General features: G+C 43.2%; 1 protein-coding gene across 1 annotated transcript; it reads right to left on the bottom strand.

The window, feature by feature from the left end:
• Positions 1 to 53365: 53365 nt before the first annotated feature.
• On the bottom strand, positions 53366 to 95083 carry IPO5 (importin 5). The gene is made up of 26 exons (XM_068984743.1): positions 94990 to 95083; positions 88679 to 88759; positions 85947 to 86139; positions 84063 to 84165; positions 82856 to 82952; positions 82529 to 82633; positions 80282 to 80404; positions 80076 to 80196; positions 77718 to 77805; positions 75672 to 75778; positions 70037 to 70161; positions 69854 to 69943; positions 69599 to 69772; positions 67659 to 67877; positions 66115 to 66198; positions 64582 to 64714; positions 64363 to 64484; positions 62250 to 62346; positions 60896 to 61068; positions 59869 to 59980; positions 59725 to 59780; positions 58567 to 58689; positions 57493 to 57712; positions 56684 to 56912; positions 55317 to 55458; positions 53366 to 54720 (listed from the first exon to the last, which is right to left on the bottom strand). The coding sequence occupies exons 1-26, from the start codon at positions 95077 to 95079 to the stop codon at positions 54634 to 54636; spliced, it is 3294 nt and encodes a 1097-aa protein (XP_068840844.1). The 5' UTR covers positions 95080 to 95083; the 3' UTR covers positions 53366 to 54633.
• Positions 95084 to 144179: the final 49096 nt, after the last annotated feature.

The raw sequence follows: 144179 nt of genomic DNA, 5'->3' as shown, positions 1-144179 counted from the left end.
ACTGAAATATTTACAGATTTTTCTATCATGTAATCTTGTATCTTCATTTACAGAAGCTGAAAAGCTTCTGGAAAGAGAAATATCCATCAGAAACAGTTCATATTAGAAGAGCAGATCAAAAGACTCACTCTTTCCCCCTTATTGACCAATTTTCAAAACAATACATTGATTCTATAGGACTCCTAGGATGGTGAGTTGGTTTTTTCAAACAACTGCAATGTGGACTCATGGATTTTAATATCTTTAATATGTGACATGGTCTCTTTTATCCAAAAATGTTTGGGCACTGCACCTAGGCCTACATAGCTGTAAAAGCAACTTTCTTATGATAATTATTTTTCAAAAAAGCCACAGTAAAAAATAACGAGGTGACAGGAGAGGGGACAAGAAGGGTTTTAAAATGTGGCCTAAAGGACAAACGCATTAGGGACATTAAGCAAGGAAGTTCCAAAAAAGGAAATCTACTGCTCAGTTCCCCAAGGATGGTGAGTGGTGGGACTGAAGTCTGACCAGAAGGAGAAGGTGTGAACTTTGACCTTGGCTAATCCGAGCTCCCACTGTTTGGGTCCATAGTGAGTCTTCTGATATGAATAGCCATTCTTTCTTCCCCTTTATAGAAGGGGTTATGTGGGATAAGAGAACTAATCCCGCAGCCCCTGCAGTTCTCTATGTAAGTCAGGTAGGAAATGAGCTGTGTCCTTAGCGTAACCCCACATCTAATAACCAGGAATGATAAGACAACGGTCAGTGTTCTTTGTTAATTCTGCCATCACCTGGTGACTCTACGGCTGATGGAGCTCATCTGAAGGAATTCATTAGCATCCTCTTATTAGCTGGGTAGCAGACATGCTCAGCTCCGCCCACCCAGACAACAGTGGGAGGGGAGACTGACTCCAGGATGGAAATCACTGCTGATGCCACCACGCGGCAGCTCTCAAAACCCAGGGATTCTGAGACCTTAAGAAACCACACCCAAGGGTGCTGCAGAAAGATGAGCAGACCCTTATTAAAGGGATAATTAGTTACCCTTGAATCTGTGGCAAATGGAGCCCATTAATAATTCATAGGCAGCCATGCCTCCCCCGCCCCTTCCTGGAAGACAGGCTTCCTGTGTCTTTAAGTTCTTAGGGGAGCCCAACCGAGCTGTTATTAGTTATTAGGGAGATGAGGGCAGCAGGCCTGAGCTGGCGTGGGAAAGCTGCAGAAATCCTACGTGGCCCGTTGGGACCGGCTGTTTGATCCCAAGAGGAATTGGTGGCAAAGAGAGAAGTATATGGAAATCAGGCAAGAAACTAAAGAGATACAAAATACCAAATGAATAAAGTCTGAGAGATAAAGAAAGGAACTGTGGATGTTTTAGGGGTGTTAGTCCCTTCCCTAAAGTAGGTAGGGACAGTGGAAGCAGATGAACTGAAGGAAATAAGGGCCAGAAAAAGCCATACCAATAAATCATAGCAGTATCTATATTTTTATATAGACCTTCACCATTTTCAAAGGGCATTATCTCAATTGAGCCTAAAAGCATATTCTTAGGGTAAGTGTGACGTAGTCTTTTTTATAGCTATATTTGTTCAGGAAAATATTTGTCATACACAGGGGCCAGGTTTCAGATGACCCAGTTATCAGATGGCCATGCCCCGGGGTTTATACACTCCCTTCTAGTTCCCGGTCGTCCAGATCTGAGCTGGGCAAATAATTCAATAATGATAGCGGAGGTTATTGCTAATTATGAAGTAAATCGACTTAAAATAATGTGCACACACCCACATTCATAATAGCATTATTCACAGTAGCAAACAGGTGGAAACAACCCAAGTGTCCACTGACAGATGAATGGTGCACAAAATGCAGCATGTAGACACAATGGAGTATGGCTCCACCTTGAAAAGGAAGCTCATTCTGACACGGGCTACACCATGGGTGAGCCAGAAGACAATATGCTCAGTGAAATAAGACGGCCACAAAAGGACAGACACTGTATGATTCCACTTATATGAGATATCCAAAGCACGGTCGATGGTCGAAAGGATGGCTGAGTCATTTAACACGCATTCACACTTGAAAAATAAGGTGGGTTGAATTCATGGGCGTCCCCATGAAAAGATGTGTTCAAGCATTAACTTCAAATATCTGTGAATGTGATCTCATTTGGAAATAGCATCTTACAGATATCATCAAGGTAAGATGAGGTGATGCTGGAATAGCCTGGGCCCTAATTCAACAAGACTAGTGTTCTTATAAGAAGAGGCGAGAGGCATAAAATTGTTATAGACTGAACTGTGTCCCACCACGAATTCATATGTTGAAAGTCCTGACCCCCAAAGGGATTGCTTATAGAGATAGGGTCCTATAGGAGGCAATACAGTTAAATGGGAGCTTACCAGGAGGCTGAGTGGTAAAGAAGCCACCTGCCAATGCAGGAGATGCCAGAGACATGGGTTCGATCCCTTGGACCAGGAAGATCCCCTGGAGGAGGAAATGGCAACCCTCTCCAGCATTCTTGCCAGGAAAATTCCATGGATAGAGGAGCCTTATGGGCTATAGTGCATGGGGTTGCAAAGAGTCAGATATGACTAAGTGACCGAGCACAAGGTTAAATGAGGTTGTAAGGGTGGGGCCCTAATCCAAGAGGGCTGGTGTCCTTAGAGGAGAAGGAAGAAACACCAGAGAGTTCCCTTTCTCTCCAGATGCCTACAGAGAAAAGGCTACATGACGACAGAGCAAGAGGTGGCCACCTATCAGCCAGCAAGAGAGGACTCAGACGAAACCAACCCTGATGGCACCTAGATCTGGGACTTCCAGCTTCCAGAACTGTGAGAAAAAATTGCTGGGGACTTTCCTGGCGGTCCAGTGGTTAGGACTGTGAGCTTCTACTGCAGAGGGGACAGGTTCAATCCTTGGTCAGGGAACTAAGATCCCACGTGCACATGGCACAGTAAAAAATAAATTTCTGTTGGGTAAGTCCCTCAATCTGTGGCGTTTCGTTATGCCATCCTAGCAGGCTGATAAACACAGACACAGAGAAAACACCCGAAGACGAGAAGGGGATGGGGTGATGCATTTGCAAGTCGAGGGACACCAAAGATTGCCCACGAAGCAGCAGAAGCCAGGGGAGGAGCCCAGGACGAAGTCCCCTAGGCCTCCAGAGGGAGTCCACCCTGTCAACACCTAGATTTTGTACTTCTGGCCTCCAGAACTATGAGAAAAGCTTTCTACTGTTTTAAGCCACCCGATTTGCGGTACTTCGCTATGGCAGTGTCAGGAAACTAACACAGCGTAGACCTTGTTTCCGAAGAGAAACAGCTCAGAAAGAAGGCAGACTTATGAGCAAAAGAGACCTGGGGACAAATCCAGCTCTGGCACTCACCGGTGCTGGTAGCACCTGTGGCAAAAACTAGCCCTTCTCATTTGTGGGGGGCAGGGCCAGAGGGCAAAGAGAGCTCCACAGTCTGTGGGCCTAAGTCCACCAGAGTCACAGCCAAGCCAACAAAGTGCCGAAGTCAACATGTTCTACTGCTTACCTTGCAAATATTCCTTCATAAACCTCAGAAGGCCAGATTGTAATCCAGAATCTTGGGCTTTCCAGAATATTCTGGCAGCTTGGAGAAATTACCCCTCTTACTCACAATATCTCAGCTTGTTAAGAGTTAATTACAGGACTTCCCTGGTGGGCCAGTGGTAAAGAATCCACCTGCTAGTGCAGGGAACATGGGTTCAGTCCCTGATCCAGGAAAATCCCACATGCTACAGAGCAGCTAAGCCCTTGAGCCACAACTGCCGAAGCCCGCATGCTGCAACAAGAGAAGCCACACACCGCAACTAGAGGGTAGCCCCTGCTATCTGCAACTAGAGGAAGCCTGTATGCAGCAATAAAGACCCAGCATGGCCAAAATATCAATCAATTTGGAAAAAAAAAGGACTCCACCCTTCCAGGGCATGGATTAGATCCCTGGTGGGGGTATTTCTGCATGCTGTGGGGTGTGGCCAAGAAGAAATTAACAAAATTTTTAAAAGATTAATGTTTTTATAAAAAGAGTTAATTACAGCTGACCCCCGAACATCCGGGGGTTAAGGGCACTGATCTGTATGCAGTTGAAAATCTGTGGATCATTTAAAGTCAGTCCTCTGTATCCATGATTCTACATTTGTGCTTTCAACCTATCTCGGATCACGTAGTACTATTTATTATTGGGGGAAAGAATCCATGTATAAGTGGCTTTGTGCAGTTCAAACCTGTGTTGCTCCAGGGTCTAGGGTACTTCTCGCTGAAGAACCTGAACATGACTGTGGGTAACAGGCAGCAATATGACCCATGGAGTCCAGCCACAGTCTACTGTGCTCCTATCCCCTCCATACAAATAACCCTGCACAATTTTCCCCAAAGTGAGGCACAGAAAAAAAAAAATCTCTTTCATTTTCAATTAACAAGGGATATGAAACCCTTTTTAATGGTTTAACTAGACCTCTGGGTCAGATTCTCTCTTTCAAAATAATTAGACTACGGTGATACACTGAAACTAGCTTTCTTCAATAACATTTTCGTTTTGTAACAGTTTTAACAGAATTCAAATATTCATTACCACTGATGTCTATAACCTGAGCTCATTTACCCAATTTAAATGAAAATCTAAGTAGGCTAGTCAGGAGTTAGGGGACCTTTTTGAGGCATCTGGTGTTTGGAGAAGAAGCTAGAAAATATTCATATTAGAATCATATTTCTGTTCAGCCTGGTATATATAAGTAAGCAGAGGGCAGGGAAGCCAGCCTGAATTTCCTTTACCTTGAATGAACACGAGGGCTTCGTCCTCTAGAACAGAGGTCCTCAATCTCTGGGCTGCAGACAGGTAGCTCCCGTCAGGTCAGTGATGGCATTAGATTAGAAATAAAGTGCATGGGGCGAGGGGGCACTGAAGGGGATGGGGCTTCCCTGGTGGTCCAGTGGTGATGAATCTACCGGCCAACGCAGACAACACGGCTTCGATCCTGGCCTGGGAACTAAGAGCCTGCATGATGCAGGGCAACTAAGCCCATGGGCCACACCTACCGGAGCCTGCACACCTAGCGTCCGTGCTCCACACAAAGAGAAGGCACTGCAACGGGAAGCCTGCACACCACAGCTAGAGAGTAGGCCCCACTCTCTGCAGCTAAAGAAGAACTGCGTGCAGCAACAAAGACCCAGCACAGCCACAAATTACGTAATTAAAAAAAAAGAAAGTGCACGATAAATGTAATACTCTTGAGTCATCTTGAAACCATCCCCCACCCCAGTCTGTGAAAAAATTGTCTTCCACGAAATGGGTCCCTGGTGCCAAAAAGGCTGGAGGCCCCTGCCCTAGAACAAGGATCTCCATGGACTGGTACCCGCTGGGGGCCTGTTAGGAACCGGGCTTCACAGCAGGAGGTGAGTGGCAGGTGAGTGAGTGAAGCTTCATCTGTGTTTACAGCTGCTCCCCATTGCTTGCATCTCTCTGGTCCGTGGGAAAACCATCTTCCACAAAACCACTCCCTGGAGCCAAAAAGGTTGGGGACCACTACTTAGATATTGCATAAAATCTGAGAGTGAAAGTGAAGCCACTCAGTCATGTCCAACTCTTTGTGACCCCATGGACTGTACCTGCCAGGCTCCTCCATCCATGCGATTTTCCAGGCAAGATTACTGGAGTGGGTTGCCATTTCCTTCTTCAGGGGATCTTCCCAACCCAGGGATCGAACCCTATATAAAATCTAATGATTTTGAAATACAAATAATGAGAGAAAAAACTCCCCAAAGGAAAAATATTAGAAATGTGAAGATGTCACATATGTTTGATATTACTTTTAGTATGATAAGCTTGATAATTATTATGACCATTACCTAAATGAACTTAACATTTAGCTTGTAGGTTTGCATGAGTCATGTCCTAACCTGATGCTGCCATTGCTTCAGTTCTATCCATGAAACTTCATAGTAACTTCATGGTGGACAGCTGTCCTTTCCCAAAGAAATTAATTCCATTCACACACACACACATATATAAATCAAGCACTTTACTGTACACCAGAAATCACAGCACTGTAAATCAACTATATGGGTGCCAAGTCGCTTCAGTCGTGTCCAACTCTTTGCAACCCCATAGACTGTAGCCCATCAGGCTCCTCTGTCCATGGGATTCTCCAGGCAAGAAAGTTGGGAGTGGGTTGCCGTGCCCTCCTCCAGGGAAATCAACTATACTCCAATATAAAATAAAAAATTTAAAAAATTAAATATTTGAAAAAGAAAGAAAATAGAAAACAGAATTTCTATCGTTTGAGCCAAGCAAACTAATACAGGAGACTACAACTTCTAGGGACAATCCCTTCCTTTCCGACTCCTCTGGTGGCGAAAAAGTTCTTTTCTATGTGGAGTGAAATCCTCCTCTCCATAACCACTTTAATTTCTGCTTGTTAGAACAACCCAGAAGAAATTGGCTTTCACTTTTATGTGACAATGCTCAATTATTCCCAGAACCAAAGAACTTTAAATCTACAAAGTATCTGAAGAGATCACATTGGGAGCCTCGCCAGAGACGTACACCCCATTGCTGGTACACAAAGGCGGTTGGGTGAGACCCCGGGTTTTTATATCAACTATCAAAGTGTAAAAAGGAGGCTGCCAACAGTGAAATGGCCTTCTTGGAAAAAGACAGAATTTTAGTTTCTGCCCTGCTGTAACCTGGTTCTTTGATAGCATGATTAGAGAGAGAGCGCATTAAGAACATAGTCCTTCCTTTTAGCTTTTTCAGGAAGCAGAAGCTGAGATGGAGTTAAGAGTGCCAGCAATTTCTTGGAGAAAGGGGTGGGAGGAAAGCCTGGAGGAGATAAAGAGGGAAAAATGAGAACCAGGCAGGGAAAGCTTTCAGAGCAGGATGCTAGCCTGACCCTTGGCGAAGGAGAGGGGGAAGCAAGTGGGACTGAGTGGAAAGAGCCCGGACTGCGTGGCAGGCCTCAGAGTCTTTTTTCCTTTTTTTTTAAATATTGATTTTTAATTGACTGATGATTGTTTTACAATATTGGTTTGATTTCTGCCATACATCAAGGTGAACTAACCATAGGTGTACAGATGTCCCCCCTAGATTCTCCCTCCACCTCCTGTCCATTCTCACCCCTCTAGGTTATTACAGAGGGTTATTAACTCAAACTCAGAGGCCCCGTTTGAGTCCCCTGAGTCATACAGCAAATTCCCAGTGGCTGGCTATTTATATATGTTGGTATATACGCATCCTTGCTACTCTCAGAGTCTTGCTTGACCCAGCTAAGAGCGCCACGATTTCCCAGGAGAGGCGTCCTGCACTGGGCAGAAACGGCCAGGCCCTCGCACTATCTGGGAGCCCAGGCATGGCAGAGGGCTGCCTGGGCACTTTGTGTGTGTGTGTGTGTGTGTGTGTGTGTGTGTGTGAGTCGCTCAGTTATGTCCCACACTTTGTGACTCCATGGACTGTAGCCCACCAGGCTCCTCTGTCCACGGGATTCTCCAGGCAAGAATACTGGAGTGGGTCGCCATGCCCTCCTCCAGGGGATCTTCCTGACCCAGGGGTTGAACCTGGGTCTCTTGCATTGCAGGCAGATTCTTTACCATCTGAGCCACCAGGGAAGACCCAGGGCACAGTGTGGCTTCATCCAAAGGCTGAGTAGAGCCTAAAGGTCATGTGACTGAAGGCTCCCAGTTACCTACATTCCCTGAGACTGAAGGGCAAGTTCTTCTTGCAGGGCAATCCCAGCTCTATAACCCCACGGCTGCCACTTCTGTCTACACCCTCTGACTCTCCAGGCTCCTCTAAGATTAGGGCTCTTGAGTCTCAACATAGGACTGGCTGTGATGAAAGGACCGCATCTGTCTCCGCCACTAGTGAGTTGGCTGGAGGCTGCACTGGGTTTTCCAGCAGCCTCGTCAGCCTGTTGGTTTGTAATTAGCTCACAATCAATCAGCCCTGTTCTACCGATCCAAGTTTTGCTCCTCTCTTTCTGGGTTGTTGATTTCAGTACCCAAACATAGGCATTTCATATTTTGACCAAGACCTCCAAGTTATCTATGAACAGCCACTGATGCACATGTCAAGATTTTTGCTCTTTATATTTTATATTTATATATTATAGAGACCCTTTATATTTTATTTGTAAAGGAAAAAAAAACACAGAATTTTACAGCTACGAAGTAGATTCTTTAGCTTTGTTCGTAAACCTAGGAGAGTTTACACAGAAAGTGAAAAGTGGAAGAGATTAGTCAGGACCTAGTAAATGACTGGGCTTCCCAGGTGGTGCTAATGCTAAACAACCCACCTGCCAACATTGGCAGATAAAAGATAACACAGGTTTGATCAAACCACAGTCTTGAGAATCGGAAGGTTGGTTGGTCACATTCTGGGTTTTCTACTGGGTCCATCCTAAAGGAAATCAGTCCTGAATATTCATTGGAAGGACTGATGCTGAAGCTGAAACTCCAATACATTGGCCACATGATGCAAAGAACTGACTCCTTAGAAAAGACCCTGATGCTGGGAAAGATTGAAAGCAGAAGGGGATGACAGAGGATGCGATGGTTGGATGGCATCACCGACCCAATGGACATGAGTTTGAGCAAGCTCTGGGAGATGGTGAAAGATAGCAAAGCCTGGCTCGCTGCAGTCCATGGGGTTGCAAAGAGTCGGAATGACTGAGCGACTGAACTGAACTGAACCAGGTCCCACTGCAGACAGAGAAGCAACTTGTGCACTTACTACACGTGAGGCTTCTTGTGGTAAGCCACGCACAAATAAATATTAAAAATCTTTCTTTCCAGTGATAAACTGGGTTTAATAACTGGTTTATAGAACCAAGTGCAATTGCTGGTAGAGGGGGATTATTTTATCTACTATCCAAATGTTAACAAAAGCTATTCCAATGCTATAGTTTCAAAAAGTTGCCATGAAATGCAGCTAATGTGAAAAGCCTTTTCACAAGGATTTAAGGTCAATGGCAGGCTGAGTAGGAAGTTGAGGTAAAGAATGAGTACAAAAGAAATATTCCCCACAGTAGTCACAGATGTGATATTTTAATCAACCTGTTTCGTCATTCTTCAAACCCATATGACTTGTCAAAATGGACTAATATTTTGTTATTTGAAAATAAGAATATATGCTAACACAAAAGGTGCTCTGTAATAAATATTTTGCTTTCACTAAGACACCTACCCCTTAAAAATCTTCCCTCCACAGAGGCAGCTACTGATACTTCTCTCATTCCAGAAGTGTTCCCTCTGTGTGTGTGTGTGTGTGTGTGTGTGTGTGTGTGTGTGTGTGTGTGTGTGTACACACACTCCTCCACGGTAAAGTGCAGGACTCTGGCACCAGGCGCCTGGGTTTGGACCTTGGCTCAATTAGGAACAGTGAACCACTGACCAAGTTCAGGTTTCTCACTTGTAAAAAGGGGATAACAACAGAATCTCCTAGTAAGGTTTTTGGTGGATTAAATGAATTAATGCATATAAGTGCTTGGAACTGAGCCTGGACTATTTCAAGATCTTGTAAATGCTAGATATTTTTACCATTATGTATGAGTCCCTGTGCTTACATAAATAGGAGTACACGTCAACTCACCTAATGTATCAGCGCTGAGGGAATCAGCCCCTCTTCACAGCAGCGATGCCCATGGTGTGGGTGGGCCCCATGCTATTTACCATCCCCACCAGGACAGATATCTGTTCTGTAACCAAGATTTTGCATTTATAGACAACTTCGCACCAAAAATTCCTGCCTGTGGGTCGCTCGTTCCACGTGCTAGCGGATCTAGAGGGTAAGTTCTCCAAGAAGAATCACTAGTATGGCGTGGTGATAATGGTTTAGTCACTAAGCTGTGTTTGACTCTTTGAACCTCGTGGACAGAGGAGCCTGGTGGGCTACAGTTCCCAGGCAAGAATACTGGGTTGGGTTGTGATTTCCTCCTCTAGGGGATCTTCCCCACCCAGGGATCGAACCTGTAGCTCCTAAATTTCCTGCGTTGCAGGTGGATTCTATACCGCCCAGCCACTGGAGAAGCCCCACTAGGTATGGCACGAGGCATTAAGGTCTGTAACACCCGTAGAGAAAACACACAATGAATGATGTTTGTTTCTGCTTATATTGGACGTTTGTTGCTATGCTTAGGCACCCTCTATGAATGATACCATCCCTGACAGCTTGGCGTCCCCCCACAGTGCCCAGACACTGCACACTGCTCTTGCCTGGGGATGCTGCAGTATTTCTGGCTTATTTGTCTCCAGGGTGAAACATCTTTGCTCCCAACTTCAATACAACAAGAACAAAATATGACGTGAAGGAAGAATGGAAGAATGGGGAAGGGTTGTGAAATGGTTGTGTTTTTTAAAATTGTTTTTATTTCACAGTTCTGGGCAAAGAATGGAATGATTTCCAACATCCAAACAAGACGGCAGGTTGAATATGCTCATTAATCTCCCCAACTTCCTAAATCCTCTTAAAGGAATCTGTTTTTAACCAAGGAGTAAAACAATCAGGACAAAGAGAATGAAAATGGAAACACCAACGCACACAATTTTGGAGGCTGGAAAGGACACATGAAATAAACTGGGCTAGAACCAAGAATTCTGTCTCATGAGCCAGCAGTGGAGAAAGCTGAGAAACAATGCCAAACCTTCAGAGGGTCCTCTACCAAACTGTCATTTTCATCTCTAGGAGGTGAATGAGGGGCTAAATGAAGGATGACTGGAGGTTGCTCAAGAATCAGAAAGTCCCCAGTTCCCTTCCCGTTCGCCTCTGGGTTGTGAATTACCAGGCAGAGGTGAGGGCAGGGTTACCAGATAACCAACAGAGGGATGAAGTGGAAGGTCACATGCAGAATACTGTAACTTAGCCACTTTCTCCTGAGCCCTGAATCTGGCTCCCCAACCCTGGCAGGAATCATTCTACCCTCCAATCACGAGATTATAAAGTCCTCAGAGGAATCTGATCTGATGACAAGAGAAGCTCACATACAGACCTGATGCGAACCAAGCCACACCCTCTACCTACCCTGATGCCAAGTGTAGACAAGCTTAGCCATGTACACAGAACATTCAGTTAGTCCTATGGGCCCCCTGTGATCAGAGAGCCAACTCCCCAGCTATTGGAGGAAAGCCCCCATCACCGAAGAGAGTGGCCAGGAAATAAACAAACAGAAAGCAAAGCATCCTGGGGAAAACAGACACAGTGGAGAGATGGAGAGAAAGAGACTTTAATTATAATACCTAGAAATTTATAAGAAGATACTGAACCATCAATCGACAAAGATAGGATGCTATTCTGTAAATTACAGAACACAAAAGAGGTCTTGAAAATTAAAAGTGGAAAACCACAAACAAAAGACCTAAAAGAAAATTTGAGAGATACATTTGAATGAATTTTGATAGATAAATTTCTGGGAGCAGAAAGCAAAGAAAAAAGAAAAATTTAGAAAGTAAAGATAAGAAAATAAAGGCCCAGTTCAAGATTCTCAACAGCCGGGTTATGGAAATTCTAGAAAGAGAAAACAGGAAAAAAAAAAATAGAAATGAGAAAAGTCACTGGAAAAATAAAATAAGAAAATTTCCCAGAACTGAAGAATCTAAGTCTTCAGATTGACATTTAAGGGTTATCAGTCTTTATGCAAAGTCCCATTTAATCATACTGCCTTTCTAATCCCTAAATATGAGCAACTGAACAGAGGAACAGAAGCTTTGACTTGTAGGGGAAGAATGCAGCTTTAGAAAATGGAACACTTTGGAAGTTCTGTAGCTTCATCAGGGGGTTAATTATTTTTAAATTTTATTCATTTATTTTGGCCACACTATCCGGCACATAGGATCTTAGTTTCCCCAACCAGGAATTGAACCTGTGTCCCCTGCATTGTAAGCAGGGAGTCTTAGCCACTGGACTTCCAGAAAGTTCCCTTCAGGGGTTTAAAGTAAGGTTAGTATGAAGGCTGTCAGCACACAGGCATCTACAGAGATGGAGTGTAAAGGAAGGGTACACTAAGGGGGCTTTGTCAAACATCTTTGAAATGGGCAAAGTGTTTCTAGTTTTGCCAACAGAAAAACGGGGAGGAAATTCTTCTCAACAACTCTGTTTATACCACAGGCCTTTTATTTATTTTTTTAACCAGCCCAATGGTGATAGTATTGGGCACAGAGGATATCGAAAAGACACTTGTGGGTCAGCTCTTAAACTTTACCATTAATCACAGTAAAAAAAAATGGTACTGTCATGTTAGAAAACCATTTAGAGTTTCTCCAGATAATTAAAACACGTCCACAGAAAGACTTGTGTGTCAATGTTCATAGCAGCATCATTCATAATAGCCCCAAACTGGAGATAACCTAGTATCATCCCCCAGTGAAACAAATTGTGATATATCCATACAACAGAATCCTGCTTAGCAGAAAAAAGGCCTGAATTACAGGTACCTATACACAACATGTCTGAGTCTCAGAAACAGCATGCTCAGTCAAAGCGGTGAGACACAGAGGAATACATACTACGTGAATCCATTGGTACAAAGTCATGGAACAGGCAAAACCAGTCTGTATTATAGAAAGCATATCAGTGGTTGTCTGGGGCTTTGTTAAGGGGGGGATTAACAAAATAATTTTTTTTCAGTGGTGGGAAATGTGTAATGTATCTTGATGCGAAATGATTACATGGTGTGTGTAATTGTCAAAACACATGTATGCATGCATTCTAAATGAGTGTATTTTGAGTAAAGTATATCTCAGGATAAAAAAAAAAAGGTATTCAAATTGAAAAGTTCCCCCCCAGTACCCAGGACCCGCACTAAGAGACATTATTCTGAAATTTCAGAACGATGGGGACAAGGAGAAGATCCTAAGAGCTCCCTGGAGGGAGAGTAAGTTTACATACAAAGGACCAAGGATCAGAAGAGCAGACTTTTCAGTAGCCACATTAGAAGTTTGAGATCATGAAGAAATGCCATCAAAATTCTAGGAAAAGAAGATATCTAACTTTGAACCTGGTACCAGCCCAACTACCCCTCAAGAAGGAGAACAGAATCAAGACATTTTTAGGTCTCAGAAGAATTTACCTTCCAGGGAGCTAATGGATAATATGTCCTACAAAAACAACAGTTAACCAAAATGTAGTAAAACATGGGATGCCAACAATAGAGGAAGATGAGGGAATTCTCAGCATGATGATCAAAAGAAATCTCAAGATGGCAACTTGCGCAACTAGTTCAGAGATCAACCCGTCTCTTTGGGAGCATGTTAGAATACTCTAGGTGAAATTTCTTTCAATAGGGAGAGAGGGAAGGAAGAAAGGGAGGCGGGAAAGAGAAGGGAGAGAGCGAAACAGAAAGAAACCTAAGGCACATAAACACGGTAAGAGGAGATTTATTACATAAACGGGGGAAAGTTTGGGGATAAGAATATAGAAAACTTGGATCATACGAAGTATCTTTTCCAAGCACAATGGTTAAATATGTGGAAATTAAACACCCACGTTCCTGGAAACCAATGGGTCAAAGATGAAATCAAGGGAAAATTAAAAAATATCTTGAAACAAGGGAACATGAAAACACAACGTATCAAAACTTACAAGGTGGGCTTCCCTGGGGGCTCAGTAGTAAAGAGTCGACGTGCTAATACAGGAGATGCGGGTTCAGTCCTCGATCTGGGAAGATGCCACATGCTGCAGGGCAACTGAAGGCCCTGCACCCCAACTACTGAGGCTGCTGAAGCCCCCAGGCCTAGACCCCACGCTCCACAGCGGGAGAGGCCATCGCAATCAGAAGCCAACACGCCGTGACCAGACAGCAGCCCCTACTCGCTCGCGCAGCAACCAAGACCCAACACAGTCAAACACAAATAAATGAATGAAATTATATTTAAAACAACTTATGAAATACAGCAAAAGCAATGCAAACAGGGAGGTTTACAGTGATAAATGCCTACATTAAGAAAAAATGGTCTCACTTATGTGGAATCTAACAAACTCATAGATATAGAGAACAAATTGGTGGTTGCCAGATGCAAGAGATGGGTGCAAGGGGTGAAGGTGGTCAAAAAGGAGCAGCTGACAGTTATAAAATAAGTCCTAGTGATATAATGCACAGTATGCTGATCACGGTTAATAACGCTGTATTATATATTTGAAAGATGCTAAAGAAAAGATCTTAAAAGTTCTCATTGAAGAAAAAAATTTTCTAACTATGCATAGTGATGAATGTTAACTAGATTTATGGTGGTGATCATTTCACAATACATACAAATATTGGATCATTACACTGTACACCTGAAACTAATACAGTATTATATATCAATTATACTCCAATTTTTAAATTAAATTGAAATGTTTTAAAATGAAAAAAAAGAATATAGAAAACTTGGGATACTAAAAAACTATCATTATTCCCTCCAGTTAGAAAAAATTGTATAGAAAAGGAAAATAACCAGAATTTATTGCATAACAGATGTATCAATTGCAATTATATGGTCTTAAGAATGTGACCATAAGAAGGCAATGGCACCCCACTCTGGTACTCTCGCCTGGAAAATCCCGTGGATGGAGGAGCCTGGTAGGTTGCAGTCCATGGGGTCGCTAAGAGTCTGATACAACTGAGCGACTTCACTTTGATGCATTGGAGAAGGAAATGACAACCCACTCTGGTACTCTTGCCTGGAAAATCCCATGGATGGAGGAGCCTGGTAGGCTGCAGTCCATGGGGTCGCTAAGAGTCTGATACAACTGAGCGACTTCACTTCGATGCATTGGAGAAGGAAATGACAACCCACTCTGGTACTCTTGCCTGGAAAATCCCATGGATGGAGGAGCCTGGTAGGCTGCAGTCCATGGGGTCGCTAAGAGTCTGATATGACTGAGCCACTTCACTTTCATGCATTGGAGAAGGCAATGGCAACCCACTCCAGTATTCTTGCCTGGAGAATCCCAGGGACGGGGGAGCCTGGTGGGCTGCAGTCTATGGGGTTGCACAGAGTCAGACACGACTGAAGTGACTTAGCAGCAGCAAGGATGTGACACTGAAAATTATTCTAAGCAAAATTATACTCTTTTTCTATTAGGACGATAAGAAGGTGTAAGAGGTGTAAGAAAGAGTTAAATCCTTATATGCCATGGCAGGAAGTCAAGTGTGGGTTAGTCGCTCAGTTGTGTCCAACTCTTTGTCACTCCATGGACTATAGCCTGCTAAGCTCCTCTGTCCATGGAATTTTCCAGGCAAGAATACTGGAGTGGGTTGCCATTTCCTCCTCCAGGGGGTCTTCCCAACCCAGGGATCAAACCTGGGTTTCCTGCATTGCAGGCAAATTCTTTATCAGAGAGAAGAAAGTCAACAGGTACTGCTTAAGGTTGAAGAAGAAATATCAAAATAAGCATGCTATGTAAAGAGATGAAGAAAAATAAAATAATCAGTTAAAGAACTAAAACAGTGACCCCTGGAGAGTGAGAAGTTGAGATGGTGAGGTTGTAGGGAGACTAATGTCAATAGTTTTATCCATCAGCACTAAATAAAAATAAAACTAGAAAAAAAAAAAACCCAGAGAATGTTACACAGTTCATGAGTAGACCAGCAGAATGCACATATCACTCTCACATTTCAGGTTTTCTGTCTCACGGGTTACTTGGACTTCAGTTTGAAAACACTTTTCTTAGCAGTACTTACACCACCTGTCGGTCAACAAAGTGCAGTGGGCTCTTGCTGTGAGTCACACATTGTGAGTTACAACACGTTAATAACATTGGGAAGGGTCTCAGAGGGTATTGTACCCAGAGATCCTCAAGTAAGGTGATTAGCAGGTGGGAGGTGACATTTTTCTAACATTACTAAATGGCAGTAGTCAGAAAATATCTAGGATGGAGAAACACTGATCAAGTTTTTCGAAAGAATTAACATTAGCCTAGGTGAAAGAAGGCAGTCTCAGAAACTTATATACTGTATAAGTTCATTTATGTGACGTTCTGGAAAAAGCCAACTCCAGGAAGAGAGACCAGATCTGTGGTTGCTAGGAGCTGGGGAGGGAGGAGGTGTTGAAAATGAAGGCGCACTGGGGGGCTTTTGGGGACGGTGGTAGTTCCAGAACCATATATATTGGGTTGGCCAAAAAGTTTGCTCTTTCTCTTGAACTTATTTACAGAACAGAAATAGATCCACAGATGTAGGAAAAAAACTTATGATTACCGAAGGAAAGGGATAAATTAGGAGGTTGGGATTTTATACACACTCAGTTCAGTTCAGTTCAGTTCAGTTGCTCAGTTGTGTCCAACTCTTTGCGACCCCGTGAACCGCAGCACACCAGGCCTCCCGGTCCATCACCAACTCCAGGAGTCCACCCAAACCCATGTCCATTGAGTCGGTGATGCCATCCAACCATCTCATCCTTTGTTATCCCCTTCTTCTCCTGCCCTCAATCTTTCCCAGCAGCAGGGTCTTTTCAAATGAGTCAGCTCTTTGCATGAGGTGGCCAAAGTATTAGAGTTTCAGCTTCAACATCAGTCCTTCCAATGAACACCCAGGACTGATCTCCTTTAGGATGGACTGGTTGGATCTCCTTGCAGTCCAAGGGACTCTCAAGAGTCTTCTCCAACACCACAGTGCAAAAGCATCAATTCTCCTGCGCTCAGCTTTCTTTATAGTCCAACTCTCACATCCATACATGACCACTGGAAAAACCATAGCTTTGACTAGATGGATCTTTGTTGACAAAGTAATGTCTCTGCTTTTCAATATGCTGTCTAGGTCGGTCATAACTTCCCTTCCAAGGAGTAAGCGTCTTTTAATTTCATGGCTGCAATCACCATCTGATTTTGGAGCCCAGAAAAATAAAGTCAGTCACTGTTTCCCCATCTATTTGCCATGAAGTGATGGAACTGGATGCTATGATCTTCGTTTTCTGAATGTTGAGCTTTAAGCCAACTTTTTTACTCTCCTCTTTCACTTTCATCAAGAGGCTCTTTAATTCTTCTTCACTTTCTGCCATAAGGGTGGTGTCCTCTGCATATCTGAGGTTACTGATATTTCTCCTGGCAGTCTTAATTGCAGCTTGTGCTTCCTCCAGCCCAGCGATTCTCATGATGAACTCTGCATATAAGTTAAGTAAGCAGGGTACACATAAAATAGATAACTAACAAGGACATACTGTATAGCACAGGGAACTATACTCAATATTTTATAATAACCTATAAGAGAAAAGAATCCGAAAAAGAACAGATAAACGTGAATAAATGAACCACTGTGCTGTCTACCTGAAACTAACTCAACATTGTAAATCAACTATACATTAATAAAATTTTAAAATTTATAAATTTAAAAAGAGAAAAAAAAGTAAAAGAAAAAACTGAAACCTATGGATAGTAAAAAAAAAATATATCTAGGAAAAATACGGTACCTGAAATTTTATACGCAGTGCAAATGGAAAACCACAATTTGTATAATTTGTAGCATTATGTGAAATTTGTTTGAGGTTGAATCTGGCACCTTAGACAACCTGGCCATCCTGACATCCTGTGTGAAATTTTTAAGAGTAAATTACAGTTGATTCTTGACTACCAGGGGTTTGAACTGCCTGGGTCCATTTATGCATGACTTTGTTTAGTAGTAAATATTACATACTGCACCATCCATGGAGGTTTGGATCTGCACATGCAGGACCTGGAATGCAGAGGTCTATAATTCATACATGGAGTTTGACTGTGCAGAGGGTCAGAGGGTGGACACATCTAATCCCTGTTCAAGGGTCAACTGTATTTTGGAAGACATCCATTATGATAATGAATCATTTATAATATTAAACATTTAGTGAAAATATTATTTGATTATGCAAAACAGACTAGGAAGTTTAAGGACATATTAAGTTTTCTGTGTGAGAATAAACTCAGGCCTTACATCAGCTAGAATATTATGCCTTTTTTTTAATACTGCTAAAATATCATAGAGAAAACATAATTCTTTTTAAACCCAAAGTATCAAAGCAGTATAAGTTGTTTGAAGATGAATCATACTTATTAGCATTACCTGCACTTGCCCTTATACAATTTTTCTGTATTTATATACCAAGATCTTCCAAATCTTTATATTTTCTTGCAAAGTTGTGGGGGGTTTTAGTATATTATTTTTTAGCTTGAAAACAACTTGTATTTTTCTTGCTTTTTAACCTTATAATTTAAACATGTAAAGGCAATAGTTTATGGAGATTAACATATGCTTGTATAAATCAACACAACATAACCCAAGAATACTTAGAGAAAAAATAAATTTTAACTCCACATGCTTACAAAGGCTAGTCCTTTGAAAAAGCTCAAATACTTGATATACTGCAACTCAGAGAATTTTTTAAATTGCGTTTATCCATATCCACAAATCAATCGGAATGGGAGCCCTTTTAATTTAAGAGGCTTTAAAGTCTAATTTATTAACCTCCTCCAGAGCTAGCCAAAGATAACAAAAATCGATTTGTTCAGAAATCTCCCCAAAACCCTGCAATGGGAAAATTGCCTTAGTCAAGATAAGGTAACTAGAGGCTTGTGCAGCCAATTCCTCATGTTTGTTCCAGGCTGTTTTATGTTGTACTTGTTTGCAAATAATGTTAGTCAAATCAAGGCCTCAAATTTATTATTTATTTCAACGCTGCTATCAAAACACTTTAGAACAAAGGAATAAAGACTTCTGAATACCCAATCTTCCAAAAAAGCAACGAGAACACCAGCAAAAAGGGTCAAAACAAAATTTTTCAGAGCTCTGAAAATTAACCAAAGGCTTGCAACAATCCAAAAAGTGCTTCTTCAAGAAAACAGGCTGAATCTTGGTAAGAACATGATCTTCCTGGCATTTTAATTTTCCTCACTCTGCACCCTCTCTCAAGCTCTGCAGTAGTCTGGGAACCCAACAGTCTTAGAACCACAGTCAGAAAAGCAGTCCCTCAGTCCGTGGAGGAAGAACAGCTCTAGAGCTCCCCCAAAGCCACATTCCCAGAGGATCGTCACTACGTGACCTGTCGCCCTGCTCAATGGCCACGGACATAGTAGAACCAGACTAGGCCAGGAAGTAGAAGCAGTGGATAAGATGTAGAGCTTAGGACTTCCCCTGGTGGCACAGTAGATAAGAGTCCACCTCTCATTGCAGGGGACACAGGTTCGATCCCTAGTCTGAGAAGATCCCAAATGCCTTACAGCAACTAAGCCCACACCCCACAACTACTATGCCCATGCTCTAGAGCCCACAAGCTGCAACTGCTGAAGCCCGTGCGCCCCAGAGTCAATGCTCTGCAACAAGAGAAGCCACTGCAACGAGAAGCCCAAACATCGCAACGGTCGCCCTCGGTCACTGCAACTGGAGAAAGCTGGCGCAAAGCAATGAAGACCCAGCACAGCCAAAAATAAATCAATCACATTAAAAACAACAACAACAACAAAAATACAGAGCTTAACTGGCTCAGAATGACACTCACCAGAGGGACCGAGAGAAAGCAAGCCAGGACTCCAGGGGTCCAGCTGAGGTGTACACGCAAAGTGCATGCTTCTCCAGGCTCCCTTGAACACACAAACAGAAAGATCTCAGCAGGCCCTCCAGGAAGAATTGTCAAAGGGCAATTCAGAGAAATGAGTTTAGTTAAAAGCCCAGCTGAAACTGAACTTTTATACACAAGGAAGATTAATTGTCTATAAATCAAATGTCACTGAGCCAAGTCAGGGCAAGGTTTATAAAGTAAAACTCACAGACTATCTGTGGACCAGAGATTGCCCTTAATTTTTTGGTCTTTGGGAAAGCTGATGAGCTGAAAACTGCCAAGGAAGACAGTCTGCCCTGGAGCAGAGGGACATACTTGAAGGGAAGGTGATTTTAGTAATTTATGGGCTTTCCAAGAGAGCTTGTGATTTCTGCTGTGGAATGGATGTGTAGTCGAGACTAGTTACCGGTACATTGGCACCTACGCCTTAGTTGTGTCAGATGGCATTGTAGCCTTAATGGTCCTTGATCATGGCATGACGTTAAGAGCATACACTTTGAGCCTGTTCCATCAGGCCTGTCATTCTTACCCATGCAATACTGACATGAACCTCCTCATCTGAAAATGCAGATAATGTCATTTACATTGCAGCACTATTTGTATGATTGAGTCAAATGATATTGGTTTTGTTTTTTTTTTAATGCTTAACAGTATCTCCCGTATAAGAAACACTCAACAAATGGTAGCCTTTATTATAAATTATGGGAATAGCTCATATGTGTCAGTCAGGGTCCAATCAGGAAAAACCACACAGTAATCCAAACAGTGAGAGTTTAATGTCAAGAATTGTTAACTAATTACCTGAAAAGAAGGTGTGGGGAACAGCCACTACCTCCAGGCTGAGGCAGAGCATCTAAAAAAGGAAGAAACCTGAAAGATGGACCCATCCCCAGCTCAGGCGGGATACAGACCTTGTTGAAGGGGGTATGGCCACGCCTAGTGGGGTGATGGGGAGGTTTGCTAAGGTTCCACCACTGGTAGAACTCAGCGAGTATCAGCCAACAGGGATGCTGGACAAAAAAGCTCTCAGACAGACGCTACATTGTGGAAATCACTGGGAATCCACCCTTGAGATGGTGATGCTGGCTTGTTATGCTGGTCTACAACCATAAGGACAAGTAAAGAAGCTTTTCCTATGGGGCCATCTTGTTATTTCCTTTTACCACTAAGCCTGTACTGGGCTGTGCTAAGTCACTTCAGTTGTGTCCAACTCTGTGTGACCCTATGAACCGTAGCCCGCCAGGCTCCTCTGTCCATGGGATTCTTCAGGCAAGAATACTGGAGTGGGTCGCCATGCTCTCCTCCAGGGGATCTTCCTGATCCAAGGATCGAACCCGCTTCTCTTGAGTCTCCTGCATTGGCAGGAAGCTTGCATTCTTTAATAAATGTAGAAAGGGAACATAACGAGAGCTATAATTCTCGTGTTCCAATCCCAGGTTAACCACGCAGTAGCTGTGTGACTTTGGGCAAGTGTTTTAACTTTCTGGGGTTTCAAATTTCATCTTAAAAAAAGGGGTAGTAATAATAACTGCCTTTTAGTCTAAAAAAAAATACAACAAAAGGGTGAATATAACAAAAAAAGAAGCAGACTCACAGATAGAACAAATTAGTAATTACCAGTGGGGCAGTGGGGGGCAATGCGGGGGCGAGGAGTTGGGAGGCACAAACTATTAGACAGGCTACAGGGATGTGTTGCAGAGGGAAGAGAGCCAATATTTTGTAATAACTACAAATGGTAAGTAACCTTTAAAAATCTAATTTCACTTCAGAGTAACCTTTAAAAATCACCACTACATATACTTTAAACACCTTCTAACTTTGTTTGTCAATTAAAGCTCAATAAAGCTGAAAAAAAATTTTTTTTGAACTAGCTAGAAAGAAAAGACCTCCATTTTTGTGAGGATTTAATATGTTAATACCTATACAGTGCTCAGAAAAGTATAGGCAATGAGTTAGCACTTAGTCTACTGGTCATTATAAAGTAGGTTCTGTTATTATCACAATCCTATTGTTATAGTAAATATAAATTATTAAATATAATGTATTAGCAAGTTAGTGTGTTTTTCCTTCCAAATAATTTCTTAATTTAACTAAAATAGCACAGTGCTCATGGTGTTTTGTAACAGTGCATCTTAAGATACATATTTTAGATCCTAAAATGTTCCTATATTTTACAACTCCAAATGCCAAGAAATAGATCTCAGGGTATTAATCTGATGACCACAGAAATGGTTGTTCCATTACAAATACCTAAAACACTGGCCAGCTCTTCAGTAATAAAACTCATGAATAAGTGTATTTTAGCAACGGTATTTTTTGCAATAATTTATTGCTAACAAAAACCAAAACCAAAATCACTGCAGATGGTAACTGCAGCCATGAAATTAAAAGACGCTTGCTCCTTGGAAGGAAAGTTATGACCAACCTAGATAGCATATTAAAAAGCAGAGACATTACTTTGCCAACAAACATCCATCTAGTCAAAGCTATAGTTTTTCCAGTAGTCATGCATGGATGTGAGAGTTGGACTATAAAGGAAGCTGAGCAGCAAATAATTGATGCTTTTGAACTGTGGTGTTGGAGAAGGCTCTTGAGAGTCCCTTGGACTGCGAGGAGATCCAACCAGTCCATCCTAAAGGAGATCAGTCCTGGGTATTCATTGGAAGGACTGATGTTGAAACTGAAATTCCAATACTTTGGCCACCTGATGCGAAGAGCTGACTCTTTGAAAAGACCCTGATGCTGGGAAGGATTGAAGGCAGGAGAAGGGGACGACAGAGGATGAGGTGGTTGGATGGCATCACAGATTCTATGGACATGAGTTTGAGCAAGCTCCAGGAGTTGGTGATGGACAAGGAGGCCTGGCATGCTGCAGTCTACGGGTCGCAAAGAGTTGGACACGACTGAGCAACTGAACTGAACAAAAACCAATGTTGGCAAAGAAAATCCATAAAGCTCCAGACTGTAGCTATTGTTAAAGTTTCTTTTGGCTTTCTTTGGAATATACTTGCTTCCTTCAGAAATTAAAAAAAAATAGGTTTCTTTTTTTACAGGCACAATATCTCCTAGCCTCTTAAGAACTTGTGTTTTCTGTCTTACAGAGAACATGCCAGAATGGTAGCCTTCTGCTGTCAAGGCTTCAACACCTCTCTCTGCGGCCCATCCTCTCCTTTCCACACTCTTTGGTGGATGTCCAAAGGAGCCCAACTCTGGGGCTCAAACCGCAGCCAGTTCTCACTCAAGGAGCTGAGGACCCCTCCCCAGAAGCCACAGGGAACCAGGGACCACGTCAGGGGAGATTTTAATTTGTGTCTGTCTCTTGCTGCTGTCTTTTCTCTCTTCTCTTTTTTCAGGAAGCAAGACCTGCCTTTCAGAGCTTCGGGGGTTCATTAGTGGTTTAGGGGATGCTGAGCCAAAAGCAGAAATAGCAGGCACCCAGTGGACAATCCCCACTGCTGGGTTTGGCTTTGAAAGCCCGAGGCTTTGAAAGGCTGGAATGAGAGGTTTAGGGAGAGGTGCTCCGAGGCTCCCCTGGACTGGCCAGGGTGGTGGTCTGGGGATTCCTGCATTTAGCAGACATGCCAGCTCCAAGGGGGTGGGAGTGGAATTCGAATATGGAGAACGGGGTTCAGACTGCACCCCACGTGGGAGCAGCAGCAAGGATCTCTGTGGGTGGCACTGGCGGCAGGGGCATGGGCCGTGGAAAGGCTACCAGCCTGAGTGCTCACTCACCTCCGAGGACCCGAGTGCAGCTCCTGTCCTGTAGGTCCTCCAGGCACACGGGTCTGACCCCTGGCCAAGCTGTTTCCATCCTTCGAGGCAGGAGTGTTGTGATTTGTAACTCCTGGCAGCTGTACGTAACATGGCACTTTAAAAAAATGCCAGAAAACCAAAGAGATTAGCTGGTAAGAGGCAAAGATAGAGTGGCTGAGCCATACACAGATTTAATAAATGGGTAATTTAAGCCTATAAACACAGCTAATCCCATGCATTTATATTACAACAAGGGTTGTCTTATTTGACTGCCAATTCCCTCCTCCTGTGGAATTAATAGCTTTCTAAAAGTTAAATTTTTTTTTGTTTTTGGTTTTTTAACTTTTAAAGTTGATCCAATCGTTTGTTACTTTGGTTAACGTTTTGAGGAAATGATCATTTGTTTAAATTCTCTTTTCTTTTTTTAAGTTTCTAGTTTGCTCAGTTCTGTTGAGCAATGCTTAATTACTTTCTTTTCTAAATCCCTTATGAGATCTATTTTCTATCTTTTTGCCTTCTTATTGATATATTTAGAGAAATGTACTTTCTTCTAAATAACATTTTGCACTCATGGATTTTGGTGGACGGACTCCAGTGCTCTTCTGGGGAGTTTTTAAATGCTGCAGGGTATTCGTGAAGGCACTTCTGCTTACTGGGTAACTTATGCAAAGGGAGAAAGTACTAGAAGTTTCCTGGGACAGCCCTGAATAGTAAAGAGCTCAACAGCAAAATCACTGCAGATGGTGACTGCAGCCATGAAATTAAAAGACGCTTACTCCTTGGAAGAAAAGTTATCACCAACCTAGATAGTATATTCAAAAGCAGAGACATTACTTTGCCGACTAAGGTCCGTCTAGTCAAGGCTATGGTTTTTCCTGTGGTCATGTATGGATGTGAGAGTTGGACTGTGAAGAAGGCTGAGTGCCGAAGAATTGATGCGTTTGAACTGTGGTGTTGGAGAAGACTCTTGAGGGTCCCTTGGACTGCAAGGAGATCCAACCAGTCCATTCTGAAGGAGATCAACCCTGGGATTTCTTTGGAAGGAATGATGCTGAAGCTGAAGCTCCAGTACTTTGGACACCTCATGCAAAGAGTTGACTCACTGGAAAAGACTCTGATGCTGGGAGAGATTGGGGGCAGGAGAAGGGGACGACAGAGGATGAGATGGCTGGATGGCATCACGGACTCGATGGACGTGAGTCTGAGTGAACTCCGGGAGATGGTGATGGACAGGGAGGCCTGGCGTGCTGCGATTCATGGGGTCGCAAAGAGTCGGACACGACTGAGCGACTGAACTGAACTGAACAACAGCCAGCTCTCAAATGCAAGTTAAGTGCCTGGGAGCACTGGCTGGGGCTGCCTCTAGGGCACTCCCTTGTGGGCTTAGCTGGGAAATCAAGTCAAGACTCCAGATAGCTTAGGGTCAGTTTTGAACAGCTGGAAGAGAAAGTCTGATTGGCTCACCTTGGGTCAGGTGTCTGCTTCTGGGTCAGTGGGAGGAACATCAGAGACAGGGCCCCTGACATGTGCGGTCACAGAATAAAGAACTGTTGTAAACTGAGTGGCTACCTCTGTGTATACAGTGGAGTCACTGTTATGTCCTAGTAAGGCCTTTGGGCAGTTACTTAACTTCTCTGCTTCAGTTGCTCCACTTGTAAAATGAGGATAATAATGAAATCCACTTCATAAGGTTTCATTTAATGAAAATTAAATCAGTTACTATTTGTAAACATGCACAGAGAGAACAATGCCTGTCACATAACAGACACCATGCAAGTGTTTGCTATTATATTTCTAATTTTATCAATGTATGTGCTGTCTGCACATTCTTTTTATTTACTTGAAACTTCTCCGTCTATGATTGTCTGGAGTGTGAGAGAAACTCATACACATTTTGAAAAGGTAGATTCTCCAATGCATCTAATTGCCTAAAACTCTGTTAATCCTACCTTATGAGTGATGCTGTTGCGCTCTGAATCTTTAGAACCAGTCTTTCCTGTATGTGATCTGCCATATTCTGAAGCGAAGTTCTAAGGAATCCTAATAGATCTTCGCTGAGTGCTTCTTGGATCACTGTCACCTTTTCATTTATACATTCTGCAGTCAGGAAGTCCATGGTACCTAACGAATCTGCTGTGTTTTCATTACTGTGCCTTTCATCATTCTGACATGCCAACGTGGCTATTGCCTCTCGCTTTTGCTTAAGTCTGTGTTGTCAGAGCTCATTTTTTAAACTGCTGCCTTTCTTACATTGGCACAGGCACTCCTTTTAGTTGGCCTTTGTTTTTTTTCCTTCTTCTTTAAATGGGTCTTTGGACATAATCGCAAATCCATCAAATCCTTGGACTTGGTGTTTAAATGCGCTCGGTGACTTTTTCTTTTTAGAGGAATTGGTCCCTGTTATAACTGTCACGTGTGTGTTTATCTTCGTTAAGATGGTCTTTTCCACAGCCGGATGTCAGCTGACCCCTGGTCCACTTCACCCTTGTTGCTCGCTCTGCGTTTGGCCGTGCACTGCCTGCCTAGATGCAGATCTCAGCTATATCTCAGACACACACCCTGCCCCAACCCACGCCCACCAACCCACGCACACTTAAGTGCGCACATGCGCACAGGTGCCACGCCCCCCCCCCCCCCGCGGCGACCAAGACCACGAGCCTGCTGATTGGAGGACGCGGGGACGGACCACGTGACCTTTCCCGCGGCACGCTCTCCTCTTACTCGGCCTCCCATCCTCTTCGAAGCCGCTGTCCAGTTGTCTTTTCCCTGGTGCTTCTGGTCTTACCTCCTACCTAGAGCACTTAACAAAGCGTTTCTCCCGAAGTCCTTCTCCTTTGAGTCTCTTCTTCTTAGTCTCATCATCTTTGTGTTACTAAGTGTCAGGTATCATAAAATAGGAATTCCCCCATTTCTTCCGCGTGAGAGAGATCAAGATGCAGTTATCTAATTGACCTCGCAGTGGAAATTCTTCCTCCTCGAAGTGTGGCCGGTGGTGCAGGAACGTGAGCATCACCCGGGGTCCCATCCTAGACTTACAGAAGCGGACTCTGCATCTGAACAAGCTTCTCATACACATAAAAGGCCGAGAAATTCCGGTCTGATGAACTTTTCAATGCTTCCATTTTTAATACATTTGGCATCTGATAAATAGAACTTACCACCTTCTTTATGCCCTAAAAGCCTAGCCATCCAAGTCAGAAGCCATGGGGACCCCACTTCAAGTCCACCCACTACCTGCCCCCCGACTTCCAAGTCCAGTCGATGACCTGCTGATTCTCTTTCCTTAATGTAACTCATATCTGTCTCATTTTCTCTCTTCTAGCACCACTTCCTCCAGGTCCTCAGAGTTTTCCTTCTGGATTGCTACCTCATCTTTCTACTTGCCCTCCTAGCCTATAGTTCTGTTCCTCTCCGTGAAGCCAGAGTCATTTTCCAAAACTGTGTATCTGATCCTGTCACTCCTGGCCTTAAGATCCTCCAACATTCCCCGCTGCCTTCAGAATTAGGTCCAAACTCTTCATGTGGAATACAAGAACCTTCTTATCCAAACGTTGCCCACCTATCCAGGTACAGCCTTCTTTGCCCTAAGCTGCAGCCACACCTGCTTCATGTTCTATGTCCCTGAATGTGGGTTTTCTTCCTTCTGCCTGGAATTTCCCTCTTTGCCTGAATAACTCCTCTCTACTTTAGAAATTTGGAAGTAGGCCTTCCCTCTGCTGAGGAGCGTTTTCTCTCTTAGTCTGAGAGCAGGTGCCCTTTCCTGGTCTCGTGTAGCTTGAAGAGCACCCCCTGGCACATGGTGCAACCTTGTTTGCTTGTCCATCTGCCTTTGTAAGCCTGTGGGCAATTTGAGGGCCAGGAGTGCCCTGAATTGACCTCTCTGAATGCCAGCTTCTAGAATGGAGCCTGATCCATAGTAGGCACTCAGTAAACAGTTGTTGAATAAAGAAATGAATCAAACATTACTCTTGCTATTTATGGGTTTTAAAAAATAGTATGAAGTTCCGTTAGAGGGACGCTTAGTTTCACTGTCATCTTTCTATCATTGTTAAATCATTAATATCATTGCTTTAAAACCTTTTTAGTTCCTTTTTTATACCTTGTTGTTACATATTGTATTTTCTATTAAGACAATTTAATTTGCACCAAGTTTTTCCTATTAGTTATAGGGAAAAATTTATCTTTGCTCTGAGTCTACTTTTGAGATGCAAATTCAATTGTCCATTTTTAATGATCCTTGAAGTGAATGGTTTTTAATGGCAGCCTTTTCTGTTTTTGAGGATTTACAAATGTTGCTTTTCTCCTCTCAAAGCACAACAACTTGATGGGATAACTGACCTTGGATGGTGATGCTTGGTCCTAAATTTCTCTGTAAATGTCTTCCCTGATTTTTCGGTTGTAAAATTGAGGTGTTCTTGTCTTTGGCCTCACATAAATAGAAAGAAATGGAATCTGGACGATTAACTGCACCTAGAACAACCAAGATGATGCTGGTCAGACCAACCATTGCTGACCAATCTCAAGATGACTGTCCGGGAGGACTGGGGTGTTTCTGCATGTAACCCTGTCTCTCTGTCTATAAAAGCTCTTGCCCAATGATTGTCAGGGGTGGGAGTCGGCCTTTGGACAGGCATCTGTCCTCCCTGCCAGAGGCCGGCATCCAAAATAAAGCACTTTCCATCCCACCAACCTGGACCCTATTGGCTTTTGAGTGGTGAGCAGCTGGACCCCACTTTCAGTTGCATATCCACTGTGCAAATATCAGAGGTCACTGTGACCTTGCCAGGCTCAGTCCAGGCACCCTGTCTCATTTTTATTTTATCCTTGAGGCTTACGACTTACCCAGCACGGGGTCTGTCTTCCTTAGGGAAGACCTTTCAAGGCAAGACCAGTCATTCTTGACAGAGTGGCCACGCTGGCTGGCCTCTTCCTGGGACCAAGAACTCTGGGTGTGCAACCTGCTCTGCTGGGTGTGCTCAGTAACCGTAAGGAGCGGGATCAAGCCTCTCCCTTGACTGTAGACAACAACTGAAAGGAGCTTCAGCTGTTGGCAAGCTGAATGAAGACAATCAAATTATCTCTTGATTCTTAACAGCTGTGTCAGAGAAGAACCTGGCAACCCACTCCAGTGCTTTTGCCTGGAGAATTCCATGGACAGAGGAGCCTGGTGGGCTGCTGTCCATGGGGTAGTACAGAGTCGGACACGACTGAAGTGACTTAGCATGCATGCATGGCTTGGAGAAGGAACTGGCAACCCACTCCAGTATTCTTGCCTGGAGAATCCCAGGGACAGAGGAGCCTGGTGGGCTGCCATCTATGGGGTCATACAGAGTCGGACACGACTGAAGTGACTTAGCAGCAGCAGCAACAGCTGTGTGATGAACCTTTGAAACTAACAACTCATTATTAAATTGGAGGAAGCAGAGGAAGACGACTCTGTTTCAAGGCAGAAAACCAATATGAGCTTGTTTTCTTTGCTTCAGAAGGTTGTTTTGGTCAGTAAGGATCCCTGGAAAGATAGAATCTTCCTGCAAAGCTACCTGTCTGGACATCTGCTGTCTCTGTGGCTTGGGGGCAGCCGGAAACAGGCCTTGGTCGTGAGTTCAGTCCCCATGTGGACCCTTAACATTGCTCCTAACACAGTTATTAATACTGACTGTACTTTGATTTCAGCCCTCTTAAAAATGCATGTCACTGACTCTGAATGGGTCTGGGTGAGATGGCGTGGGTACATCCGTCAGCACAATTGGGAAACCAATTTAAAAGAACATGGTTCAATAATCTTGGGTTTTCTATGCTTTCTTCGCAGGTGGAGGACAGAATTAGAGGACTTTTGGGGAACCAAGGTGGGAGAATTAAATAAGGACACATAGTGAATATTGTAGTTTAAATGGGAGTCTTTCTGTTTTTGTTTGTCCTTTCAGGAGGACAGTAAGTAGTCATGTAAAAAAAAAAAAAATGTTAGAGGTATACCTACCAGTAGTAGGGGCTTCCCTGGTAGCTCAGCTGGTAAAGAATCTGCCTGCAATGTGGGAGACCTAGGTTTGATCCCTGGTTTGGGACAATCCCCTGAAGTTGAGCATGGCAACCCACTCTAGTATTCTTGCCTGGAGAATCTCCAAGGACATAGGAACCTGGCAAGCTATAGTCAGTGGGGTTGGAAAGAGTCAGAATGCAACTGAAGTAACTTAGCATGTATGCATGCATGCACGTGTTGATTCTTTTCATCAATTTGGGGAAAAATGGACATCTTTACCATATTGAGTCTTCCAACCAAGAGTACAATATATCTCTACATTTATCCAGGTCTTCTTTGGATTATTTAATCAACATGTGATTTTGAGCATACAGACCCTGCCCTATTTTGTGCTACAAAAGACTCTGAAAAGATAAGCTACCAAATGGGAAAAAAATTAGCAAATTGCATACCTGACAAAGACCTTATATCTGTAACGTACAATGAATTCTCAGAACTTGACAGTAAAAAACAAAACTAAAAAACACAGACTAGCAATCTAATTGTGAAATGGGCAAAAGATATGAATAAATATTTCATCAAATAGAAATTAGGGATGGCAACTGAGCCCATGGAAAGATGGTTACAATCATTAACCAAATCATATTTCAATATTCACAAACTTGATTATACACAAAAATTAATATACTGAGTGTTCATGTTGCCTGTTAAGTGTGGGAGAATTAAATGTATTCATATTATGACCACTAACAATAAAAGACATACTTAAGAAATTCAATACTGTCAAAATTATGTTTTTATCATATACAAAGGCTATTGTTTTATCCATAGACATATGCCAAATGTATAACAATGTAAAAAGTATTCACCATATTGTGTATATATTCCTTTTCAGAAATGTGTTAAGAACACAGAGCTAGCTTCACCTGTATTTTAGGGTGATAGATTTTATTTTTCACATTTAAAAATATTTATCTTCAATGAGTCCCTTAATTCTGTTGTTATTCATTTGATCATAAAATGCTTGTGGTTTCTTCAAATTCTTCTAGCTCATTTGCTTCACCATATTGTACTAGGCTCTAATTCTGAAGGGAATGCCTAGAAGCTGGGTTCTAAATATTGCTGTAAAAAACAATCCTAGATATCAAATAACAATTAATTCTCCACCATATGTTTATTGAAGATCAAATAACTGGTTGGCATTTATCAGGCACTGAAAGTACAGAAAGTTTTAAGTCCTCCACCATGGAAAATTTTCAAAATAATAGCTCAAGACTTAAACCTTACCAAGTTTATGTTGTTAATTGAATTATTTGTCTGAACAATGAAGGAGGGTCAAAAACGATAATAGAAACACACTAGTAATTAAGCCAGGAGAGAATCTTTCCACTGGAGAATCATTTGCTATCTTTTCTGCCCCAAGGGCTCTAATTCACAATAATCTGCATTTCTTGCCCATTTATGCTTTGAAAACTGAACACAGAAGGATAAAAATGTAACCCTGACCTGTGACAGGAGATGGCAGCCACATTATCCACCTGACCGAAGAGAAGGCCTCAGTGTTGCAGTGTCTCTAATATAATCGGTATATTCCTCAGAATCAGCTTCCATACAGGCCAGCATTTTTTTTTTTCTCCAAAAGGATGAAACACAAAAAGTCATTGTTCGCTAACTCTTTAAAGCAGTGACGCTCCTCTGCTGCCCCCTCAAGTTTCTCACATTTTTTTCTCCAGGGAGACAAATCTTAAATAACCCCCAATCCTATCCCAAATAGAATATAAAAACCATACATACGTTGCTCACTGTGCAAACTATTGACAGCATCAGTTATTTAAAAACAGTCATCTTGGGGCTTTCCTGAAGGGTGAAGAGTCCGCCTGCCAGTGCAGGGGACACAGGTTTGATCCCTGCTCTGGGAAAATCCCACACGCCTCAGAGCAGCTAAGCCCATGCTCCACAACCAGTGAACCTGAGCTTGAGAGCCCACGAGTCACAACTCCTGATGCCCACACACCTAGAGCATGTGCTCCACGACGAGAGAAGCCCCCGCAACGAGAAGCCTGCACTGCAATGAAGACCCAGCATGGCCAAAACCAGACAAGAATGAACAGACAAACAGAAACCAGTAATCTTATCTTCCAGACATTTATTTCATGGGGTGGCTGTTTACTTTCCATTGAGCAAAATTCAAGGATGATGTATCTTTCAAATATATTTTGTGTACATTTTAAGGTAAAAGAGAAAAAAACAAAGAACCCAAAGGGTTTCTTTTTTCGGGGGTCAAACCATGCAGCTTGCAACATCAGAGTTCCCCAACCAGGGTCTGAATCTACGTCCTCTGCAGTGAAAACACAGAGTCTTAACCACTGGACCACCAAGGAGTACCCAGCAAAACCTTTTTTTCAAATGTTTTTAGACTCTTAAGATATCCACAGGGACTTCCCTGGAGGCTCAGTGGTAAAGAATCTGCCTGCCAGTGCAGTAGACACAGGTTTGATCCTGGTTCTGGAGGATCCCACACACCTTTAAGCCCTTGTGCCCTGCTCACTGAAACTAGAGAAAAGCTTGCCCCAGTAGTGAAGACCCAACACACCCGAAAGACAGATAAATAAACAAATAAAATTTAAAAGATACCCACAGTATTCATTTGTCAGAATAAATTCAATTTTGATTATTTTATTGTCCATCATCAACCTATCAACTCAATTTTTGCTCGCCAATAAAAGAATTTACTAGACATTGTGAAAGGTCACATTTTGAAAAGGTTTTAAGTTATTTGTAAACTGCTGTGAACAGGTCCCCTTCAGGTTCCACAGGCATAATGTGTCTGTGGGAGGGATGGGGGGCGCCCAACCTTCATCAGAACGTCTGCACGCCTGACCTCACTGAGTTCTCAGAGACCCAGCAGAGCAGGTATTTCCCTGTTTCACAATGAGCAAATTGAGGTAGAGAGGTTTTGATGCCAAATGCATTTTCCAAACCACACAACTAATAAAGAGGATACATGCAATTCAAATAGGGCTTCCCTGATAGCTCAGTTGGTAAAGAATCCACCTGCAATGCAGGAGACCCTGGTTTGATTCCTGGGTCGGGAAAATCTGCTGGAGAAGGGATAGGCTATCCACTCCAGTATTCTTGGGCTTCCCTTGTGGCTCAGCTGGTAAAGAATCTGCCTGCAATGAGGGAGACCTGGGTTTGATCCCTGGGTTGGGAAGATCCCCTGGAGAAGGAAAAGGCTACCTGTAAGAAACGCCGCGGGAAGAAGGAACCACCCCTATGGACCGTTGATCAGGGCCTTTTATTGGGCGGTCGCTCTCGGGCAGAACTCCCAGGGACGGGTAAGCAAGGGAGCGAGGGGGGTCTGCGAAGCAAAGGGAGTCAGAGGGGTAAAGGGAGTCTGTGGGGGAAAAGGAGTCTGCGGAGTCTGCGAGGTGTAAGGGGTGGGGAAGGGGTTTTAGAGCCCGGGCTGGGGCTCCCATATAAGGAAGAAAACGTGGGCTCAGCGGTGATTGGTGTCCAAGGGCTCTGTGTCAGCTCCTGATTGGTCGGCTTGGTTGCCGGCCCGTCTCCGGGGTGTGTCTGCAGCGCCCTCTGCCGGGGCATGTCCCAACATGCCCGGGCATGCCTCAGCACGCCTGACCTTTCCCTGACCTTTCATCCTGACCTCACCCTGACCTTTCATCCTGACCTCGCCCTGACCTTTCATCCCGGCTTTTTTGATATAGGACAAGGGGCGCCGACTCTCTCTGGCTACTTCCTGCTGAACGGGGGCGACGAGGGGTAGGGTACGGCCGGGATGACAGGGGGCATCTGCCGTTAATCTTGCCACGGAGTACTTGTTGGAAGCCCTTGGTACTGTTGTCACATCACCATCAGCTGGACTGTGTTGAGCCGTTGTTTGATGAGGGCCCGAAAGTCAGGAGCAGTAGGAGAATGATGATCGGTCCCACTAGGGAAGATAGCAAAGTTGTCAGCCAAGGGGAGTTCTGGAAGCTCTGGAACCAGGATTCGAACCAGCCCTGCTGGGCCTCTCTCTCTCGCCTTTTGCCTTCCTTCCTGGCAGTTTCTGTCTTCGTCTCTCTCTCTTTTCCTTTGATTCTGTCTCTCTCTTCTGCTTCTCTGCCTTGCTTTCTCCTTTCTCTTCTGTCACACTCTCTAATTCCTTTCTGTCTCTCTTTCCTCTCACTCTTTCAGTCTTTCTCTTCCTTCCTTTTCTCACTCTCTCCGCCACTCTATCTCTCTTTCCTACTTTCTTTTGCCTTCTCTCCTTTTCGCTCTTCAACTCTTCTCTTTCCTTTCTCTGACTTTCTTTTGCTTTCTCTGACTTTCTCCTCTTTCCTTCTCTGGTTCCATTTCCCTTGGTTCTTTCCTTCCCTCGTCTTCCTTCCTTTTTCTGCGTCTCCTCCTCTCTGTCCCACTCCTTCTGTCCTCTCCCGAATGTCTTCCTCCCTCTCCTCTTAAATAAAAGATTTGGATGGTGGTTTCTCAGTCACTCAGGAATCGGCGACAGAGGGGTTCGGGTGATGGTCAGTTTGGTCGGCCCCGTGAGGGTGGAGCGGTAGGAGTGATCGGGAGAAGGGGTCGGGGCCAGGGCCACCCCTGTCTCCGGGAGACCCGGGGGAGCTCATTTGAGTCGGGTCAGGTGGTACCAGGGCTCGTGTCCCAGGAGTTTGGCTGCTGTAGGAGTGGTGAGGATTACAGTATGGGGTCCCGTCCAGCAAGGCTGTAGTGGGCGGGGACTCAGGGTTTTCAGCAGTACCTGATCTCCTGGGGCCAGAGGCTGGGTGGGCCCCTCGTCGTCTGTCGGTTGTGGCAGGACCCGATCTGCGTGTTCCCTCAGCAAGGATCGTAGGAGGGAGAAGAGGGGGAGGTACCCCGCGAGTGGGGGAGCCTCTCCCTCGGGGAGGTGAGTCAGGAGATAGGGCCTGCCGTAGAGCAGTTCAAAAGGGGTCAAACCTGTTTTGGAGTGTGGTGTGGTGCGAATGCGAGTGAGTGCCAGGGGAAGGAGGTCGACCCAAGACAGGCTTGCCTCAGAACTGCGGCTGTCTTGGTCAGATGTGTCTTGATGATGCCGTTCATCCGCTCTACCTTGCCTGACGATTGGGGCCGATAGGGGATGTGAAGATGCCAGCCGATACCTAGGGCCGCAGCCACGTGCTGAGAGATCTGCGAGATGAATGCAGGCCCACTGTCAGACTGGAGAGAGTTTGGCAACCCAAATCTGGGAATGAGATGGGCTGTCAAGACCTCTGCCACTGCCGCTGCCGTCTCCCGGGCTGTGGGGAAGGCCTCGACCCATCCTGAAAAGGTGTCCACCAAGACCAGCAGATAGCGGTAGGCTCGATGTCTGGGCATGTGGGTGAAGTCTATCTGCCAATCCTGCCCGGGGATATGTCCCCTCAACTGGTGAGTCTCCTGTGGGGGTCGAAGTCCTCCTTGAGGAGAGGTGGAGGCGCGTGTTAGGCAGGATCGGTGGACAGCATATATGGTCTGTCTGAGAAGTGGGGGAGAAAAGACAGGGCTGAGAAAGGAAAAGAGAGCTCTTGGTCCAATGTGGAGGGTATTGTGGATTTGGGATATTATGGCCTTAGCCTGGCGCTCAGGAAGCACCGGTTTATTATGGAGCAGTATCCATCCCGACGGGTGCCTCTGAGCCCCTTCTTGCGCCAGCAAGGCTCTGGCTTCCTTGCTCGAATAATCTGGGTTGAGGGTGGATCTCAAAGTCAGCAAGGGCTCGGGGGCTTGTTGTAAGGTAATTCGTCGAGCCACTTGATCTGCCATGTTGTTACCCAGAGCGACAATGTCATGAGTATTTTGGTGTCCCTTGCAATGTATGATAGCGACCTCTTTGGGCAGGGATAAGGCATCCAACAGTCGAGTAATGTGGGGGGCATTACAGATGGGGGATCCTTTAGTGGTCAGGAAGCCCCATTCTTTCCAGATTGCTGCGTGAAAATGGGCAATCAAGAAGGCATATTTGGAGTCTGTGTAAATATTGGCCCTTTTACCTTCTGCTACGTGTAAGGCTCTAGTCAGGGCTGTTAGTTCAGCCTTCTGAGAAGTCATCCCCGGTGGCAAGGGCTGAGCCTCCAGGACTTCCCGGGTGGTTACCACAGCATAGGCCGCCCTTCGGTTTCCACTGGGGTCTCGCTTTGAGCTCCCATCGACGAACAAAGTTAGCTCTGGATTTGGTAGAGGTTTGGAGAACAGGTTGTGGGGTGGTTGCATAAGAGACTCAAGGACCTCCGAGCATGAGTGGGTTGGGGGTTCTGAGGAGAGAGGGAGTGAGGGTAGCGAGGAAAGCGGGTTTAATTGTGGGGAGCGGCCCACGGAAACCTGAGGATTGTCCAGGAATACCAGGTGAAATTGTTGGAGCCTGGACTCGCTGAGTTCAGAAAGAAATCTAGAGGCTAAAAGGTCTCCAAGACGGTGAGGCGAGAAGATGGTCAGGGGTTGGTCATGAATCAGCTTTTTTGCATCGGCGTACAACGTTGTCGCTGCCGCTAGTGCCCGCAGGCAGGGGAACCATCCCCTGGCTGTGGGGTCAAGTTGTTTGGATATGTAAGCAATAGGCAGCAATTCGGGGCCAATCGGTTGCACCAAGGCTCCAAAGGCTATCCCTCCCTTTTCATCAGAGTATAGATGGTGTGGATAGTTGGGATTTGGGAGAAAGAGAGGGGGTGCAGCCAATAGAGTTGAGCGTAAAGTGTGGAAGCCCCGAATCACTTCGGTGGGGGAAGACAGCGGCCCTGTGGGAGTCTCTTTGGCTGCCGCATATAGAGGTTTGGCCAGGGTAGCATAATTTGGGACTCAGTGTCGGAAGAATCCCGTCAGTCCTAAGAAGGACAATATCTGGTCTCCGTCTGCTGGAGGGCAAATGGAGCGGAGGAGGCTACACCGGTCGGCTGTCAGGGCTTTAGTGGTCAGAGTGATTTGGAGACCCAGATAGACGACAGAAGTCTGAGTCAGTTGGGCTTTGGATTGTGAGGCTCTGTAACCCTGGGAACCAAGGAAATTGAGGAGGGTTGCAGTATGTTGTCGGGAGGTCTCTTCTGAGGGGCTGCAAAGGAGCAAGTCGTCTACATACTGGAGGAGGGTGCTAGGGCGGAGCAAGCACCTAGCCAGGTCCCAGGACAGAGCTTGCCCAAAGTAGTGGGGACTGTCTCTGAACCCCTGAAGGAGTACGGTCCATGTGAGTTGTGTGGTCAGCTGGGTGTCGGGGTCAGTCCAGGTGAACGCAAAGAGAAATTGGCAGTCGGGGTGGAGTGGGATGGTAAAAAAGGCATCCTTGAGGTCAATAACGGTGAAATGAGAGGTCTGAGGAGGTATGGAAGAAAGGAGGGTGTAGGGGTTAGGGACAAGTGGATGGGCAGGGATCACCGCCGCGTTGATCAGGCGGAGATCCTGCACTAGCCGGTAGTCTCCTGAAGCCTTCCGAACAGGGAGGATAGGCGTGTTACAGGGGGAGGTCGTGGGGATCAGGAGACCCTGTCCCATGAGACAGTCGATGATGGGCTTTAGCCCCCTGAGGTTGCGAGTAGACAAAGGAAACTGGGACTGGGCTGGGAAACAGGTGGGGTCCCTTAGCCAGATGAGGACTGGAGGGTGGTGTCGAGCCACCACCGGGACTCGGGTGTCCCAGACCTCAGGATTAACAGAAGAGACGGGAGGGTCAACAAGTAGCATTAGGAAGGCCCCTGACGGGGGAGCCGACCCTGGAGCTAACTGAAGAGTGGCCTTCAGCTTAGCAAGTATGTCTCTTCCCAAGAGAGGAGTAGGGCAGGAGGGGATGACCAGAAAGGAGTGGGTAAATAGACAGGAATCTAACTGACAGGATAGTGGTTGGGTTTGGAGCGGACACGAGGGTTGGCCGTCAGTGCCCATAACCGAAACCTGGGAAGGACGTAAAGTGCCTCCGAAAGAGGGAAAGACCGAATAGGTAGCCCCCGTATCAACCAAAAAATTGATGGACTTACCCGCTACCTGGAGCGTTACCCTGGGCTCGGCTTGGATTATTGGGGTCCCCGAGTCTGGGTGGCGTCAGTCACCGTCGAAGTTCAGCAGCTCCAAAGCCGGAGGAGGGCAGGAGGTCTCCCTGGGGCGCTCTGGTCCCCGGCCCCTAGAGGTCGAGGCCCGAGAGGCCTGGGGACAGTCACTAGCCCAGTGTCCTCGTCGTTTGCACAATGGGCACGGCATGGAGGGAGGCCGCGGATTGGGGCACATCCTGGCCCAGTGCCCTTCTTGGCCACACTTGAAGCAGGCCCCCGGAGGGGGGTTTTGGGGCCCCGAGCCCGCCGCCGGCCGCAGGGCCGCTACCAAGGCCTGGGTTTGCTGGTTTAGGAGGCTTGCCTGAAATTCGCCCTTTGGCTTGAGCCTTGCCTTTCCGCTGGCCTCAGCAGTTTCCTCGCAGGCATGGTAGACCTTAAAGGCCATTTTTACCAGGTCTCGGATAGGGGTCTGAGGGCCGTCCTCGGCCTTGGCCAACTTTTTTCGGATATCGGGGGCAGACTGGGAGATAAAACGATTGGCCAAGGTGGCCGCCCCGATGGGGGACTCAGGGGACAGCCTGGTGTATTGGACGAGGGCCTCGGTCAGCCGATTAAGGAACATGGCTGGGTTTTTGTCGGGCCCCTGGATCACCTCATCTAGCTTGAGGAGGTTTACAACCTTATGAGAGGACGTTTCCATCCCGTCGAGGATACACTCTATCATATAGCGTACTCGCAGCTGGCCACCACCCCTCTCCTGGTAGTTCCAATCAGGGTCAGTGTCGGGAACCGCCTGAGCCCCCGGGGGGCGCTCGGGGGAGGGGTTGGCATAGTGCCGCTGGTCGGCCTGAGCCTTGGGTGCCGTCCAGATAGCCTGCCTCTCCTCAGGGGTGGTGGTAGACCCCAGGATGACATATATGTCCTGCCATGTCAAGGCGTAGGCGCGGGTCAGACCAGTAAACTGCTTAATGTACTGAGTGGGGTTGGAGGAGAAGGAGCCCAGTTTGGCCTCAATCTGTGCTAAGTCTTGGAGAGAGAAGGGGACATGGACTTGGGCTAGACCCTCGGCTCAGGCTACTTGTCGGAGAGGGAGTAGCGGGGCTGGGGGAGGGGGAGGGGAGGCTCCCGGAGGGTTGCTGTGGGAGCGAGTGTGGGAGCTAACGGGAGAAGGGGAGGGAGCGACGGGGGGAAGAGGAGGATACAAGACAGGGTTAAGGGCCGGAGGATCCGGGTCCGGCGGTGGAGTCTCGGGGGCTGGAGCGGCCGGAGTGGAGGGGGAGGTAGCAGAAACCGGAGTGGAGGGGGTGGCGGCCGTGGGAGAGGTATAGGGAGGAGGGGCCGCCAGATCTTCCGGGGGAACGGAGGAAGCAGAGGACTCAGGGACGGGAGGAGCTGGTTTGCCCCGGGAGGGTGGAATCGGGGAGCCATGGTAAGCAGGATTTGGTGGGGAGTGCACTCGGTGCACAGGGTGGGGCGAGAGCGCAACGCCCAAAAGGCCTGAACATAGGGGGCCTCAGACCATTTTCCCATTCTCCGGCAGTAATTATCTAAATCACGGAGGACGTCAAAGTCAAATGTCCCTGTGGCTGGCCACTGTGAGCCATTATCTAGGGGATACTGAGGCCAGGCTTGTGAACACAGAAAAGTGAGCTGCTTGGGGCGGATATATCCCTTTAGTCTTAGGGTCCGCAGGTTAGCCAGCAGGCACTCTAAGGGAGTGGAGTATTGGGGATCGGGTTTGGAGGCCGTCAATCCCATGGCGATCACGGAACGTGGAGGCAAACCCCCGCTGCCCGAATGTCTTCGGGTGCGCCAAGGAAGCCGGAGGTCCATACAGCCATTCGGAACGTCTTCCTCCCGAGCTGGGGGACCAGAAAGGACGAAGCCGGAGGCCGAAGCCAGAGGTCTACACAGCCGTTCGGGACGTCTCCCTTGAGAGCTGGTGAGCGGGAGGGCCCAGTAAGTGGCCACTTGTTACCGGGTCCTAGGAAGTGGTCGCCAGGGAGGGCGGGCCCCAAAGCCGAAGGGACTTACCCCGTATCCTGCCGTCCGGGGGGTTGCTCAGCCACCTGGGTCCGGGGGTCTACCGCGGCGGTGGAGCTCCAGGGGGCCTCTACGGCGAGTGCCGGAAGCCCTCACCTCGAGCCCCACGTTGGGTGCCAGATGTAAGAAACGCTGCAGGAAGAAGGAACCACCCCTATGGACCGTTGATCAGGGCCTTTTATTGGGCGGTCGCTCTCGGGCAGAACTCCTGGGGACGGGTAAGCAAGGGAGCGAGGGGGGTCTGCGAAGCAAAGGGAGTCAGGGGGGTAAAGGGAGTCTGCGGGGGAAAAGGAGTCTGCGGAGTCTTCGAGGTGTAAGGGGTGGGGAAGGGGTTTTAGAGCCCGGGCTGGGGCTCCCATATAAGGAAGAAAACGCGGGCTCAGCGGTGATTGGTGTCTAAGGGCTCCGTGTCAGCTCCTGATTGGACGGCGAGGGCTTCGTGTCGGCTCCTGATTGGTCGGCTTGGTTGCCGGCCCGTCTCCGGGGTGTGTCTGCAGCGCCCTCTGTCGGGGCATGTCCCGACATGCCCGGGCATGCCTCAGCATGCCTGACCTTTCCCTGACCTTTCATCCTGACCTCGCCCTGACCTTTCTCCTGACCTCGCCCTGACCTTTCACTACCCACTTCAGCATTCTGGCCTAGAGAATTCCATGTGTAGTCCATGGGGTCGCAAAGAGTGAGACGTGACTGAGTGCCTTTCAAATCCAGCCTGGTCTGACTATGAAGTCCATGCTTAAATGTTGGAGAAAAGGAAACCCTCGCACAGCATTGGTGGGGATGTCAATCAGTGCTGCCACTGTGCAGAACAGCACGGAGGGTCTTCAATACATTAACAACAGAGTTACCATATGATCCAGCAACCCCACTCCTGGATTTACATCCAATGAAAATGAAACCACTAATTTGAAAAGATAGGTGTACCCAGTATTCACAGTAGCAGTATTTACAATAGACAAGATATGGAAGCAACCCAAGTGTCCATCAACAGATGGATGAATAAAGATGTAGCACACATAGAAATTGAAATATTGCAAAGCCGTAAAAAAAAGAGAATGAAATTCTGCCATTTGCAGATGGATGGAGCTAGAGAGTATTATGCTTAGTGAACTAAGTCAGACAGAGAAAGGCAAATACTGTATGTGACTGTTTAGAGGGTGGCTAAATGAACTTGGCAGGATTCTTGCTAAGACTGGATAATGCAGAGACAAACATGGCAGTCTGAAAAGTCAAGCCCTAGGTGAAGGAACCACCTTACCTGCTTCCTGAGAAATCTGTATGCAGGTCAAGAAGCAACAGTTGGAACTGGACATGGAACAATAGACTGGTGCCAAATTGGAAAAGGAGTACGTCAAGGCTGTATATTGTCACCCTGCTTACTTAACTTATATGCAGAGTACATCATGCGAAATGCTGGGCTGGATGAAGCACAAGCTGGAAATCAAGACTGTCGGTGAAAGGTCAGGGCAAGGTCAGGCATGTTGAGGCGTGCCTGGGCATGCCCGGGCATGTCGGGACATGTCCTGGCCGAGAGTGCTGCAGACACGCCCCGGAGGCGGGCCGACAACCAAGCCGTCCAATCAGAGGCCGACACGGAGCCCTTGGACACCAATCACCGCTGAGCCCGCGTTTTCTTCCTTATATGGGAGCCCCGGCCCGGGCTATAAAACCCTTCCCCACCCCTCATACCTTGCAGACTCCCTTTACCCCGCAGACTCCCTCGCTGACTCCGTTTGATTCGCAGACCACCCTCGCTCCCTTGCTTACCCGCCCCCGGGAGTTCTGCCCGAGAGCGACCGCCCAATAAAAGGCCCTGATCAACGGTCCATAGGGGTGGCTCCTTCTTCCCGCAGCGTTTCTTACATCTGGTGCCAAACGTGAGGTTCGAGGTGAGGGCTTCCGGCACTCGCCGTAGAGGCCCCCTGGAGCTCCACCGCCGCGGTAGCCCCCCAGACCCAGGTGGCTGAGCAACCCCCCGGACGGCAGGATACGGGGTAAGTCCCTTCGGCTTTGGGGCCCGCCCTCCCTGGCGACCACTTCCTAGGACCCGGTAACAAGTGGCCACTTACTGGGCCCTCCCGCTCACCAGCTCTCAAGGGAGACGTCCCGAACGGCTGTGTAGACCTCTGGCTTCGGCCTCCGGCTTCGTCCTTTCTGGTCCCCCAGCTCGGGAGGAAGACGTTCCGAATGGCTGTACGGACCTCCGGCTTCCTTGGCGCACCCGAAGACATTCGGGCAGCGGGGGTTTGCCTCCACGTTCCGTGATCGCCATGGGATTGACGGCCTCCAAACCCGATCCCCAGTACTCCACTCCCTTAGAGTGCCTGCTGGCTAACCTGCGGACCCTAAGACTAAAGGGATATATCCGCCCCAAGCAGCTCACTTTTCTGTGTTCACAAGCCTGGCCTCAGTATCCCCTAGATAATGGCTCACAGTGGCCAGCCACAGGGACATTTGACTTTGACGTCCTCCGTGATTTAGATAATTACTGCCGGAGAACGGGAAAATGGTCTGAGGCCCCCTATGTTCAGGCCTTTTGGGCGCTGCGCTCTCGCCCCACCCTGTGCACCGAGTGCACTCCCCACCAAATCCTGCTTACCATGGCTCCCCGATTCCACCCTCCCGGGGCAAACCAGCTCCTCCCGTCCCTGAGTCCTCTGCTTCCTCCGTTCCCCCGGAAGATCTGGTGGCCCCTCCTCCCTATACCTCTCCCACGGCCCTTACCCCTTCCACTCCGGTTTCTGCTACCTCCCCCTCCACTCCGGCCGCTCCAGCCCCCGAGACTCCACCGCCGGCCCCGGATCCTCCGGCCCTTAACCCTATCTTGTATCCTCCTCTTCCCCCAGTCGCTCCCTCCCCTTCTCCCGTTAGCTCCCACACTCGCTCCCACAGCAACCCTCCGGGAGCCTCCCCTCCCCCTCCCCCAGCCCCGCTACTCCCTCTCCGACAAGTAGCCGGAGCCGAGGGTCTAGCCCAAGTCCATGTCCCCTTCTCTCTCCAAGACTTAGCACAGATTGAGGCCAAACTGGGCTCCTTCTCCTCCAACCCCACTCAGTACATTAAGCAGTTTACTGGTCTGACCCGCGCCTACGCCTTGACATGGCAGGACATATATGTCATCCTGGGGTCTACCACCACCCCTGAGGAGAGGCAGGCTATCTGGACGGCACCCAAGGCTCAGGCCGACCAGCGGCACTATGCCAACCCCTCCCCCGAGCGCCCCTCAGGGGCTCAGGCGGTTCCCGACACTGACCCTGATTGGAACTACCAGGAGAGGGGTGGTGGCCAGCTGCGAGTACGCTATATGATAGAGTGTATCCTCGACGGGATGGAAACGTCCTCTCATAAGGTTGTAAACCTCCTCAAGCTAGATGAGGTGATCCAGGGGCCCGACAAAAACCCAGCCATGTTCCTTAGTCGGCTGACCGAGGCCCTCGTCCAATACACCAGGCTGTCCCCTGAGTCCCCCATCGGGGCGGCCACCTTGGCCAATCGTTTTATCTCCCAGTCTGCCCCCGATATCCGAAAAAAGTTGGCCAAGGCCGAGGACGGCCCTCAGACCCCTATCCGAGACCTGGTAAAAATGGCCTTTAAGGTCTACCATGCCTGCGAGGAAACTGCTGAGGCCAGCGGAAAGGCAAGGCTCAAGCCAAAGGGCGAATTTCAGGCAAGCCTCCTAAACCAGCAAACCCAGGCCTTGGTAGCGGCCCTGCGGCCGGCGGCGGGCTCGGGGCCCCAAAACCCCCCTCCGGGGGCCTGCTTCAAGTGTGGCCAAGTAGGGCACTGGGCCAGGATGTGCCCCAATCCGCGGCCTCCCTCCACGCCGTGCCCGTTGTGCAAACGACGAGGACACTGGGCTAGTGACTGTCCCCAGGCCTCTCGGGCCTCGACCTCTAGGGGCCGGGGACCAGAGCGCCCCAGGGAGACCTCCTGCCCTCCTCCGGCTTTGGAGCTGCTGAACTTCGACGGTGACTGACGCCACCCAGACTCGGGGACCCCAATAATCCAAGCCGAGCCCAGGGTAACGCTCCAGGTAGCGGGTAAGTCCATCAAGTTTTTGGTTGATACGGGGGCTACCTATTCGGTCTTTCCCTCTTTCGGAGGCACTTTACGTCCTTCCCAGGTTTCGGTTATGGGCACTGACGGCCAACCCTCGTGTCTGCTCCAAACCCAACCACTATCCTGTCAGTTAGATTCCTGTCTATTTACCCACTCCTTTCTGGTCATCCCCTCCTGCCCTACTCCTCTCTTGGGAAGAGACATACTTGCTAAGCTGAAGGCCACTCTTCAGCTAGCTCCAGGGTCGGCTCCCACGTCAGGGGCCTTCCTAATGCTACTGGTTGACCCTCCAACCCCTTCTGTTAATCCTGAGGTCTGGGACACCCGAGTCCCGGTGGTGGCTCGGCACCACCCTCCGGTCCTCATCCGGCTAAGGGACCCCACCTGTTTCCCAGCCCGGTCCCAGTTTCCTTTATCTACTCACAACCTCAGGGGTCTAAAGCCCGTCATCGACCGTCTCATGGGACAGGGTCTCCTGATCCCCACGACCTCCCCCTGTAACACGCCTATCCTCCCTGTTCGGAAGGCTTCAGGAGACTACCGGCTAGTGCAGGATCTCCGCCTGATCAACGCGGCGGTAATCCCTGCCCATCCTCTTGTCCCTAACCCCTACACCCTCCTTTCTTCCATACCTCCTCAGACCTTTCATTTCACCGTTATTGACCTCAGGGATGCCTTTTTACCATCCCACTTCACCCACATGCCCAGACATTGAACCTACCGCTATCTGCTGGTCTTGGTGGACACCTTTTCAGGATGGGTCGAGGCCTTCCCCACAGCTCGGGAGTTGGCAGTGGCGGTGGCGGAGGTCTTGATGGCCCATCTCATTCCCAGATTTGGGTTGCCAAACTCTCTCCAGTCTGACAATGGGCCTGCATTCATCTCGCAGATCTCTCAGCACATGGCTGCGGCCCTAGGTATCGGCTGGCATCTTCACACCCCCTATCGGCCCCAATCGTCAGGCAAGGTAGAGCGGATGAACGGCATCATCAAGACACATCTGACCAAGACAGCCGCAGTTCTGAGGCAAGCCTGTCTTGGGTCGACCTCCTTCCCCTGGCGCTCACTCGCATTCGCACCACACCACACTCCAAAACAGGTTTGACCCCTTTTGAACTGCTCTACGGCAGGCCCTATCTCCTGACTCACCTCCCCGAGGGAGAGACTCCCCCACTCGCGGGATACCTCCCCCTCTTCTCCCTCCTACGATCCTTGCTGAGGGAACACGCAGATCGGGTCCTGCCACAACCGACAGACGACGAGGGGCCCACCCGGTCTCTGGCCCCAGGAGATCAGGTACTGCTGAAAACCCTGAGTCCCCGCCCACTACAGCCTTGCTGGACGGGACCCCATACTGTAATCCTCACCACTCCTACAGCAGCCAAACTCCTGGGACACGAGCCCTGGTACCACCTGACCCGACTCAAATGAGCTCCCCCGGGTCTCCCAGAGACAGGGGTAGCCCTGGCCCCGACCCCTTCTCCCGATCACTCCTACCGCTCCACCCTCACGGGGCCGACCAAACTGACCATTACCCGAACCCCTCTGTCGCCGATTCCTGAGTGACTGAGAAACCACCGTCCAAATCTTTTATTTAAGAGGAGAGGGAGGAAGACATTCGGGAGAGGACAGAAGGAGTGGGACAGAGAGGAGGAGACGCAGAAAAAGGAAGGAAGACGAGGGAAGGAAAGAACCAGGGGAAATGGAACCAGAGAGAGAGAGAGGCCCAGCAGGGCTGGTTCGAATCCTGGTTCCAGAGCTCCCCTTGGCTGACACCTTTGCTATCCTCCCTAGTGGGACCGATCATCATTCTTCTGCTGCTCCTGACTTTTGGGCCCTGTATCCTAAATAAGCTTTTGGCCTTTATCAAACAGAGGCTCGACACGGTCCAGCTGATGGTGATGCGACAACAGTACCAAGGGCTTCCAACAAGCACTCCGTGGCAAGATTAATGGCAGACGCCCCCTGTCATCCCGGCCTCACCCTACCCCTCGTCGCCCCTGTTCAGCAGGAAGTAGCCAGAGAGAATCGGCGCCCCTTGTCCTATATCAAAAAGGCTGGGATGAGAGGTCAGGGCAAGGTCGGGTGTGTTGAGGCATGCCTGGGCTTGCCCGGGCATGTCAGGACATGTCCCGGCCGAGAGTGCTGCAGACACGCCCCGGAGGCGGGCTGACAACCAAGCCGTCCAATCAGAAGCCGACACAGAGCCCTTGGACACCAATCACCGCTGAGCCCGCGTTTTCTTCCTTATATGGGAGCCCGGCCTGGGCTATAAAACCCTTCCCCACCCCTCATACCTCGCAGATTCCCTTTGCTTCGCAGACCCCCCTCGCTCCCTTGCTTACCCGCCCCCGGGAGTTCTGCCCGAGAGCGACCGCCCAATAAAAGGCCCTGATCAACGGTCCATAGGGGTGGCTCCTTCTTTCCGCTGTGTTTCTTATAGTCGGGAGAAATATCAATAACCTCAGATATGCAGATGACACCACCCTTATGGTAGAAAGTGAAGAGGAACTAAGCCTCTTGATGAAAGTGAAAGAGGAGAGTGAAAAAGTTAGCTTAAAACTCAACAGTCAAAAAACTGAGATCATGACATCTGGTACCATCATTTCATGGCAAATAAATAGGAAAACAATGGAAAAAGTGAGAGACTTTATTTTTTTGGGCTCCAAAATCACTCCAGATGGTGACTACAGCCATGAAATTAGATGCTTGTTCCTTGGAAGAAAAGCTATGACCAACCTAGACAGCATATTAAAAGCAGAGACATTACTTTGCCAACAAAGGTCTTTATAGTCAAAGGTCTTTATATTCTCTATCAAAGGAATTGATGCTTTTAAACTGTGGTGTTGGAAAAGACTCTTGAGAGTCCCTTTGACTGCAAGGAGATCCAACCAGTCCATCCTAAAGGAAATCAGTCCTGAATATTCATTGGAAGGATTGATGCTGAAGCTGAAGTTCGAATACTTTGGCCACCTGATTTGAAGGACTGACTCATTAGAAAAGACCCTGATGCTGGGAAAGATTGAAGGTGGGAGGAGAAAGGGACAACAGAGGATGAGATGGTTGGATAGCATCACCGACTCAACAGACATGAATTTGAGCAAGCTCCAGGAGATGGTGAAGGATAGGGAAGCCTGGTGTGCTGAAGTCCATGGGGTCACAAAGAGGCAGACACTACTGAGCAACTGAACAACAGCAAGGTGAGGGAAACAGCTGAAAGGAGTCTGATTAGAACTTGGGTTAAGGAGAGTCTTTGTCACTCTCAGGGGAGTCAGAAAATGTCACAGTATTTTAAAATATGCATAAAAGATACCTGGGAGTTTTTGTCTTTGAAAATTATTTCAAAATGAAAAGTAACCTGCCCCCCCAACCCCAACCAACCTATGCAATTCTCCTGTTTTCCTCTGATTCATACCTCCAAGTGTCTCACTGGCTGAGCCATATTCTTTTTGCTGGCTTTTGTTCATCTAACGTGACAGAATAATTACCACACTGTATTTCTTCAAATCAAGCAGAACAAAGCTTCTTGGACCTATACAATTGTGTTGCAAACCTCATCCAAGAAAAAGTGTTTCCTGAACTTCACTCATGGATACTGTCCATGTACTTGCCATACTTCAAAGCAATTGTGCCTCTGTTTACATTATAATTTTAAAAATCCACTCAGTGACTTTTAAAATTTATTTATTTATTTATTTTTTAAATTTTATTTTTTTTTTAATTTTAAAATCTTTAATTCTTACATGTGTTCCCAAACATGAACCCCCCTCCCACCTCCCTCCCCATAACATCTCATTGGGTCATCCCCATGCACCAACCCCAAGCATGCTGCATCCTGCGTCAGACATGGACTGGCGATTCAATTCTTACATGATAGTATACATGATAGAATGCCATTCTCCAAAATCATCCCACCCTCTCCCTCTCCCTCTGAGTCCAAAAGTCCGTTATACACAGCTGTGTCTTTTTTCCTGTCTTGCATACAGGGTCGTCATTGCCATCTTTCTAGATTCCATATATATGTGTTAGTATACTGTATTGGTGTTTTTCTTTCTGGCTTAATTCACTCTGTATAATCAGCTCCAGTTTCATCCATCTCATCAGGACTCAGTGACTTTTTAAAGGAAAATTTTAAATTACTACTATGAATGAAGCAGACTGATATCATTTGCTATTAAAATAGCATGCAACCACAAAATACACACATTATAAACAGAACAGTGTTATTAAATTTAAAAAAGATGAAATGAAATAAATGATGAGACAATTAATTTAGGAAAATGCATTCTTGAAAATATGCTCCCTAAAGAGAGTGGAACTTTTTATGCTGATTTAGTATAAAAGGATTTTGGCCAGATGTCACTTAGTTTAAGATGAAATGAGGTTCTAAATCCATATAATGAGCTAGTTTTAAAATTTTGATGGTAACCAGCACTGCACATACTACAAGAGACATTTAACCTCCATCTTTAACAAAGTTCAATACTGAGAATTAATTCCTAACCAAAATGATGGTAATTTTATTCCAAAAATGCATTTGAATGTTTATCATCCTGGAAGGATACATTAAAATAGACAATTTTTCCTTCTGAGAATGTTTTTAAAAAAATAATTTTTGGATAATTTAGTTATGTGGGAACTTTATGATACATGTATTGCAAGGGCACAGACCTTGAGTTGGCCAGTTTAAAAAATTTCTTTCATAGCAGAGGTATTTAGAGGCCAAAAGAAAAGAAGAAGAAAATAGGGTAGATAATCACTATTGACTTAATAGCGGGGGCGGGGGGTGCGGGGGTTGCAGGGGTGCGGGGGGTGCGGGGTGCGGGGGTGCGGGGGGCGGCGGAGAGGATAACCAAATGTTTTAAAGAACTCAGGCTAGGTTACCTAGGAGGGTGGGCAGTTTCTCAGAGTAGTTCTTAACCTGAGATTCATATCCACAGAAAGACATGTCTGCATTTTCACCAGGGATGCTAATTTCCTTCCAGAAGGTGGTTATGAATTGCATCAAGCAAAAATGTTCTGGAGGGACCAAGTTCTCCTTGTGAGTAGAACTAGGTGGAGGTGGCCAAGGAGAAAGTGTGGGAAGAGACTTTTCACCGAATAATGTTTTATAAACCTTAAATTTTGAACCAGGTGCAGGTGGCCCTTTTTGTACAATTTAAGTGATTAAAAAAGGAAATTAAGACTCTCGAGAATTTGGGCCCCTTTCTCAAAATATCCACATATTTTTGTGACGTATGAGAACTAAAGGCAGAGAGCATCCCTTACTTATCCATTTGCTCCTACCACCTGAATTGAGAAAATATGTCAGTGCTTTTTTCCATAATGTTTCCAGCAAAGTGTTCAGAAGCAGGAGGCTCCGATCGCTAACAGACTCTCAACTTCTGTTGGTATCTGGAATGTCTGCCTGACTGGGGACTGGCCCCCGAGGCCTGGATGCAGCTGTCAAGTAACAGCCACTCCTGGAGTTCCCCAGGCATGCTACACCGTGGTTACAGGATTCCGTCCAATCCTCACCACTACCTTCCACCACACACCAATCAGAGGAAGCCTTTGGAGCACCCAGAAGAAACTATTTGGAAATAAGGTAATCTATGGGCTTCCCTCGGAGAAGGCAATGGCACCCCACTCCAGTACTCTTGCCTGGAAAATCCCATGGATGGAGGAGCCTGGTGGGCCAGAGTCCATGGGGTCGCTAAGAGTCGGACACGACTAAGCGACTTCACTTTCACTTTTCACTTTCATGCATTGGAGAAGGAAATGGCAACCCACTCCAGTGTTCTTGCCTGGAGAATCCCAGGGATGGGGGAGCCTGGTGGGCTGCCGTCTATGGGTCACACAGAGTCGGACACGACTGAAGCAACTTAGCAGCCCCAGCAGCAGCAGCATGGGCTTCCCTGGTGGCTCAGAGGTAAAGAATATGCCTGCCGAGCAGCAGACGCAGGTTTGATCCCTGGGTTGGGAAGATCCTCTGGAGGAGGGCATGGCCACCCACTCCGGTATTCTTGCCTGGGAAATCCCATGGACAGAGGAGCCTGGCAGGCTACAGTCCATGGGGTTGCCAGAGGTGGACAAGATTTAGCAACTAAACAACATCCAGATAGCTCAAAAGTCAAGATGGGATGTTTGCAATAAACCGTCCAGGTAAGAAGCAAATGCTTTCCATATGAAAGTGTTACTGAGCACTTTCACTTTCATGGGGAGAGCATTTGCTTCTTACCTTGACCTGGTTCATTGCAAACATCCCATCTTGACCTTTGAGCTATCCGGATGCAAATGCTCTCTGTATACTGTGTAAGAAAGCAGGAGCGGGCAGAGGGAAAGACCCTACCTTCAGGTGGAAACAGTGGTTTTCAGGCAGGAAGCCTGTGGGTCTAGGGCTCACTTATCAGGTGGGAAGAGTTGGGATGGAAAGGGATGATGACCAGTCAGATGTGGGGATGGGCTCGGGGCTGGCTGGCTGAGCCGTTTTGCAGGCCTTTGGGAGTGACTTCCAGGAACTGGCTGCTGTGTTGGAGGTGGGCAGGCTGTGTGGGTAAAGCAAGTTGCCAAAGGGTGAATGGCAGGTCTGAGGGCCAGGGAGGTGCCCCTCACTCTGCTTCTGCTGACCGGACCCTTGAGGTTTCTAACTTTGGAAGGAGTAGCAATCCCTTTTCTGACACTAAAAAGTGTCCTCAAGCACAACCTCCATTCCACGTATGCACCTTCACTAACTGCTCTTTAAGACGCGGTTATTTCAATGCATTATAATGTCTCCGAATTGGTGATTCGTCTTGAGACAGCAGCCATAAGAGCTTATCTGCCTTAAGGCTTATTGATCATTCATAGTAGTGGTAACCATTCCCCATATGACCCAGTTCACAAACATGGCAACACTGATGGGCTGTTTTTCCCGAAGTAGAACTATCTTTTCTGGCCTTTTAATAATGAACTTTCAACGTGTGTTTTTTAGTAAGAAGATGCAACAGGGTCGTAACCCTATAAACATTCTTTCACTATTTCCTGATCAAAGGGGGATCTACTTCATTTCAATGGCTGTTTATAATCTTCCTCCAAGGGGAGAGCAGTGAAAGTAGTTCAAACGTTAGCTGTTTAGTTCTGTCCATCTGCCAGCCCATGGATACTAGCCTGCCAGGCTCCTCCGTCCATGGAATCCTCCAGGCAAGAATCCTGGAATGGGTTTGCCATTTCCTTCTCCAGGGGATCTTCCCAAACCAGGGATTGAACCCGGGCCTCCCACACTGTGGGCAGATTCTTTACCGTCCAAGCCACCGGGGAAGCCACCAAGGGGAGAGGGGTTAGAGGAAATCCAGGAGTGTGTGCAAGAGAGTGGGAAGCAGCAGCCATTGGTTGCCCTAAAAGAGGGATCCCACATGGGCCATCTGCCACACAGCCTGTGGTGGAGAGACGTGGAGAGACCGCTTCCGCTCAGGGAAGGCTTTTCAGTGACCAGCAGAGGCCAGACTTCAGTGTCTGGTGCAGTTTGCTGGAATGCCCAGATGGACAGCTTCCAAGTGAGCACTGAGGCACAGAAAGGTGGAAGAGCTTCCCAAGGGTCGACTGGTGACAGTGGGGTCAGGCTGCCCACCTCTGGACGGCCACCATGGAGACCTCCTCCTGCAGGGGCGGCAGTCACCGGAAGGGCAAGAGTCCCTGGTCTGGTGGACAGAACCACCCAAGGCTTCAAGTGTGTTCCCTAATCAAGGGCAAGCTCTTCGTTTTGAGGTCGCGGTGCAGATGCGGTAATGGGTGGCTTTAGGGCTAGTGCCACACACACACATCTCCAAACACCAGCCACTTGGTGCTGAGCAAGTAAAATCCCATTTCCATCGGCCAGACACACTCCTGGCACCACTCTGCTGACTCTGCAAAGATGTTGATCCTTTTCACAACTGCCTCACAATGCTGAGGCTCTTCAAGGAATTTGCAAAAAAAGAATACTTGATTTTGAAAAAATGAAAATGTAAATAATGACAGCTAATACCAAGCCTGACTTCTAAACTCAATTCAATTTTCTATAAGGTGGGTACTATTTTATTCCCGTTTTAAAGAGAAGGCAACATACTGAAGTTATTAGCCTGTCTGGAGTCTCAGCACATGTACCGTGTACCCTGAGATTCTGGAACCCAAAGGTTTTAATCAGCTGTCAGGCACGATGGCCCATCTTGTTTCTGTAGTCTACTGGCACACCCGTTAAGTATTGTCTAAACATTTCAAAACAATATTCTGCTACTCTAACTGGAATTTTTTTGTAAATAATTTTTGTGGCATTTTACACAAAAACTAAGATCATACTGCTTTGGGATTTCTTAGAAATGAGTAACTGAGCTATAGTTTATCTTCAAAGAGTTTGTATTCATCCACTCAAACATACAACGTACACAGAAAAAACATGACCAAATATTGTCCAGCAACCGACTGTCAGGATTACAGATTGTGTGAGGGAAAATTGGAGGGGGGGGGAGGATGGAGTCAGTCAGTCCAGAATGGTTCTAACACCCTATCTGGTCAGAAGTTCAAGTGTTGGAAGTAAAAATCCAACCCCACTCCTTGCAGGTAATTCACTTCCTTCTAAAGCTTCATACCTTCAGGGCTGAGGAAATGAAAGATTTTGGCTATGACTTCTTTGAGGTAGGGGGTTAGGAGGAACAAAGTGATTTCTACGGAACAAGCCGAGAGCCAGATGGTTTGATGCAATACTTGTAGGCAGAATGAAGGTGCACTAATTACTAAGTGAACCGTTTAGCTTAGCTCTTTAGCCCTCCAGATAGGCCGTCACTCAACATGAGATCACGAGGATACAACGCTTAAGGCACTGCAAGTATGCACTGCCCCTTATCAGGAGACCAGGTGCATCACGGATGTTTATTTGCTTATGTATTTACTGATGGTTTTGTTAGTCAAATGACAACTACAGAGTTACGATAAAACTGACTCTCATTACAGAAAGATCATATGAGCTTTAAGACAATTTTGCTTTTCTTCAGATTTACATCATTAAGAAAATATTCCAAATGAGTTATGCTAAAAATTTCTGACACTTACGCACATAGCTTAACCCTGTGTTACAAAAGACCCAGAAAATGTAAGGGCCACACACATTTTTTTTCCTCTAGAAATAGCTCAGATTCGTAAATATATCATTCTTGGCTGTCATGCAAGGCCACTAAGCTTAGTACAAAAAGAAAAAAAACATGAATTTTCACCTTTGAGACAAAATCTTATAGAGGTGTTAAGAAGGTTTCCCCAGGTAATTTCAAAGAATTGTGTGTCACAATTAGTTACAAGCCCTCGATTTCAGGATCATGTCACACTGTCTTTAAAACCAAACTTCTCTGATTAATTTGGTTCAACTCCGATTATTTATTCTATTTCTATGCAGAAGGATGCAGTCAACCTGCAATTGATTGATCTGTACCCAACTACGTCTTTCAGGGACCTTAGACCCCTGTGTATGTCTTCTGACTTTTTCCAAAACGTTGAAGTAAGTGCTCAGTATAGCCCTCCACAAACACTAGACTCTCCAAAAAAATATGTAGCCATCTTCCGACCATATTCCATCTCAACTTAGGTGAGCACACACCACATTTTTAACATGTTTTAAGTATAGTAATAAGTCAAAAAAAAAAGGCAAATCTAAATTGCTCCAGTTGATTGCTATCGCTACACGAATTAGCTTTCCAAACAGCATTCTGTTTAAGAAAGGACTGAGGGGTTGTCCTACCACATTTTACTCCAACAGGAAGACAGGCTATTAGGCAGCTTCAAATATCCCCTCCCACCATATTAAGAGAGTCAAACAGGTACCACTGAAAGCAATCATCTTCTTGAGAAGTCATTCAACACGGTGTTTGTCCTGCCAGATACCAAAGCTTCTGGGCTGGAAACAAAATACACGTGAAGGGTATTTGCTCCCAAGCAATCCATCTTTACACAATTTATTCTACTTTCTACTTCATTTCAGATTTACTTTTAATAAAGTAATGCAAATCATTTAAAGAAAAAAACCTTTAATTTTAAATTCTGATCTAGGCATAAAATTCATTTTTGTATCACGGTTAAATTCAGTACAAACTATAAAATTGTTAACACTTGAGTTTCAACAGAAATCTAGTAAGACCTCTTAGAAAAATTCCTTAAAGAAACAACAGCAAGTCATTTACTGCTATGAGGTTAATACATAAAGAAAAAAACATTCACACATTTTACTGAATTTGTCAGTAAATAATTTTAGCCATAATACTTATCATAAAATTAAAAGTTTAAAAGTTGTGTGTGGCTCCATAGCAATTACAATTTGCAATAAAAATACTAAGCCAAATTCTTTTTTTCTAACAAGAACAATGCTAGCTTTAAACGACTGAAGTTTGCACATCAATTGTGAATGGCGCAGGTGTATCATAACTTAGCTTAAATTAAAGTGGAAAATGGTAAAAACTAGATGCTTCTAACTTTGAATTGCACGAGGAAAATATCAGGGGGAAACAAAATTCAGAGCCATTGTTAGCAGTTTAAAAATATTACTCTTATATTAAAAACATTAAATGAATCAAAGCCAGACAGTACTGAATTTTTACACAAACTCCTTTTGTATTTCAACGCTGTTTATTGAGGAGTGAATGAGACCACTGCCAGACATGCCAACGATACTTCACATTCAAGGGCTGGAAGCCGAAAAGCTCTCCAAACTGAGTCACTGCACAAGCCTTTCAGGGAAAAGGACTGGAAGTGACGTAAAGTTGCATCTCCAAACTGAGTCACCGCATAAGCCTTTCAGGGAAAAGGACCGAAAGTGACGTAAAGTAACATTTTCATGCTTGTTGTTTCTGTCTTCAGCTTTTCTTCAATGTTTGGATCTATGAGCTTGCTGGGTAGAAGGCTTCTTTCTACCCCATAAAAAGACTCACACTGCAATTAACAGAATGAACACTAGGTGTATAGCAACTTGTTTTCACACACATCTATGCTGAGGAACGGATCTTAATTAAAGCTGTTTTGTCTTAAGTTTCCTTACATCTAGTGAGGAAAATTAATTTTATTTCCCTTTCGCCTTCACATGGGCGGGTTACACCAATAGAAAAATACTCTTCAGTGTTACTGCAGGGCTCATGGGGCTTCCTCAGTAGTCGGGTGGGGGACATCCACTTACACACCATCCTGAAACCCAGGGCTTCTCGTTCTGCTGTTGTGGCTTTGCAGAAGAATGGCCTACACACAACTCTACCGTTCTCTTTAGCTCAAAAACAAAACAAAGAAACCTAAACAAAAGGGTAAACGTTTATTTGGAGTTAGTTTTCTGGTGGTGGTAGTAAGGCCCTTCAGGCAGAGTTCAGGAGCTCCTGTATGGCTGCCTGCTGCTCGGGACTGAGCTGCGCTATGCATTCAGTCCACAGTCCTCCGGAAGTCTAGGAAAGAACAACGTTACATATTTAGATTTGGCAAAACAATCACTGGGTAGTACTCTCATAACCACCATTACTGGGATGCCAAAATACTTTCTTTCCAACAGATGAGTGTGATGAACATCACTGCAGAAGCAAGACATCCTTTCATTCCTATGAAGTTTGTTTCACTCACAGTAAGCTTTCTCATTTTTACATTAATAAAGCTACACTTTTGATGCCCTGTTCAAGTTATCTATACACATCCACTTAGGGAGGAAAACGATTATACAACGTTGGTAGCTGACAGTTACTACGATTAACATCTCGTCTTTCTGTTTTCACATATATATAGAAAACTAACATAATGAGTATGTGCTAATCTCAGATTTAAGACAAAGGTTTCAGTTTTAATAGATAATGAGAATATATGGGTAGATTATATTAAGTATAATCTATTTGAGGCTTGATGACAAGATAATATAAAAGTGAAATTTCCTTAGCTTGTTGAATTTCTATTCTCTTCCTCTAATAGAGGAAAATACAGAAAAACAAAACTAAACAAAAAAACCCCTAAACCATTTTAGTTCTTCTCTCCCAGTTTAGCTAAAGCAGCTTACCTGTACTTGGCGAACTACATTGGCCAGACGTTTGGCACAAGGATCGTCATGTTTAATTGCCTCGTGCATTTCTCCATCTGCGATTATACTGAATATTTTGGGCAGATTGGTATTGTTTGGGCCAAGAACAATTGGGTGATTACTGAAATAAGAGAAGAAAACAATTATAAATGAAAATTGTAATAGAAAATCACTCAAGCACTCATATACTCTCCCATACCCTTCCCTCAATACCAAATTCTGTTATTAGGTCCCTCCTTATACAATGATTATGCACTAAAATCAACTGCCTTTTAAATCCAGTAGGAGGAAACCTGATTAGCTTTGCAGCTTCTTCCCATGTAAACCATACATATAAGAACAGTTCCTTAACATAAATTTTATTTAGATACTACAGAATGGTTTCTGAAATAAATTTGAAGTTCAAAAAAGACGTAAGGGCATTTCAAAAGTAAACTGGGAAATAAGTTCCAGTCGAGTTTAATGGAAAGAAACCTAACAGTGAATCTGACTAGTTTCATCTTTTTCATTAGGAAAATTCCAGAGCAGTCATTTCCAAGAGAGAAGATTAAGCAGCATGATGGAGAATGGGCCACTTCAGAGGCAAGAGCAGGTTAACGCGTCTCCACAATGGCTCTGAAGCATTCCTTAATGATGTCCTCAGTGAGAGACTTCCAGTGTTTGCATGACCAATGAGAACTTAGGTGTGAAGGAATACACCCACTGGCTCATTTCTACAAACTCCATGAGACAAGTGGTTGTAGCCCCTGGATTTATTTATGAACTAAAAGCAGTAGTTAATAGTGACAGAGCCCAGACTACCAATGGACACAACTTTGATGTGATAGCTTTTGTAACCTCCTGGTTGTTCTAATTCTTAGCAATACTCATAGACACAAAATAACACTACTAACGCCAGAGGTCAAGGGCCAGACCCTGAGTGCCCATCTGGTACATTTCCCTTAGACCACTGGTTTTTTAATTCAAAGAAAAACACTAGTATTTCAGAGGGTCAAATAACAGTACTAACCCATGTTCTTTCATCTCATTTCTATTAATAAATGATATGCCAATGATGCCTCAGTAAAGCTAATAACTGAATGGATAAAATAATGAATGAATGGGGTGGAAGACAGAACAGAATCTTCCTTGAACATCTTATTCTATAATGCCTCATCTGTTGAACTGAATCCCACAAATAACTCAAAATTAGATGTGATTATAAGGCACTCCTAACTGTGATAAGGCTTCTTAACCTGATTTATAAACACAGCATTATTAGGACCTGAACGCCTGAGAGGCATGCACAGGAAGCACCAAGCTGCGTGAAGGGGAAGGAAATAAGGTTGCCCTGTCCCGTTGCCTACCTCTCAATCAGGTCGCAAAGATAACTGAAAGTCTGAACAGCTTCTTCTTTATCCTCATGCAGTGGAAGCCAAGAGAGCCAATGTGGGAGGACTTCTTCAACGTTCACACAGTCAGGCTTGAACTTCATCATTTTCCCCACCGCTGAGATGCAGTTCTCAGTAGCATTGATGTTTTCTTTGGTCTTAGCATCAGCAGACTGAATAACTCTTACCAGCAGTGGAAGTGCTTCTAAAACAAGCATTTGCAAAGAAGTCAGTTCACGGCTCATTTTCATGCAAATGATCAAAAAAATGTATTATTTTTGGTCCAGCTACAAATCACAGTGAGAAAATGTTCAAGTGTAAGGAGCATTTTGTTTTCATGACTTCAGAACCATGACAGGGGGAGAGGGAGTTTGCCCGGTGTGCTTAGGACCAGCCGCACTACATTAATTCATAGGCCTTAAGAGGTCAGCAGCCTCCAGACTTGCACTCCTGATCACCTCAGCATACTACAACTTTTAAAAGCCTCCAAGCTCTACTCCTATGTTGAACTCACAGAGACCAAGACATGCCTTAAAAGCACGCCCTCCAAGCCCCAGATGAACTGCACCCTGGGAGTGGGGCGAGGAGGCGCTGGTCCCACTCAGACTTCATTCCCATCACTATGCGAATGAGGATGGTAAATGTCTAAGTGCTATAATAAGGTGTTTGCAAAAGGAAATGAGAAGGAAGCAGTGTATACTGTTTTCAGGGTCGGGGCAGAGAGCAAGGCAGGGCTAACAGGGATGTCTAGGGTGAAACGCGTGTAACCAGATAAACAGAAATACCTGTGCAGAAAGGACGGTAGTTATCGCCACCATACTGTGCCATGACTCCCAGGCCATATGCAGCTGCCTGCCTGACTTCCGGGCTGCTGTCACATACATATTGGAGCATTGGCCTTAAGAAATATTCTGCATATTTAAATGAGGCTGGACTACAGTGTTCTATGACATCATCAAAGATGCACAGTCCCCACTGTCTGTCTGGCCACGGTCTATGCGGACACTACAAAAGAGACATTCTTTTAAGCTTTGGATACTGGAGTGAAGACTGTAAAGAAACAAACATTCACTACTGGCTGTCATGTCACAGGGATATTCCTGATACAGGTAATGAAAAATAAACACTGCAACAATCAGTTCTTGTGAATAACAACCCTCAAACTACTCTCTAGATTTTCCACCACCTGAAACTACCAAGTGTGAAGAAGAATGACAGCAGCATCTACGCACAAACATTCACTTTACAAAAAGACAACGGCAATGCTCTATGTGAAAAGCACAGCAACAGCAAAAGCTGCAAACTTCATAGTTCTGATTCAACAGGATGTCACGGGCGTAAATCATTTTTAAAAACATACTGTACTACTAAGTATCACAAAACACAAAATTAAAATCCAAAAAGGGATAAATATCCAATGACTGCTTTTAATTTATAATACATTTTAAAAAACTGAATATGTAATGCTATCACCCAGAACCTATGATTGCTGGTGGTACATAATATAGATCAAAACTGAATTTTCTAGGGTCTACTTTAAAACAAAAACCTGTAACCGTTTTGTTTCCATTTATTAATTTAGCAGGGTATAGATAATCTGAAATAATAAAAAGTCAGTTGTATATTTTTAGACTGCATTATAAATTAATTGGACTATAGAAAACCTAATTAGTAAACTTCCAAGCATACATTGAGAAAATATCCAAGGCAATGCAAAAAACTCAGTAAATTAAAGAGGTACGGTGAAAACTATGGTTTCTAGGATCCATTTTAACCTGAAAGTGTCAAAATTTTCAAATGCTGTAATAGATTTTCAGGTCAACTATCTAAAATAATTGTTAAAAAGAGGTAATACTCACAATTAGGTTGACAATTAACGGAAGCAGCTGTTCAAACCATGGTAACACTTTCTCCTTGTAGCTACTGAATATTGAGTGTAAAATGTCTGACACTTTGGTCAAAATATAAACATCATTATCATCCTAAAAAAAACCAAGTGGGCATACTATGTGTTAAAACAAGTACGTATGAATTTAAGAAGTGTCCTCACTGTTCGTAACGTTTACTATAAAAAAATCTTAAGAAACACAGAAAATTAAATTTCTTGTCACTTTCTTAAGAGTATAGCAAGAGTCCAGAGACTGAGGTTACTCCAGTGATGTCTTGTCTGGCAATAGAAAGACAGAAGGAGTATTCAAGTACTGCACTTACTGCAAATACTTTCCTTGGAATATATTTAAAATAGATGGTTGAAAGACTATCCCAAATTTCAAAGTTCTGAAATGAGCGATTTTACTGTTTTGTTTTCTAGGACATCTCTAGTTTTGGAGCGGGATGGTGGGGAGATGTGGGGTCAGTTACTTTCAACACCTCATCCCTGGGAACCATGTGCGTGTCAGGGTGAGCACCTGCCGAGGACAGGGATGAGTCCCACGAGCCAGCATGGGTCTATCAGATGGCCACATGCCACACACGGCAGACCCTACATACAGAGCTGACATATGCTGATGGCATCAAGTGGTCTGATGGTAGGAGTTCTGAGTAACAACGTGAAGAATTATGTCAACCACACGCCTATTGTTTATAGGGGAATTTGCACAATTCTGTGGTCCAGGGGAAAGAGAGCTGGTGTTACAGAAAGACCTGGCCTTAAGCACGAGTGTCAACAGTGTGGCTCTAGGCAATCACTTAACATCTGAGTTTGAGTTCACTCATCTTTAAGATGGGGAAAGCACCAGCAGGCACAGATGAGTGTTGTGAGAGGGTGTAGAAGATCCGAGGGAACTCCAAAGGGCTTTTATATGTAAGGTCGCTGCAAAGAAGTGCACACACAGCACCCAAAACACAAACCAGCCAACTTCAATCCACTTAATCTCTAAACTAATAAACAAAACACACATCAGATTCTTCTGCTGAAGATTACTAAGAAGTACCTTTTAGGAGAAGTCAGAGGAATCAGAAAATTAAGCATTAATGCAAATGGTCACATACGTTAAGTTCTAAACAGAGTAACTGACCTCATCTTGTAGTGATTCTTCCACCTGCTCATCATAGTCTTCATCTTGTCTTTTAACTAAAACACACCCAAATAAATGTCTTTTTAAATGGTAGCCAAAAATGGTCAAGAATTACATCCAGAAATAAAGGCGTGGAAAACTTACCTTGCCGCAATTCTTGGTTTTTAAAATGTTCTTCAAGTTTAGCTTTCAGTATACCACCCAACTCTTCAAAGTGTTCATTATTAAGGCATCCATCTCCCATGACTTCAATGCACTAAAAATGAGTTTGAGGAAAGAAAGCGACTCGTAAGATTTAAGTGTTTTTGGAGTCAAAGTTAAACTCCATTAAGAATCAGATGGAGGCATTGAGAAAAATGAACATAACTCCTACCCTGAGATTAAACAGTAGATACACTTGGATTATATTTGCTACCACATCACTACTTTAAAGAAAATAATTTAAAAAATATTTTTCCTTTAAACATGTCCTGAGCATGTCTTAAGTGCCAGGAATTATGCTGGGTGTTGCAAATTCAAAGATGGAAAAGACCAACCAGCTCCTAAGAAGCTCAGTTATCACATGCATATTCTGTACAGAGATGGTGCTAGAGAAGACTATGCTTGTCCACAATTGGAGGGAATGAGATGAGCAAAGGCATGGAAGCATGCATTCTTTGGGAAAGTAACAGAAAATCTGAATTTGAGGAGTGCAAATGGGGACAAAGAATTTTTAAACCCAGTTGTGGAGTAAGCTATGGAGTTGTGAGCCTTGGAAAATGGGGAGTGACTCAAGAGCAAGTTAATGCTTGAGGGAAGGTGAATGAACTGTGAGGGAAAGAAGGAATGGCTTCTGGAGCAGATTAAGTGAGGCTCAAGCAAAAAGAAGAAATACAGCAAAAAACAGAGATTTAGGGGAAAGAGAAGAGGACAGGGACTAGACTTGACTTGGATGACACCCAAGTGTCAACTGGTGGTTGGATTACTAGGTAAATGATGATGGAAACTAATCAAGACCAGAATACAAGAGCAGCTACTCTTAAAAAATAAGGAAAAAAGTGATAACACCAAAATATGAAATATTTTTGGTTGCAAATTATGTTACAGCATAAAAAAAAAATCCCCCCATCTATTAAGACAAATATATGAACACACAAACTGTTTGCACTAATTTTGCAGAAAAAATATTTACCTTTGCAAAAGAATGCATTATTTCTGAGAGGACATCTGAATCTGGTTCTGTGCCAATGGCCTTGATTAGCGCATCACACATAAAATGCCACATCTGTGTGAGGTACTCAGGACCACGAACTCTCGCACACTCCAGGAGCAGAGGCATGGATTCTGCTGCTGCCACTCGAACTCGTTTTATTGTTAAGGAAAACATACTCAAACGAACCTTAGACGACATTTAGTGTGATTACTATCCTCAAGATTGTTCTATTGTTTTGCTCACTTACATGCTGAAATGCTCCGTGAGTTGTTAACAGGAGTGCTAGGCAACTTCTGTTTATCTAAGAGTGCTCTCCAAGAGTTTGCGTTCAATATAACCTGTGTATAAAAACACAAGTCTCCCCGCCCCAAGGCATACTTCCTGTCTTTCCAATCACCTAAAATATAACAGGAATAAAGGTTCAAATATAACCCCTCAACACAAAAATAACTGAGGAAAGAGCCAGGACTCTCACAGCATCTCAGGATATACCTATCCCCAAACTTCAGGTAGTCCGTTTCTTACAAAGGCAACTGAAGTAATGACTTTACTAAGAAAACTGCCAAGGATCTCTTCCTGAATCAGTCTCTGCAGAGTTGCCTCCCCCATCTAATATCATGTCTAAAATAAATGTCTTGAGAATTCCTCTTAGAAATGATTCTATCCTGTCCTCAGGCATCACAGGACGTCTGCTGGGGAAAAGCCACCTCCTGTGAAGGGTGCCACCGTGGGGTGCTACGGGAGGAACCGCAACCGAGGGGCTCTGGGGCCGCAGGTCTGTTTGTGGCTCACTCCACTGTGCTGTCATTTTTTAACCCATCTTAACGTGTGTGTGTGTGTGTGTGTGCGTGCGTACGCGCGCAAAAAGGTGTAAAAATATACCTATACTTATTACAACTAGCATTATATCGAAGAGGACAATTGTTACATGCAGATTTATTAAGACATTTCTCCCCAGAGGTATTATCCACATTTGAAATAAGCTAGAAAGTTAAGCTGGTCTCTAACCTATTGAAAAGAATCTTACTTTAACATCACCAAAAGATATTTGGGGAAAGAGGCAATACACCATTACAGATATTTGCTAATAAAATCCCAGTCCTTAAAAATCTTCAGTGCTTCACAGAGAACTGTCAAAACTAGTGGATAGCTGACATTTTCCTTTTCAGGTTTTTGGCACAAGTGAAACAAAGGCACAAGCTAAGAATCTGAAACCACCTTCAGTGCAAACAGAATACTGGTGATGTCCACTTACTTTAGCTAGCACAAAGTCTAATACTTCTACAACTTAAGTATATCTAGAAATCTTTTCTGTTCAAAAATTACAGGATATCATCGTGGAAATAAAATTTCAGAAGAGGTACCATGAGTTTGACAACCTGTTCAGTATACTCCACAAAGCCTTCTTTTAACTCCTTAGCATAACAAACCTGAAATAAAAGTATTGGAAGAGAAATCAAGATCCACGTTATACATTTGTTTTTTACTACAAACTGCAAACCTTTAAGGACCACAGACTGTTCTACCCCAACTAGAGCTAACTACTTTTAAAGCTGTATGTATGCAGGACACGGAAATTAGTCATTTAACTCATGGGAACTGTAAAATGGGAAAGGGCCATGAAACAACTGTAAAATATATTGTCATTCAAAAGGTGGAATGCTTCATATTCTTATTTAGTGTGGGGAAGAACTTAGCAAAAGCTTCCGTACTCTGAAAATACTTCAAACGAAAGATACCACTTAATTAAGGCAATATAAAAAGTTATTTTAAAAACCATGAAAGTGTAACCACAGCACATCTCTTCTTTAAATCTGCAGCTATGAGTTTCTGTTTTGAATTAAAAAAAAAAATCATTACAACAATCAAACAAAAAAAACCATCCTAAGTAATTCTTTTCTCTTTTACCACATTAAAAGATTTCATAATTGGGTTTATGTAAATATAAAAGACATTACATTTATATTTTTTCTCAAGTTGAAAGATACTATAAAAATTCCAAAACATTTATAAATTATAGGCAAATATGATGGCTCAGTGGTAAACAATACGCCTGCAATACAGGAGATGCACGAGATGCAGCTCAATCTCCGGGTCAGGAAGACTCCCTGGAGGAGCTACTGGCAGCCCACTCCAGAATTCTTGCCTGGATAATTCCACAGACAGAGGAGCCTGGTGAGCTACAGTCCGCGTGGTCACAGAGTCTAACACAATAGAGTAAATAAGCACACCAGGCACTGATAAGAGTAAGTTCAAGAGATATGCTTAAATGAATTAGAAAACCATGCCTTGTTAATAGAAAAATAAAATTGAAGCCATTAGTCTTTATTTAGGCTTACTTAACTGCTAGATTTATATCATAAAATGTTTTTTCCGGTGGTCATGTATGGATGTGACAGTTGGACTGTGAAGAAAGCTGAGCGCCGAAGAATTGATGCTTTTGAACTGTGGTGTTGGAGAAGACTCTTGAGAGTCCCTTGGACTGCAAGGAGATCCAACCAGTCCATTCTCAAGGAGATCAGCCCTGGGTGTTCTTTGGAAGGAATGATGCTAAAGCTGAAACTCCAGTACTTTGGCTACCTCATGCAAAGAGTTGACTCATTGGAAAAGACTCTGATGCTGGGAGGGATTGGGGGCAGGAGGAAAAGGGGACAACAGAGGATGAGATGGCTGGATGGCATCACCGACTCGATGGATGTGAGTCTGAGTGAACTCCGGGAGTTGGTGATGGACAGGGAGGCCTGGCGTGTTGCGATTCATGGGGTAGCAAAGAGTTGGACACGACTGAGTGACTGAACTGAACTGAATCTCTTAAAAATTTTTTTACTCAAGTTTAGTTGACTCACAAAGTTGTGTTACCATAATCTCTTAACCAGTTAAAAACAAAAGAAAACTTACCCCTCCCTGTCTATAACACATGCTCATACAGGTTAAGATAATCACTGTAAATATCCTGGTTCTCCTACCAGGTCTTTTTTAATACAATGAAATCATACCAATTTTATTTTTAATACTATGAACATATTTTTGTTCATTCAAAAACATTCCTTAGCCCCTGTCATACACTAAGCACAAAATGGGCAGAAATCCTTCCCTCAGTTAGCTTTGTAACAGTTTCGTAATAGTCCAAGGCACAGTGCTTCCTGATCATCTTCTAACAACAGGTATTTGGGCTATTCACTGTATCTGGGCTATTCACTTTGTTCTTGTTATTAAAAACAGCACTGGTAATGAAAGGTTTCATCCACATGATTTCTTTAGGATCAAAATCCATAAGTGGAAATGTTGAGTCTAAAGGTTTATATATCTTATTTCTTAAAGAATACATTCCTGGCTCTTCAAACTAACTTCTTCAGTATCTATAAAAAGCACTCCTATGAAATATATTTACACACACCCATGCATTCATGAGAAGTTGTAAAATAAAGTTCAGAAAACATAATTACCAGCATCTGACAAGCAGTTGACTTTTCTTCCAGCCCTGCAGTTTTAATACCAAAACTTTGCTGATCTCCAAGGTTCACAAATTCCCAACCATCATCATCGCTCATGTTCTCCATGTCTTGAGCTATTAACAAAGAATCAAAGAAAATTCATTTTAACTTTGTTAAAAATGACAACAAAGAGAAATCCTACAAGTGCCACTTCCTCATGAAGACACCTACTATCTAGAAGGGCTACTTCAGGCTTAATTGAAGCTGTCTTCATTAAAGGCCCCATCACCACTGGTAGGTACTGCTGAAATTCTTTTCCAAGGATTTTGCACATCCTGGCCCATGCGGAGATCATGTAAGAGATCTGGGGGGAAAACAATTAAAAATTAAATTTAAATTGATATTTCACAAATGTGTAAAGCCCCTTTCCCCTTCTCATAAAAATGATGTTTTATTTTGACCCTTCAAGCAACAAGTGTGCTAAAGATCACATACTTAAAATGTTCAGAAACCATAAAAAGTCACTGAGAACTTCCACATGAGGATACAGACAACAGGTGAGGCAAGAGACAGACCAGTGCTATGTCTTATTTTTTCCTGTTTACAAGAAGCAGAACATAACAGCACATGAATCATGTAACAAAAATCCACTTAGACTTATCAACCCCTGGCCGCTAATTTTCCCCAAGGCAGGACTTCACCTGACTTTGCCTACAGCCTAACACTCCACTCAGTCAATATTAATCACCCCTTTCTCCTCTTTGTTTAAGTTTTCTGTGTAGGGGGTCATCCACATTTAAGATATCTCTTCTACTACTCAATTTACGGAGACTTTAATCACTACAAAGTACCTACAGAGAATCTGGTTTTATTTCATCTCTATTTCCCACAAAGGGATTTTTACCCTCCGGTATCTATTTATATACTTGTTTACCTCATGTGGCTGCATGTGCAAACACACTCCCCTACTCCTAATTTTAAAAACAAACCCAAAAAACGTGTTTGGAAAAAAAAAATTTAAGTATGGAAAACAATTACAGCATGGCTGTGTAAAGTTAAAATTTAATCCAACAATTATTTATTGAATGCTCATTGTGCAGCAGACACTGGGAACAGCACCAAGAATAGGGTAGACATTTGCGACATTATTACGACTGGGTCCTTAGCACCCACCACTGAGACTTGTACTGGCCAGGAAATCTGGGCAGGAGTTAGAAAGGCTGAGTGGGAATGGCTCTTTCTAAGCTACAGGATGTTTGTTCCTAGGCAGAGAAAAGAGCACAACACATTCTAAAATTGTTGGTTGCGACATTCCTTTTGCTTTCGAAAGGGGAAGGAAGTCACGTGGCACTGAACGGGCCAGGAGACATCCAAACAGACGTGTCTTGGAAGTGGTTGGATAAATAAACCCTGCGTTCAGTGACTGAAGTCACAACCCTATGGAGGAACACCAAAGCCACGACTGTGGATGACACTGCTCGAGGGAAGTGAGGAGACACGAGCACCTAGGATAATGGAGATCAGCAGCACCAAAAACCTTTAGTCACAAGAGTAGCAGCCTGAAAATCGATTGAGGAAAAACACGGTGTGCAAAAGTAAACACATGCATGCACACACGGTGTGCACAGTGTGGAAAGCCACCGAAGAATGTCCCTGACACCAGGGGTTGGTATTATCTCAAGAAACCTACTGCTCAATTTTTCTTCTCAGTATTTAGCCCTGTGCTATCAACCAGGATGGAGGGGACTGTGAGCGCTGCTGTACCTGAGGGTCGTCATCTTCCATGTCACTGAAGTCTGTCTGCGTCTTCAGTAACAGTTGCATCACGTCGGAGGCATCCTGCATGAACTGGAAGGAAACGTTTGGGGAAGACACATTATTATTCATGTATATCTCATCACAGAGATATTACTGCCACCTAATTTTGTTTCTCACCTAACAATAAATCTTTCTCCCCAAATCTATTAACATTTCCCACATGAGTTTTAACCCCTCAGATAAAAGTACTATATAGAGAAGTTTTCGCATATACTTCAATGAATTTAGTGCTCTAGAATTTCTAGAAAAATGTTTTCCAGTGAAAGTCAAAATGAATTACAGTATAAAGATAGTTCTGGTGGCATCCAGTTTTGGTCCATGGCTTATGTATTTCCAGCAGTAAAAAGGTAACTCAAATTCAGAAAAACAATTCTGGATTGTTCCCTAGCTTCCCTGTTGGCTCAGTGGTAAAGAATCCACCTGCAATGCAGGAGACTCTGGTTCAATCCCTGAGTTGGGAAGATCCCCTGAAGAGGAAATGGCAACCCACTCCAATATCCTTTCTGGGAAAATCCTACTATGGACAGAGGAGCCTGGTGGGCTATGGTCCGTGGGATTGCAAAGTTGGACACGAGTGAGTGACTGAGGATGCAAAAACTGTATGATTTTCACTTCTCTGTTTAGTTTTGGCAATCTCCACTGTATAAACAGGCAGTGTTGTACAAAGATAGTTTGAAAGCCAAAATACAGAGTATGGAACATAAAAATGTTTTACTGATTGGGTTCTCAGTGTCTCCCAGAAAACCGTTTGTAAGATAAAAATGCTACTTGTGGAGGAGACCAGAGAGAAAGGTTCTATGTTAAAAGCTCTGAGAATCAGAATGGGAGGGGCTGATAGCAGAAACTTTTTCTGGGTTAGCTTTGACAGCTGAGATACTGGCTAGGAAGAAAAACACAATGGTCAATGGTCCTTTTTAATTCTTTTCTGAAGATCTAGATGCATATTTAGTTTATAATTATTTTCTGAAGAACTAAATGCGTATTTCTCTTGGGACACTCAAAGCTTTTGGGATTAATAGGAATGCAACTGGAATGTTCCCAAGCACTTTTTTTTTAGTTTAAAAAAAAAAATTTTTCAGCTGCACCCTGAGGCATGTGGGTCTTAGTTTCCTGACTAGGGAGGGAACCTGTGCCCCATGCACTGGAAGACGGAGTCTCAAGCACTGGACTTGGGTCCCTCGAGTGTATGTTTAAATATGGGTGAAACTGAACATATGGGTCTAGAATTCCACAAGCCTCCAGAGATAAGCCCACACATGTAAGGGAAGGTTTCAAAAGCATAACTGAGTTAAGAAGAAATCTTATTAGCAATGAAAAAATGAAGGTGACAAGTTATATATAAAATTAAAGTAATACAAGAATAAGATGATGAAAAACAGTAAGTCTTCAGAAAACCTTTTATCAGAAAGAAAAAACCCTCTGGTACCCTTGATGCCCCCAAAGCCAGATGACACAGAACAAACCCAACACATTGTTGATAAATCACTTACCTTTTCCTTCCCAACAGCCAAACCAATGAGGCTGATGCACTCAATAGTTTTTCCTCTGAGAAGCCTGAGTTCCTTTTGAACTGCGTTCTCGACAATGTGCTTCAGTGATGGCATGAATAAGTCATAGTAGGGGACAAATTTTTCTTCTGCAGTATCTGCAACTGATGCGATAGATGTCACAACTTGTTCCAAAACTAACTTGGTGCCTTTCTGGATCAACTGGAAGGAAGACAACAGAACATCAGCCCCGAAGAGAAGATGGGGCAAACACTCCTGGCCAGTTCCCGAGGGCTGCGCTAAGACTGCACGCTGAGCTTGCCCCACGGCAGCCAGAGTGGAGACCAGGCCTCAGCGCACACGGAAGAGCCCCCTGAACTATCTGCGAGGTGCTCCCCTGTCAGCACAGCGCTCCTCACTTGTGTCCACTTTATCTCAAAGCACAGCTAATTCTCGAGCATAAATGTGAACTCCCTCAAATGTTTGTATCCAGCAAGCTTAATTTTACTCATCATTCCTCATTTATTTCCACTACTTAATTTTATATCTTGTGCTGTCCGACTAGGTCGTGGAGAAAGTTCCCTTTATGGCCCATTCCTTTATTTTCTAGTTCTCTCCAGAAAAATACCACTGAGGACACCCCTGAGAGATGCCCCCTTTCTCCACCCTGGTGCAACAGGTGCGATCAGCCTTCCCCCTGCACCAACGATCCACAGTGTTCTCTGAGCTGCCGAGGAAAATCCTTCCTGGGTACTTGTGGTCAGGCCATGTCAGCACCTGGCAATGTTATTCTGTAATTCCTTGTGGGTTCATAGAAACACTTGAGCCGGCAACTGCTCTGGCCCTTCACCCCCTCATCAACCACAGCCACTCTTGGCAGAGCTCTTTCTACTTGTACCTGAGTCCACACACCGCTCTGCAAGGTGAGCTCACTCCTTCCTTTGGCATCTCCCATATGCTCTGTGGTTAACGTCATGACCGGCCTGTGATCCCACAGGAACATCCTTCTTCCTTGGCTACTCTGCCTCCGCACAGCTCTTCTCACACACACGACCCTCTTCCCCCATCCCATCTCAGCAGCCCCTTCCTTCAGTCTGCATCTCACACACGGGTCCCGTGGGGGGAACTGGGTTATATAGAGCCACCCTTCAGCCAAATCTACTCTAATGTCCTATCTGATCCATCTATTCCTGATTTAACTAACCTAACTGATCTGCCCTCGACTACCTCCCTGTCTTCATGTACACTCACGTTCCTGTATCACGCTCTTAGTTTGCTATCATAGTACACTGAGTGCCCATCTGCTTCAGACCCCTTCTCTGCCTTCTGGGACCTTATAACTTCCTGTCTTCCTCTCTGCTCTCCTTTAGACCAGGGCTAGGTGAAGTGTGGTTTACCAACTGTTACCAGTTCATCAGGAGCTGAAGTACAGACACTGTTTATAAAAAATTTTATAGCAATTTGACAGAAACTTCGTGTTTGCTGAATATTTGAGTTACAAGGCTTTTATTTTGTGCGTCCTTTTTGTCTGATAGCAGAATTTCATTTCATTCTACTTGAGAACAAACCAGGTCTCTGTTTCTGCCTGTCTTACCTGCATCCTGTCTTTCTCATGCTGCTGCACTGATATCATTCACTTGTTTCTAGGTCACCTCTTACTTAAGCTGTAAACTATAAACCATCTTCTATTTGGATGGCCAGGCCTTATTTTAAGAATTCAACACGTTTAATACAAAAAAGATTCTTTTTTCACATCTTCTCTATGTCTGTCATTCAGGTTAAGAGAGTGGTCAGCACTTTTCGCTTTCTTCTCTTTCATCTTTTAAAATTCAAAGTGGCAGAAACTGCTAATGTTTCCTGAAAAGTCTCTTTCAGAATCACCTTCCCCTCCGATTTCCACTATTACAAGACAAACAGAGAGCTTAAAAGACCGTGAAACTTACCTCTTGAAGTTTAAGGACCATGATGGAATGCAGATGCTTCACCAAACTGTCTAAGTACGGAATAAGCAGTGACTTGGGACAGTCCTCCGTGAAGTTGATGAGAGCGGCGGCGGCGTGGGCCTGGACACGCTGATTGCCCTGGTCTTCCATGGTCTGCAGCAACGCCGCAATCACCTGTGACATGAAATCACACAGGCTGTTCAAACGCCACCCCTCTTCTCGGAGTTTTCCAGTGTCTGCAGACTCATTACTTACCTTCTCATGGAATTTCTTCTGGAAACCAGGTGCAAAGTCAGTAGCCATCTGTCCCACGGCATTACAGGCCGCATACCTCACCCTGGGATGCTGGAAGAGGAGCCCGGGTGTTAGTAAAGGCAACAGGGTCCCCTGTGAAACCATGGCAATATATTAACGAATCAAATATTTACTGGTACTTACAGGATCCTGAAGGAAAAGCAGAACAAAATTTACTATCTCGTTGAGAATCCCCTCCATCTGCTGGTGGCATCCTTCCCCAATGGCGGACAAGGCCATGAGCCCCGCGTGCCGGTACTTCCAGTCAGCTGCGGAACAGTTACATGTGGAGGAACAGCAATTAGACACCACTGATGGGGCCTTCCAGTCGTCAGGAGTATGACAGTAACAAAGTATGGTTATACATGATTATTAGGCAGACAAACAGAAAAAGTGTCTGACTGGATTACTTCACTGTCACAGCGGTTACGTCACACAAGTATTTCACTCCCAAAATTGAAAGGACAGCGTGGCGGCAAAGGGCCTGTCAGTATTTACACCAACTGCCCAAAATAAGACACGTCCCCCCTGACTGACTATGGGCAATGAAGATGCGGGTCTTCTGTGTCACATACTGCCATTCACTGAACAGAGACTTAATGATCTCCACAGGCATATTTCTCTAAAAAGAAAAACCGCCAGGGAGAAAAGATGCTGCTTTTGAAAAATTTGTACTTAATAATACGGTAAATGAGTATGAATGAATCTTATCTGTATTCTAACATTCATAATGGCTATCTGCTTTTTCGTTAAGGGAATATTAACTAATGTTGATTTTACTGGACTTCATATCCTATTTATATGATTTTCCTGACTCTCATTTCTAAATATTTGTTTTTACTGTATTATTGTTCACTTTAAGGCTGCTTTAAATTCCTTGTGGAACAAAGGAAGATATGCCTAAATATAAAAACCTGAGCAATGGTTCTCAAAGTGGGGTTCAAACATCCTGGGATTTCCTAAGACTCATTCATGGGGTTCACAAGGTCAAAATCATTCTCCTAATAACATTATTCTTTCACTTTCATTTTGAGGGTACAGAGAGTATTCTCAGGATTACAGCATATGTGAAATATCAAGAATATCAACCCAGAAGCAGACATACAAATTCAGTTTTACCTAAGATATTTACAAAAATGCCCAAAATAAAAAAAAGACATTCTCACTAATATCTCCCTGTTTGTCTTGGAAAAGAGAGTCTTTTTTCACGAAATATGTCATTTCTGTTAACATGTAACAGTTTAACAAATGCACTCTGGGTCATGGTTGTAGAAAACAAACCAATGGTTACCAGGGGGAGGGGGAAGGATAAATTGGGAGATGGGGGATTGACATATACACACTACTATACATAAAATAGTTATAAGGATCTCCTCTATAGCACAGGGAACTCTACTCTACTCTATAGTGACCTATACAGGAAAAGAATCGTAAAGTAGAGATACATATATATATATAGATAGATAGATAAATATGTATAACTGATTCACTTTGGTATACACTTGGAACTAAACACAACATTGTAAATTAACTATGCTCAATAAAAAAAAAGGTCTCACCATATTATAAAGGGTAGGAAATGTTCATAGGAAAAAAAAACAAAAATCAACAGCACTCTGAGATCCTCACTGTAAAGCGGTCCTGAGATTATAAAGTTTGAGAACTGCTGGTGTAAGAGCTAACTAAGTTATAAAAGAAAATCCTAAATTAGAGATAAGACTTAATTCTTCCCTTTGGGGACCCCAAAACTCATGTAAAGATGTCTGTTGTTAACTAATTTTTCTGAAAAAATTGCTGAATTATTTGCTAAACATTAAAACTTTATTATTTATGATAACATTATTTTATCAGTTCAGTTCACTTAGTCATGTCCAATTCTTTGCGACCCCATGAATCGCAGCTCGCCAGGCCTCCCATCACCAACTCCTGGAGTCCACCCAAACCCATGTCCATCGAGTCGGTGATGCCACCCAACCATCTCATCCTCTGCTGTCCCGAGAAGGACATCCTCCTGCCCTCAATCCTTCCCAGCATCAGAGTCTTCAAATTAGTCAGCCCTTCGCATCAGGTGGCTAAAGTATTGGACTTTCAGCTTCAATATCAGTCCCTCCAATGAACACCCAGGACTGATCTCCTTTAAGATGGACTGGTTGGATCTCCTTGCAGTCCAAGGAACTCTCAAGAGTCTTCTCCAACACCACAGTTCAAAAGCATCAATTCTTCGGCGCTCAGCTTTCTTCACAGTCCAACTCTCACATCCATACATGATCACTGGAAAAACCATAGCCTTGACTAGATAGACCTTTGTTGACAAAGTAATGTCTCTGCTTTTGAATATACTATCTAGGTTGGTCGTAACTTTCCTTCCAAGGAGCAAGTATCTTTTAATTTCATGGCTGCAATCACCATCTGCAGTGATTTTGGAGTGCAGAAAAATAAAGTCTGACACTGTGTCTACTGTTTCTCCATCTATTTCCCATGAAGTGATGGGACCGGATGCCATGATCTTAGTTTTCTGAATGTTGAGCTTTAAGCCAACTTTTTCACTCTCCTCTTTCACTTTCATCAAGAGGCTCTTTAGTTCTTCTTCACTTTCTGGCTTAAGGGTGGTGTTATCTGCATATCTGAGGTTATTGATTTTCTCCCAGCAATCTTGATTCCAGCTTGTGCTTCTTCCAGCCCAGTGTTTCTCATGATGTACTCTGCATAGAAGTTAAATAAGCAGGGTGACAATATTCAGCCTTGACGTACTCCTTTTCCTATTTGGAACCCGTCTGTGGTTCCATGTCCAGTTCTAACTGTTGCTTCCTGACCTGCATACAAGTTTCTCAAGAGGCAGGTCAAGTGGTCTGGTATTCCCATCTCTTTCAGAATTTTCCAGTTTATTGTGATTCACAAAGTCAAAGGTTTTGGCATAGTCAATCAAGCAGAAATAGATACATGCTTTAAATGTATTTCAGTTATCAATATACTATTAAGCCAGAATTTATTCTTAACTGAGGAATAAGAATCTTAAGAAACCAGTATCATATACTAATCTAGACCTATACTGTGGTGGTCATTTTGCAACGTATACAAATACTAAATCACTATGCTATACATCTGAAACCAATCTATTGTCATGCCAGTAACTCAAACAAAAAAAAAATACTAAAGAATAAAAACTTTAATGCAACAAATATTGAAATAGAAAGATGTCTATATTTGGTTTGGACATTTAAAAAAGTTATGTCTCATATATTCTCAATGGGCAGAGTTCCTGGAAGTACATTCAGCAAATGTGATGGGATGGTATTGGGATGTGAAATGGTCTTTCTGCTTTGAATTTTAAGATTAAAAAAAAAAATGCTGTTCATCAATGCTAGCAAAAAAGACAAGGGCTTCCCTTGGCAGCTCCGTGGCTCCGTCTGCCAATGGGAGACATGGGTTCGATCCCCGATCCAGGAAGATACCACATGTTGCAGAGCAACTAAGCCTGTGCCACAACTATTTAGCTTGTGCCCTGGAGCCTGGGAGCCACAACTGTTGAGCCCAAGCATCCTAGAGTCTGTGCTTGACAACCAGAGAGCAGACCCCACTCTCTGAAACCAGAGAAAGCCCCACACAGTAGTGAAGACCCAGCACAGCCATAAAGAAAATAAATTAAAAAAAAAAATTTAAATTACAGTGGGGTAGATGTTAAGTTGATGCTTTTGAACTGTGGTGTTGGAGAAGACTCTTGAGAGTCCCTTGGACTGCAAGGAGATCCAACCAGTCCATCCTAAAGGAACTCAGTCCTGGGTATTCATTCGAAGGACTGATGTTGAAGCTGAAACTCCAATACTTTGGCCACCTGATGCGAAGAGCTGACTCACTGGAAAAGACCCTGATCCTGGGAAAGATTGAGGGCTGGAGGAAAAGGGGACAACAGGATGAGACGGTTGGATGCCATCACCAACTCAATGGACATGACTTTGGGTGAATTCCCGGAGTTGGTGATGGACAGGGAGGCCTGGCGTGCTGCGGTTCATGGGGGTGCAAAGAGTTGGACACGACTGAGTGACTGAACTGAACTGAGATGTTAAGTTACTAGAGAAAAAGTATTGTTTGTCATTTTTTACACTCTTTTCAAGTGTAGTGAAGTATTAGTTGCTCAGTCATGCCCGACTCTTGGTGACCCCATGGGCTGCAGCCCACCAGTCTCCTCTGTCCATGGGATTTTCAAGGCAAGAATACTGGAGTGGGTTGCCATTTCCTTCTCACATGTAGTATTAACACTAAATATACTTTTGGCCCCTGATTCCACGGGAAGACCCTATTTTTTTCCACAAACAAGGAAATCAAAGGTCCAGACTTGCTCCAAGCCACACATTTAACAACAGCAAATCCTTACTGAGAGTTCACTGCCTTACTGTGAATACATGCGAGTTCACTGTAATACAAGCGAAGCCTTCTGCAGCCAGCTAATATTGTAGCAGAAACTTACAATCAAATTCTTTAACCGCAAATAAGCAGGTCCACAGTATGTGTGAAGACTGGCACTAAGCAGTGTGAGACACTGGCAACTGGGTGACTCTGTGCAAACTTTCACATCTCTGGCCTTTACGTTCTTCATCTTCAAAATAGAAAAGCTAGACTCTATCTACTAGCTCTTATAGGCTGACCAGCCTGTGATGCTGTCTGTTTGGGGAAAAATCCTTCAAAATTTAGGAGTAATAAAAGAGGAACCTATTGTTCAAGACCCAGACATAAAATCACCATCATCCTAAAGAAACAATGGTTTTGGACAATGCCCTTTTAGAATACCTAAGAGCTTTAGAGCATAAGGAAGACCTACATAATAAAAAACATAAGGGCTGGTATGAAGCTGTTATTAAGACCCAGAATCAAAGCCTGGACCCTCAAGTCTGTCTCCTGCAATGTATACTACAAACATACATGTTAATACAGGTAAGCCAGGACTTCTGTTAAGAGTGTATGCAGTGGCATTATTTGTTACCAACAAAACTATACGGTTTAATGGGGAACTGTGCAATGCTGTGTGGCTGTTAAATGAATGGGAGGTTATCATGTGGTGACCGGATACGCTGTGGGGCAGAAGCTACCGGAAGCATGGGGTCTGGGCGCTTTATTCACACTAAACACAGCTGCCTATGTGCATAATGAGGACAGACACTCAAGTCTCAGAACTGTTAACAGTGAGCACCTCTGAATCTCAGTTAAGGGCCTTTCAGTTTATACATTTCGGATTTGAACTTTTTAAAATATGTCAAGCACAGTAACTTTGTAATATAAAAAACAAAAATGACAATTTTTCTTACTGAAAAACCTGGTTCAAGGTTAGTGACCAAGTATTTGTTAAATTATAAAAACAAATATTGACATGGCTCTCCTCTGATTTGTACAAGGCTTTTTATTTTTTTAAAATAAAAGATATTAGATGAAGGAAAACTAAACCAAATACACTAATATTTCATAAACATTGCAAATACTGGTGCATTAAATTTGAACTTAGGTATTTCTGACTAGGTAGTAAAACTCAGTTTTTCCTAGAATTAAAAACTTTTTCCTATATACTGAAGCTAATAATTCTGAGGAGGGAGAATAGGGCAATAGCTGCAGTATCGAGGAAAAAACATTCTTTACCATTAAGACTGAGTGCTTCTAAAGATGACTAAGTAGTATTTTATCAATATGAGAAGTAGGTTAAACAGAGAATACAAAAAGGCCAAGACTGACTTTTAGACGCAGTCTAAGCCAAGCTCCACTGTCCCAGCATTTCAAAGAGGCAACAGCTTACGGTTCTGAAGCATCTGCATAATGTGTTCTTTGATCATCGGCAGGACGAGCTTTCCCCCGAGTCCACAAGCCATCCGGTCTAGAGCACTCTCACCAGCAACTGCATTGCTACACAGAGAACAATGTAATGGACATATGGAAGCACGTAAGAACAGGACGCTACGTGGACATGTTTCTAAACTGAGACTGAAGAATAGCTCGAGCAGTCTTTTCTAATGTATGTTAGTGAAGTTTGGGGTTAAAAAACCCTAGAATTTAAAAAGTGGCAGGAGGCGGAGGTGGATAAAATTTTTATCATGCCTCATCAATAGTTTAAAAGTCTTATGTCTGAATCCGATCTTTCACGACTTCCCTCTGTCCCCACTCACTGGTTAAAACTTAGCTTCTGACACTCTGAAGACTCAGAGGGATCAGCAGTGTTTAGGAGAGCCTCTGAATCACATTTCCTGGAAATACAGTCTTCAAACTTATCAGAACACAGAAAACAGAAAAGGGTGCTGAGCCTGTGTGTGATTTTCTCTCAACTGGGAGCTTACTCATCTTTTAAAGGGGTGCAACCTGCCCCACAAAATATTATGTGTAAGTGAAACTCAATTACAGGTTTTTCACTGAAAACTGAAGGAATTTGGGCATTAACACCTTTGCACATTTATTGTTTTAGAACCTCAAGATCAGCAGTTGCCACGTACATGACCTCTAACTGCTTTGTGAAGGCAAGATCAGAAAGATGACACTATGACCTTGAAAACAGGCTCTTAAGACTTAGCTTGACCTTGAAAATGTATTTATGTCCTACTTACTCAGAGATAAAATCTTACTCATCTAGTTCAGATAAAAATAGCTTCTTAACACCACATACACCTTAGTGCCTTTTACAGGGCAAATTAAAAGCCAGGTAGCAACACATCACAGTAAATGAACCAGGACAAGGAAACTCGATCGGAGCCCCGTCTCCTCTTCAGCCCTATTTAGGTGTTTCCAGTCAAGGATTGGAGAAGGAAATGGCAGCCCACTCCAGTGTTCTTGCCTGGAGAATCCCAGGGACGGGGGAGCCTGGTGGGACACGACTGACGCGACTTAGCAGCAGCAGCAGCGGTCAAGGATTATCTTCATAAACTTCTATAGGGTATTCAGGCCAAAAGTCAGTCATTTTTAATGACAGGATCAAGCTTCAAAAATACACCATATATTTTCGAAGTCAAATGTCTTTAATTATATCTGTAAAAGTAGCTTACGCTGACTACCAATCTTTCAGGGAAATAGTTTCAGTTCTTTTTAAGAAAAGGAGGTTAGGCAGTTTGATGTCCTGGGAAGAGTGAGAGAACTGGTTTTAAGTCCAGTCTACTAACTGGCCATAAACCCTGGACAAATCACTCAATCTTTCCTCTCCATTTCTGCACTTCAAATATGATACTAAACCTTTAGGCCACTGAAAGGATTAATTAAAATGGCAGCTCTGAAGTGCTATGTTTCATCTGTGTTTAAGCGGCCATTTTCACTATTTCACAGTGAGTATACATTTTGGGGACTTTTCCATAGGAATCTGTACTCACGGGCGCCTACTGAGTCAAAACAAGTCAAATAGTAATTTCAGTGTTACTGTCATCCAGTGTCTACATCTCACCATCATTGCTCCTTTTCCATTCTACAGTTAAATTGCATTGTATGAGGAAAACACAAGGAATTTGCTGAAAACAACTATTTTAAGTTAAGGTCTACACATATACAAAGGTATTTACCACAATAGAGCTCCTTCATATCTATCTCAGAAGATACTCTTAAAAAATTCTTGACATGATGAACAGTTTAGAGTAAGACAGGGTAGAAAAGATAGCTACCTTCACTAAAAATAAATATCTACAAAATTTGATACAGGAAAACACAAAATGGAGAAATGTCCCACGTTTCAAATTTAAAAGCTTAACCTCAGTTTGTAGACCACCACGTGGGGTCGAGACAGACCCTGTAACCCTAAGCTCTCACCGCCACCTGGCCTCGCTCTGTCCGACCCGGGAAGCTTCGTACTGCGTTCGGGGTGTGTGATTACCTATCAAAGTCATCGTCTTCCAGCTCATCCGCATTTGCCCAGTCCTCATCCTCTTCAAGGTCAACCATCATGGCTAACATCTGCGGAACTAAAGAAAAGAACTACTTCATACCCAAAGCAGAGAAGGCAATGGCACCCCACTCCAGTACTCTTGCCTGGAAAATCCCATGGGCAGAGGAGCCTGGTAGGCTGCAGTCCATGGGGTCGCGAAGAGTCAGACCCTACTGAGCGACTTCACTTTCACTTTTATGCATTGGAGAAGGCAATGGCAACCCATTCCAGTGTTCTTGCCTGGAGAATCCCAGGGATGAGGGAGCCTGGTGGGCTGCCATCTATGGGGTCACAAAAAGTTGGACACGATGCCAAGAGCTGACTCATTGGAAAGGACTCTGATGCTGGGAGGGATTGGGGGCAGGAGGAGAAGGGGACGACCGAGGATGAGATGGCTGGATGGCATCACTGACTCGATGGATGTGAGTCTGAGTGAACTCCGGGGGTTGGTGATGGACAGGGAGGCCTGGCATGCTGCAGTTCATGGGGTCGCAAAGAGTCGGACACGACTGAGCGACTGAACTGAACTGAAGTGACTTAGGAGCAGCAGCAGCATACCCAAAGACCACGACGCTGTGATTTTGTCAATGTCACCAACAAGAATTTTAAGAGGTAAAACACAAAGGACATACTAAGAGTAAAGCAAAAAACTTATCTGCCTGTGCTCCCCACATGTGACTTGCTCTATTTTCACCTTTTTCATCTCCCTGGCTTTAGCTTTTGTTCTTTTTTAAGATGTAAACATTAAGGAGAAAAGTCAAAATTTCCAAGTCCTGTTATGTTTTCTTCCTCCCTCATCAGAAGTAAGACCATAATAAAATCAATGTTTCTCATTACCAAACTTTTTTTCTTTTTTACACTTGAACTACAGTTTTCTCTATCTATGTATAACATATAGTAGTATTCAAAGGTTTTATTTTCTATATAATAAATGGTACATATACCCTTTGGCAACTTGCTTTTTTCTCAAGACACATGGATTTCACTTGAATTACTTCACAGCATTCCATTACATAAACACATCAACCTGTCAGTGGACACGACAAAAGGTGCTTTGATAAGATACATGTTATCTCCTTGACAAGAGCAAGTTCAGGGCATTGGGAAAAGGAAGAGAACATATATTAAACCCAGTCTGTACAACCAGGCTATACAACCCTTGACAAATCAATCTTTCCTCTCTGTTTCTGTACTTGAAACTGTTACAAGTATCTTTATTACTAGAACCCACTCAAATGCTCTCCATAGTGGCACCATAAACTTAATTCCTATGGGAAGCTCAAAAGGAGGCCGATCTTATGTCACAGGTGTGAAATCTCCTGTGAGTCCTTTCTGCTCCACACCCTTCATCAACCAACACTGGACACTGTCACACTCTGACAACTGGTGTTCCACAATTAATTACACTTGTGTTTATTGAGACTGAGCAGTGTTCAACAGCTATAGCTTTTGTGAACTTCCTGTTTCCAACCACTGTTTTCCGCACACCAGAACTGTTGATGTGTGCACTCAACTACTTTCTTCCAGTCTGGCTTATCTTTTGATCTCACTTATGGTGTATTTGGTTGGTCAAAACACTGTTTTAGTACAAATTGAGCAATGTTTTGCACTTATGGTTTTGACTGTCTTAAAAAAAATATCACTTTCTACTATTAAGCTTTACGTATAAAATGTATCTGTTCATGTCTAATCAACTGAAAATTGAGGTTCGAATATATTTTTCCAATAGAAACAACCAGTCGTGCAAACTATTGAACTATCAAAGTTCAGTTTGTTTCCACGTGAGTGGATCTGCTCCTGGCCACTCTATCCCATCTGATTCAACTGTCTATAGCTGCACCATCAACAAACTAAATCTTCATAGCTGACAGGCAAGACCTGCACTTTAGTCATCAAAACTGTCTTGGCTACTCCAGGCCCTACATTAGACTCTATCTTATCATGACCAATTCTAATTTTTGGCTGAAATTATACTGAGTATTTAGGTTAATTTGAAGGGTATTGACACTGGGTTCTCTTATTAGTCTTTCAATGTGTCACCCAATTTTCCCCAGAGGTCTTACACATCTTTCGGTTTACTTCCAAGTATGACAAACCATGTTTGCTACGCTGAGGTTTCAGGGTGCTGGAGCATGGCCATCGTGTCGGGCCTATGCAGTTAAGAATGTATTGCTGCATTTTCATGGATTCACCTGAGTTTGAAAGGACATTCACTCTTCCAATAAATCCGTGGCCTTGCACAACTCTCAGCAAACCTATCTGACAATTCTGCCACCCTAAAAAAAACTATTTAGACTTTTGACTTACTTGTCTGTGCAACAATATTGGTATGTTTTCTTAACATAGCAGCTGCAGTCTCAGAAAGGGTCACGATTACTTCCAGGGCAAGCTGGCGCTGCATGTTATTGAGGCCAGTGTCTCCACACAACTACAAAGAAGATATATTTGTACACATTTAGTAGTTGATTCATTGAAAACAAGAAACAGAACATTCACTGCAGTATTTAATTTACCTTTAGACTCAGCTGTAAAGTGGCTTCCAGATGAGGACGTAAATACTTTGGAACCGTGTCTGCAATCTCAACAAGGGATTTTAGGACTGAATCATCATTCTGGTAGCAGGAGTCGTTTACAGCCTAGAAAACATGAAATAGATTAAAAAAAAAAAAAAGTCTGTGTTCAACAGTCACTTTATGATGCCTCATTAGCCAGAATATCAAGAGGCAAGGACAACAGAGAAACACTAGCGTACTGTTTTTCAATAAATAACTTTGCAATCAACATTACACAGATGTTCTACCTACAACTATGTACACATTTTCCTCTATTCTAATGTTAACTAGAAACGTATAATATAAAGATTTAAACCGAAGTCAAAATTAAAACCAGTCAATCTCCAATAACCACAACAAAACTTAAGACTGGCAAGGAAGTGTTTTCATAACCAGAAGGAATCTCCTTTTCTCTGTCCTTCCAATATTCATACAGATAGTAAATACTAGATCCCATGATATATTTAAAGTGTTCAATATTACTGTATTTCTCTTTAATGATAAGTTCAGTCACTGTGGAATTTTAATGTAGCATTCTGTATCTACCTTTGCCTATATCACAGCCATAACTCCTACAAGTTCTGGCTAACATTTTAACTTACTCTACATTCAGACAAGAAAAATATGAAATTAAATAGTAAGTCAAGATGTGTCGGTAATATAAAACAATAGAATGTTTCATCAGCTAATGTTTTGTCATTGACTAAACTATATTTTCAGCTTAGTATCACGGGAAAAACAGTTTCTACTAAGTCCTGGCAGCAACTCCATCACATATGAACTTTTTAGTTTCAGATTCCCTGCTGCTGCTACTGCTAAGTCGCTTCAGTCATGTTCGACTCTGTGCGACCCCAGAGACAGCAGTCCACCAGGCTCTGCCGTCCCTGGGATTCTCCAGGCAAGAATACTGGAGCAGGTTGCCATTTCAGTTTCCCTAAATCCTCTCTAATCTGGCCCTCAACAGGGCACTCTCTCTCTCAGGAGCTGTTTTTTTGGTTGTCACAAGATTGAGGACATGGAAAGGCTGAGCTACTAGATGTCTCACACCTGTGACACAAACGCTTACGAGGAATTCATTTGACCTTATGCATCTTTACACGATTATGTCAAACACATATATAAAAAAACTCATTTATAATGGTCTCAACCTAGACCCTAACTCACAAATTCCCTTTTGCCTGGTTTTAATGTACTATGATATATTTCTTCCCTAAAATGCAGATACCGTACAAACAAAGAAGGAACACGTATTTTGTTTCATCCTGAACTGTACCTTTTCTGGAAATCACCAGTTCAAAACACCAACAGTAACAGAAATCATGGTGTTCAAACGGCCAACGATCTCTATCAGTCCACATTTTTAGCTACTGCATTCGTATAGACCGTGTAGAAATCACCTAGTCTCCTATGTCTTTGTTGGGTCAGGCCCTAGCATTTATATGTGGAAAAGCATGTCATTTTACTAGAGATTACTTTCTCTTTTTCCTTTGTATCAACTTACAACCATACATTGATATTTTAAAAACTTACGTGCATACATGAGCTGTACGCACATAAATGCATTTCATTTTAAGAGCGAATATGGAAAATTATAAAATACTTGTTATAAAAGGAGGTTTGATGTCTGACAAGGTTGAAACCAATTACTCTAACTTCCCCAAGTTTATTTTACTTTCTCACTGGGGCAGATGTCCTTAAAATAATAATTTATCCTTGGATTCCAGTAATGTTTAACTATAAAATTACTTTGTGATACAAACTGTCACAAGCCCTGTATTTAACAGCAAAGACTCTGGTCCAATCTGGGTTTCAACTATGCACAACTCCAGCATGCACCCCTCAACACTGTGACCTTGGGCAAGTTTCTTATCTCCTCCTTAGCTTCTCCTTCTGTAAAATGAGCATTTCATAGGTTATTTGGTTGTTCTAATAGAAATAACCTACTGTGATTATATACTCAATAATAAGCATATGTTGCTTATTATCATTTGCCTTAAAGAAAAAATTTGAAATGAAGAGACCCAAGGTATATCAAAGGCAAAAAATATTAAGAAATGTGCATGTTTTGTTCACTGCTGTATCCTTAGTTGGTACACAGCAGGCAATAAATATTTAATGAATAAATGAATGCAATACAGAACTCTGATGAGAATTGAAGCAACAGAAAAGTAGTTAAGGATATAATTATCACCTAAACTATTTTCTTACCTGTAAGAAACCGGGTAACAAGTCTGCAAAATGCTTGAACAGAGCAACATTATGCTCGTTGGCAAGTATAAACGCAGCGGTAGCTCTAGCAGATAATGTTCGGATCTAAAATGAAGACAGGACAAACGCCAAATATGAGACCATTTTTGATAGATGTGCAAACTCAAGTTTCCTTCCACAAGATGAAATTTTCTTTATCAGTAAAACTAGTATTTGTATTTTCAAGTATAAAAGCCAAGACAATCTCCAAACATATATAGATTCTTTCACAAGTTAGATGCTATATTAAATTATGTGTTAATATTAATGGAATGGAAATCTACTCACCGACGGATGTTCCTGATCTTGCATGCACTGAACTAACATCCGTTTGATGACGTCTAAATAGTGCTGCTGCTGATTCCCAAAAATTCCTGGGAAGTTCCTGAAAAAATGATAGAAAACATCCTCTGAAAACTATATTATATCTTAGTAAGGTGTCAGCTAGAACATCTTAGTAACATCTTAGTAAGGTGTCAGCTAAAACATCTAATTCTATGTTTATTTACATTAATCCCTAAGGCTGAACATCAACTACCCGACCTCCAAGCAATTCTACTCTGGGCTCGGGTGAACAGAAACAAATGGAGCAGAGGAGATCAGACTGGGAGAACTGGGGACTCAGGCGCACACCTGCCCAGGTCTCTGCTTTACCCTTACTGCTGTCTCAGCAGGAAGCTGATCTGGAGTGCAGGACGGGACAAGAGCAAGCACTGGGGTGCAGGGGTAACGACACTAACCACGCTCACAAGCTGTTTCCAGCCTTGGTATCCAGGCAGTCCACATTGTGCTCTATTTTAAATTTGGTAAATAAATAAACTGAATACCTTTACTTAATTCTCCACTTTGGACCTTTGATAGGAACAAGATACATTTGACAACTAAAGTAGAAATTGGTGTACTATCTATCCTTCTTTAGAGGTTCAAGGTAGATCTCGTTTAAAAAAAAAAAGTATATGATCTTGGTAAGTTACAAATTCAATTATATATTATTTTAAATGCAGTAGAACTGTACAGTAGGCCAAACTTTTTAAATGCAGACAATCATTTAATTCTAAACTTAGATCATCTGCTTATAAATGAGGTAATTAAAATAATACATTTTTATAAAGCTTGGCCACAGACCAAGACAGTGGGGGTTCACCACCAGTTTCATTCTTTTCTTTCAGATGCTAATATGAGAATGGCTTTCTAAAAGTTACAGTTGGTACTGTTAATCTCTTGAAGAAGAAACTGTCCCAGAAATTTTTTCAGAATCATGAAGCACAAAGGAAAGGAATAAAAACTGCAGAGACTCCTTGTATAACAAAAAGATCCATAATACCAAATGGAAAGCTCTGTTCTTTCCAATTTTGCTTCCAACAAAAGTACAAAGGTTATCTAGAGGCATTATTTAAGGCTAAAAAGTTAAACTAGAGTAAAACAATCAACTAAAATGCACTTCGGGCACTCGTAACATTAAATTTTCCCAAACGTATCAGACCACTGTATATACCAGAAAATATGAAGGGCAGCTTCCCGCAGTCCCATGTTTTGAGAGCTGACGGAGTCAAAAAGGAACTTCAAACCTTCAGGCCATTGGTTGTTGCCATCCTCATCTAAAAGTAAAGAAATCCAGGCATAAGGTGTGTAAATTAAACTTCAAAATATTGATGGTGAATTCATTTCATAAGCCTCATTCAAAATATGTGGCTATAGAAAGTGTCACTTGCTCTGTTTTTACAAACATTTTAGTGAAATCAACTCCTTCAACCATAAAATGGCATAATAATCTAGTAAAAAACAATTGTGTAAATCTGGGTTACAGAAGCACAGGTATAAGTGGTGGTTATTTCTCAGGAGGGTGATTTGGAGAAAAGAAAGCACACTTTGACTATGTGACTAGTTGAATCTTTCACACATATTATTGCTATTAAAGATTAGGCTAAAAAGTAGACAAAGTTAATATCTGATAACAAGTCTTAAAACCAAAACACTTATTACTTACAAACTGCAGAATGGGAATCCCAGAGCACTGCTCACGCTTTGCAGTTTTAAGTGCTACAGGATGTTATCAATGTGTTGACATTTTAAACAGATTTCAAAACACAGATTTTTGTGATACCTTGCGATAAAAATGAACCACAAAAATCTACTGAACCAGTTTAGACTTGTTGGTTTTACTGTCACAAAGAACTTAGGAGTTACAGAGAATATAGACAAGTTATGCATTTTTTCTTTTTAAAATATTGCCCCCATATTTGCTGAACTTCTCTGAAAGGAGAAGTGGGATGACAAAAAAATTTACGGAGAGAGCACTTTTTCCATTATTAAGGGATTTTGAGTTAGGAGTGATGTAACTCCTAACTCAAAATAAAAATGTCATCTGCAAAAAACTTGAAAACAGAACTTCCCACGTTACTTAAAAATTCAAGTTTCTGTGGGTTTAGAACTTACTTAAAAACTTAACACATTTCCTATTAATTTTTAAGAACTGGTTGTGTCAGTACGTTGAACATCTGCGTTACTGGTGGCGGTGGTTTAGTTGCTTGGGCGTCTCTGACTCCTCTGTGACCTTATGTACTGTAGCCTGCCCATGCCCATGGAATTTCCCAAGTAAGAATACTGGAGTGGGTTACCATTTCCTTCTCTAGGGGATCTTTCTGATCTGACCCAGGGATCAAATCTGCATCTCCTGCATCGCCAGCGGATTCTGTACCACTGAGCCACCAAGAAAGGAGATTTAAAAAGTCATGTCATAATTTACTAAGCACGACTAAAAATATTCTCCAAGTTAGCCTTATCTTAGTGAATTATTCTTTTCAACCTTTAAAAAATACCACCTAAGTGAACAGAGCTTATGATGATTCTGTCAAAAAAAAAAGTAACAGCATATCCGATTATACTACTAATGTTTTAAGTGTGACCAGAAAAAGTTCTGGCTGCTGATAAAATGCATTTTCAAATGTTTTAACTTAATTTCTAAAAATATTTTGTGGTACTGAATAACAAACTATAGTAGTATAATAAGCACATGTGCTTACTTTATAAACACAAATGTAACAGCACAAAATCACCTGGAGCCCACGATCTCCACTTCTATTGCCAGGTTTGTAAGTTAGACTATGCTTTCAAAACCACAGATTAAGGGGGAGATAAAACTGACAGTTGTAAACTAGAAAATTATTTCTCTAGAGAGAAATGGTTTTGAAGATCAAGAGGTAAGAATTATATCTGTAATGTTTGGTTTTAAATTAAAAACCCACAATCACTCTCATTTCAAACAGAATAAATCATAGTCAAGTACTTGTGACTCGTCCTCTAAGATTCCACTGAAACAAACAAAAAAATGTACTCACTTTCTTCTGTAACATAATGATAACTGTATTTGCATACACACCTATTAAATTCCTGGCCAGTTCAGCAGCAATGTCACAAATTTTTTTCCTCATGCTAGACTGTGTTTCCATTTGAATAATCATCAGTAGCTCACTCTTGATGGCAGTCTGAACATCAGTGGGAAGAGTTGGATAGACTTCATCAAATGCAGAGGACAAAAGACGTCTTAGGAGAACGGCAGCCATTTGTCTAGCCTATAAATAGATAACATTGTTAATGACCTGGTGTCTTACTGGAGAAAAAATTTCCAACAAACTACATTCACTCTGCCATTGATATATTTCACTATTCTATTTTTACAGTTCATTTCAAAAGCATTTTGTTTAAAAAAAAAAAGGTAAAATACATAAAAAATATAAAAATCTTTCTAATCACATTAGTCTTTTGTACAGAAAATGCCACACAAAAGCTATTTGTTTATAGCTGAGGAAAAGTCCTGAGCATATTATACTTTGGATCTTGGTAATGATGAACCTGTCTTTAATTTCTATTTTTAATATTCTCTTTGGAGAAAAGCAAATCTTATGTAAGTCAGAAACCCTATAATAAGTCTTTTCTTATGTCTCTATCTGGCTCTCATTGCAGTATATAAAGTACCTTTCCTATTTAATCTTATGCTCCCAGCCTGGCCTATCTTACTATATTATTACCCTTACATTAGCCTCTTACATAAAATCCTATCAAATCCATTTGTCTTTATATTTTTCATGCAAATAAATATTACAAGCTTCCCACACCTAAAAAGTACTAACTAATCTCAGCATGTGTATTACTAACCCATTTTCAAATCTGTAAAATGTATTTAAATTTGGCATTTCCTACATAATAGTCCTTTAGATTATTAAAAGAAAGCTGAAACAAATGCCATTTAAAAATTTTATCATAAGAAGTCAATAAACCCCTGAAAATATTAAACTGGATTTTTCATGTTCTTTTTTCCTGGACTGCAGGTACTCATGGATCACTGTAACTATTTTGATACTGTGACAACAAAAAGTAATAAAAATAAAATCTGCCACTTTTTCCATCATCTGAATCTTACTTGAAATCACTTCTGGCAGAGAGAAAAGTTTAATGTATGCTCTACAAAGGATTCAGAGAGGTTGCTACGCAGTGCTTAGTTGCTTAGTCATGTCCAACTCTTTCCGACCCCATGGACTGTAGCCCGCCAGGCTCCTCTGTCCATGGGGATTGTCCAGGCAAAAATACTGGAGTGGGTAGCCATTCCCTTCACCAAGGGATCTTCCCAACGCAGGGACTGAACCCGCGTCTCCTGCACTGCAGGCGGATTCTTTACCGTCCGAGCTACCGGGAAGCCCCTCAGAGAGGTTAAACAATGGCTAAAATTAGTGCAATTCTTCTCACACATACACTGACTTATGAAGGTTCTGAGGCTAGTTCATCAATCAAAATAAGATCTAAAGAGGGTTCAAAATAGGTTTTTAAAGATAAAATTCAATAATTTTCATATTATTCTTGGCGTGAAAACAGCTAACCTGCATCGATCTTCAAGAATTAAAAGAGCCAACTATTTCAGGGATTTAAGTTACTTCTATGTTTGTTCCTCACATTTGACATTTATTTTGAATTAAAGAAAAAACAGTATGTTACAAAGGTGAAGAAGTGTCTTTTATCACCTGTTTTAAAAAAACTGAGGCACATTTATAGTGTTTCCTAAGTGTTACTGGAAAGCACTAAATTGCCAGCTTAAACTGACCTACTAGAAGGCAGGTGTAACACTATAAGAAGATGAGTGTGACTTCATTTCCATCATGTGTTAAAAGAAGTATTTTACATCTAATGTGACTGCTAGCAATAAAGTATCACTTTACAAAATTCTAACGCAATGTTTTTTACTTGGAGTAAGTTTTCTAGACTTGGGTATTTTGATGCCTTTTCCATGAGGGAGGCTATTCAATGAACATTCATTATATACAAGGATATAACTTTTGAGAAGATAAACTTGTCTGTTAAACAAATAGAAGAGGAGTCACAAACTATAAATCTGAATTTAGTACAGAAGCTAGGTAATTTGCTAAAAATCATGATTTTTAAATGATTCTAACAAAATGTGCCCTTGTTCTTACGCATCTGTAGCACAAATTCTTCACCATCCAGAGACAGCTTAAGCATAAAAACTTCAAAGACAAAAAATATTTTTTCATTTGGCAACACATTAGAACACTGAACTCAATTTCCTCCTTTGGAATGAACTGTTCCTAGGAAGAAAAATTTTTATAGCTATTTAAAAAATCACTTGAATTTAATAATTTCTATGTAATTATTTCTCAGTAATGTCTGACTCTTTGCAATCCCACGGACTGTAGCCTACCAGGCTCCTCTGTCCATGGGATTTTCCAGGCAATAGTACTGGAGTGGCTTGCCATTTCCTTCTCCAGCAGATCTTCCCGACTCAGGGATCGAACCCGGGTCTCCCGCATTGTAGATAGACGTCTGAGCCACCAGGGAAGTCCAATCTGTAATTATTTAAGAACCATTAATTCGAAAACATTTGAGATACACCATCTTACATGGAAAAAAAGAAATTCTCACCCTTGAAAGAGAGTATTTAAAAAATTATCATTCCAAGTAGCTTTTCACAACAAATTAAGTTCAGAGTTCCGGTAACGTCTACACAGTAAACAGTTCGCATTACTCACTCTGACCACCATCTAATACCCAACTTGTTTGTAAAAAAAAAACAGGCACATTTCTCAGGTATTAAAGAAGTACCTCCTCAGCAGCTGCTGTATTTCTGATGGCTTGTAAAAGGAATGTGATCTTCGACTGGCCTGGGATATTCTCATAGGTTTCCTACATAAAGAACATCAAAGATTCGAATATCATGTTAGAAAACTTCATGAGTATACCAGTAAAAGGAAATGACAAGAAGAGCAGCAAAGATTCATGCATGATGAGTCCACCAATCTAGGTCAGGTGGAAGTTTTCTCCTGTGACAGAACATACTTCGGACAGGCCAGGAAAGGGAAAATATCAAATAAGTGACTTAATTAAGATCCTTTCCACCCTTCTTAAATAGACTTTTCTGATGTACAGGATCTTAGGCTCCTCTGATTAATAAAACTCGAGGCCTGGGGCGGGGTGGGGGGTGGGGGGGGGTGGGCGGTGTTCAGATGGGGGACACATGTACACCCATGGCTGATTCATGTCAATGTATGGCAAAAACCACTCCAATACTATAAAGTAATTAGCCTCCCATTAAAATAAATAATTAAAAGGAAAAAACAAAACAAAAACTCAAGGCCTAAGAGAACCAAAACCTTGATCAATGTGACGGGCTACCAGGCTGCCAAGTTAAGTGCTCACTCCATATCCTCCTCCATCATGGAAAACTGCTTATTTTGTCAACATTGTTTTGATCAGATGATGCAGAACTGGTTCAAATTACCACTTATAACCACCAGAGAAACAAGCTCAGATGAAGCAAGTCAGAGAAAGGGCAAGTATTCAACTTCTCTATGCTACATTTTCTTTCAGGCAAGGATTATACTGACATCATTTTACATACATAAATAAGAGGTCAGGAGAAAGTTGGCCAGAAAACTTAGTATCACTTCTTTAATATCACTTTAATAGATCTAGACATCTAGGTTTTGTAACTCAGGACACTTCTTCCCTTTTCCATTAATCACATAAATAATGAGAGCAAACTGTTAAAACAGTTAAAAATAAAACAAAACCTGACACCAACTGAAAGGTAGATTGTTAGAGTGGATCAAAATATAAGACCTAAGTATATGATGCCTACAAAAGTAAAGTGAAGAGAGGTATAGATTCATGTGGACCTCCCTGGTGGCTCAGTGGTAAAGAATCCACCTGCTAATGTGGGAGATGCAGGTTCAATCCCTGGGTTGGAAAAATCCCTTAGAGAAGGAAATGGCAACCCACTCCAGCATTCTTGCCTGGGAAATCCCCATGGACAGAGACGCCTGGCGGGCTGCAATTCACAGGGTTGCATAGAGTTGGACATGACTTAGCGACTGAACAACAAATAGATTCATGTGCTCGCAAATAATGTGGGAAAGAAATCATTCTTTTAAGTACACTTGGAATTGTTTTCCCTGAGAAGTCTCTTAGTAAATATTCTCATCTATCCACTTTAAGGGCATAACATGTAGATAACACATTAATTTCTCAGCAGGCTAAATTCAAAGAGCTGGCCTGCACTCTGACAGCTACTGTGCCCTATAATTTACCTAGTTTCCTTCTAGTCAGAAGTGATGAAGACAAGCAAAGGAAAACTGGGCTTCTCTGAATCCACATCTCCCATTTGTCTAGTGCTCTGTGGTGCCCTGGGATATTGACAGATAAGGAAATAAAGGCTCAGAAGTTAAACAACTGGCTTAATATCACAGACAGTAAATAGTGGAAAGAACTCTGGTCTTCTGAGGCTAACCATACCCCAAATCTCCCTGACACTGAATGCTCTCTCTGGGTTTCACCTCTGGAGCCCGACTGTCCTAAACAACCAGTGTTATTTAGTTTTCAAACTTCTCAATATCTGAATTTGGGGAAAGAACACATTTTGAGGAAAAGACAATACAAAATCTTCTGATAACCTCAAGTTCCTCTCTAGTACATAAACATGTAGGAACATAACACTGCTGAAAACTGTGACCAAAAGCATTCACAGCTGAGCAGAGAAGAGGGTCTGAATTTATCCAGAAATGAGGTAGTTCATGTAAAGGTATTTTCATTTAAACAAACTCTCTCACAGTACAATAAAAATGTCTTTCTGTTCCTTGTACTAGCTTAGCCCCTGTTGCCCTGTAGATGCTATAAACATTTTAACTTTTCAGTGGTCTAAATCAAGTTCTGGGGAAAAAAATATTCTTCACTAAGATACCATGCTCAGAAAACTTATTAAACTCTATTCCATAACAAATTAAAAGTCAACTAGACGAGAGTTTAGTGTGACCCCTGACTCTTGCAAGAGAGTTCTCCCCATTTGATATGTTTCAGTGTGGCAATCCAGATCTAATATTATTACATTTATACCACAACATTGTCAGGATAGTTTGGCAGCAAGAACACAGCCGTGAAGTCAAAAGAATTAACTTTTTCTTAGCCTAAGTAGATGGAGTTCCACAAAGATAGAAATGGTATCACTTTTTGGTTGTATTCCCAGCACAGAGCAGGTTAGAGTACAGCAAATACAAGGAATTTTTCTAAGAATATTCCTAGCACCAGCCCAGGCAGGTTCAATGAAATGTGAGCAGTGTCACCATAATAAAAGTTCAATTCCATTTGATACCATCAAAAACAATCACACAATGTAAAGCAGACCTCATCTAACCCTCCCAAAGGAGAAATGCTAATATGCACTCATCTTACTCATTCCATACATGTATTTATGGCAAGCCTACATTGTATATGGGCTTCCCCAGTGGACTCAGATGGTAAAGAATCTACCTGCAATGTGGGAGACCTGGGTTCAACACTTGGGTCAGGAAGATCCCCTGGAGAAGGAAATGGCAACCCACTCCAGTATTCTTGCCTGGGAAATCCCATGAACAGATGAGACTGGTGGGCTACAGTCCATGGGGTCCTAAAGAGTCAGACACAACTGAGCAACTAACACTTTCACTTACCTTGTATATGGAAATGTAAAGAGAGGACAAACAACTTTTATCTAATGAACACTCTGGTTCAGGTAAAATTTTTAGTATGTTGCCCTCCTTCAAATCTCATCAACCAAGTGTCGTACTAGAATCAACAAAGAATATAAGTCATTGGAAACAACTGAGAATATAAAATCCATGCATATATGATTAGTGAAATACTCAAGCTTATGTCATAGAAAAATGTCCAGTCATGAATGCCATGGACATTCAACTTATTCTGTTAATTACTGAATTTTGGGACTTAGGGGCATTCAAATCATTTCTTCAAATACCAGAAACATTTTTTTGTAAAGCTAAAGAGAAAAATCCTTTAAGATTTAATAGAAATAAAGCCTATCAAATGCTTTGTACAATGTAAAAAGCTTTATCTTTTAAAAGTTCTGAAGCCATTCAATGATTTCAATAATATATAACAATAAGTTTTTAAATGTACTTGACTTCATATCTGGAGTTGAAATAAGTCACCTTAGTCAACAGTTTGGTATTTATGCGTCAACTAAGTATTTTTATTTTGACTGAGTAAATTACACAAATACTTACTGAGCCCTTGCCAATTCTTTAGTTAAGAAAAAATTCTGTATTTGCTGTGGTGTGTGCGCTCAGTCGCTTCAGTAATGTCCAACTCTTTGCGACCCCATGGATTATAGCTTGCCAGGCTCCTCTGTCCAAGGAATTTTTCAGGCTAGAATACTGGAGTGGGTTGCCATTTCTTAATCCAGGGGGATCTTCCCCATCCAGGGATCAAACTGCACTGCATCCAATGTCTCCTGCACTGCAGGTGGATTGTTTACCTGCTGAACCACTGGGGAACCCCAATGGCTTCCAGGATACAACTGTAATATTCAATTTTATTTAGTTTGATTAGTTATAAAAGGTTCACTTTGTAAGGGAAAAAAGAGAAGAAGGTGGTATTACGGTATCATTTCATGCAGCCATTTCTGTTTCAAATATTTTGCTTAGGAAAGAAGCTCTATCTACAGACGAGTTTAGTGCTATATTATATGGTGCCAGGGAGCTTCCTCTCATTTACCTTTTCTGTCAAATTAAGAAAATTGCATATTATAGTACTTACTTTACATGTTAACACAGTTCCAGGATAGACAATGAAAGGAAAAATATAGTATCTGAATGTTTTCACTAAGAATAAAGAGACTGAGAGCGTAACAGTACTTATTTTCAATTGTTCTTGATGAGAAAATGTGCTGAATGCTGCTAACTATCCCCAAAGTGATGGGAGAGATAAAAGATTTACAACAGGCACCAATTGGAATTCAAGCTGAACCAGACATTGGTATTTAGTTCAATAGAAGAGAGATTCCCCACTAGGCTTGACAATAGAGACTTAAGCAACTGGAGGGAAGAGGGAGAATTAAACTAGCTTACTAATTACAATGCTGTTCTGCTTTGCAACACATGGAAATTTCTATTATGGGTTGGGATTAAGAACTTATTTTGGTGAAAAATTACCTCTAGAGTTAGCAGACAGCATTAAAACGTTTTTATAGGCTCATCACATCCCACTGGTATCCGTGCAAAGTGATGCAACTAACAAATGCACATCACTTCTAAGGAAAAGACAACTTTTAAGTATTATACAAATAAACCTGGCAAAAGTCTGAAAAGATAGTATACATGTACTCCTATGTACAGCACTGTTTTTAGCAGGAGGACACTAGAAACTTCAACGTTCATTCATAGGAGGTTGGTTGAGTAAAGGCATCCATAGCTGCTTTAAAAAACAAAACAAAACCCTCTAATAGGGCAATGTGAAATATACTGAGTAAAAAATTCCAAGTTGGGCAACAGGATGCATATTATAAACCCACTAGTGTAAAAATAAATGTATACATATATACATGTAACATTTTGCAAGGAAGATGCATACACCACTTAAAACTGGTTACTTTTGGGGAATGGGATAAAAAACTATTTGCAATCTGAATTTTTTACCCTGAGTATGTATAATAAACGAATCGACAGCATTAGGACAAAGTTAATCATACTTTAAAGTGCTTTTCACACAGCACTGAACTTTCAGAGTATTTACCTCACGGATCATAAAACCACTAAGTGTAACCAGCAGATCCTCTATTTAAAGTAAGAATGATGCTGTGATTTTAAAAACAACTATAAAATCTCGTGAGTCCTGAAAAGGATTTCATTAACTATGTAAAAATAAATGTTTGCTCTGTAAGACTATCTGGCTGAACATCCCTCATTGAATCTTTTTCTTTTCCTTCACTGAATCTTATAAAAATCTTCAATCACATGGTGACAAAGAATTCCATATGTAATCAAGTCTGAGGATAGGATCTGATAATGCACTTCACAGAAACTGGAAAGTTTCTGCCCTTCCCTTGACGTGTCTCAAATCGCATCTCAACACATTCGAACAACAGTCTTCTACAGAACCGTGTGTGCCTTACCGCTACCTGATAAATGAACTTGCAGATACATTTCAAATACTGTCTCTTGAAACTTTATCCACAGCTCCACATTTTGGAGGTCAGGAGCCAATAAGGTGGTTAAAAAAAAGAGAAATTCAGATTAGATTGGGTGAAATTAAAAAAAGCCTTAAACATCTGGCACTAGCCCAGATAGACAACGGAAGTCCGAGGATATCCCATTAGTCTCTAGAGACCAAAGAAAACTTATCTGAAGGATGAGCAAACTAAGGTGCAAGCTGCTTAGAAAGAAATCCTAAAGGCAACTTCGCAAAAACTTGTGCGGGGGCCGGGGGGCGGGGCGGGGGAGCGCGGGAGAGAAATGGAAATCCGGCTTCTGATATTAGGAACTAGACTGAGAAAGAGGACGAAATGGAAATAGGTGGAAGACGACGAGGCACACTATTCAGTAGGAGGGGTCGGGGAAGGGAGGGACGGACGGTGGTATGAAGAGTTGAGGGACAGGAGAAGAAAAGCAGGGGTGATGGTTCAGGGAGCAGCCAGGGTTTGGGGGGGACCAAAGGGCTTGGGTAGGGTGGAGACCACAGCTGAAGGGCGGGGGAGGCTCCCAGCCGGAGAAAAGCGGGAAAGGGGCGAGGGGAGACGAGGGGCCCGCCCCACACCCCACATCCCTCCCCGCCGCCCGGCTTCCCCATCTGGGCGGGGGCAGCGTGTCAGCAGCGGCCGCACGTGTGTGCGACCGGCGGCGGGGAGCTAACTGGCGCCGGGCGCCGCGGCTGCAAGGGCCGGAAAGGCCTGGGGGCACCGCAGGGAGCCGCGGGCAGCCTCACACGTGGGCTGCGCGGCCGCCGCCCGCCCGGCCCGGCCCGGCCCGGCCTGGCCTGCGCCGCCGCCGCCGAGGCGGACCAACCGAGGCCCGGGCGGGCGGCGTCGGGGAGCAGGGTCGGCGCGCCGACCCAGGGCGCCGAGAGTCGGGGGCGGCGCGCTCGGTTACCTCTGCCTGTTTCCGGACCACATTGTCGGGGCTGAGCAGGTTTCCCAGGAGCAGGTAGAACTGTTGCTGCTCCGCCGCGGCCGCCGCCATTGCGCTAGGCGTGAGAGAGAGAAGGAGGGAGGGGAGACAGGAGCCGTGAGGCGCGCTGGCGGGCCGGCGGGAGGGGCGGGGGCGGGCCCAGCGCGGGGACCGGCACCAGCCTCGGCGCGGGACTGAGGAGGGGGGCGGGGGGCGGAGCGGGCTGGAAAGGGCGGGGCAAAGGGGAAAGGGGAGGACGGGGCGGGGCCTCGTGACCCCTCACCCCCGCCGCGGCCGCCGGCGCCAGCGCCCCATTGGTCCTGGACGCCGGTGGGGGGCGGAGCCGAGGCCGCCTCCTCGGGGGCAGTGCCGATTGGCCACGCACCCTGTAGCGCCGTCACTGGCGGCGCGCGGCCGGCCGCCTGGCTGGGCGCGCGGCGGGGCGGGGGCGGGGGCGGGGCCTTGGCGGCCCAGCTGTGGTCGCGGCTGTGTCGCGGGGAAAGCGGGAGGAGCCGGTGGGCCAGCCTGCCGGGCTGCGAGGGGGCGTGAGACCCGGCTGGGGAGGAGGGGCCAGCTCCAGAGCGCGGGAGATTTCGGCGCCGCAGGCGGGCGGGTCTCCTCCCCTTGCTGTCCGCCAGCCCTTCCCTGCGACCCCAGCAGCGCCCCCAGCCTCTGGGACCCTAGGTTAGACCCCCCACTCCCTCCGGCGCCCCCCCCGCCCCCAGAGGGAGGGAATGAGTTTCAAAATCCACCTCCTACTCCCATTCCACCCCTCGCTCCACAGATCCTTCCGTCAGTCAGACCTTCTGGTCTTCCCCGGGGCTGTGACTCAGGCCGCCCCTTCCTCCCGCCACGCTCACCGGTGACGCATGCCCTGGGCTTGTCCGGAAGAGGGGTTACTCAGCCCCGGGCCCTGCCGCCAGGCCTACCCTCCTCCCCTAGCCCGTTGTCCTGAGATTGCCACGTAGCACACTCTCCTCCCCCTCTTCTCCCCCCACCCCTTGTTTGGGGGTCACATTTCTTTCAGTCAGTTCAGGTCAGTCTCTGAGTCGTGTCCTACTCTTTGCGACCCCATGGACTGCAGCACACCAGGTTTCCCTGTCCATCACCAACTCCCGGAGCTTAAACTCTTGTCCATTGAGTCGGTGATGTCATTCTTTCAGTGGCTGGGGTAAATTAAGACCACATCCCCTTTCCTAAAGAAAGACTGGCTTGTAGTGATCTTTCAATAAGTGTTTGGGTCACACCAGTCCTTAAGAGCTCAGAGACCTGGTTTCAGTTTGAAGTTCACTAATCCATAGATACTGGGCTTCCTAGGTGACTCAGAATCCGCCTGCGATGCAGGAGATGCAGGTTCTATTCCTGGGTCAGGAAGATCCCCTGGAGAAGGGAATGGCTACCCTCTCTCCTGAAGGCTTGCCTGGTGGCTCAGACGGTAAAGTATCTGACTGCAGTGAGGGAGACCCGGGTTTGATCCCTGGGTTGGGAAGATCCCCTGGAGAAGGAAATGGCAACCCACTCCAGTATTCTTGCGTGGAGAATTCCATGGACAGAGGAGCCTGGTGGATTATAGTCCATGGGGCCGCAAAGAGTGGGACAGGACTGAGCAACTAACACTTTGACTTCACTCAATGAATGGGTAATACCCCCAACCTGCCTTCACTGGAGCTGCCAAAGGCTGAGGGAGTAGGAGTGTTCCAATCAAAGGGCACTTCTGTTGAGCTCCTGCTGTGTCCAATGCATTGGGCTAAAGGTGACAGTGAAGAAGATAACAATTCATTTCTGCCTCAAGAAGACACATTTGGAGAGAGAAGGTTCCACATCGAGTACATAGAGATGACTACACTTCTGGCTGCTCATAGTATTTATCTAGGGGATTTAATGTCCTGTTGACTATTCTGTTTAGGTTCTAGTCTTTGAAAGTCTTGAAACATCTGCTTTTGAGTGAATGATAAACCTCAGCTGTACATTTAGAGTCTAGACCACTGTGTCCAGAATCTGTGGGCCAAGGCTTGGGTGCTGTGCTTAGGTGCTCAGTTGTGCCTGACTCTTTGTAACCTCATGGACTGTAGCCTGCCAGACAAGAATACTGGAGGGGTTGCCATGCCCTCTTCCAGGGGATCTTCCCAACCCAGGTGTCTCACTTTGCAGTCAGATTCTTTTATCAGCTGAGCTGCCAGGGATCCACATGAAACTATGATTGCTAGCCAAAATATTTTTAAAGAATTCTGATTGATTCATGGAGAAAACTCCCTTAGAAAGTTTTATCTGACTGTGATGTTGTTGTCTATAAGAAGATTGCCAACCTAGCTTTGTAGAATTGATGTTTCTTAGATGTGACAGTTTGTCATTCTTATAACACCTTATTTCTTCAAAGACAAACCATTGTGTACATTAATTTGGGGTAGGTTTTGATTTTTATTTTTTGCAGCGGACATGTCTGGATTCTGAGGAGGCTTAATAACCTCACCCAAGGTTTATTAGGGTTTGGGGAACAACCCTACAACAATCACTTTTAATGACTAGCTTACCTATGAAGTAAGTGAATTGCCTACAGGCTTGCTCAGAGTATGGCCTGGTCTAACACCTGCTATAGTATGTGTGTTTATAGGCAGTGACTCTGTAGAGTACATATATTTATTAACTCAAATAATAGAAATTCCAACCTAAGCCTAGGGCTCCCTTAGTGGCTCAGTGATAAAGAATCCACCTGCCCGTGCAGGAGATCCAGGAGACGTGGGTTCGATCCCTGGGTTGGGAAGATTCCCTGGAGAAGGAAATGGCAACCCACTCCAGTATTCTTGCCTGGAGAATCCCATGGACAGAGGAGCCTGGTGGGCTACAGTCCATGGGGTTGCAAAGAGCTGGACATGACTGAGCTACTAAACCACAACCTAAGTCTACAGATTTGTCAAAAGAGGAAGCTTGATGAGGCAAAAAAGCATAAAATTATTTCAGGCTAGAAACAACACAAGTTAGTATTGGTGACATCAACAGCTAGAATATGGACTGACAGCCCATCTTTCTTTTAGCATTGTAAATATCTAATCAAAAGAGAAGGAGGAGATTTTTAAGGGTAATGAATAAGGAGATTCCCAAATGGGAGAAATGCCTATAACCTTAGGGTAGGTAACAGACATCCTAACAGTTGAGACCAGTTTTGGCGTTAAACCTACTAGGTGGAAAGATTGCAGGGCCTACTGTCCTCTTAGCAGCAGGACTGCCTGCCACCTTAGAAGAGTTCGTAATGCTCAGCTTTCTAGGAATTTACTGCACTGGAAACCAGTTTCCCATGGAGATAATGCAGTTTGTTTTTTGCGTATTATCTCCTCATAAGAAAATAACTCAGATATTGTATAAAGGCAGTCCACAAGAATAGAGATTTATTTCCCAAGGAGATTAGATGGCTTAAGGTAAAGCACCTTGAACTTGAGTTGAACGGGTTTGGGTCTTTAGTCTGTTACTAGTCATGTGAAGTTCAATGAGCACTTAATGTCTTTAAAGCTCAATGTCTCATCTATAAAAAGGAATAATAATGGTTGATAAGGTATGATATTACTAATCACAAGGTTCTGACATTAAATTATAATTGGGAATGAAATGGAGGAGCAGAAAAGTTTTTGAGTCTTACTCCCAATTGGTTGGCATTGCTTTGGACTGATTAATGGGGAAAACAGCCAACTCTTGATGCCTTTGTCTTAGCTTATTGAAAGTGAAAGTGAAAGTCGCTCAGTCGTGTCTGACTCTTCGCAGCCCCATGGACTGTACAGTCTGGAATTCTCCAGACCTCTATTAAATTCTGGAGGCATAGTTGCTTAGGGCATTTACAACTCCCTGTAAAAGACGGTGAGGTGGGAAAAATGGAAAGCTGTAAGTTTCTGTCACCTGGGTCTTGACATCTAGGTAGTTTAGGAAATTTGAAGTTTGTGAGAAGGCATCGTGCTGACTGGCCATCAGTCTGTTTATAAAGCTACAGGAGCAAAAGAGAGTCTCAGAATCCTCTCTGGTTGCTGCCCTTGGTTTTCTGGGCTTCCACGTGGATGGGCCTGTCCTAGAAATGGGAGGAGGCTGGAGAAATGAGGCTTATAAAACTTCTGTGAAAGCTCCTGTCAGCTGTGGTAGAATTTGGCCTTGTCTGTCATTTCTGGTTCATTAGGTGCTGAATGTAAATAAAATAAGATTCTCCCAAATGAACAATTTGTAATTTTTTTAAACCTGCCGCAGGACTCCAAAAGAAACTCAGTTACTTATCCTGGTAGTTGTAAGCACGTGGGCATTCTGTATCACGACTCATTATGAGAGTCGGTTTGGATGATCTAAATGGAAGTATTATCATCTGTAACTGTACACAGGTTTAAGGTGATGATATTATTTATAGATGTTTATTTTATTAATAGCTAACATAACATACTGAAAAAAAATGTTGGCTATGTTTCCTCACCTGTCAACTGGGAATAATACTTCTTCATAGGAGTGTTGTAAAAGCTAGGATAACATTTGTAAATGTACATAGTGTGGCATCTGCATCGTATTTACTTGGCAGTTGCAGCTATTAGTAGTTAGATGGATTTGGGTATTGAATAATAAACAGGCCTTAAACAATTACTTTTAAAGCTACATATGATATAAATGTATAATCACATTTCTGTGTATATAAAATATATCTATGTAGTTTCTATTAGTCTTTCAGTTATACAAATTAAAATAGTACGTGGATGAATTAAAGAATAGTTAGTAGACACTTGGCTGATAAAGAAGATTTCTAACTCTTTTCCATTACTGATGTTATCAATTGCCTAGATGAGACTGAGTAGAAAAAGTTGAGAGCTGTTGAAGAGCTATTTACTCAAAATAAAAAATGCTGAACAGTTCACATTTCTTCTGCTGCTTTTTATCAAAATGTTCAAGCCCCTCTCTGAAGCAGTTGGTTTCAGTCAGAGCATGCCAGCCAGGGGTGAGTGAAACCTGATTCCCAAGGGCACTGAACACAATAGGCCCTCAGCAAATTGCTGAATTGAATACACACAGGGGAACTTTGGACTCTCATAGCTTCATATATGAAATTCAGTGTATGTCTGCAGGTGGTTGATTCATTTTAGGGAGGCAGTAGAATTTGGAGGCTAGGCTTACAGGCTCCAGAGCCAGCCAGAAAGAGACTTCACAACTTACATGCTGCTTGATCTTGCCCAAGTTAATTAACTTTTCTTAGCCCCCGTTTCCTCTTCCATAAAATGGAGAGAACAGAAGCAGCTTTCACCATGTTTTAAAATACTTGTCATAGTATTTGCCTGGCACAGAGCAAATGCTTAATAAATGTTACAAATCATTACCAATGCAGATTCAGTTGCTCAGTCATATACATAACTCAAATGAAAATCAGTTACCTTATAGTGCTCTCCGTTGCTTCCAGTTTTCCAGACTTGATTCTCAGGGATTGAGAGACATGGTACAGTACTTTCTGAGCAGTGTTCCTTGCTTAGGAATTTCCTTTCCCTGCTGGTTTGACAATAAATGGATTGGTGAACCTTTAGAAGTTAAGTAAGACTCCAGATTTAATCCTGTGGAATAAACCGTTATGGGTTAAATCAAGGACTGGTTAAGAGATGGGGGAGATGGAAGACTATCTTTTATTACTTAGATATTATTTTCATTTAAATGTGCTAAATGGATTTTAAAGCCATCATTTGCTGCAATGTCTCAATACCTGAGACAAAATATAGTTAGCACAACAGTTTAGTTTTTAAGTTTACTGTTGTTCCTTAGTTTACTGTTGTTCCTTAGGACACAAATAGGTTAAAAGTAAAAGAATAGAAAAAGATATACATGCAAACAGTATCCAAAAGAGGGTTGAAATGGCTATATTAATGTTAGAGAAAATAGATTTTAAAATGAAATTGTTATCAGAGACAAAGAAGGACATTTTATGATAAAAGTGTCAATCAGTCCGGAAGACTTAACAGTTATAAACATATGTACCTATCCATAGAGCGCCAAAATACATGAAGTAAAGCTGTAATGAACTGAAGAGGGAAATTCAATAAAATAGTTGGAGACTTCAGTTTCAACTTTGAATAACGAATAGGACCACTAGGCAGAAAAGCAACAATAAATAGAAGACCTAACAGACATCTATCTGTAGCACTCCATCCAATGACAGCAGAATATATATTCTTCTCAAGTGCGTGGGGAGCGTTCTCCAGGATTGATCATATGTTAGACCGTAAAACAAGCTACGGTGGGTTTAAAAGGATCGGAGTCCTTTGAAGTATGTTCTCCATCCACAGTAAAATGATATTAGAGATCAAGAACAAAGGAAATTCACAAATAAGCACAAATTAATCATCCCACTCCTAAATAACAAGTGGCTTGAAGACGAGGTCACAAGAGAAATTACAAAGTGCTGAGATGGAGGAAAATGAAAACATAAGATACCAAAACCTAGGGGATACAGGGAAAACAATTTTCATAGGAAAATTCAGAGTTGTAAGGATCTTTATTAAAAAAGAAGAGAGATCTCAAATCAATAATCTCATTTTCCTGAAAATAGGAAAAGGGCAAACTAAACCCAAAGTAAGAAGAAGAAATAAAAAGAAAGGAAATAAATGAAATAGAAAAACAATATAGAAAAAAAAATTTTATTCTTTGAAAAGTCAAAAAACTGACAAACTTTGGGCTTGGTTGACCAAGAAAAGAAGATTCAAATTACTAAAATTAGAAATAAAAGAGGAGGAAATTCCCTTGTGGTACAGTGGTTAGGACTTGGTGCTTTCACTGCAGTGGCCCAGGTTCAGCCCCTGGTCAAGGAACTTAAGATCCCTCAAGCCTTGTAGCACAGCCCCCCAAAATAAAATAAGACAAGAGGAAATCACTATTAAACTTTCATAAATAAAAAGAATTATAAGGGAATACTATGAGGAATCGGAGAAGGCAATGGCACCCCGCTCCAGTACTCTTGCCTGGAAAATCCCATGGATGGAGGAGCCTGATAGGCTGCAGTCCACGGGGTCGCTAAGAGTCGGACACGACTGAGCGACTTCACTTTCACTTTTCACTTTCATGCATTGGAGAAGGCAATGGCAACCCACTCCAGTATTCTTGCCTGGAGAATCCCAGGGACGGCAGAACCTGGTGGGCTGCTGTCTATGGGGTTGCATAGAGTCAGACACGACTGAAGCGACTTAGCAGCAACTCTGAGGAATCATATGCTAACAAATTAAATAACCTAAATCAAATGGGGAAATTCTTAGAAAATCTCAACTTTGAAAGTAAATTCAAGAAGAAATAGAAAATCGGAATAGAAAAGAGATTGAATTAATAATTAAAAAAAACTTTTCACAGAATTCCAGGACTCACTGTAAATTCTACCAAACATTCAAAGAAGAGTTAGCTCCAATCCTTCTTAAACTCAAAAAACAGGAGTGTAGTGAACACTTACTTTTTCTGTGAGGCTAATGTTAACCTGATATCAAAACTAAAGACTGATAGCTCAGGAGAACCACTTACCAATATAAATATTGATGCGAAAAAAGTGAAAGTGAATCCAGCAACATATAAATAGGATTATATACTATTACCAAGTGAGTTTCACCCAGGAATGCCAGGTTGGTATAACTTAAGGAAATCAATCAATGTAATATATATCATAGTAACAGAATAAAGTACAAAGATCACAGTGTCATCTCAATAATGCATTGACAGAATCCCACACTCTTTCATAATAAAAAACACTCAACGAACTAGGAAAAGAAAGAAACATCATTAAATTGATAATAGCTATTGATGAAAAACCCACAGCTAATATCATGCTTACTGGGTGGAAAAATCAATGCTTTCTGCCTGACATCAAGAATAAGATAAGAATGTCCATTCTTATCATTTCTATTTTACATTATACTGGAGATTCATAAATGACATGATCTTGTATGGAAAAAAATCCGGATGAATCCACAAAAATGCTATTAGAACTCAGCAAGCTTGCAGAACACAAGCTCAATATACAAAGATCAATTACATTGCTATAAACTAGCAATGACCAATCAAAACAATGAAATTAAGGAAATCCCATTTATAACAACATCAAAAATAATATACTCAGGAACACATTTAACAAAAGAGTAAGACTTGTACACTGAACATTGTAAAACATAGCTAAAAGAAATTTATAAAGAGCTAAATAAATGGAAAGATATTCCATGTACATGAATTGAAGACTTAATATTAAGATGGCAGTATTCCTCAAATTAGATTCAAGGCCGTAACTATTAAAATTTCAACTTCTTTTTTTTTTTTCATAAATGGGCAAGCTGGTCCTAAAATTCATATGAGTTGCAAGAGACTACAAAATAGCCAAAACATCTTGAACAAAACAAAAGTTGGAGGACAAACACCTTGATTGTAAAGCTTACTATAAAGCTACAATAATCAAAACACAGCAGTAGTGGCATAAGGATAGGCATATATAGATCAATGAAATTGAGTGGAGAATCTAGAAATAAATGATACATTTGTGGTCAGTTGATTTTTGACAAGGGTGTTGTGATGGTTAATCTTATGTTTCAACTTGACTAGGCTATGAAGCCCGGTTGTTTGGGCAAACCCTAGTCTAGATGTTGCTGGGAAGGTATTGTGGATGTGAGTAACATTTACAAGAGTTGATCTAAGTAAAGCAGATTACCCTCAGTAGGTGAGTGGGTTTCATTCAACCAGTGGAAGGCCTTGATAGCAAAGACAGGTTTACAGAAGAAGAAGCAATTCTGCTTCAAGATGGCAACATAGGAAAGCTGGCTAGCTTGCTTTCCAAAGTTCAGGCTCTAGATTACAAAATCAACTTTTATCTGAATTTCCACTTGTTGGCCTGCCCTATGATTTCAGACATGCCAGGGCTGACAATCATGGTAGCTAATTCCTTAAGATAAATCTCTCTATCATGTATGCTAATGGTTCTCTGGAGAATGCTGATATATGCAGGTACCAAGACCATTCAATGTGAAAGAACACTCTTTTTTAACAAAGATTGCTGATATGACTTGATATTATCTTTTGCATGATATCCACGTGGAAAAGAATGAAGCAGGACTGCTAGCTTGCACAGTGTGTAGACCTCAAAATGAAGCACAGATCTAAATGTGGGAGCTAAAACTATAACTTTCTTGGAAGAAAACATGAGATCAAATCTTCATGGCCTTGAATTAAGCATTGGTTTCTTAGATGTGACACCAAAATCACAAAAAGACAAAGAAAAAAAAACAGATACAACTTTTGTGCTTGCAAGGAAACCATCAAGAAAATTAATCCATAGAATGGGAGAAATATTTGCAAATCATATAGCTGTTAAGAGACTTACATCAGAATGTATAAAGAACTATAAAACTCTATAGCCAAAAAACCCCCCAAAACTAATAAATGAGCAGAATATTTAAACAGACACTCCACCAAAGAAGATATATGAATACAGATAGCTTTTTTTTTTTGAATACAGATAGCTTTAAGTACATTAAAAGATGATCAACATCCTTAATTATTAGGGAAATGTATAATGAGGTACCATTTCATACCCACAAGGATGACTATAATAAAAAAGACAATAGCAAGTTCTGGTGGAAAGATTGGTATAGAAATTGGAACCCTCATACACTGCTGATGGGAATGTAAAATGGAGCCGTCAATTTGGAAAACAGTTTGACAATTCTTTAGAAGTTAAACAGAACTACTATATGACTCAGCAATTCTGCTGAAGTATATCCTTGAGAGAAACGGAAATGTGTATCTACACAAAACTTGTACATGAATGGTCATAGCAACATTATCCGTAATAGCCCCAAAGAATTAACAATCCAAATGTCCATCAACTGCGGAAGAGATAAAATGTTGCTTGTCTACACAATGGAGATATTATTTGGCAATAAAAAAAAAATACTGACACAGTGTATAGCATGGATGAACCTTTAAGACATTATCAGTGAAAGAAACGTAATGTTAAAAGTCATATATTTTTTGGTTAAGTGGTTATGAAATTTCCAGAATCAGCAAATTCAGAGAGACTGAACATGGACTAGTGGTTGCCAGAAGCCGGGAGGTGAGGGGGCTGAGTAAGAGAGAGGGGAGGGAATGTGGAGTGACGAGTAATAAAAAATAGGTCTAGAGTTTCTTGGGGGAGTGAAATGTTCTGGAATGTGATTGTGATGATGAATGTGAAGCTCTTGTAAATATACTAAACACTCAACTGTGCACTTTGAAAGAGTGAACTTTATGGTATATGAATTATATCTCTGATAAAATGGATATTTTTTAAAAATGCTTTTCCTTAGAGAGATGAAGGAAATTGATGCAGATTTCAAATACTGATTTTTTTTCCTATTTTTTTCACAATATATGTAGTTCTGTTCAGAATATATGGATGGCATTCATAACTCTCAAACCTGAGCACTCCTGAACCAATGTCTGGGGGCAAGAGGAATGGGGAGATTCAGATGAGATTTAGTCTGTGTATTTTCCTCTCCATTTACTTGCTACTTGTGGCAAATACCTTACAGTTTGGACACAATGACATATATATTTTAGTTCACATATTATGATGCTATACAGAGTGCAATATTAATTGTGACATCAATTCACATCTCCAACTTGCATCCACTGGAAAGGTAGATTTTTAACAGTCCACAGTTAATAAGGAAGAAGTGAAAAAAAACTTTATAAAAAGTTCATATTCCTCAATCCTACTGACTCTATGTGTAGTACCTCTTCATAGCATATTTTACTACATTAGTATTTATTTAACACACATTTCACTTGTGCATTTATTTAGCAAATACTTTATGGGAACCTTCTCTGCAGTAGATACTGCTAGGCTGTGGGGATTCAGTGGTGAGTAAATGAACCTTCACAGAGTATGTAATCTTTTGAAAGAAGTCAGACAATAAAGAAAACTGAGTAGATAGTTTCTTATTGTGACAAGTGAAAAGAAGGGGATAATGGGATCAAGAACGACTGGGGTGGAGCTGAATCTCCACCCAAAGGACCCAGTCTTCTGAGGGGAGGTGACATTTGAGCTGAGACTTGAATGAAAAGTGAAAGTGAAAGTGAAGTCGCTCAGTCGTGTCTGACTCTTTGTGACCCCATGGACTAGCCTACCAGGCTCTGAGAAGCCTCTCAGTCCATGGAATTTTCCAGGCAAGAGTACTGGAGTGGGTTGCCATTTCCTTCTCCAGGGGATCTTCCCAACCCAGGGATCGAACCCGGGTCTCCCGCACTGCAGGCAGATGCTTTACCATCTGAGCCACCAGGGAGACTTGAATGATGAGGCAACAAGTGAAGAAATGGGGAAAATTCCCTTAAGCCAGGGAAAGGGCTAGTACAAAAGCCTTGAGGCAAAAAAGACTGTGGTATATTCCAGCAAGGAAAGAAGGGTACAGCTAGAGGGGAGTCAGCTGTACAGAGAAAGGACTGGGAGCTAAGCAAGGACCAGATGACCACAGGCATTGTGATGGTTCAGTGGTATGACTTATTTTAAGTGGAATGAGAAGCCAGTGGGTTAAGTAAGGGGTACGACTGGAAAACAGTTTCCAAAGATCATTCTGGCTGCTATGTAGAGGGAAGTGAGGAAGCTGGGAACATCAGGAGGTCATTGTTGTACTTGAGGTCAGAAAAGGTGGTGGCTTGCAATACTTTTCTTACGAAATAGGGCAGGAGGTAGGGTGCAGAGGCAGACCTGAAATATATGCAAGTTGAGGGCCGTCTGTAAGAAAAATGAAAACCCGAACACAAAATGGGGTGCCTTGCAAGGGTCCTGTGCGTGGGGAAGGCATGGCAGATGAAACTTCACAAGCGTTATGGTGGATCCTTCTCTGACGAAGATGAGATGGACGAATCAGGCATGCCTAGGTTTGGGGTCTGAGAACCGGTGATGGAATTTAGATGAAGATCTTTTAAGGGTAAGGTCTGGAGAGAAGAACATAAGAGTTGGGGTTTGTTCATGGTGAATTTGAGATGCCACTAGGCACCTGGGTGACAATGTCCGGCAAGTAGTTGGACAGAGAGGCCAGGCGACCAAGGAGGAGGGCAGAGCTGGAAATACCAACTTCAGCCATCACATTCACGGCATTTAAAGCTGTGGAAGTGGGTGACGTTGCCTGGGGAAGAGAGAAGGGGCCCAAGGACTCAGCCTTGAGACACCCTAACACTAGAGGTCAGGCAGGAGGTTTCTAATTTGTACATAACACACATATCATCATAAGAGGGAACTGGCACAGTGAACCTGTCCCCTTATATTCTAATTTCCTTTGATCTGTTTGTAAGGGCTGTTTTAACATCTAGGAGTCCACTAAGGGTGAAAATAAAGGTAGTCAAAGGAACAAGTAGGTACACATGTTAACTGTCAATTGCACAGCATTTTATTTGAGGGGATTTTTAAAAAAGATTTTGTTTGATGTGGACCATTTTTAAAGTCTTTACTGCTTTTGTTGCAGTATTTTTACTGTTTTCTGTTTGGGTTTTTTGGCCCATGAGGCATGTGGGATCTAGTTCCCTGACCAGGGATCAAACTGGTGCACCTGCAGCATTGGAAGGTGAAGTCTTAACCACTGAACCATGAGGGAAGTCTCCCTATTTTAATTCTTCATGTTTCAGGAGATGTCGTAGTGGTGGTGGTGCTGAGGAAATACTATTTTCTCTAGATCTTCAACTAATCAGCCTTCCTACAATCTCATCTACTTCTCAACCTCACTTAGAAACCATGCTTTAACAATATGGAATTAAAATGATCATTTAAGGAAATTAGATCAAATCAAAACTAAGATGTCAAATGCTATTCTTTTCCCATCTCAATCTAAGCTGTTATCTAAATTTTGTTTACACTTAAGTTTTTGCTTGATCATCAGAGATAATAGTCCAGGCCCTTTTAAAGAACATAGAACGTAAATGGGAATTAGTTGTTTGTCAGTTGCTTCATTTGCCATTATTTTCTCCCATCCTGAAGGCTGTCTTTTCACCTTGCTTATAGTTTCCTTTGTTGTGCAGAAGCTTTTAATTTTAATTAGGTCCCATTTGTTTATTTTTGCTTTTATTTCTAATATTCTGGGAGGTGGGTCATAGAGGATCCTGCTGTGATTTATGTCGGAGAGTGTTTTGCCTATGTTCTCCTCTAGGAGTTTCACAGTTTCTGGTCTTATGTTTAGATCTTTTATTCACCCCTGTATCCGAGACAGCAAAAGAGACACAGGTGTATAGAACAGTCTTTTGGAGTCTGTGGGAGAGGGAGAGGATGGAATGATTCGGGAAAATGGCATTGAAACATGTATAATATCATATAAGAAATGAATCGCCAGTTGAGGTTCGATGCAGGATACAGGATGCTTGGGGCTGGTGCACTGGGATGACCCAGAGGGAAGGTGCGGGGAGGGAGGTGGGAGAGGGGTTTAGAAGGGGGAACTCGTGTATACCTGTGGCGGATTCATGTTGATGTATGGCAAAACCAATACAATATTGTAAAGTAATTAGCCTCCAATTAAAATAAATAAATTTAAAGTAAAAAAATTTTTTTAAAAAGGAAAGTAAATGGGAAGATTCAGGAAAGTGTTCTAATTCCTATATGCCATGTCCAGTAACAGTGACATTGAAACTGTATTATAAGAATGCTTGTGTTAGATGTAAAGAACAGACTTTTGTACTCTGTGGGAGAAGGCGAGGGTGGGATGACTTGAGAGAATAGCACTGAAACGTGTATGTTACCATATGTGAAATAGATCGTCAGTCCAGGTTTGATGCATGAGACAGGGAGCTCAGGGCCGGTGCACCGGGCTGACCCTGAGGGATGGGATGGGGAGGAAAGTGGGAGGGGGGTTCAGGATGTTCAGGATGGGGGACACATGTACATCGATGGCTGATTCATGTCAGTGTATGGCAAAAACCACCACAATATTGTAAACTAATTAGCCTCCAATTAAAATAAACAAATTAATTTTTTTTAAAAAAGAATGCTTGTATTACATGAATTCACCTCTACCACAGCCCAAATATTTCCTCTTAAAACCTGACTACAGACAGAATATCTTGATAGAACTCAGTTTAAGGTGGAAATATTTGTACTTATATATAAACACCATCATTATAAAGGGATTTTGTTATATGTTATAATTTAGGCTTGTTATAATAAGTTATATTTGTATGTGTGTGTGTAATTTGTTGTTCAGATCAGTGGCTCAGTCATGTGTGACTCTTTGTGGCCCCATGGACTGTAGCCCATCAGTCTCCTCTGTTCATGGGATTTCCCAAGCAAGAATACTGGAGTGGTTTGTCATTTCCTTCTCCAGGGGATCTTCCCAACCCAGGGACTGAACCTGTGTCTCCTGCATTGGTAGGCAGATTGTTTACCACTGAGCCACCAGGAAAGCCTTTATATATGTGTGTGTGTGTATGCACATACATGTGTATGGGTGTATATATATATAGAGAGAGAGAGAGAGAGAGAGAAAGGAGTACATCAAGGCTGTATATTGTCACTTTGCTTATTTAACTTATATGCAGAGTACATCATGTAAAACGCTGGGCTCGATGAAGCACAAGCTGGAATCAAGATTGCCAGGAGAAATATCAATAACGTCAGATATGCAGATGATACTACCCCTATGGCAGAAAGCAAAAAAGAAGTAAAAAGCCTCTTGATGAAAGTGAAAGAGGAGAGTGAAAAAGCTGGCTTGAAACTCAATATTCAAGAAATGAAGATTATGGCATCTGGTCCCATAACTTCATGGCAAGTAGATGGGGAAACAATGGAAACAGTGACAGACTTTATTTTCTTGGGCTCCCCAAATCACTGTAGATGGTGATTGCAGCCATGAAATTAAAAGATGCTTGCTCTTTGGAAGAAAACCTATGACCAACCTAGACACCATATTAAAAAGCAGAGACATCACTTTGCCGACAAAAGTCCATCTAGTCAAAGCTATGGAAAAAAGCTGAGCACCAAAGAATCGATGCTTTTGAACTGAGGTGTTGGAGAGGACTCTTGAGAGTCCCTTGGACTGCAAGGAGATCCAACCAATCTTAAAGGAGATCAGTCTTGAATATTCATTGGAAGGACTGATGCTGAAGCTGAAGCTCCAATACTTTGGCTGCCTGATGCAAAGAACTGACTCATTGGAAATGACTCTGAAGCTGGAAAACACTGGTGGCAGGAGGAGAAGGGGACGACAGAGGATGAGATCGTTGGACGGCATCACTGACTCGATGGACATGAGTCTGAGCAAGCTCCGGAAGTTGGTGATGGACAGGGAGGCCTGAGTGCTGCAGTCCATAGGGTCGCAAAGAGTCGGACACGGCTCAGTGACTGAACTGAACTGATACATAACTTCATACGGTGATAGGTTATAAGACATATTAAAGCAAGGTAAGGAGATAGAAGTAAAAGAAAGAGGCACTGTTTTTAACAGGGTGATCAAGGGAGAACCTTTCTGAAGAGGTGACATTTTAGTACCCAAGAATGGGTTGCTTCATGGAAATTAATTTTCAGAAGAAGAAACAATATTTAAAAGATTTGTATTAAAAATGCTCAACCATTGTTTAGATCAGATTTAAAAATTCATAATAATAGCTAACAAGAAAGATTTCAATTTCTGTCTGTTTTTGTGTGAACTTTCTATACTTTATCTCAGTCAATCCTCATCTTTAACCAATGAGGCTTCAACCATTTTGTCAAGAAAAAAGTGTATTGGAGTCAGAATAAAACTGGTTCCAACTACAGCTTCACTACTAACCAACTACAATTGCTGATCTGGGCCCCTGGAGCTTCCCTAGGCCTCCATCTCTTCATCTGTAAATTGGGAGAGTTGGCCTAAGTCCCAAGAAGTCTTTCCAGCACCAAGGTTTGAGGATAATTAAGTCAATTATCTCACTGTCATTGAAGCAGATGACTACAGAGGGCACTTAGAGGTGCTTGTCCTGAAACAAAGTTGTTCTGCACCTCTGGGATTTGAGGTTTTATATCTGCCTGGCTTTTAGAAGTTTTCTCTTTTTTGTTTTTCATTTTTCCTGTCAGTTCAGCTGCCACTTCTTATGAGTGAGTGTGTGAGTAATAGTCGCTCAGTCATGTCCAACTCTTTGCGACCCCCATGGACTGTAGCCTGCTGAGCTCCTCTGTCCCTGAGATTCTCCAGGCAAGAGTCCTGGAGTGGGGTGCCATTTCCTTCTTCAGAGGATCTTCCCGACCCAGGGATCGAACACGGGTGTCCTGCCACTTTTCACAGCTGCTGACATAAAACGACAGCCGTCTCTCCTTCTCAGCTGCTCTCATCATCTGGTTTGCTGTGGACTCTGGAGACCGAATAACCAAGGATATTAAATGGGATATGAAATAGGGAAAACTGAGTATATTTTCTGTAGAGTCCCATGCATGAACTTCACTATTATTTGGCCCCTCAGATATTTTTCACTGAGGGCTTCCTAACTGCATTCCAAACGTTTAAGCAGGTGCAGACACAATGCCCCAGCACAAAGCTGCCTCTCACTGCTAGTGTTACAGAGGTTCCAACATATATATGTTTAAACACATTTTAAAATGTGGAGCAAAACTGTTTAGGGAGGCCTAAATTAGAACTTTAAATAATAAGAGCATTGCCATTAACAAGTCGCCTGCATCTAATAATTTTCCTTGTAATTTTGGCTTTTTTTAATACCTTGCTGGGCTTCCCTGGTGGCTCAGATGGTAAAGCGTTTGCCTGCAATGTGGGAGACCTGGGTTTGATCCATGGGTTGGGAAGATACCCTGGAGAAGAAAATGGCAACTCACTCTAGTACTCTTGCCTGAAAAATTCCATGGACGGAGGAGCCTGGTAAGCTACAGTCCATGGGATCGCAAAGAGTCAGACACAACTGAGCAACTTCATATACATTGTTAGGAGATTAAGTTCTTGGAGAAACAGTTAAGTAAGGTAGTCCATCAAGTAAGTAGTCTTTTGACTACTAAGTGATTTACTTTTCCTGCAATGAAAATGAATCATGTTATCCCTCCTTTACTACCCTATAGTCCTGAAAATGAAAATAACATGTCCTCAGCCTCTGAGAGGAAGCAGCCAGAATGTATAGAGGCCTAGGATGGAAATTCTAAAGATTTTACACAGAGCTTATCTTGAGATGCTTGAGAAATGAAAGACGCTAAGAGTCAAACCGCTTTTAAGTGCGTATTTCCTGTGGGAAAGTCAGGTGGAAAATCCTGGTGACTTGGATTTCAATCATCTATTGATGACTGGAAGGTGAAATGACCAAGAAATGAATATCATCACTGTAGAAGAAAATAGTAGATACTTTTTGTTATAAAGGAAACAAAGAACGCAGTTAGCAGTGGCCAGAGATAGAACAAAATGTATCTGATAATTTTAGTCTTACTTGGGTGCTGCAAGGATATGGATCAGGGGAAACAGCCGTGCCCATACATAGGTCCCGGAAAAGTTTCTGCCCGGAACCACCTAAATGAAACAAAAACGCACTTCTAACTCTTTCAGGATGGCCACCCAGATCACTCGGGCAATGGTCTACATTCTTTTGGGCAACTCTAACCAAATGATGCTTCCTTAAATACACAAAGGCGGTCAACAGCTAATTTAAGACACAGTCTCAAGGAATAACTTGCGGTCACAGAATTCACATTCTTTCTTTCTTGGTTTCTGTCTAATTCATTCTCAGAATCACTTTTTCTGGCCTTTCCTCCCTTGTTGGTACCACTGTGGGGACCGCAAATGGGGAGAAAGTGAAAAGACCCTGCAGGATCTCACACAAAAGACTTGCTCTCCAGAATCTCCTGAATTTGTCCTCACTATGAATTGAGTTTTTCATTTATATCTCAGGTCCAGGGATGACTTACCGTAGTAGTCAAAGCTGTTCTCAGCACTATGATTGCTCCAGTCGTGGGATGTCGTTAATCCCACAGTTCTGACATCATGGCTCAGAGACGTTACCATGGAGACTGCTGACTACCATTGTGACCCACTGCAGGTCAGCAGTGCCACACTGCTGGCCCCCTTCAACTTGCCCACCATACAAGCTTCCCAGGCTTCCAGCCGTTCAGTTATTATTAGCTGACCCAACTGTTCCCAAAGCCACAGAAGGGACAACTCATGCGGTTGGGGGTTACTCAGACTCCAAATATATCAACAACTTCAGTTTTGAAACTACTTAGCTTCTTGACCTAGGATTTCACTTCTACTACTCAGTACTGAAAAGAGAAACTGGTTTCTCAAGTAGATAGAGACAAATTTATACAGAAGCAGAAGGCAATGCCCTGTTAAATAAGCGTATGGCATTTTGGTCTATAGTTTAAGTTCTTATATGATATCTTAATTGATCAAATTTGGCCTAGATTGTCCTTGATAACCTAGTTTCACTGTGTTTAGTATTTCTTCTGTTTCCTAATTTTCATCACTGATGACTGAAAATCAATTTTTTCAGTTTATAAAATTGTTTCATAAAAAACACATGCACACCCCTTTGTAAAGGTCACTTTTTTTTCCCCCTTGGTAAAATGTGAGGTCTCAGCACTTTCAAGGTTTCCTTGCCAATCCTGAAAGTTCTTTGGTGCCAATTTCCCACTTCTTTTTCCTCAGTTCCATCACGTGTTATTTGTTCTAATGTTTTGGCTCCTGAGCAGGGCTCATGTCTGTGAGGTGTCCTCATGGCATTTTGCTTGAGGATCCTACCAAGAGTCCAAAATCAGAAGTTATACAGGTCAAGAATCAATGCTTGATCACAAGGTGATCGTAAGACGTATGATGAACATGTTAAAGGAGTGAATCTCAGCCATTCCTCCAGCCCCCGGAAAAGTGACCAGCTGCTGGCTGACCCTGGCTGCCCTGGCGGGCCTTTGGGCATTTTAAACCAATACCAAAGACTGTAATCTGGGGACTATCTATTGATTTCTTCATCAGCAGGTGCAACTGATGGAAAAATAGTTGAGTAGGAAGCATCATAGTGGTAAAGGTAGGCTAGAAAATCAGGTATAGAGGGACTTGGGGTGGATGCTTTGCATTATGGCCTTATTTGCCTTCTAGTCCATGTTAGGCAGGGGCTTCCCACGTGGCTCAGTGGTAAAGATTCTGCCTGCAATGCAGGAGAGGTGGGTTCGATCTCTGGGTCATGAAGATCCTCTGGAGGAGGGCATGGAAACCCGCTCCAATATTCTTGCCTGAAAAATTCCATGGGCAGGGGAGCCTGGCAGGCTAGTCCATAGGGTGGCAAAGAGTCAATATGACTGAAGTGCCTGAACTTGCATGCACCATGTTAGGCACAAAATGAGCCATAAGAATCGTGGCTAATCAGAAAACATCGTGATCTCTTCTTTTTAAAATGTAAACCTTCTAATGATTACTTAGATACAGTCTCCATTTTCACTCAACAATAGGTTTGGATCCTTTAAGCTGTTCATGTAGCCTTCACCACTTAAATTCTATTTGAGCTGGTGATGGGCATATTAGTGATGGATAATGTAAATATCTTCCGTTCTTGAAAAAAGAAAAATTCCTGTCACTCATTCTTAAATATTCAGTGAGCTCATACTGTGTTTAAATGATCAACTGTGGTGCCTTCACTGGCCCCAGGTCACACCTTTTTACCCTAAATTCTCAAACCTCAAACTACTCCATCTACACACTCACAACCTGCTACATAGGAATGCAGAGGCTACAGACTTAAAAAAAAATAATTAAAACAAATTTAAATGTTCATTTGTATTTTTTTTTTAATTTTTTAATTTTTTTGACCATACCGTGTGGCTGCAGGATCTTAGTTCTGCAACCCAGGATTGAACCTGTGCCCCCTGCGGTGGCAATATTCAGTCCTAACCACTGGGTGCCCCCTGCGGTGGAAGTATGGAGTCCTAACTATTGGACCCCAGAGAAGGGCCTAAATGTTCATCTTTAAATTAAGTGACATGAGAATTCAGAGGAAGGGAATGGACTGGAAGCAAAGTGCTGGCTTTCCCTGCCAAGACTGTACCCTTCACAATCATGTCTATAATGAGACCTTGTTGAATTGCTTTTCTTGGGATGTATATTTTCTTGCTACATCATACATTTGGTGGAACAACGTAGCTACCCTCTTAGCTGGCTGAAGATGGATCACCCCATAATGTAATTCAGACAAAAACTGGGTTTATTTTTTTCAAAGGCCATGGGAAGTTAAGCACATCTGCCCACTGGCTCCTTTCTGGGCCAGGTTTTGCACCGATATGGAAAACCTGTTTTGCAGGACTTACACGCAAACTGAGGACTTTCCTGAAAGGCATCTCCATAGCTCTTCTAACTCAAAAGTTCATCTCTGCAGGAAGTGGGGACCTTTTGCAACATTTTATTCCTCATCTTTCCTTCTATAAAATTCAAACTTAAAATACAGAAATTCTTCCAAATTGTAGATTCATGGAACCAGAATTGGAACAATTCTAATTCATGCAACTAGGACTCTTATATAATAGAGGATCTGATCTGAAGCAACCCAGAGACTAAGAATCTAATCTGTACTTAACCTGTCAATTTTTTTTTCATGAGCAAAGGATCTGAATAGAACTTTCTCCAAAGATGACACACAAATTACCAATAAACCATGAAAAGATGCTCCATATCATTAATCATTAGAGAAATAAGAATCAAAACCACAATGAGATATCACTTCACACCCACTAAAATGGCTAGCATCAAAAAGTCATAATAACAATGTTGGTGAGAATGCAGAGAAATTGAAACCCTCTTACACGACTGGTGAGAGTGAAAATAGGACAGCCACTTTGTAAAACTGTCTTGCAGTTCCTTAAACAGTTAAATGTACTTGTTATCATTTGACCCAGCAGTTCCACAATCTTGGTACATACCCAAGAGAAATAACAACAGATGTCCTCACAAGAACTGGCAGATGAATGTTTTCAGCAGCATTATTCACAAAGGCCAGAGTTGGAAACAACTCAAATACCTGTCAACCGATGAACAGATAAGCAAATTACCAAACAGATTGCATGGTATATCCATGCAGTAGAGTATTATTTTGGCAATGAAAAGGAATGAAGAGGGTATCCCCGGTGGTCCAGTGGTTGAGAAACCACCTTGCAATGCTGGTTCGATTTCTGGTCTGGGTAGATCCCACATGTCACGGGGCAACTAAGCCCGTGAGCCACACTAACCACGCCTGCACTCTGGAGCCCGTAAGCACAATTACTGAGCCTAAGTGCCCAGAGCCCATGCTCCGCAACAAGAGAAGCCACCACAGTAAGAAAGCTGCATGCCACAACTAGAGAGCAGCCCCTGCTCGACACAACTAGAGAAAGCCCATGTGCAGCAACTAAGACCCAGCACAGCCCAAACTAAAGAAAGAATAAATACTTAAAAAGAGGAATGAAGAACTGATACATGCTATAACATGGAACTTTGAAAACTTGATGCTAAGGAAAGAAGATAGTCACAAAAGATCACGTATTATAAGATCCTGCTTACATGAAATGTTCAGAATAGATCAATCTGTAAAGACAAAGTAGATTAGGGGTTGCCTATGGCTAGCAGAAAGGAGGGGATGGTGAGTGAAAACTAAAGGGTATGGGTTTTTCCTGAGTTGATGACTATGTTCTAAAATGGATTATGTTTACCATTGCACAACAGTGACTATATTATACTAACAACCATTGACTTTGACACCTTCTATCTTGCCTGGAAAATCCTATGGATGGAGGAGCCTGGTAGGCTGCAGTCCATGTGGTTGCTAAGATTCCGACAGGACTGAGTGACTTCACTTTCACTTTTCACTTTCACGCATTGGAGAAGGAAATGGCAACCCTCTCCAGTGCTCTTGCCTGGAGAATCCCAGGGACGGGGGAGCCTGGTGGGCTGCTGTCTATGGGGTTGCACAGAGTCGGACATGACTGAAGCGACTTAGCAGCATAGGGGAATCGGGCAGTAGGTGAACTGTATTTCAAGGTTTCCTATCTCAGTTTTTTAAATCATTCTGGCTGCCAGAAAATTCTTTTTTATATTTATTCTCATTCTTTTTTTTTTGCTCACTCTAAGCAAAACTTATTCCCTTTTGAGTTTGGTAGAGACAGAGAGAGGGAAACAACTTCCTTATTAAACTTCCTGAATCATGACGCTTCTAATACTCAGAGGTCATATTTGATTAGCTGTTTGGAGGAAACAACGTCAGTGCCTTTCACCTTTTTTCATAGGATTCATTTCTACACCATTGTTTACCTTGGAGCATCTCCTCTCCTGGAGCTTCTGAACCACTCTGGGCCTCAGATTCCCAATCTATAAAATGAGAGTCTTGGACTAGATCTCAGGGACCCACTCCAGCTCTGAAGTCCTGTGAAGATGTCAGTGTCCTGTGAGAAAACTAGACACATAAAATATGGATATTTTCCTGAGCCACTGTAGGCATAACTATAACCAGCTCTGCAAAGAACCTGAAAACGGATTGAAGTAGCTGTGTTTTAAAATCAGTGAACACAGTATGAAGTGGACGCAGCGGAAGACCAAGTCAGGAAACTTGATTTCTGCTTTTATGACTCATGGTGAGAGTTTGGAGAAGTCACACGACCCCCTCGTGTACATTTCCTTTTAAGTCAAATGGGCTTCATATAACATACATACTTCTCTCTAAGAAATGTTCCCATTGATGTGTACATGAGCAAATATTGTAACGCAAAGATTTTAACAGTAGTTTGTATATTTATAAATTGAAACAAAAATGCTGTCATTGAAAGAATTCTTTCCTTGGAGAATACTTATGGCGCCTAATTTTTAGGGCGGCCCATTTTTCTTTGATCTCATCATCTCCTCTTAAAACAAATAAAGAGACTTCCCTGGTGGTCCAGTGGCTAAGACTCTGAACTCCCAACACGGGGGACCTGGGTTCCATCCCTGGTTTGAGAACAAGATCCATGTTACAATTGAGACCTGGCACAGCCAAATAAATCAATTTTTTAAAAAAAAATAGTGAATATGGCATAGTAAAAAATAAAATAAGCATGAAAATAAAAGCATAATGAAATCGTGATCAATGTAAACAAAGCTAAGAAGAACATAAAAAAGTCAACAAAATATTTTCCTTGCAAATTTGGCCTTGTAAAAAATCGATGTTAATTATAAAAAATGGTTAAACATATTTCTAGTTGACCCTTCCTCCCCCACTTCTCTATTGATTTCACTGTTAAGTTGTCTTATCTTTCTGGTCAGATCTCAGAAACCAGAGGCCAAGCGATCGTGTCTAATTTCTCCTTTGTAACATTTCACTGCCTAGAAAAATGCAGTTACTGGTATTTACTCAGGAAATACTGATGTCATTTGTTGTCTTGTGATGGAAGAGGTGTAACTATTAAATAAAAATGTAACAATAAACATTTTACAGTCCAGGTAGACTTTTTTGTGGGTCTAATGATTTCTGAGAAGGAAATGGCAACCCACTCCAGTGTTCTTGCCTGGACAATCCCAAGGACAGGAGCCTGGTGGGCTGCTATCTATGGGGTCGCACAGAGTCGGGCATGACTGATATGACTTAGGAGAAGAAGAATGATTTCTGAGAAACATAAACTTCATTTAAAGCATCTTAAACAATCACAAATGTCTCATAATATTCAGGAGATCAATTACATCATAAAGAGACTTACTTAGGTGTGTGAACTCTAACAGTCACTAGAGTTCACACACCTAAGTAAGTGCTGGTCTTCAAAGTAGGAAAACTGCACGCTTTTCCCAGTGACAGCACCACTGCTCAAAATTGCACGGATCCTCCTCTGTGCGGGAATTTTGTTCAGAGTCAGATGGCCATCTTTCAGGAGAATCAACCTCATTACTTACAGTCACACAATTAGGTGACTGGTGTTTCTTTTCTCTCTCTTTCATGCTACTTGAGTTATCAGCAGATAGAACACTTTGTACAGATGGCGATAGCACTCCCCCAGTTCCTGTGTAATTGGCGCTAGAGATGGGCCTGCCTAAGAAAACAAACCTCCGTACAGCTGAGGTTGACTCTGTTATGGATACTTTCAGGTCGGTTATTGCATCCTTAAAGCAAATCTTGAAGACAGCTGGTATTTTGCTCAAGAATCGGGATACATTTAGGGACACGGAGGGGTTTCCCAGGTGGCTCAGTGGTAAAGAATACACCTGCCAATGCGGAAGATGCAAGAAACTCCAGTTTGATCCCTGAGTCTGGAAGAGCCCCTGGAGAAGGAAATGGCAACCCACTCCTGTACACTTGCCCGGAGAATGCCATGGACAGAGGAGCCTGGAGGGCTGCAGTCCATATGGTCACGTAGAGTCAGACACAGACCTGTGTCCTAGGCCCTGAGTGATCTGGATGGGCTGTACAAAGTCTGAAGCTGCTCACAGGAGTCCGTCCTGCCGAGGGTCCCCTGACACATCACTGGCTGCTGCTGGGAGGCCCTCCAGGGATACAACAAAACCATTGCAGCTTCTTAGCACTGCACTAGGAAGCGCTCCCAAATGGCAGTGGTGGTTGCTAACTTTGACCGAGCTCGCAGCCTAACTTCCAGGAGTCAAGACCAAAGATGCTCACCTGGAGGGGCCAGGCTATCCTGAGGAGACTCTGCTCCTTGAGGAAAGGAACCCCCAGCAATGGGGGACCTACGTCTTCCTTTTACCACCCCCCAGGGTTCTCATCCTCACCCAGAAAAACCTAACTTCCTCCCAGGTCTTGTTTAAAGATAAACTTTATCAGTGGCATCTTCAGAGCTTTGCTTTTTGACTCTTTCCAAAAAAAGAAGAAAAAAAAAAGAAGGAAGAAAGGACAGAGGAGGAAAAAAAAAATGTTTTGGCTTTTAAAATAACTGCTCCGTGTTTGCAAAAATTTGTAGACAGGTAGAGATCTTGTCCTCATGAAGAGATTATAAAACAATTGTGCGGTATAAGAAAAAAAGATGAAAGGAAGAGCACTGAGCTTAATATGTTGAGCTATTATTCCCCTATTCATCTTGGTCACTTAGTTGTATCCGATTCTCCACGACACTGTGGACTGTGGTCAACCAGGCTCCTCTGTCCATGGGATTTCCCAGGCAAGAATACCAGAGTGGGTTGCCAATTCCTTCTCCAAGGCAACTTCCCAACTCAGGGATTGAATTCACGTCTCCTGCATTGGCAGGCGGATTCTTTACCACTGAGTCACCTGGGAAGCTTGTTGGTCATCCATTTAAAATATAGCAGTGTATACATGTCGATCCCAAACTCCCTAACTATCCCTTCACCCAGTCCTTCCCCCTGACAACCATAAATTCCTTCTCTGACTGTGAGTCTCTTTCTGTTTTATAAGCTCATTTCTATAATTTCTTTTTGCACTCCATATATAAACGATGTCATATGATATTTCTACTTCTCTGTTTGACTTATAAAGGGTCCTTTAAAAGAACTGCACTGAGAGAGGGGAAGGATGGGGCCGGAAGTTGTTACTTGTCATAATGCCTTTCAGTGCTATGTCTTACTTTGATTAGAAAAGAAAATACAAGGGGAATAATACTCAATATCTTGCAATAACCTATAATGGAAAAAGAATCTGAAAAAGAATATATGTATGTATAATCGAATCATTCTCCTGTACACTTGAAACTAATAACATTGTAAGTTAATTATATCTCAATTAAAAAAAAGAAAATGACAGAATTACCCTAGTATTTTGTATTTCTTTTCTAGAGCTTCCACTACAAGGTACTACAAAGTGAGAGGCTTAAACAACAGAAATGTAATGTCTCACAGTTATGGAGACCAGAACCCAAGATCAAAGAAATTAGATTCCTAGATTTTAGAAAGATGCTTCCAGAGTCCGTTTATCATTATCCAGAAATTCAGGCATTAAAGACACCCCAGTCTTCTGGATTTTCAGGGTGTCCTGCAAATTGTCATTCTTGATCCTGCATGTTGGAGCAATTTCCTCTCTCATCCTCTTCACTTACTTGTCTTTGCCCTGAGAAAAGCAGTTTACACGTGTCACTCTTTTAATTCAACACAACGCCCCAGTGATTCAGAGCCAATATTTCCCCCATTTTTCAGATGAAGCAACAAAGCCTAGAGAAGCCAAATAACACACCTGTCCTTTCAGAGCTAATTACCAGCCAGCTACGCTGTGAACTCAGGTGTCTGGTTCCAGAGCCTGTGATCTCAGGCACTAAGCTATGCTATTTCTTAAAAGATTAAAACAACAACAGGCATAATAAAGTTTCACATCAGTGTCAGTAAAAGAACTTTTTACAGTTCCTTGGCATATGGCAAATGATCCATGAATTTCCCCACAACTTTATTGAGATATAATTGACATATAATACTGCGTAAGTTTTAAGATGTGTGATACAGTGACTTGATATACATATTTCTAGTGAAATGATTGCCTCAATAGTATTAGTTACCACATCTAACACCTCACATAGTTTTTTAAAATCTTTTTTTCTCTTGTGGTGAGAACACTTAAGATCTACTCTTTTAGCAAACTTTCAAGTATACAATACACTTTTTAAAACTTTTTAGTTTGTACTGGGATATAGCCGATTAACAAACAATGTTGTGATAGTTTCAAGTGAACAGCGAAGGGATTCAGCCCTATGCTGAATGACGTGTAGCCATTCTCCCCCAAACACCCCTCCCATCCAGGCTGCCACATAACACTGAGCAGAGTTCCCTGCGCTGCACAGTAGGTCCTTGTTGGTGATCCATTTCAAATATAGCAGTGTGTACATGCCCATTCCAAACTCTCTAACTATCCTTTCCCCGCTATCCTTCCCCCTGGCAACCATAAGCTTGTTCTCAAAGTCTGTGAGTCTGTTTCTGCTTTGTAAGTAAGTTCATTCAAGTATGCAATACACTTTGGTTAACTATAGTCACCAGGTTGTACATTATCTCCTCAAATCTAATTCTTAAGATCTATTCATGTTACAACTGGAAGTTTGTACCATTTGACCAACATCTCCCCATTTCTCCCAATCCCCAAGCCCCTGGTACCACCAATCTACTCTCTGTTTCTATGAATTTGAATTTTTAAAATTTCACATCTGAGCGATGCCATGCAGTATTTGTCTTTCTTGTATGAATGTTATCAATCCTTTTTTTTCCCACTTCTGATACCCCTGTTCTTCCTTTGACTTATTGTTTTACAAGACAGACATATTTGGGGATCACAGAGTTAAAAACTTATGTGGACTTCTGGGGTTTCAGCGGTTAAAACTTCACACTCCAAACCCAATGAAGGGTACGTGGATCTGATCACTGATTGGGGAACTAAGATCCCACATGCTGCATGGTGTGGCCAAGAAACTGTTTTCAAAAAAGTACTTAAAAGATGACTATGTTTGTTTAGAAATTATGTAAATCATTGAAGCTGGCCAGTTGCTGGAATTTTTCTGTTGCTGGATTGATAAATGGCCTAAAAGATAACATTTTCTTGAAGAGAATACACAATTTTCAACAATGCTGTAATATTGTCTTTTGATCTAAGGCCAGGCCAGCTCTCGAGACACAAAGTGACATGGATACAGAGATGTCAACAGGATTTGCTTTCAGTTCTGAATTGTGATATAGTTCTTAACTTTGAAAAAAAAAATTCTTTTCACTCCCCCTTATATCTTTGGAAAATGAGACTTCTTTTCAGGTCATGGCCAGGCTTTGGTAGTGTTAACTTAAGTTTTATTGAAAATTAAACTGAGAATGCCTCCTGGAGATGGAGACTATTAGATCTGGGATTTGGTTGAATCATCGAGGCTGTGACTGTTTCCTGAGTGCTGGCGATAGACAAAGATTCCCGGGGCTGAGATGCGGGGCTTTATTATTCATGGAAGAGCAGGCAGCATGCACATCAGCATATTTGCTTCAGTTCTCGTTGCCCTTGGGTCCTGTGTGGGTGATGTGATACAGCCCAGATGAGCGCTCTCTACACAGTGGGTTTGAAATGTAGCTGAGAAACACTGAGCTTGGGGAATCCACTGCTTTTAGAGCAAGAAGTAAGCAAGCCTGCTTCTTATCCCTGGGGAGATACTAATCCATCACTCAAGGTTACCACCTGAATAAACTATTCTGCCCTAGAAAAAGAGCAGAGAGTGATGAGAAAACTTTCAGTAGAAGCTAGATTAGTGGCAAACCAACTATTAGTGGGGATTAGAAAAGCAGTGAGAAAACTTCATCAGCGATGTGGGTAATAGCATGTGGCATTATGCAGTGCCCCAACAATGTACAAAAGTGTTGTCTCTAATAACCTGGAAGATAGGAAATGCTACTAATAAACTTTTGGATTTGCCTAAAGAAATCCCCAGGCAGAATGATGTGAGTGTCACTTTGTTGGTCTTGGATACATATGATAAGATACCAGGAAGAGACGAGGTCAAAATGCAACTGCTTAATTTGCAAGCACAGTTTTGAGAAAAACATAATGTATCCAAGATGCGCTCGGCTGTAAAATAAAATTGTTTATTATGCCCAGTGTCCATAGCAAATAAGATTCACAAAATAAAATGAGGCCTGGGGCCAAGGTCCAAATTCAGCATACAGCTGTAATGTCACACTTAAGATCATTGGACAGTTTGAGGCAGTATCAGCTACTCTTTCAAGAGACAAAAGAACATTGTCCAACTACTGCCTGACTTATGACCCAACATAGAAAGAGACCAGCCTCAAAAATAACTGTAAATATGACTTTTGCCCCACCAAGTAGACCTGTATCAGAGTCAGAGGAAATCCACAAAATTTTAAAGAGAGTGTTGCTGGCAAAATCATTGCCAGCTGAGGCTAAAAGGAACCGAGACAGTTCATAATGAATAAACAAACTCTGGGCTGTCAACATAGGTAGCAGGCAGACTGAGAAACTTACTCAGCTGCAAAATGGGCCATTTCTGATAGGAGCTGAGTCAAGAGGCTTCCAGAAAAATGGATTGGATGGTTCAATACCTAGGGAGAAGTGATGGACCCTGATCAAGAAACTTTTCTTGGGCTTCCCTGGTGGTCCAGCGGTTAAGGATCTGCTTCACAGTGCAGGGGATTTGGGTTCGGTCCTTGGTTGGGGAGTTAAGATCCCACAAGCCAGGGAGCAACTAAGCCTGCGAGCGGTAACTACTGAGCACATGGGCCACAACTAGAGAATCTGTGAGCCATAACAGAAGATCCCACATGCTGCAGGTAAGACCTGACACAGCCAAATAAAGAAATAAAAATAATAAATATTTTTTAAAAAGAAAAAAAAGAGACCCTTCCTATTTCTGGTTCAGGGGGACCTAGTAACCACGTGTCCTGCTATATTTGAGAATTTCCATTGAACAGTGACTATTATGTGCCTCCCAACCTCCCCGTCCCTTGAATGGGAGTGTCTACTGCGGTTATCCTGCCTTTCTAACATATTTTGGGTGTGTGGGGAGCGGGAAACTTGCCTTTTTGTGGGGGCAGGTGTCCTTCCTGACAGGAGCTGCACCTGAGGATAGCACTCATTTGGACCAAATGGGCTTCCCTGGCAGCTCCGATGGTAAAGAATCTGCCTGCCACAGGAGAGCCAGGTTCAGTCCTTGGGTTGCAAAGATCCCCTGGAGAAGAGCATGGCAACCCACTTCAGTGTCCTTGCCTGGAGAATTCCACGGACAGAGGAGCCTGGCGGGCCACAGTCCATAGGGTTGCAGAGAGTTGGACACGACTGAGCAACTAATACTTTCACAGGTGGTGAGATCTTAGACTTTGAACCTGATGCCATAATTGGATGAGACACTTGGGGTTCCTGGAGTGGAAGTGAGCATATTTTGCCTGTGAGAGGAAAATAAGTAATTGTAGTCAGGTTGAAGATCATGGGAACTTGAAAAAAAAAAAAGTGGGCACAATATTTTACTGGCTCTCTTATCAAAAAGAGGTGTTTATTGTTCTTAAATGTGGCTTGCCTGCTTTGACCTATGGGATGCAGCAAAAGTGATGCTGTACAGCCTCCTAGCCTAGGACTCAGGAAGTATAACAGCTTTAGCTCTCGTCCTTTGTAATTCTGCTTCCTGTGAAAAGCACAGGTTGTCCTGCTGGAGACATAGAGCTCAGCCAAGACATAAATAAGGATGTTTTATCCCATTGAACTTCCTTGAGCTGTCAGATAGCTGCAGCCACAGGAGTGACCCCAGCAGAAAAGGTTATTGGTTTAGCCAACCAAATTGCTGATCTACTGAATCATGAATCACCATAGCAAAATAGATTCTGCATTCTGGTCTTGTTTATTATGGCCCACATAGTAACTGATGGGGCTTCCCTGGTGGCTCAGTGGTAAAGAATCTGCCTGCAGTGCAGAAGACCTGGGTTCAATCCCTGGGTCAGGAAGATTCCCTGGAGGAGGCCGTGGCAACCCACTCTGATATTCTTGCCTAGAGAATCCCATGGACAGAGGAGCCTGGTGGGCTACTGTCCTTAGGGTCACAAAGTCAGCCATGACTGACTTGCTTAAGCAGCAGCAGCAGCAGTAACTGATATATCTTTTTTTTTTTCTGTTTGTTTCTATTTTTATTATTTTTAGCACCCTATGGATTGTAATTATCTTAAAATTTTTTTTATGTTATTGAAGTATGGCCAGTTTTAGGGGGGCTTGTCTGGTGGCTCAGTGGTAAAGACTGCTTTCAATGCAGGAGACCTGGGTTCGATCCCTGGGTTGGGAAGATCCTCTGGAGAAGGGAATGGCAACTCACTCCAATATTCTTGTCTGAGAATCCCATGGACAGAGGAGCCTGTTGGGTTACAGTCCATGAGGTCGAAAAGAGTTGGACATGACTGAGCGACTAACACACACATCAGTGATTTATAATTTGTGTTAATTTCTGCTGTACAGCAAAGTGATTCAGTTATATATATATATTCACTTATATATCCATATTCTTTTCCATTATGGTTTATTACAGAATATTGAATAGTTCTTCGCTATATAAGTTCTTTTTTAAAAATTAATTTTTAAAAGTGGAGGATAATTGCTTTACAATGTCATGTTGGTTTCTGCCATACAGCAACGTGAATCAGTCGTAAATACATATATCCCTACCATCTTGAGCCTCCCTCCCATACCCCCATCTCACCCCTCTAGGTCATCACAGAACACCAGACTGAGCTCCCTGCACTATACAGCAGCTTCCCACTAGCTATCTGTTTCACACATGGGAGTGTATATGTGCCAATGATACTTTCTCCATTCATCCTACCCTCTCCTTTCCCGCTGTGTCCACAAGTCCACTCTCTACGTCGCCAATACATACGTTCTTAATGCAAACTGGCCACAGACATAAAATCCTTTCAGAAGAGTCTCCCAGTACAACTATTTATTAAAAGCTAGGCATCTAGACTATATTATTCTGTAGCTCCGCTTCCAGGTATACACAGTAGAAAGGTCTCCATATAAATCCCTAAAAGATGTAAAATTATGCATGGAGCAGCATATCTGTGAGAACCATTAACTGGTAACATCCATATTTCCATCAATGGTAGAATGGATAAATCGTGATATATTCATACAATAGAATGCTACGCAGAAAGAAAAAAAAACTACTTCTATAAACAACTACATAGATAAATCTCACAAATGTAGTGTTGAGTAAAAACTCCAACACACAAAAAAGTGTACTGTATGATTAGCAGTTAGAATACTGGAGGTTTCTGCAGTGAAACAGAGTAAAGATTTGAAAGTGGCCCATGGAGGGTTTCTCAGGGGCTGGTCATGCTCTATTTCTTCAGGGTGGAGATTACAAATGTTGGTTCCTTTTGTGAAAATTCATTGAGCTATAAACTTGCGATCTAGGGACTCAACCATATGTATGATGTAATTCCAGAAAAACATTTCCCTTTTAAAATAGAGGATCTCAGATTAAACTAGGAATTTGTGAGAGGGGAAAAATCAATTTTTTTTCCTGCAAAATCTAGAACTTTCCAATTTACACATCCCAGTGTCTTCAGGGGAGAAGGCAATGGTACCCCACTCCAGTACTCTTGCCTGGAAAATCCCATGGATGGAGGAGCCTGGTGGGCTGCAGCCCATGGGGTCGCAAAGAGTCAGATAGGACTAAGCGACTTCACTTTCACATGTTGATGTTGCTGGACAGGGAAAAGTCGGGACTCCGTAGGATGGACAACCAAGTGAAAGTTCCTGACTTTGCCCAGGGAAGAATTCAACACCCAGCCAAAGTAAGGGGAAAGCAGGTTATTGGGACAGATACACATTCTATAGACAGACCTCGACCATCTCAGAACGTGTGAGCAGCCCCAGGGGATGGGGTTGAGGATTTTTATGGATTGAATTACTTCATAAGCCAACAAGTGGGAGGAATATTCTTGCTATTTGGGGGAAGGGTGAGGATTTCCCAGGAACTGGGCCACTGCCCACTTTTTGGCAGTCAGCAAGCAGCAGAACCAGACTTAGAACCTGCAAATTCAAATCCAATACCCTTCTCTCAGTCCTACGACTATCACGTGCATTAGGTTACTTTCTTGCACCTTATTATGTTAAATCCAAATTCCTCGGTCTGTTATTAAAGCATCTCCATAATCTGGGGTAACCCTTACCGTCCAGCCTCGGTCTCCTAAAGCTCCTCTAGTGGATATGATGGCTGGCGTTCCCAAGTTTATTCCTCCCCATTGAGCAGCAGCATGCATTCTGGGAGATTGTCCTTCCTCCAGGGCACGCTTGACTGTTCTAAGAATAACTGAATCCTCTGACTAATGAATTAGTTCATAAACATGTGAGCAATCCAATACTGGCCAAAGAGATGCAGGCTGTTGCTAGAGACTTCTAGGTAAGTTCTCTACTCCCTTAAAACAAATACTTTTATTTATTTAGTTTTGGTCGTGCTGAGTCTTCAGTGCTGGGCTTGGGCTACTCTCTGGTTGAGGTGCACGGGCTTCTCACTGTGGTGGCTTGTCTTGTGGAGCGCGGGCTCTACGTGCATGGGCTTCAGCGGTTGTGGCATGCGGGCTCAGTAGTTGCAGCCCCCAGGCTCTAGAGCACCACCAGGCCCATGGTGCACGGGCTTATTTGCTCTGCAGCATGTGGGATCCTCCCAGACCAGGGATCGAACCCATGTCTCCTGCATTGGCAGCAGGATTCTTTACCACTGAACAACCAGGGAAACCCCTCTCTCTGTTATTAAGAGAGTAACAGAAAGTCCTTCCTTCACTCTCTCTTGTTGGATGGGAATAAGGAGGCGCAAGGCTCCAATACTGTCTGAGTCACCAGGGAAGCCCTGCATGGCTATACTACGATTCATTCTTCCACCTTACACTGATGGACATTTGGGTAGTTTCTGGGCTTCCCTTATAGCTCAGTCGGTAAAGAATCCACCTGTCGTGCAGGAGATCCCGGTTCGATTCCTGGGTCAGGAAGATCCCCTGAGGAAGGGATAGGCTACCCACTCCAGTATTCTTGGGCTTCCCTTGTGGCTCAGCTGGTAAAGAATCTGCCTGCAATGCAGGAGACCTGGGTTTGATCCCTGGGTTGGGAAGATCCCCTGGAGAAGGGAAAGGCTCCCCACTCCAGTATTCTGGCCTGGAGAATTCCATGGGGTCTCAAAGAGTTGTACACAACAGAGAGACTTTCACCTGTCACTATCTATTGGATAGTTTCTAGTTTTAGATGGTTAAGAATAAAACTCTTGGGCTTCATTGGTGGTCCAGTAGTTAATAATCCACCTGCCAACACAGGGACATGGGTTTGATTCCTGGTGTAGGAAGATTCCCACCTGCCTCAGAGCAACCAAGCCCGTGAGCCACAACTACTGAGCCTGTGCTTTAGAATCCTCAAGCCACAGCTACTAAAGCCCGCACACCTAGAGCCTGTGCTCTGCAACAAGAGAAGCCAACAAAAGAAGCCACTGCAATGAGAAGGCCACGCACCACAAGGAAGAGTAGCCCCCACTTGCTGCAGCTAGAGAAAGCTAGGTGCACAGCAAAGAATATGCAGAAAAGAAGAAGTAGCCAAAAAATAAATAAAAATAAAAAAGAATACAAATCTCTAATGGGAACATTTGTAGGAGTAAAGACGCTTACTCCTTGGAAGAAAAGTTATGAGCAACCTAGATAGCATATTCAAAAGCAGAGACATTACTTTCCCGACTAAGGTCCGTCTAGTCAAGGCTATGGTTTTTCCAGTAGTCATGTATGGATGTGAGAGTTGGACTGTGAAGAAGGCTGAGTGCCAAAGAATTGATGCTTTTGAACTGTGGTGTTGGAGAAGACTCTTGAGAGTCCCTTGGACTGCAAGAAGATCCAACCAGTCCATTCTGAAGGAGATCAGCCCTGGGATTTCTTTGGAAGGAATGATGCTAAAGCTGAAACTCCAGTACTTTTGCCACCTCATGCGAAGAATTGACTCATTGGAGAAGACTCTGATGCTGGGAGGGATTGGGGGCAGGAGGAGAAGGGGAAGACCGAGGATGAGATGGCTAAATGGCATCACTGACTCGATGGATGCAACTCTGAGTGAACTCTGGGAGTTGGTGATGGACAGGGAGGCCTGGCGTGCTGTGATTCATGGGGTCGCAAAGAGTCGGACATGACTGAGCGACTGAACTGAACTGAACGACACTGGACGTTATACCCCATTTTCAATTTCCATACAGAAAAACATTGAAACCTAGACTATTGAAGTGGGAAACAAATGATACAATTACTCAGCTTGGGAACTTCATGACATTATCCTGAACTCATCTTGGTTTTTTTTTTTTTTTTTGAAGGAAAATTAATCATTATCAAAATATCAGAGAATTTCATTAATATGTACCTAATTTGCACTCCAGTCACCTTACATCATACATTATTGCCTAATGCTGTTGTTTACTAGCTATTTGATCTCGAACAAATTCCTTAGCCTCCCAGATCCTCAGCTTCCTCATATGTAAAATAAGGACAACAAACAGCACTTACTTCACAGGTTTTCATGAGAATTAAGTGAGCTAAGGCATATAAAGTACATATCACATTGCCTGACACACAATGGTGCTCAGAAATAACTATTATCATTATTATGATACATCATCTTACAACAGCCCAGTAAGATAAGAATTCATACCCCATCTTCAGAGGCAATAGGCAAAAAATGTCTAGTTATAGAACTAGGATTGGTATTCAAATTGCTATCTACATGGGTACCAGAGCCCAAGCTTCTTCCACTGCACTATTACCACAAGGCATATATTTTCATGGTGTATCTTCTAATCTTCACAGTGATCCTGTTAGATGATTTATGCCAACATGAAGAGAACAAGAAGGGAACAATATAATGAATTAGGAAGAAAAGTCTGAAACAAAGTCTCAGAGAAACATGAGATAAAATTCAGTTTGTTGTATTATTTATTCCCCCAAATAGTGAACCATAGTTACCCAGAGTACTTTTGAAGCATTCTAGGGCTCCCTGGTAGCTCAGCTGGTAAAGAATCTGATTGCAATGCAGGAGATCCCAGTTGGATTCCTGGGTCAGCAAGAGCCCCTAGAGAAGGGATAGGCTACCAACTCCAGTATTAGAGGGCTGCCTTGGTGGCTGAGAATCCACCTGCAATGCGGGAGACCTGGGTTCGATCCCTGGGTTGGGAAGCTGCCCTGGAGTAGGGCATGGATATCCACTCCAGGATTCTTGCCTGGAGAATTCCATGGACAGAGGAGCCTGGCGAGCAACAGTCTACGGGGTCACCGAGTCAGACACAACAGAGCGACTAAGCACAGACAGCATAGCACAGGGCTCCATGGGAGAATTTTGCAAGTAAAGACAGGATTTAGAAGGGTGTTGTGTGTTTACACTTTTATAAACATTTAACCATATGTTCCACTTTTTCTCTAATTTCTTCTCTCTCTTTATTGTCGTTGTTCCCCGGCCCTGATGTAATCATGGCAGGATTAAGGACAGCACATTCGAAGGGGCTTGTGGGAAATTTTATCAAAAGGATTCTCTGTAAATACGTGGGCGGTTAAGGAGAAGTAACAAGGCGCACCGAACATTTGTGAGGACAGAGAGAACAGCAGCCATCATGGCGCCTGCACTGGAAAGGCGAGGGAATGCTATGGTTACGGCAATAGGGAGACTATTACTCTGCCTGTAGGAAAGCACTGCCCAGCAGCAGTTGTGGCCGTTGGGGGAGGGACTCAAGACATGTGAGATGACCTGGGAGGGCGGAAGGCCGAGAAATGAATGCCCTGACCTCGCTGATGTGTGTGTGGGGGATGGGGGAGGTGGAGGGCGAACACAGCGGCTGTGTCTCTCCCGGTATTTGTGAAGGAGGTGAGGGCGGTAGCCACACGTTCTGCACGAGACTTTTGCAGTTAGACACTTTTTTTTTCCACGTCTAGACTTGGGCAGTTTTAGTAACTTGCCCAAGGTCCTTGAGCTAGTAAATGAGGAAGAGTTGAACTTGAAGCCTGGGTGTATGTTGTGCAATAGTTCTTCCAGCTGAATGTTAGTTAACACCTGAAAGAAAAAGTGAAGTCGCTCAGTCGTGTCCGACTCTTGGCAACCCCTGTGGACTGTAGCCTACCAGGCTCCTTGGTCCATGGGATTTTGCAGGCAAGAGTACTGGAGTGGGTTGCAATTTCTTTCCTTCTTCAGGGGATCTTCCCCACCTAGGGATCGAACCCATGTCTCCCACATTGCAGGCAGACACTTTACCATCTGAGCCACCAGGGAAGCGCGGCGGCGGCGGCGGCGGCGGCGGCGGCGGCGCTGCTGCTGCAGCAAGTCACTTCAGTCGTGTCCGACTCTGTGCGACCCCATAGACGGCAGCCCACTAGGCTCCCCTGTCCCTGGGATTCTCCAGGCAAGAGCACTGGAGTGGGTTGCCATGTCCTTCTCCAATGCATGAAAGTGAAAAGTGAAAGTGAAGTCGCTCAGTCCTGTTCTACTCTTAGTGACCCCATGGACTGCAGCTCACCAGGCTCCTTGGTCCATGGGATTTTCCAGGCAAGAGTACTAGAGTGGGGTGCCATTGCCTTCTCCGTGGTATCACTTAGGGAAGGGCTTATAAAGTACTGACGTCAGGAACCCATCCTTTGAGATCTCAATATAATTCGCATGGCTGGGGGGCCCAGGCAGCGTATTAAAAGCTCCCCCAGGTGATTCTAATGTGCAGCTAGGGTTGGAAAACTGTGGTCTGGCTGAACGCCAGTATCTGCGCTGTTTTCACTGTAATGTGATCTGCTCTGGGCACAGAAGTGGTGACAAAGACATCACTGACCTGAAGAACCCTCTATCTAACACTGAGCAAACCATCACAACACAGACAGGGGAAGCTAGAGGCAGTTTGGAGGAGTGAGGGGAGACTCCTCAGAGATCAAGCTGGAGCAGAGCTGGTGGTATGGTTTTCCCACCTGCTGGTCTTTGCTCCAAGCACTGTAGTATTTCATTTCAGTTCAGTCCTTCAGTCTTGTCCGACCCTTTGCAACCCCATGGACTGCAGCATGCCACGGATCCCTTGTCCATCACCAACTCCTAGAGCTCGCTAGTAGCTAATTTAATTCTTATCACCACCCTGCCAATAGGTGTTGTTATTAATATTATTTTAATCAACAACTATTATTTGTTAAATTAACATGTCAGCATATCCATTTTTTTCTGGAGGAGGTCATGGCAGCCCGCTCTAGTATGCTTGCTTGGAGAATCCCATGGACAGAGGAGCCTGGTGGGCTCAGTCCATGGGGTCGCCAAGAGTTGGACATGACTGAAGCGACTTAGCACATATATCCTTTTTACACTTATGGATGCTAAAACACAGAGAAATTAAGTGTCTCATTCGTGGTCACGCAGAGGTATAAGTGGGCTTGAACCCAAGTAGTTTGGTCTGAGATCTCATCTACATTAAAAGTATGTGAATTAGCAAAGGTGATGCTGAGTGGGAGGGGTGGTCAGGGAGAGAAGGTTGAGGAAGTGGTATTCCTGGCAGAGTCTTTGCTGATTGGAGCCTGTTGGGGGATTTGGGGCAGGGTTGGGGGGAGCGGTTAAGGGAGGGTTGGGGGTTTGGGGGAGGAAAGGAGAAGCAGGCACCCCACACCACTTTCCCAGGGGTGAGGCTGTATTGTGGATTTTATTCTCAAGGCAGTAAGCAGTCAGGAGAGAGTAACTTGGTCAGGTTGGCATTTTTAAGTCAGAGAAAGGACAGGACTCTGGCCCAACAGGAAATGGAGGCAGGTAGGGACACTGGGGAATGCGGAAGGAGAAACATGTTTGGGTTTGGCCTTAGAGAGTGGGAAAGGTTGAGATAATATAGAAGCAGAAATGTGGTAGAATGAGTTCTTGAGTGCATCTATTGGTCAGGCATTCCACAATTTATCTATGTTTATAATAAAGCATGGACGTTTGATAACGATTTCTCTAAGTTAGAATACAATCTAGCATCTTCCAGGATAGACTCATAACTGTCACCCTTCCTTTCCTGGGGGAGACTGATGTGAGATGATGGGCAAAACCCAGAGATGAATTCATAAAGTGTAAGAAGGCAAGGGGAGATATGAACACATTAAAATCTGCAAAATATATGTTATCCTTTTAATTAAAAAATTAGTAGTTATTATGTCAAAAAATGAGATTTCTTTATGCATGTGTTTCAACATTTTAATCTGTTTAATTTCTCACGTTTGGTGTGGAAGTCTGGGAAAAATGTCAAGACATTTTAAAAACAGAGTTCATTTGGTGGATATAATTTGATCAGTCATGTTTATATTTCCTAAGTCTCAAAAGGTATGAGAAATAAAAACTTTCTTCCTCACCAGGAAAGGAATGGAGAAGTGGAAGATGATGAGGTGGAGGTTAAGGGGCAGCCCAGGGCCTTCAGAAACACATAGCAGGCTTCTTTGCTGGAGAAATGTACCCTTTGGTACTTTCTTCTAAACTGAAGTATAGTTGATTTACAATGTTGTGTGTTAGTTTCAGGTATACAGCAATGTGGTTCAGTTTAATAGAATCTATATATATATAGTTATATTTAATAGCTGTATCTATATAGATATTAAGCTGAATCTATGTATAAACAATATATAGATATAGATATAAAAGATACATATGGAAAAAATATATATTCTTTTTCAGATTTTTTTCCATTATAGATTATTACAAGATATTAAATATAGTTCACTGTCATATCTAGGTCCTTGCCTGCTGGTACAGTTTATTTAATAAACTGTTTTTTAATATAATTTTTAAATTTTATTTTTTTTATTGAAGTATTGTTGATGTACAATGTTGTTTTAGTTTCAGGTGTATAGCAAAAGTGACTCAGTTATATATATATGAATGTATGGACGGAGGAGCCTGGTAGGTTGCAGTCCATGGGGTCTCTAAGAGTCGGACACGACTGAGCGATTTCACTTTCACTTTTCACTTTCATGCATTGGAGAAGGAAATGGCAACCCACTCCAGTATTCTTGCCTGGAGAATCCCAGGGATGGGGGAGCCTGGTGGGCTGCCGTCTGTGGGGTCGCACAGAGTTGGACACAACTGAAGCGACTTAGCAGCAGCAGCAGCAGCATTATATATATGTATCTATATATAATACATATAGTCTATGTATCCTTTTCCAGATTCTTTTCCTTGTAGTTTATTAAAAATACTGAGTGTATTTCCCTGTGCTATATAGTAAGTCCCTGCCGCTTATCTGTTTTATTATACGTGTGTGTGTTAGTCACTCAGTTGTGTCTGACTCTTTGTGGCCCCATGGACTGTATAGCCTGCCAGCCTTCTCTATCCACGGAATTCTTCAGACAAGAATACAGGAGTGGGTAGCATCTCTCTCCTCCAGGGGATCTTCCCAACCCAGGGGTCGAACCCGGGTCTCCCACATTGCAGGCGGATTCTTTACCGTCTGAGCTACAAGGGAAGATTTATATACAGTAGTGTGCATATGTTCATCCCAAACTCCTCATTTATCCTCCACCCCCAGAAACATTGTACAATGAGCATCTCTGTGGATGACCAAGGCTGGCAGCAGTGATGCATTCTAGGGAGGATTCTGTGCTCCACAGGTGATCAACAGAGGGACTCCTGAGTTTGCCTGACATGAGGGCTCACCCAGAGAGGACCTGGGCAACATCCCAGAGAGAGCCCCAGCAGTGAGGTGAAAACCCTGGACCAGCCCTCTCCTGCTTTCTGGCACCAGGAGTCTCATAATTCCTTGAACTGTGGAGAGATCCTCTCTTGACCAGGATCACCACCAGTGGGAATCTACATGATTTACCTGGCTTAAAGAGAAGCACCTACTTTCTCATACTTGAGTATTGAGAAATAAACATATCACTTGCCACAGAGAGGGCTTCCTTGGTGGTTCAGTCGGTAAAAAATCTGCCTGCAATGCAGGAGACCTGATTTTGATCCCTGGGTCGGGAAGATCCTCTGGAGAAGGAAATGGCAACCTACTCCAGTATTCTTGCCTGGAGAATCCCATGGACAGAGGAGGCTGGTGGGCGATGGTCCGTAGGGTCGCAAAGTTGGACGTGATTTTGCAACTAAACCACCACCACTTGCCACAGAGAAGAGAAGGGAGATCGCTGTTTTTTGTGTGTGCTGAGTCTGAAGGCTAGGGCTTAAGCACGGGAGTGATAGAGGTCAATTTCCCCTTGAAGGTCAGTTCCAGAGGTTGAAATCTTAGCATAAAGAAATTTAAGATCTGGTAGAAATGTAAATGAGATAAGCTAAAGGAATATGAGATCAGATTTTTAACATCAATATCAGTTGGAATTGGATACATGTGAATTCTAAGATTTGCAAAAAATGCTTATTAGGAGGAAGAAGTGGACCCACCCCATCTTCCCACGTGAATCACTACATACAATCTCTCCCTAGGCACCAGCAGGAAGTACCTGATTATCACCTTGTAGTTTAAATGTAACTCACTTTATTTCTTTCTAATTATCACAACCAATGAGACTGGGGCCCATCCAGGCCCCCAGATGAATGAAATCAATGAAATCAATAAGCCTAAGTCGGTATTTTGCTTTAAACTTTCTTACCAGCCCACATGGTATCTCGGGGCTTGGACCTCATCCCAGGGATGGAGAGATTTTTTTTTTTTCTTTTAAATTAATTGATTGGATGTAGGTTGAAGGACTGTGTGAACAGACCTCTTTGTGTAAAACAACGAAAGCAATATTGACCCTACCTCTGAGGGGGTTGTTGAAGAGGATTAACAGGAAGTGATTGCCAAGGCCCAAAGGCACAGAGGCCTCGTAAGAATTCTAAAAGGCCTCTTTTACCCACGAAAAGGCAGGAAAACATTTTAATCTTCTACTTGAGTCCAAAACAGAGATCTGATTTTATCTCCTCAAGGCAAAAATAATCTCATATGGGCATAATGTGCAAAATGACTTTCCTTTTCCTTCAACTAATTGCTGTAAAATAGATTAGCTATTTCTTACATGAATAGAAAGGCAGGAAGAATAAATAGAAAAGAATAGTGTAAAAAACACTAGTTTCTAACCACCTGGGATCAACATGGAATATTTTTGTTATATTTGTCATTTTATTCTTTAATTAAGTATTACAGATAAACATTTACGTGACATTTGACTTCATGTCCCATTCTTGTTTCCATCACCACTATTATGAGTTTTGTAGGTATTTGCTCACTTCATCTTCATGTATATATGGATCTACAATCAGTATATAAAACTGTTTTGTGAGGTTATTGTTTTCAATTGATATCAGTGATGTTATACAATATATTTGATCTACATCAAGATTTTTCCACTGAACTTTTTAAAAAACATATTAATATTCATACAGATAGATCTAGTACCTATTTTTTTTTGCCACACCACATGGCTTGTGGGATTTTAGTTTCCCAACCAGGGATCGAACCTAGGCCCTTGGCAGTAATGATACAGGAGGAAGGGGGGCAGGGCATAGTCTTGAAAAGAATGACATAGCCTGAGGACACAACATAAACTGATTAGAACCAAACAGGTCCAAGATAGCAGATGAGTCAACTTCCACTAGATCTTGAACCTCAGTATACAGTCATTGGAACACACAAGCAAGCTAAATGACACACCCACAGGTGCCAAGACAGTTCTACAGCCAACTATAAAGTTCAAAAAGTGGGCAGCAGCTCAACTCCTGGCCTGCTGCACTGTGCTTATTTGCTAAGTCGTGTCCAACACTTTGCGACCCTGTAGACTGTAGCCTGCCAGGCTCCTCTGTCCATGGAATTCTCCAGGCAAGAATACTGGAGTAGATAACCATTTCCTCCTCTCGGGGATCTTCCCAACTTAGGGATCAAACCTGGGTCTCCCACATTGCAGGTGGATTGTTTACAGTCTGAGCCACCAGGGAAGCCCAATTCCTGGCCTACCCCTTCTCCAAAATATCTGGAATACTCCTTCCACTCATTAGTCTATAAACACTGACAACCTCATACCTGAAGGCAACTCTCTCTTTCTGAGAGTGCCCATACTCTGAGTAGCATTTCTCTTTAAATAAATCTATTTCTTACCTATCACTTTGTCTCTCACTGAATTCTTTCTTCAAAGAGACATAAAGAAACTAAGCTTCTTTACATCCTGAGATCAGATGTAATCTCAGTTGAGAGACTGTGCATTCAAGTCCCAGTCTGGGTTTTGGCTAGGTTCCAGTCCTGCCTGGTGGGTTCAAGCCCCACTCTGAGTTGCACAGTTTCACTACCATCAGAGTCCGTTCCCGTCTCTCCAATTTCATGTCTAGTTGTGTTAGAGAAGGCAGACTAGACCCTGATGAAGTTGTGACTGGTGAAGGCAGTTGCCACTCTTATTAGCTAGGAAGGAGAATGCTTGGTGTTTTGTGGGTAGCAGAGAAATCTTGTTTTTGTCTTTCCTTACATGGACATGAATTAGTGACCAAACAAAAACACACAATTTAGATGTGAGCTTACTCTGTCTCACTTCATCACAGTCCCAGAATGACCTTGACTGATGGTAGTCTCCCATGAGGTGGTTTATGTGCAACAGGAGAACACCATGGTCTAGCTGTGTCAGGCTAGTTCCCAGATGTACAGGGACACAGAAGTCCTCTGCTATGGGCTGAGAATTTCTTTGTAGGCGTCCTAACCCCCTCAGTGTGACTGTATTAAAAGGAGGAATTAAGGTTAAATGAGGTCATAAGGGTAGGGCCCTGAGCTGATAAGATTAGTGCCCTTATAGCAAGAGACACCAGACAGCTTGCTCTCCCCCTCCTCATGCAGGCTCCAAAGAAAGGCCACATGCGCACATGATGGGAAGGAGTCCATCTATACACCAGGAAGAGAGCCTCACCAGGGACTGAATTGGCTAGCACCTTGATCTGGAACTTCCCAGCCATAGGAACTGAGAGAAAATACATTTTGGTTGTCCAAGTCCACCCCACCCCTGCCCAGTGGTGTTTCATTATGACAGTCTGAGCAGACGCATACCTCCATATTTCCCTGCTTCTCCTGGTTTTTCTCCTACTGGTAACAATTTTAGACGGATTAAACTGTCTCTTCTGGCATCTATCCCGTCCTATCTATTGGAATTCCATATGGCTCTATCTTACGACTCATCAATTTTAACATTGTCTATTAATTTTGCATGACGGTAGATAAGTATTTAGCTTTGTTGTACTTCATTATCTCCCCTATCCTCCCACTGTAGTTATACTACAACTTTTGGTTCAATTAATATGTGGAATTTGGCTTCCCTGGTGGCTCAGACAGTAAAGAATCTACCTGCAATGTGGGAGACCCAAGTTCGATCCGTGGGCCAGGGAAGAGCCCTTGGAGAAGGGAATGGCAACCCACTCCAGTATTCTTGCCTGAAGAATTCAATGGACAGAGGAGCATGGAGGGCTACAGTCCATGGGGTCACTCTTACGTTCACTTTAAATTATTTCGTTAATTATTGGGAAAACTGTCAGGAAAACACAGCTTGCCATAGTAAGTACAAGTCTCCCCTACAAGGGCAAGTTTTCATGTGGAAAAGACTTGTATCGCCAAACAGGAGTAATAGAAAGAGTGAGTGATGGTGACTAAGTCAGTAATGTCATTAATTTTCCCAAAGATCCATCAGATAACATACTCCTATACCCTAAGGTATGAAAAAAGGAAGAAAAAAGAGGCCAGAAAAATTCTACATGCATTTTTGCCTCCAGGTGAATGGAAAGAAGTTCCCTTCCTTTAAGGGAAATCTGACGGGGGTGGGGGTGGGAGTGGGGGGTGGGGGGGGGTGGGGGGGTGGGGGGGTGGGGGGGTGGGGGGGGTGGGGGGGGTGGGTGGGTGGGGAATAAATGCTTCTTTTTCTACAAGAACCTGCAACAATGTTAGGGACTCAGCATCGCCAGGACCCGAGGCGCCCCTGCATGCTTAGGTCAACTCAAACATCCTATGATTGTTGCATGTGACAAGGTACCGAGGAATGAGCAGTTTAGGAAGTTCAAAGAGAAATGTGAGGCAGGTCAGACTCCACAGTCACTTGTCCTTTGAATTGGACGCCACCATTAATCTGCCATGATCAGTGTCCTTCTAAACAATAGACTTGAAAAATGATGCACACACAGCCCTAAATTTGCTGAGCTATTCTCATCCTCAGCCGAACTCATTTCAGAGCATTCAGACTGTACCACGATTAGCTGCTGAACTATCCTAAAATAATATGAAGCCAGGCCAGTAATTATACACTGGAAGAAACTATCTATAGAAAAGCTCATTAACTTGTGGGGTGGTACCGGTTTCTGAAGTGGGAGCCTTTCAAACAAAATGATCGTGCTCCTGTTGGTATGGTTGAAAATCCAATTGCAAATCCTTGTGTATGTGTGCTCAGTTGCGTCCGACTCTTTGAGACCCCATGGACTGTCCTCTGTCCATGCAATTTTCCAGGCAAGAATACTGGAGCGGATAGCCATTTCTTGACCCAGGGGATCTTCCTGACTCAGGGATTAAACCGCATCTCTGGCGTCTCCTGCATTGGCAGATGGATTCTTTACCACTGAGCCACTTAGCTAAATGTGATATACATATATATTACCTTAGCTAAATATATATATATAAATTTTACAAAAAGTAGTCATTCATGTATATTGCAGAAAATACACAAATACAGATGATTTTAAAAATAATCCAGAAACAGTATAATAGAGAAAATCATCTCAGTCACTGTGCTTTCTTTTACACATTTTTGTTTTGATTGTATATGTTTAAACATCAGTTCAGTACAGTTGCTCAGTCGTGTCCGACTCTTTGCGACCCCATGAATCGCAGCACGCCAGGCCTCCCTGTCCATCACCATCTCCCGGAGTTCACTCAGACTCACGTTCATCGAGTCCGTGATGGCATCCAGCCATCTCTTCCTCGGTCTTCCCCTTGTCCTCCTGCCCCCAATCCCTCCCAGCATCAAAGGCTTTTCCAATGAGTCAACTCTTCACTTGAGGTGGCCAAAGTACTGGAGTTTCAGCTTTAGCATCAGTCCTTCCAAAGAAATCCCAGGGCTGATCTCCTTCAGAATGGACTGGGTGGATCTCCTTGCAGTCCAAGGGACTCTCAAGAGTCTTCTCCAACACCACAGTTCAAAAGCATCAATTCTTTGGCGCTCAGCCTTCTTCACAGTCCAACTCTCACATCCATACATGACCACGGGAAAAACCAGAGCCTTGACTAGATGGACCTTAGTCGGCAAAGTAATATCTCTGCTTTTGAATATACTATCTAGATTAGCCATAACTTTTCTTCCAAGGAGTAAGCATCTTTTAATTTCATGGCTGCAGTGATTTGGAGCCCCTAAAAATAAAGTCTGACACTGTTTCCACTGTTTCCCCATCTGTTTGCCATGAAGTGATGGGACCGGATGCCATGATCTTTGTTTTCTGAATGTTGAGCTTTAAGCCAACTTTTTCTCTTTCCTCTTTCACTTTCATCAAGAGGGTTTTTAGTTCCTCTTCACTTTCTGCCATAAGGGTGGTGTCATCTGCATATCTGAAGTTATTGATCTTTCTCCCGGCAATCTTGATTCCAGCTTGTGTTTCTTCCAGTCCAGCGTTTCTCATGATGTACTCTGCATATAAATTAAATAAGCAGAGTGACAATATACAGCCTTCATGTACTCCTTTTCCTGTTTGGAACCAGTCTGTTGTTCCATGTCCAGTTCTAACTGTTGCTTCCTGACCTGCATATAGGTTTCTCAAGAGGCAGGTCCGGTGGTCTGGTATTCTCATCTCTTGAAGAATTTTCCACAATTTATTGTGACCCACACAGTCAAAGGCTTTGGCATAGTCAACAAAGCAGAAGTAGATGTTTTTCTGGAACTCTCTTGCTCTTTCCATGATCCAGCAGATGTTGGCAATTTGATCTCTGGTTCCTCTGCCTTTTCTAAAACCAGCTTGAACATCAGGGAGTTCACGGTTCACGTATTGCTGAAGCCTGGCTTGGAGAATTTTGAGCATTACTTTACTAGCGTGTGAGATGAGTGCAACTGTGCATATAGTTTTTATATATGCAGTGATGTAAATATTATTGTGCCCAGTCTACAGATGAGGATGCTAAGGATTAGAAAGATTAGTTTTGTTATCTGGTAAGGAAATGGCAACCCACTCCAGTATTTTTTCCTCAAGAATCCCATGGATGGAGGAGCCTGGTAGGTTACAGTCCACGGGGTCGCAAAGAGTCAGACACGACTGAGTGAGTTCACTTTCACTTTCACTATGTTTTCTGTGGAATTTATCAAGGTCAAACCAATAGTGTCTGACCTGGAATTTAAACTGAATGGGTTCTCAACCACTGGTGATAGTGCCTGGTGTTTGCCAGGAAGGGAAGCAGAGTCTGTAGGCTGAAGCTTGCAGGGTGTGTTTGTGGCTTCGGGTATGGATTCAGTTTAGTTGCTCAGTCATGTTCAGCTCTTTGTGACCCCATGGACTGCTTCATGCCAGGCTTTCCTGTCCCCCATCAACTTCCAGAGCTTGCTCAAACTCATGTCTGTCGAGTTGCTGATGCCATCCAACCATCTCATCCTCTGTCATTCACGTTCTTCTCCTGCCTTCAATCTATCCCAGCATCAGGGACTTTTCCAATAAGTCAGTTCTTCGCATCAGGTGGCCAAAGTATTGGAGTTTCAGCTTCAGCATCAGTCCTTCCAATGAATATTCAGGACTGATCTCATTTAGGATGGACTGGTTTGATCTCCTTGCAGTCCAAGGGACTCTCAAGAGTCTTCTCCAACACCACAGTTCAAAAGCATCAATTCTTCAGCGCTCAGCTTTCTTTATAGTCCAACTCTCACATCCATACATGACTACTGAAAAAACCATAGCTTTGACTAGACAGATCTTTGTCGGCAAAGTATTGTCTCTGCTTTTTAACATGCTGTCTAAGTTGGTCAGAATGTGGTCCACTGGAGAAGGGAATGGCAAACCACTTCAGTATTCTTGCCTTGAGAACCCCGTGAACAGTATGAAAAGGCAAAATGATAGGATACTGAAAGAGGAACTCCGCAGGTCAGTAGGTGCCCACTATGCTACTGGAGATCAGTGGAGAAAGAATTCCAGAAAGAATGAAGGGATGGAGTGAAAGCAAAAGCAATACCCAGCTGTGGATGTGACTGGTGATAGAAGCAAGATCCGATGCTGTAAAGAGCAATATTACATAGGAATGTGGAATGTTAGGTCCATGAATCAAGGCAAATTGGAAGTGGTCAAACAGGAGATGGCAAGAGTGAATGTCAACATTCCAGGAATCAGTGAACTAAAATGGACTGGAATGGGTGCATTTAACTCAGATGACCATTATATCTACTAGTGTGGGTAGGAATCCCTTAGAAGAAATGGAGTAGTAGCCATTGTGGTCAACAAAAGAGTCTGAAATGCAGTACTTGGATGCAACCTCAAAAACGACAGAATGATCTCTGTTTGTTTCCAAGGCAAACCATTCAATATCACAGCAATCCAAGTCTATGTCCCAACCAGTAATGCTGAAGAAGCTGAAGTTGAACAGTTCTATGATGACCTACAAGACCTTTTAGAACTAACACCCAAAAAAGATGTCCTTTTCATTATAGGAGACTGGAATGCAAAAGTAGGAAGTCAAGAAACACCTGGAGTAACAGGCAAATTTGGCCTTGGAGTACAGAATGAAGCAGGGCAAAGGCTAATAGACTTTTGCTAAGAGAACGCACTGCTCATAGCAAACACCCTCTTCCAACAACACAAGAGAAGACTCTACACATGGACATCACCAGATGGTCAACACCGAAATCAGATTGATTATATTCTTTGCAGCCAAAGATGGAGAAGCTCTATACAGTCAGCAAAAACAAGACCGGGAGCTGACTGTGGCTCAGATCATGAACTCATTACCAAATTCAGACTTAAATTGAAGAAAGTAGGGAAAACCACTAGACTATTCAGGTATGACCTAAATCAAATCCCTTATGATCGTACAGTGGAAGTGAGAATTAGATTTAAGGGACTAGATCTGATAGATAGAGTGCCTGATGAACTATGGATGAAGGTTTGTGACATTGTACAGTAGACAGGGATCAAGACCATCCCCATGGAAAAGAAATGCAAAAAAGCAAAATGGCTGTCTGGGGAGGCTTTACGAATAGCTGTGAAAAGAAGAGAAGTGAAAAGCAAAGGAGAAAAGGAAAGATATAAGCATCTGAATGCAGAGTTCCAAAGAGTAGCAAGGAGAGATAAGAATGACTTCCTCATCAATCAATGCAAAGAAATAGAGGAAAACAACAGAATGGGAAAGACTAGAGATCTCTTCAAGAAAATTAGAGATACCAAGGGAACATTTCATGCAAAAATGGGCTTGATAAAGGACAGAAATGGTATGGACCTAACAGAAGCAGAAGATATTAAGAAGAGATGGCAAGAATACACAGAAGAACTGTACAAAAAAGATCTACATGACCCGGATAATCACGATGGTATGATCAGTCACCGAGAGCCAGACATCCTGGGATGTGAAGTCAAGTGGGTCTTAGAAAGCATCACTATGAACAAAGCTAGTGGAGGTGATGGAATTCCAGTTGAGCTATTTCAAATCCTGAAAGATGATGCTGTGAAAGTGCTGCACTCAATATGCCAGAAAATTTGGAAAACTCAGCAGTGGCCACAGGACTGGAAAAGGTCAGTTTTCATTCCAATCCCAAAGAAAGGCAATGCCAAAGAATGTTCAAACTACTGTACAATTGCACTCATCTCACACACTAGTAAAGTAATGCTCGAAATTCTCCAAGCCAGGCTTCAGCAGTACATGAACCGTGAACTTCCATATGTTCAAG

The sequence above is a fragment of the Capricornis sumatraensis genome, chromosome 12, assembly GCF_032405125.1.
Source record: "Capricornis sumatraensis isolate serow.1 chromosome 12, serow.2, whole genome shotgun sequence".
Classification (NCBI taxonomy): Eukaryota; Metazoa; Chordata; class Mammalia; order Artiodactyla; family Bovidae; genus Capricornis; species Capricornis sumatraensis.
This window is presented reverse-complemented; position numbering and strand designations above follow the sequence as displayed.

Bases quoted from the DNA above. Each gene is read 5' to 3' on its own strand.
- IPO5 (XM_068984743.1), bottom strand. From the start codon at position 95,079: ATGGCGGCGGCCGCGGCGGAGCAGCAACAGTTCTACCTGCTCCTGGGA. The intron at 88,760-94,989 runs GTAACCGAGCGC...TTCTTTATGTAG, and splicing joins TGGTCCGGAAACAGGCAGAG to GAAACCTATGAGAATATCCC. The intron at 57,713-58,566 runs GTGAGTATTACC...TCTCTTTTGTAG, and splicing joins CGTTAATTGTCAACCTAATT to TGTCCGCATAGACCGTGGCC.